The sequence below is a fragment of the Tachyglossus aculeatus genome, chromosome 22 (genome assembly GCF_015852505.1).
Source record: "Tachyglossus aculeatus isolate mTacAcu1 chromosome 22, mTacAcu1.pri, whole genome shotgun sequence".
In the NCBI taxonomy this organism is placed as follows: Eukaryota; Metazoa; Chordata; class Mammalia; order Monotremata; family Tachyglossidae; genus Tachyglossus; species Tachyglossus aculeatus.
This window is the reverse complement of record NC_052087.1, coordinates 20790215-20925866: the sequence shown is the minus strand read 5'-3', so window position 1 is coordinate 20925866 and position 135652 is coordinate 20790215. Positions and strand designations below refer to the sequence as shown.

The 135652-nt window shown below is 44.2% G+C and overlaps 2 protein-coding genes across 3 annotated transcripts; one reads left to right on the top strand and one right to left on the bottom strand.

Moving 5' to 3' along the window:
- Window positions 1-16430: 16430 nt before the first annotated feature.
- On the bottom strand, window positions 16431-18897 carry FJX1 (four-jointed box kinase 1). Its single transcript, XM_038765216.1, has 2 exons — window positions 18726-18897; window positions 16431-18015 (listed from the first exon to the last, which is right to left on the bottom strand). The coding sequence occupies exons 1-2, from the start codon at window positions 18895-18897 to the stop codon at window positions 16526-16528; spliced, it is 1662 nt and encodes a 553-aa protein (XP_038621144.1). The 3' UTR covers window positions 16431-16525.
- Window positions 18898-62827: 43930 nt separating this feature from the next.
- PAMR1 (peptidase domain containing associated with muscle regeneration 1) lies at window positions 62828-135279 on the top strand. 2 transcript variants are annotated; one of them, XM_038764957.1, is made up of 11 exons: window positions 62828-63037; window positions 79783-79959; window positions 84003-84131; window positions 95053-95167; window positions 99038-99255; window positions 104357-104464; window positions 125521-125733; window positions 127764-127830; window positions 131245-131477; window positions 132650-132945; window positions 134123-135279. In XM_038764957.1, the coding sequence occupies exons 1-11, from the start codon at window positions 62965-62967 to the stop codon at window positions 134657-134659; spliced, it is 2166 nt and encodes a 721-aa protein (XP_038620885.1). In that variant the 5' UTR covers window positions 62828-62964; the 3' UTR covers window positions 134660-135279. The 2 variants fall into 2 exon arrangements, with proteins under 2 accessions (XP_038620885.1, XP_038620886.1); XM_038764958.1 differs by having other exon boundaries at window positions 62937-63037; window positions 79769-79959.
- Window positions 135280-135652: the final 373 nt, after the last annotated feature.

The following is a 135652-nucleotide window of genomic DNA, read 5'->3' as shown; positions in this document are numbered from 1 at the left end:
TAGTTCTGTGCACCTCTCCCCTAGACTGTAAGCTCATCGAAGGCAGGGAATGTGTCAGTTATATTGTGTTGTACTCACCCAAGCACTTAGTGTCGTGCTTTGCACACAGTAAAAGCTCAATCAATATGATTGATTGATTGATTGATCTCCCCACTTCTCAAAAACTTACGATGGTTACCCATTCCTCTCCACGTCAAGCAGAAAGTCCTGAACACTGGCTTTAAGGACTTCCATCAGCTCTCTCACTTATCCACTGTCTGCTCCCATTACATTCAGCTCATACCCTTTGTTCATTTCAAGCTCCTTCTCACTGTGCTTCATTCTTGATTCTCCGACTTCTACTCATGCCCTACCTACTGCCTGGAACTCTCTCCTCCTTCAGATTCACCAGACTACAGCTCTCCCCATCTTCAGACATTTTGAAACAACACTTCCTCCATGAAGCCTTTCCTGATTAATTTTTTTTCTCCTTAGGTCATGTCCTCCCAACTGCCGCTTCAGTGCTTTTGCACCACCACCACATTTCTGTATTCACAACCCCTGCATACTTCTACTTATTCATCCACATAGCCAATTTTCTGTTCCCTTTTTCCTCCTCAGTAATGATTTTGTGCCTATCTACCCTGCTAAACTGAGAAGCAGGGAAGTTGAGAAGCAGCATGTCTCAGTGGAAGGAGCCCGGGCTTGGGAGCCAAAGATCATGGGTTCTAATCCTGGATCTGCCATTTGTCAGCTGTGTGACTTTGGGCAAGTCACTTAACTTCTCTGGGCCTCAGTTACCTCATTTGTAAAATTGGGATTAAGACTGTAAGCCCCACGTGGGACAACCTGATCACCTTGTATCCCCAGCGCTTAGGACAGTGCTTCACACATAGAAAGCACTTAACATATGCCATTATTATTATTATTATTAAACTATAAACTCCTTGAGGGCAGAGATGTGTTTTCCAACTGTATCATACTCAACAGGCACTCAATACTACTGATTGATAGATCAAATGATTGATTGGTAATTCAACATCTTCCTTCCAAGACTCTCAAAGGAACCTAATAGTATAAAATATTCCACTCCAAATGAATATTTCATAGGTGAGTCCCTGAGGGGGCATTAGCAAATGCCTATTAAACCCAGAATCATTAAACCCAAAATTAAAGAATATAAAGGTGAGTTGGTCTAGTCTATCCCTTCGTGTCCAGGCAGGATTACACTTCTTTTAATGGTATTTGTTAAGCACTTTCTCTATGCCAGGCACTGTAATACCAACTGATACCCACTAATCAGGTTGGACCAGTCCATATCCCACATGGGGCTCACGGTTTTAATCCCCATTTTACAGTTGAGATAACTCAGGCACAGAGAAGGTAAGTGACTTGCCCAAGGCCATACAGCAGACAAGTGGCAGAGCTGGGATTAGAACCCAGGTCCTTCAGATTCCCAGGCCTATGTTCTATCCCCTAGGCAACACCGCTTGAGCTGTTCCAGAAAGCAGGGTCATATTAAGGGACCCGGTGACCCAGAGCGGGCTAGATTTGGAGCCAGTGGGAGCAGCACAGTGGAAAAAATAAGCTTCCATCAGCCGCTGGGTTCAACAAGGTTCACCACAGCCTCCCGGACATTCCTAGCCCGGTAGGCTCCTAAAGATGTGGAACCTGAAAAGGTTGCTTCAGGGTTTTTATCCAAATCTTCCAAAAAGGGTAGCTCAAGAAGCAGACAGATTCTTTCACCCCAGTAAATGTGCAGGAAATGTTTGGTCTCCTCCAACCCTGTTAATGTGATGGACTCCAGAGCATAGGTAATCCCAAGATTATCAGTGTGAAAAATGAGAGAGGGGAACAGCACTTTAGATTTGTACCTGAATTTGAAAACTCCCACCTCCTCCCACAAGCCCTCTTTCTTTTTGTTCAAACAGGGCTCTTTGAGGTACATGAATTTTGAGCATTAACCCTTCTTGAGTCAGCCTAAATTTACTCTCCAAAAAAAGGTTTGACATTCCAACAGCCCCACTCTAAGCCATAAACTGACAGCAAAAACTGTCAGTCATCCAATAATATCAATTGTTCAGTAACTGACAAAGCTTGAAGAGCCTCATAATTACCAGTAATGAGAAAGCCTCTTCAGATCACAAGCCTCTAAGATGTACCACATATATAGTGTAAAAGAGTTTTGCGAGATGGTGGAATGAAATACAACAAGGATGGCTCAGTTCTTCTAGTGAAATATATCCAGTCAGTCCTAGTTTCACAGGACTGAAGCAATCCAAAAGAATTAGACAAAATCCAGAAACTAACCTACTGGGGCTGAATTTTCCTTATCCCAATCAAGAAAAGCCCTGAGCAGACATAAAAAAAACCCAGGTTAGCCTCGTTTTGCTAGATCATACTTCCATGATCTGACCAGAGTTTTCCTCCATTTTGCAGGAATGCTCTAGCCAGCCTATTACCACCTCCTAATCTGTCTCCTTACCTGTATCCCTGGGCCCCTCAAACCAGTTCTTCCCCAGTCCCCACAGAGACCTCTGATGTTCAGACCCCTCCACTCATCGTAAACCATCACACCCCACTTGAACCCCCTATAAATTCTCCCCTATGCTGATGCACAAATCCAAGACCTCAACCCTCTCCTCTCCACTGAACTCACTCCCTCGCTCTTCTAAAATCATCAATGATCAGTCTTGTCTCAATATCTCATTTAGAACAAGACAGGGCATACCCTAAAAAATGAGCCCTCACATCTGCCCCAGAAGAGGCAATGAAGAAAAGATTGGATCCTAAAATCTGCCATGTACATAGTGTATTCTACTGGTTTAAAATATTGCACTTACAGATTTAGAGATCGTTAGTGTTACTAGTGACTTTCTCACATTTCTGGAAAGGGGTCTTGTGGTATTTTGCTGGGCAAAAAGGGGTGGAAATGTTAGCAAATCACCAGTATCTTTTAGTTAACGACACACCTTATCCAGTACAACTCCATGTACCTAAACTTGTTGCCCTTCAAACTGTGGGAGAGAGAGTTTTCCTTTTACTGAAGCAATGAAATGAGGCAATTGCCAGTTGCTACAGAATATCATCCATCAGCTTCATCTAAATGTGCTGTAATTTTGAATGCTGTCTGACTCCACACTGAGGTGTTAGGAGACTGATGTCTGATTGCCGATGTCTGACTGAGGGAAGCAGCGTGGCTCAGGGGAAAGAGCATGGGCTTGGGAGTCAGAGGTCGTGCGTTCTAATCCCGGCTCTGCCACTTATCAGCTGTGTGACTTGGGGCAAGTCATTTAACTTCTCTGTGCCTCAGTTACCTCATCTGTAAAATGGAGATTAAGATTGTGAGCCCCGTGTTGGACAACCTGATCACCTTGTATCCCCCCAGTGCTTAGAAGAGTGCTTTGCACATAGTAAGAACTTAACAAATACCATCATAATTATTATTATTATTATTATTGCCACTTTCCCCAAAGGGAAAGTTGGTCTAAAACATTATTATCTGAGCCCCTGGAAGGTTCTGCAGTGGACACTTTATAAAACGGTGAGAGGATGGAAACTCTTGCCCTCCAAGAGGGTACAATCTAGTGGAATACCACTGAAATAGTTCCCAAATCCATAAATTATTTTCTCAAGGGAAATGCTGGTTGTCCCTTTAGATGAATAATTTAAAAACACTGAGAGTGCAAGAGACCAACTATACTGCAGGGAACAATTTGTGCTTTAGACTTTGGGGAGAGGCATAATGACTTAATAGACACTTTTCATCTCAAATTTCTCTGGCTGTTGGGGAGGGTGATTAATGCCATGATGGTTTGGGAATCCTCAGGGGTCTTGAATCTTGGGACAGAGTCGTTCGTTGATTTGCAACAGTCAGGAGGCCCATCCACTTTTCTTCATGAGCCGCTGTTTAGTGTCAGAAAGGCAACCACTGAACTCCAGATTCTGAACATGTCACTGCTGAGTTTCGCCCAGGGTGGTTCATCCTGTTTGAGCCTTTTCTTTCCCTTTACAATTAGTTTTAATCCATTTCTGCATAGGTAATCTAATTTTATGATTGCCTAATTTTGTTGCAGCTGTTTGCAATAATCCCCCTCTAAACTTCTTCATGCTTCTAATTCTTGCAGCTCTGTGTGCCTTTTATTTTGGTGAGATTTATGGAAATGCACACACTGCAAGCAGGAAAGCTCAAGGGGGGTTTTGGCTTTGGGATCCAGATGTGGGATGGGACCACAGGGAATGACTCTTGCCAGGGATCAGATTGTTTTCAGTCACAGTGTTCTTTCTGTAAACAGCTGATGGAATAACAAAGGTTCACTTTAACTGAGAACATTTTGTGTGTGATTCTCAAAGTGTTATCTTCAAACCAAATCCTCACAACGTTCAGTAAAGTAGGTGGGAAACAATACCATGGGAGAACATGGAGGCAGAGAAGCTGGTTAGAAAGACTTATCCAGAAACCCACCAAGACTCAGGAGTAGAACACAAAAACGAACACCCGGCTTATTTCTATCTATACACAGTATCTTCTTCTGGACAAATATTTGCCTAGAGGATTACACAAATGTTCGGGGGCTAAAAAATTCTGAGTCTACAAGACCAAAGGAACTGCAAAAAGTGTATGACACGAACAATTAATCAATGAGATTTATTAGCACTTATCGCATGCAAGGCACTGTACTAAGCACTTGGGAGAGTACAATAGAGTTGGCAGACAAGATCCCTGCCCCCAAGGAGCTTACAATCTATAGGGGTAAACATAATAAAATACATTAAAAGAAGGGAAACCACAGAGTTTAATGATAAGTATGCAAGTGCTGTGGGAGTTGGGTGAATATCAAAGTGTTAAGGGGTATGGACACAAAATGCATAGGCGATGGAGGGAGAATAGGGTGGGGAGATGAGAGGTTAGTCAGAGAAGGCTTCCTGGAGGAGATATTATAATAATATTAATGATGGCATTTATTAAGTGCTTACTACATGCAAAGCACTGTTCTATGGCTGGGGAGGTTACAAGGTGATAAGGTTGTCTCACGGGGGGCTCACAGTCTTAATTCCCATTTTACAGATGAGGTAACTGAGTCACAGAGAAGTTAAGTGACTTGCCCAAAGTCACACAGCTGACAATTGGCAGAGCCGGGGGTTGAACCCATGACCTCTGACTCCAAAGCCTGTGCTCTTTCCACTGAGTCAATATCATGAAATAAGCAGTTGTAGAGAGGATAAGATCTAGTTATATGTTCAGCAAGTATTTTTTTGACATCTTTTTATTAAAAAGGTACCTGGGAGAGTAAAAAATACTAAACCGTTTTTATTTAATTTGCTCATAGACATGAGTTGTAATGTTAGTTTTTTTAATGGTATTTAAGTGCTTACTATGTGCCAAGCACTGTTCTAAGCACTGAGGTAGATACAAGTTTATCAAGTAGAACAGAGTCCCTGTCTCACATAGAGCTCACAGCCTAAGTATTCATTCATTCATTCAGTTGTATTTATTGAGTGCTTACTGTGTGCGGAGCACTGTACTAAGCGCTTGGGAAGTACAAGTTGGCAACATATAGAAACGGTCCCTACTCAACAGCAGGCTCACAGTCTAGAAGGGGGAGACAGACAACAAAACAAAACATATTAACAAAATAAAATAGACTAAATATGTACAAATAAAATAAATAAATGGAGTAATAAATACGTACAAACATATATACATATATACAGGTGCTGTGGGGAGGGGGAGGAGGTAAGGCAGGGGGATGGGGAGGGGGAGGAGGGGCAGAGGAAGGAGGGGCCGGGAAGGCCTCCTGGAGGAGGTGAGCTCTCAGTGGGGCTTTGAAGGAAGAGAGCTAGCTTGGTGGATGTGTGGAGGGAGGGCATTCCAGGCCAGGGGGATGACGTGGGCCAGGGGTCGACGGCGGGACAGGCGAGAACTAGGCACAGTGAGGAGATTAGCGGCAGAGGAGCAGAGGGTGTGGGCTGGGCTGTAGAAGGAGAGAAGGGAGGTGAGGTAGGAGGGGGTGAGGTGATGGAGAGCCTTGAAGCCAAGGGTGAGGAGTTTTTGCCTGACGCGTAGGTTGACTGGTAGCCACTGGAGATTTTTGAGGAGGGGAGTAACATGCCCAGAGTGTTTCTGCACAAAGACGATCCGTGCAGCAGCGTGAGGTACGGATTGAAGTTGGGAGAGACAGGAGGATGGGAGATCAGAGAGGAGGCTGATGCAGTAATCCAGTCGGGATTAAGTAGGAGGGAGAACAGGAATTGAGTCCCCATTTTACAAATGAGGAAACTGAGACACAGTGAAGCTAAAGTGACTTTTCCAGGTCGCACAAGAAGCAATTGGCAGAGCCAGTCCTTTGACTTCCAGAACTGTGCTCTTTATATCTGTAATATTATTTATTTACATTAAATGTCTGTCTCCCCCTCTAGACTGTAAACTCATTGTGGGCAGGGAATAATAATAATAATAATGGCACTTATTAAGCCCTGGGGAGGTTACAAGGTGACCAGGTTATCCCACAGGGGGGCTCACAGTCTTAATCCCCATTTTACAGATGAGGTAATTTTGGCACAGAGAATTTAAGTGACTTGCCTAAAATCACACAGCTGACAATTGGCGGAGCCGGGGTTTGAACCCATGACCTCTGACTCCAAAGCCCGTGCTCTTTCCACTGAGCCATGCTGCTTCTCTGTGTCTGTACTCTCCCAAGTGCTTAGTACAGTGCTCTGCACAGAGAAAGCACTCAATAAAGAAGATTGACTGACTTTCCACAAGGCCACACTGCTTCAACAGTGTTTCAGATGGTGAAACCTAATATGATATTTCCAGAATGGCAAAGTGAGTTTTATGCTCAACAGGACATAGCTCTCTTTTTTCTCAACAGTGCCGGTCATTTTTGCTTCTCATGTGCTCTGAAAACCTGAAACCATCATGAATTGGCTTCAACTATCATCTCTGTGCTGATGACACCCAAATCTACATCTCTGCCCCTGCTCTCTCTCCCTCCCTCCAGGCTCGTGTCTCCTCCTGCCTTCAGGACATCTCCATCTGGATGTCTGCCCGCCATCTAAAACTCAATATGTCCAAGACTAAACTCCTTATCTTCCCTCCCAAACCCTGCCCTCTCCCTTACTTTCCCGGCACTGTAGATGGCACGACCATCCTTCCCATCTCACAAGCCCGCAACCTTGATGTCATCCTCGACTCCGCTCTCTCATTCACCCCACACATCTAATCCATCGCCAAAACCTGCCGGTCTCACCTCCGCAACATCACCAAGATCCGCCCTTTCCTCTCCATCCAAACCACTACCTTGCTGGTTCAATCTCTCATCCTATCCCAACTGGATTACTGCATCAGCCTCCTCTCTGGTATCCCATCCTCCTGTCTCTCCCCACTTCAATCTATACTTCACTCTGCTGCCCAGGTTTTCTTTGTGCAGAAACACTCTGGGCATGTTACTCCCCTCCTCAAAAAACTCCAGTGGCTGCCTGTCAACCCACGAATCGAGCAAAAACTCCTCACTTTTGGCTTCAAGGCTCTCCATCACCTCGCCCCCTCCTACTTCACCTCCCTTCTCTCCTTCTCCAGCCCAGCCTGCACCCTCCGCTCCTCTTCCGCTAAACTCCTCACTGTACCTCGTTCTCACCTGTCCCGCAGTAGACCCCCGGCCCACATCCTTCCCCTGGCCAGGAATGCCCCCTCCACACAACTGCCAACCTAGCTCTCTTCCTCCCTTCAAAACCCTACTGAGAGCTCACCTCCTCCAGAAGGCCTTCCCAGACTCAGCCCCCTTTTTCCTCTCCTCCTCCCCATCCCACCGCCCTACCTCATTCCCCTCCCCATAGCACCTGTATATATATTTGTACAGATTTATTACTCTATATTACTTGTACATGTTTACTATTTATTTTGTTAATGATGTGCATATAGCTTTATGTGCATATAGCTTCTATTTGTTCTGACGATTTTGACACCTGTTTACATGTTTTGTTTTGTTGTCTGTCTCCCCCTTCTAGACTGTGAGCCCGTCGTTGGGTAGGGACCCTTTCTATATGTTGCTGACTTGTACTTCCCAGCACTTAGTACAGTGCTCTGCACACAGTAAATGCTCAATAAATATGATTGAATGAATTATAAAGCTAGTGATGATGGTGGTTTCAATACTTCTCTCTGGGGCTGAGAACTAGAATCATAAACCAAGTAGAGATGCCCTTCACAGGTTCATGAGAGGATACACTATGCCTCCTCTTCTACCCTTGGACGCAGGACCATTCATTCATTCATTCAATTGTATTTATTCATTCATTCATTCAGTTGTATTTATTGAGTGCTTACTGTGTGCAGAGCACTGTACTAAGCACTTGGGAAGTAAAATTTGGCAAAATATAGAAACAGTCCCTACCCAACAGTGGGCTCACAGTCTAGAAGGGGGGGACAGACAACAAAACAAAACACATTAACAAAATAAAATAAATAGAATAAATATGTACAAGTAAAATAGAGTCATAAATATGTACAAACATATACATATATACAGGTGCTGTGGGGAGGTGAAAGAGGTGAGGTGGGGGGATGGGGAGAGGAAGGAGAGGGCTCAGTCTGGGAAGGCCTCCTGGAGGAGGTGAGCTCTCAGTAGGGCTTGGAAGGGAGGAAGATAGCTATCTTGGTGGATGTGCAGAGGGAGGGCGTTTCAGGGTAGGGGGAGCATATGGGCCTGGGGTCGACGGCGGGACAGGCGAGAATGAGGCACAGTGAGGAGATTAGCGGCAGAGGAGCGGAGGGTGCAGGCTGGGCTGTTGAAGGAGAGAAGGGAGGTGAGGTAGGAGGGGGCGAGGTGATGGAGAGCCTTGAAGCCGAGAGTGAGGAGTTTTTGCCTCCAATGAGACCAGTGAGACAAAGACGACACCTAAGCACAAGAAGCTCAGAAACACACTCTGCCTGGGTGGGGCCCAGTGAAAAGAGATGGTGACAGCCAGAGGAGAAGGTATATTACTCTAAAATCACAGTAAGTGCTCAATAAATATCATCAATTGATTGATAGGATGCTGTACTCCTGTTCTGTTTCCCATTTGGCTGCTGGAGCCCTATAAACTGTGTTGCTGGTCCAGGGGAGCAATTATCCCTTTAACTAAGATCAGTCTTGTTTGAGAAGAAAACTGGGAGTGGGGAGGGTGTCTGACATGAAGAGAAAAATGGAACTCCGTGGCTGTGTCTGCACAGGGCAAACCTAATGGCAGGCTGAAAAAGTTCTGTATAATTAAAGTTACCCTTTGTAGGGCTAATGATAGCTTGCACAATAGCCAGATAACATTAGGAGGATTTGAAGCTAGTGTTCTTTCTTATCATTCAGCTCCTTAGGGCTCAAAAGCATTCGCTGGAGCTGGTACAGATAAGAATTTTGACCATGAGGCTGCCTCCCAACTGGTTTTTTTTTTTTTTTGGTATTTGTTAAGCGCTTACTATGTGCAAAGCACTGTTCTAAGCGCTGTTGTATTTTTTTAATGGTATTTGTTAAGCTCTAAGTGCCAGGCACTGTACTAAGCACTCGGAAGACACAGGATAATCAGGTTGGACACCGTTCCTTGTCACACATAGGGCTCACAACCTTAATCCCCATTTTGCAGATAAGGGCATTGAGGCTCAGAAAAGGTAAGTGACTTGCCCAAGGTCACACAGCAGACAGGTAGTGGAGCTTAGAACACAGGTCCTCTGACTCCCAAGTCTGTGCTCTCTCTCTCCATTTTCAGTCATTTGTACAGTTAACAACTATTAGATGAAGGTCCTGGCAAATTTCACCCCCTCCTGGTCCCAGACCTCCTGAGAGGGGACATCCTGGATTTCAGTGAACACAACTGCAGCAGATGGGGAGGAGGCTCTAATCAGGAGGCTTCCTTCTACTTTCAATCTCTGTGAATGAAGATGGTTCCCAATCAAATGAGATCCTACCTGTTTGAGCCAACCCTTTCTCTTCACAGAGGTTTTATTGGGAGACCTTCAGGAGCATTTTCCTTATCCGGGACCCTTCCCTGTTAAGGATAGTATCTAACTGTAGCAGAGACATTCTTACCACATTCCCCTCTAGAATGTAAGGTGCTTCTCTAGACTGTAAGCCCGTTATAGGTAGAAAATGTGCCCACCTGTTCTGTTGTATTGTACTCTCCCAAGAGCTTAGTACAATGTTCTGCACACAGTAAGTTCTCCAAAAATACCATTGCTTGATTGATCTGTTTGGATGGAAAAGGCCGGTGCATACTGATGGAGGTGGATTTTTTTAAAAGGTATTTGTTAAGCACTCACTCTGTATCAAACACTTTTCAAAGTGCTGGGGTAGAGGCAAGTGAATTAGGTTGGACATAGTCCTTATCCCATATGGGGCTCACAGTATAAGTAGGAGGGAGAACAGGAGAACTGAGGCATGGAGAAGTTCAGTGACTTGCCCAAGGTCACACAGCAAGCATTTGGCAGAACCAGAATTAGAACCCAGGTTCTCTGACTCCCAGGCTCAGGCTCTTTCCACTAGGCCAAATTGCTTCTGTCTATATATCTATAATTCTATTTATCTATTTTGATGTTATTGATGCCTGTCTACTTGCTTTGTTTTGTTGTGTCTCCCCCTTCTAGACTGTGAGCCCATTGTTGGGTAGAGATTGTCTCTATCTGTTACTGAATTGTACTTTTCAAGTGCTTAGTACAGTGCTCTGCACACAGTAAGTGCTCAGTAAATACGATTGAATGAATGAATGAATGTGGGAAAAGTATGAAATGCTATCGATCATGCTGACATATGGATTCCTGTCAGGCTCGAAAAGGGAACTGGTGTGTGATGTGGCTTCGCATGTGTTGGTCCTCACTATTTCTGTTACTGTTAGCTAGGCAACTAATGCTATTTTCTCAATGCAGACTTGAGTCACCAAAGAGCTTTTCCATTAAAAGGGTTATCTTAAAAAAACCAAAAACAAACCCAGCTGTTCTGTGAGGAATCACTTCATGTGTAAGTACAAGGACCAATGTAGAAAACCTAGTGAATGTCAATGAAGGATCTGGAGTGATATAAAAGGAGTATTTTCTCTTCTCCCCAGTATTAACCCATAATTAGTCTCAGGAAACCTGTGAATTTCTGTTGGACAAATTCCAATTGAAGAGGCAATGCAATTTCTGGGCAGGGCTTTAAGGTAACTGCTGATCCAGTTAGACATTCCATATGGAAGTAAAGAGAGAAAAACATATATTTGTGAACGAGAACAATTACTTCTACATTCATTTGAAAAAATTAAGTTCCTGTTATGGTATTTTTAGAAGTGTTAAGACGACAAAGAGAGATGAAAGAAATTCTAAGATAAAACAAGCATACTTTCAACGTTACTTTGAAGAACCATATTGAACGGGAAAAAAAATCCACCCAGGCAGCAAAAAGACATAGTTTATTAACGCACTTTCCCTCACAGCAATACACAAAATAAGAAACTGGTAAAAAGAGCTGCATTAAAAAATTATGAGTCCTGTATCTGATCTGTACGGATATATAGAAAATATACTGCCCTCTTATAAAAGCCCATTGTGCTCTATCAGAGAGGAGCGCTCAAGGATGATTTTGTTTTCTCTTAAACCCCTACATTAATGCCATTAGTGGGAACTCTATTTTTGTCAAGGACTTGCTAAACTTCTACTTTGAGGGGATTTCATCAACTCTCTTCTTGGATTTGAAGAGTTCTTCTAATAGCTTTTTGAAACAAAGTATGGGAGTCTTTTCTCTTTGCACCCTGAGAAAAAAAATTCAAAAATAATAAACTCAGTTTCAATTTTCCTGTGCTCTTTAAAAAAGAAAAAGGAAACCAAACTCAGGAGCCTGATACTAAAAATGAAATTTTGAAAACTACATTTGTCGTGGGATATGTTTGAATACCCTAAACTTTTTATGTGCTATTGGCATTTAGGGTTATGTGGCCAACTGAACTTCCTGAATCCACCCTGATGCATGGAAGAAGGCTGTAGCTGGAGGCTCTAGAGTGTTTAAAGTCATTATTGGTGCCTGATCTTCATATACCTCAAGTCTATTAGAAAGCTGAGCAGTAGCTCTTCACAGAATGGAATACATTTTTGGAATTGGGTTGAATAGATGTGTCTTGGAAGGACAGGCAAACGTACTTAGCACACTTAAAAGCACAAGAAACGGTATGCCTGACTGCTGTTTAGCAGAGTTATTGAGAAACAATTATGCAGGCTGGTTTGTGAAAGCTTCTGCTTAGTTTACTAGGAATTACCTACTGTACAATCTACACCATTCTAGTTCAGCCTTCCTGTATGTATGTTATGCTTTGAATGCAAATGAAGAATAGCAATGTAAAGTGAAACAGGACTATTGTGTCTAGGAATCGGGCTGGAGTTTACAGCATTATCCAAAGATCTGATGAAAGAATGAAGCTAATGAATGTCCCCCTCCTACATCTCAACCACTCCTTTTCAGGTTCCTTCATCAGTTCCCACGTGGTCTCATCCTCTTACTCTGGGCACCCTCTAAATCTCTGCACTGGGTTCTCTATTCTTCTTGTTTTGAACTCGCTTGGGAAGACAATCCACTCAAATGGCTCCAACTACCACCTCTAATTGGATGACTCTCAAATCTAGCCTTCTAGCCCTGACCTGCAAGTCCACATTTCTTATCTCCAGAGCATTTCCACTTGGATTGCCTGCCACCATCTCAAACTAAGCATGTTATCCATCTATTCAGTCGTATTTATGAGCACTTACTGTGTGCAGAGCACTGTACTAAGCACTTGGAAAGTACAATTTGGCAACAGAGGCAATCCCTACCCAACAATGGGCTCAAAGTCCAGAAGGGTGTCTAAAACAGAACTCCCCCTCATTCCCCTAAATCCACTCTAGTACCCTAACTTCTTTAAAAAACAATCTTATCTCAAGGGCCAGGAAAGTTAAAAACCACACTCAACCTCTTGTTGTATGGATTCTGGACTAACCCGACTAGAGTCAAGCTCGATCTCGGACTTAAATTTTGGAAAGAAAGTGAATGTTTTTCAGGACAAAAATTTTGCCTGGGTTTATTAGTCTTCTTTAATTTAAGGGAACTGGAATTCAAATTGGATGTATCTCAGATGCAAATGGTTTTCTACTAGTTCAGAATAAAATTTTACTTCCGCAGCAATTTCCTCCATCTGATTAAAGCAGTGAGTAGACCATAATCCAAAACTGGCAAGTTTTTTTCCTATGCTCTATGAGCAAAATGTTGGCCCAGAGATTTATCACTTGCACGATCAGCCTTTTCTATTTATTTCCCTCAAATACTGCCTATGTTTTCAGAAAGTTACCCATCATCAGAAATAAAAAAAAACCATGCTTCTTTCTCAAAGGTGCAATTATCTGAGGTCTAGTTCTAAAGATGTCAGGGAGAAGACAAATCATTAACAGTCAAAACTGGTTGTGCTGATACGTACAAAAACAGTTATGCCGGAAGGAAGCCTAAAATTTTTATGGTGCTGTATTTTCTCTATCAGGTTATTTATCTGTATTGTAATCCCATAAAATTATAATTTCCTTGAGGGCAGGGATCAGGTCCACAGCTATCATATGCTCCCAAACGGCTAAAAAAGTTCTGTGCACACAGTAAGTGCTCAATAAAGACTACTGATTGGTTGATTTGGTACCATCTGAAACACTTGTACATGGTTGAGTTGGGATTATAACAAAAGGGATTAAAAATAAAGCCAGGCCTTAAATTTTTATGTAATGTAAAGTGAGGGGGACACATCTCAAGGGATTCAATGTGTTCCCTAAGCCTAAAACCCATGGAATATGTGTACAAGTTAAATACAGAACCAAGTCAGTTAAAGTTGTGTCTGAAAGCTTCTTTTGAGTACTTACAAGGGCAAGTAAAGACATGGTTATAGACAGCATCACACACTTCTGACAAACCATTAAAAAAGTCATTAAATAAAACTACAAAACTCCTCTATTCTTGGTTTAAAAAACATGATTTAATGTCTTTTTTTTTTACCAAAAAGATTTTGAAAGGTGGGGCACTTTTGAGAACAGGAAAATCAATAGTCATTAAAAAAGAAGTCACATACAAGGTATGTACCACTGAATCCTAGAAACCCCTCCCCAAAGTCAGTAGTGTTTCCCCAAGAACAGTAGGTTAGAGTACCTAGTAAGAGCACCACAGCTCAGTCTTTTCAATAAAGAAATTAACTGGTAATTAAAACCACATTCAAGTCTCTTGTATGAATTCTGGAATAACCTGACTAGAGTCAAGCTTGAAGCTTGATCCCAGATTTAAATTTTGGAAGGAATGTGAAGAATGTTTTAGAACAAGAATTTGCCAGGGTTGAGTAAACAGGAAAGAGTGGACAATTAGTCTTCTTTAATTTAAGGGACCTGGAATTCAAACTGGATGTACCTCAGATGCAGATGATTTTCTGTTGGTTCAGAATAAAAGATAGATTTCTGGAACCATCTCCCCAAAGTCGGTAGTGTGGTCCTACAGAGGACAACTAGAACACCTCACCTTGAGCCTTTTCAATAAAGAAATGAATTGGTCCACGTTAGAGATGATAATCTTGCCTGATGTGATATTTTACAATAGGGGATGGAAGTGGGTTGGTTGATATACTTTTCTATTACCACCTCACTCTGTTTGCAAATATGTATTTAACACCTAATCTCAGGTTCGCCATCTCATTAGGTGGCAATTGCAATGCTGGAAAATTACGTGACACGTGACCATCGTAGTTGTGCACTTATAATGTCTTGTCATTTTTTTTAACACGCACATCTGGCTCAACCATATTGGCCACATGATGAATATGGGAAGATATTACAATAAAACCCTTTTTTACTGGAGCTTTATTCACCAGCAAATAAAAGGCTTTCTGTTAGAATTCAGAACTTGATTCACAGTGGTGAATTCATAACGCGTAGCGTTACGCAAAAGGAATGGGGGAGCAAATTTCCAGTAATACTGGCTGAAATAATCCACATAAGCCAAATTCCTTTGTTAAAAGAGTACTTCAGTTCACCGAGGAAGTTTTTAGTGCTAGTGGAGGCACGGAATGTGGTCTCTATGTCCACTACTGATTTAAAAACAGCATACCTAGCCAGAGTTAAAACCATACAGCAGTTTAAATTAAAATCCTAAATTTCAAGTTCCCATTTATTGAAATATAAGTTTTACTGTATTTACACAAACCAGCTTATGAACATATATACACAGAAGGCAGACTGTCAAATAAAAAAGTTTCTTTTTAATAAAAAAATAAAAAAAAAGCAAAGTAAAGTGCATGAAATAAGATTTTTTTCCTATCTGGTGGCTGTCATCACTGTCAAAATCCTGGTCAATTTAACCCGGGGAGGTGGGGAGCAAGGGGGAGGAGTGTGGTAAGGGGGAAAAAAATCCATTCTCTCCCATTGGCTGCATTAAGACAGTTCAGCATCGCGGCACTCAGGCCAGATGACAGCTGTAACAAGCGAGTCGGACAAACTGAAAGAGACCGTAGGGCTTCCCAACACCAGATCGAAGGGTTGGGGGGCGGGGGGACTTTGTTCGACACACTCTCCTCTAACCTAAGGGTGATTAGACCCGTCGGAACAAAGGAGGGACAGCGGACAAGGGCTGGCACACCGACCGGGGATCTGCACGGTAGAGTGTGTGTTGTGTGTGGGTGAGAAACACAATCCACTTCATTGCAGACTGGCTGCACTCCGTCGGCCCTGACCCACTCTCTGTAGTGGCCACCCTCCCCCGAAGAACGCGGGGGAAAATGGATCCACTCTCTGTAGTGGCCGCCCCTCTGTAGAATGTGGAGGAAAACGGCACCACTCTCTGTAGTGGCCACCCTCCCCCGTAGAACGCGGGGGAAAATGGAACCACTCTCTGTAGTGGCCGCCCCTCTGTAGAACGTGGTGGAAAACGGACTCTCTGTAGTGGCCGCCCCTCTGTAGAACGCGGGAAGAATGGAACCACTCTCTGTAGTGGCCGCCCCCCTGTAGAACGCGGGGGAAAACGGAATCACTCTCTGTAGTGGCCGCCCCTCTATAGAACGTGGTGGAAAACGGAATCACTCTCTGTAGTGGCCGCCCCTCGGTATAACGCGGGAAGAATGGAACCACTGTCTGTAGTGGCCGCCCCCCTGTAGAACGCGGGGGAAAACTGAATCACTCTCTGTAGTGGCCGCCCCTCTGTAGAACGCGGGGAGAATGGAACCACTCTCCGTAGTGGCCGCCCCCCTGTAGAACGCGGGGGAAAACGGAACCACTCTCTGTAGTGGCCACCCCCCTGTAGAGTGCAGCGGCTTAATCCTAGGCTGGGGAAGGGGCGCGCCGGTGCGTTTCATCCCAAAGCCCTTTCGGAGGAGAAGTGAGAGATGCGCTTTTTAAAGCCGGTGCATTCCCGGAGAACTTGGAAGGCTCCAGTGCGGGACCACGAGCCGGGCGGGTTGATGATGGAAGGTTGCGGGGCTGGGTCGGCGGCGTTTTTTGTGTGTCCTCCCACCCCCACGGCTCCGGGCGAGGGGTTGGCGTCAGGTGAAGCGGAACGGTGGGTCACGGGGCGCCGTCCCGGGCCCGGCAGCGCGCGATGTGGTCGGCGAGGAAGTGGAGGCGGCGCTGCAGCAGGCCGGCGTGGGGCTGGGCCAGCGCGGCCAGCTCGGGGAAGCGCGGCTCGTGGCGCCGGTAGAGGCGGAGCAGCTGCGCCGCCGCGTCCCGCCGCTCGTGCAGTTCCAGCACCCGCTGCACCGTCCGCTCCCGGAAGACGCAGACCGAGCGGAGCAGCGGCTCGTGGTACTTGTCCCACACGCCGACCAGCCGGTAGCCGTGCACCAGCCCCGCCTCGTTGTCGATGAACACCAGGCCGCCCCCGGGGGCCCGGTGCAGGTTGCTGGTGGCCCGCTGCATGACCCGCGGGTCCCACTGCAGGCTGAAGAGGTTGCTGACCAGCCGGTCGAAGTTGGCCGTCAGGTAGTCGAAGACGATCAGGTCGGTCCACTGCACCAGCTCCACCAGCTCGGGCTGCGTGCGGTTGGCCAGCCCCTCCGCCCGCAGGGGCCGCAGGCGCCCGTCCTCGGAGCGCCACGGCGCCGGGGCCACCACGTCCGTCAGGTTGGGCAGCCAGCGGGTCAGGCTGACCACGCTGCCCTCCGCCCAGTGGGCGCCGCGCAGCTCGTCCTGCACCCGCGCCCACTGCGCGCCCCGCGGCTCCACCCGCGCCAGGGCCAGCGGCGGCACGTGGCGCTGGAGGCCCAGCAGGCGGGCCAGGTAGTAGGACAGGGCCTCGCCCTGGATCTGCTCCGCGCTGATGCCGTAGCGCACGCAGGCGCGGGTGCCGTCGGCGAAGCGCGCCAGCCGGTTGGAGCTGCGCCCGCAGCCGCCGCGCTCCAGGGCCACCACGCGGGCCGCCCGCGCCGCCTCCAGCCACGCCGCCGCCTGGCCCTCCGAGAAGCCCCGGGGCACCTGCTCCTCCAGCCGCCGGCTCCAGAAGATCCCCCCGTGCACCGCCGGGGGCCCGGCCCGCGGCGGCCCCGACAGCCCCGCCGCGGCGGGGGACGGGGGCGCGCCGTCCCCGCCGGCCGGCAGGGTGAGCAGCGCCCGGAAAGTTTTCGGGGCTCCCGGGCGCGGCGGCAGGAGGAGGAGGAGCCGCGGGGCGGGCGTGGGCTCCGAGCGCAGCAGTCCCGCCCCGGGGCCCGCCCGCTGCGGGAGCCCGGACCACAGGGCCAGGAGCGAACCCAGCATCACGAGCCAGAGCCCCGCGGTTGTGGCGGCGGCGCCCCGCATCTTCCCGCCCACGCTCCCCGGGCCGGGCCGAGCCGCCGCTTCACACCGAGCCCGGGACCCCAGGGGCCGGCGGCGGGCGGACCCGGGCAGCCCGGTCGCTGTTCGGTTCCGGGCGCCTCTGCCCCATCGCGCTGTGCGGGGCCGCGCAGGCTCGCCCCTCCTCCGGCTGCAGCCGGGCGCCGGGAACTCCGGTGTCCGCCTTCGCTCCGGCGAACTCTTCTGTCGGCCGCTGCCCGGCCGCTTTTGTATTTCGCAGTGAGACCCTCCGGCGGGCGCGATTCAGCGGCGCCCGGACCACGTGGGCCGGAGGGCGGAATCCTCCCTCCGCCCCCTTCCTCCGCTTCCCCGATTCCTTAAAGCGGCCCCGGCTCTTTTCAGCGGCGGAGGGGGGAAGAAAAGGGGAGGGGGGCGGGCAGGGCGGCGGGGAATGAAGCCCCCCCGGGCAGCACAGGGAGTCCCGCCCTGGATTTCGCCCTCTCGGTGCCCACCATCCCGCACCTCACCCCTCTGGCTCCAGCCCGGGCCCCGGAGGAGGGATGCCAGGCGATGCCAGTTTTAGACTGTGAGCCCACTGTTGGGTAGGGACCGTCTCTATATGTTGCCAATTTGTACTTCCCAAGCGCTTAATACAGTGCTCTGCACATAGTAAGCGCTCAGTAAATACGATTGATGATGATGCCAGGCGGCTTGGGTTTGCATCACTCTTTCCTTTGGGTCAGGTCCACGCCTTAGGTAACTCCCCGGGAATTCTCCCGGAGCCACAGACGCTGGGAAGCGGGTCCTGGGCCCGCCACTGGCCGGAACATCGCAAAACTTTGGCCAAGAAAGCCGGAGCCTCCGCTGTCAGAGTTAATCATTCATTCATTCGATCGTACTTATTGAGCGCTTACTTTGTGCACAGCACTGTAGTAAGCGCTTGGAAAATACAATTAGGCAACAGATAGAAACAACCCCTACCCAACAACGGGCTCACAGTCCCCGGCTCCATCGGCTACCGCTTCGGGAACCGCCCGAGCCTCCTCCTGCGGACTTATTTTTCTGTTTAGTACCGTTTCCCCAGGGTCATGGCTTCGGGAGATGTGTAACGTTAATGGGCTGGAATTGTTTTTTCGTCCCTTCCTCAGCCTATACGGGAGCGCTGCCATTCGGTTGAATTCACCGTGGCCTAGTCTGCTGCTCCTTGATCAAGACGGAGATTACCATTTTAATGAACACGCTATTATACGCAGAGCCCTGGGATAAAACCCTCAGGACAATGTGCCTCGCACACAATAGGCGCTCAGTAAATGCCAGCGGGTGAAAAAAGCCAAACCGACCCTTAAAGACCACGGTATCTAGATTGCAGTCTATTGCTAGATAGTAAACCTCTTGAGGTCAGGGAGCGCATCTTTATTGTTACTCGCCCAAGCACTTGGTTCATTACTCGCGCACGGTAAGCGCACTGTAAACGCTATTAAGTGATTGTTTCCTCGGCACACGCTAAACGTTCAATAAATATCACCGAGTGAAAACCCCGATCATCCATGAAGTATCCTGCACCCACTGCCTTTATATTCCCAGGAGAAAAAAAAAAATCCGTTCTTTCTGCACCAAAAATGAGGAGCGATTCACAAAGGAAGTAGCAATCCATTTAAGATAAGTGTTCCTTTACACATTTCTTTTCTTCTCCGTCAGATGGATGAACTACTTTTCATCTAGTGCGGCTCATCAACTGGCATTGTTTGGTTTTTCCACTTTAAAGAAGCAGAAAGAAGGAAACAGTTGTGGAAAGAAGCAGACTTTGCAACTCATTAAGTCCCCGCTGTGAATGCAGGTCGCAGTAAAAGGCCACACATTTGGGGCCATCCAACTCTGTCCAGGGTCCAGCGAGGGTTGAAAACTGTCAAGGGTGATGAGATTGCTGATTTAAATCTCATTTATGCCTAATTCAATTCAAATCGCCCCGACGACTGTATAGTTCTATAGTTTAGGGATTTGGCACCTGAAGAAGGTACTTCGAGCTCCCGTACTGGTAATCACTAATAGAGAATCAGCGTACCTGCTTCCTTTTGTCCTTTACGTGGACGGGTAAATTCTATGCGAGTAAATCGGAAACTGTATACCGAGTTCAGTTTGAGCAAACTGCGAGCAAGGCTTCCACCTTGTGGACCAGGGTGACATTTCCTCCCGGTGAATTAAAGGGTTTAATAACTGCACTGATTGTGCGAGGGACTCCAGCTGTTTTATGACAGATACTAAACTGAATCACGAAGCAATTTTTGTAGGGATGCTAAAATGGGTAGGGTAAACAGCATTTTTATTTCACATAAAAGCGTCACTACTGGGCAGAAATGAGGGCTTCCGATTCTGGACCTGGCTTTGTAAATCTACCTTTAAAAAAAATTCCTGAGTCATTCATTCAGTCGTATTTATTGAGCGCTTACTGTGTGCAGAGCACTGTACTAAGCGCTTGGGAAGTACAAGTTGGCAACATATGGAGACGGTCCCTACCCAACAGGGGGCTCACAGTCTAGAAGATTTCAAAATAGGTTACTCGAGGACATCCAAATTAAATTGCTGATTATAATCACAAAATAACAATATTCCAGTGCGCCAGAGAAACCTAAATGAAACCAATTTATTTAGTTCAGTGAGCAAAATGCTAAAGGTGGACTAGATACGTGGAAAGAAATTCAGGAGTAAAAATTCCTGTGCTTTACGATATCTAGTGTTAGTCACAGGTACCATGAAAATACAAATTTGAGCCCAAAACATTGCTTTGTTTTTTCAGAAGCCCAGGACAGGAGGGCTGCCAAACTTTAGAGTGCCCAGAGACATTTGGGCACGAGCCATCTTTGATTTTTACCTGACCTGCCCTCAGGTTGTGACAGCGTTTCTCTTCCCCCGCTTCCACAGGTTTGCGGTGGAAGTGGATTCCACAGGCTTTGTCCTGTAGTAGATATGATCCCAACCTAAACGACTGGGCAGTGACGATCTGATCTTTTTCCGCTTCCAGGTGGGACCACACCAAAGCCATCCCAATTAAAATAGGATTCTTTTTTTAAAAAATGAATTGCAGGAAACGAGGTTCACTGACCTCCCTTAGTAACAGTAACCCGTATCAGGTTATGAAACCCTGGCAAATATTACATTCGGACCTCAATTTTATTGTTCTCAGCAGTTTTGCACCACTTCAGCACTTTGGGCACTCACTACCCAAACCTTGCCTATTTGATGATCTTGTAACTATAACAGTGCTTAGGACATTGTAAGTGCTTGATAAGTGCCATCATTATTATTCTATTGATTTGCATACTGTACTATTTGAGGACTTTTCCCTCCTATTTGTAATTGTTTTATGTTGCCCATTAAATTAGCAGCTCTCTGTGAACAAGTTCAAGTCTTCTACTTCTGTTGTGCTTAATACAGTGATCTATACATAATAGGTGCTCAGTAAATTTGATTGGCATGCAGTATAACCCAGATCCTTTCTGATATTGGCATTTAAGCATTTTCCTTTTGGTTTTCTGGGACCATGGAGAACAGTTAATTGTCCTTCAGTTAATTGTGTTTCTAGGTTGCATATTTTATGTGTTTCTGTGCTTCTGTCACTTGGGATTTTAGGTTTATGTGTTTGTCCTTTCCCTCCAGTTAGAGTATAGTCACCTCAAGGGCAGAGTTCGGGCCTTGTTCTTTTTTTGCAACTCTCCATAGCACCTGGGATACTACTGCTTCTCCTAGCTACAGCACCCTGTCCATGTCTTCATGATGTCTTAGTGTTTTGTTTCATCTCTCCTTCTGTGTTTTTCTAATAGAATTTGTTAAGCACGTACAGTGCCAGGCACTGCCATAAGCACTAGGGAAGATATAAGATAACGATGATGATAGTATTTGTTAAGCTCTTACTATTTGCCAAGCACTGTTCTAAGCGCTTAGATATAATCAGGTTGTCCCACGTGGGGCTCACAGTCTTAATCCCCATTTTACAGATGAGGTAACTGAGACACAGAGAAGTTAAGTGACTTGCCCAAAGTCACACAGCTGATAAGTGGCAGAGCCGGGGTTAGAGCCCATGACCTCTGACTCCAAAGCCCATGCTCTTTCCACTAAGCCATGCTGCTTCCCTAATGAAGTTGGACGCAGTCCATTGGGGGAGGATGGAGTGGTGTCAGTCTTTAATGACCATTTTACAGGTATGGAAACTGAGGCACAGAGAAGTTAAGTGACTTCCCCAAGGTCACACAGCAGACAAGTGGCAGATCCAGGATTAGAACCCAGGTCATCCTTTTCTCACAGGCTCAATTTTCAACCCGCTAATTATTATAAATAGTCATTACATTGCTTTTGGGAGTACCAGCAACCAAGATTGAAGATTTTTTATGGAACCAGTCTAATCCTCATACCCCTGTTGTGTATTTTACAGAGATAAACTTTGAGTTCTTTAGGAAGCCAGCCAGTGAGTGAGGCATTAGAATTCATACCTCCTAGATTCCCATGCAGAATCTTACCCATTAGAACAATGATGGGAGAACTCCGTCCCATGGTGAGTATCCCAGCCTGTTTGACATTTAAATCCAGCCCTCAAGTTTCCTTGGGACTCACAGGGTCTGAGACTTCCACACTTGAATGCCATCCAAGGTGTAGCTTCTCCCGCATCCCTTGCCAGCAGGAATGGAGAAGTGCAGCCTGTGTCCCTTCCTTTGGGCACAGATATGGCTCTCAGTCATAAGAACAAGGCTACTGTTCTGAAGAGAAGCTTGAAGTTGAAATCTACAGCCTGAAGAATGGTGAGATGTGGTTAATTTTTTGGCTAACATGCCAGTTGTTTTCATCATGTGCATTTTGAAACTGTGAAGGGGTAGGCTGGGTGGTGGTGGAGGGATGTGTTTGTGCTCTTGGAGTCATGCACAAAAGCAGAAAAATTGTGGGGAATTTGCCAAAATTTCCAGTTCACCTATTACGCATCTTCTTTCCAGCAGCTTTTTAGGTACACAATTCTGGAGTGACGATGGCTTTCAGTGACTCTGTTTTACCTTCACATTTTCCTTTTCCATATCCACAAGCGCCCTGGGTGCGATTAACTATGCAGCATGTCATTTAGTTTCGCATGGCACTGCACAACACATCTCATCAAGCAGAAGGATGTTGAGGATTAATTAAGCTTTGAAAAGGTTTTTGATTTCCTCAGATGAAAGGTGCTCCATAAGTGCAAGGTATTATTTTTGGTGGATGCTGCCAGGGGTTATTATGAACAGAACAGTGCGACGTAGCTGAGCTCTGACAGGTATAATGTGTCAAGACCAATTGAAGCAGCTGGCTGCAATGGTATTATCTTAATGGTTCCATCATATGCAATTGGAATGAATAGAAGTGGCAGTGCAAAATGCAGTATCACAGGTACAGTAGCCAGAGTCTGGGTGGCCAGCAAGGAAGCTTCAGTTTCCTGTGTAATTCGGTGTAATCATTACACATATGAGTCAGAAATGCATTCTTGGATCTCACACCTCTGGGGACAAATTTAAATTAAAAATGGGATGTTTCACCTCTGAATGAAAATATATCCCTTTGCTGTCTGATACCCTGTATCTGTTTTTTAGTGAATAACGACCATCGGGTGTCTGACTTACTTCTGCAGAAGTCTGCTGTATCGCCGCGTCTGTGATGAAGACTGAGGTCATTAGAATAAATTGCAGCCTCTTATTTAATGGGGACCGGGGGACATTGGCTCAGGAAGAACTTCAGTACTTTGTATTGTTTCCCTTTGTCAGCTTTGACAAGGGCTGAAACTTAAGACTTGCCGATGGGTAATTGTTTGTCTAATCCTTCATTAAAGTCCTTGGGAAAAAAACCAAAAGTTTATTTCGGAGCCTGGCTGGTTAACATCAGTAAAAGGCCTTCTTTTTCCTCCTAAGACCCCACGTTGAAAGATGAGGAAGTGAAAGGGAGGGAGAGGAGTTTGTTTTTGAGGCTCCAGCCAGATTGCCAGGACAGGAGAGGCTCTTGACTGCCTCTTACTAAGACACCTTAGTGATAAATGAGAAAGAAAGAGAGCTTAGTTTGGCAGCTCTAGCCAGACTGCTGACATAGAGGCACCGTATGCTTCTAGTCTTGAGGGTATTTTGTTGAATCTAACAGCTTCCGTTGGTCTGGAATCCCAGTCTGAATTGTCACTATTCATTTCATGATGAGCTGATACAAAGGGAAACAGACTATAAATTCCTCGTGGACAGGGATTTGTCTACAAACTCTGTTGTATTCTCCCAAGTGCTTAGTGCTGTGCACACGATAAGTGCTCAGCAAATACCACTGAGCCATGATGGAGCCCTTCTTGTTTGTCATGTTGAGCATTGTTCAGCAGTGAAGTAAGCTTGATGAGTGGACAGAAAAGGTCTAGCTGGTCCCAAACTCTCTTGAGTTTCTTGCTGCTTTGTTCCAGGACAGCTAGTTATCCAGCCTTCTTTCTTCACAGGCCATTTCCCCTTCCTTGATGCTGCTGCTCTCCCTAGGGAGGCCCCCTGGCTGGGAAGAGTGATGTGGCGGAGGGAGCCGCACAAGAATCAGCCAGACAGTGGCGCTGAAAATACTTTATTCTCCTCTCCTTTCTACTCTCTGCCCAGCCCATTCCCTGGTCCACTACCATCTCTGACCCATCATTACCTTTTCTACGTTAACCTCATCAAGTTCCTTCCAAACAGCAATAATAGTTGGTGGTCCCAGACTCTCATCAGCTGGTGATGCTGGACTTCGGAGTTAGCGAGGTGGCAGGCATGATATCTTCTGGTCCCTGATCAGGGAGGAGATTTTCCCCAAATTCAATGGCAGTAGCAGCAAATTCCTTCCTTAAGCTAGCCTGATTGAAAAGGAAGAAGAGGCAGATGGGACTTGGAGTACATCAGGAACCTGAGTGGCAGGGAAAGAAGGTGGTAGCCGCCGGGCCATCCTGCTAGCCATCTCTTTCGGAAGAGACCTCTAAGGAAGTACTGTTTCTTAAGGGATGTATCCGGGGGAAAGTGGACGAGTGGGAAGGATGGGGATAGAGAAAGGAAGGGGGAACACAAGGGTCTGCTGCACTTGGGGGCAGAATAGTACTCTTGTCTTCACCACCTGCTGGTTTTTTGATGATATTTGTTCATTCATTCAATCGGATTTATTAGGTGCTTACTGTGTGCAGAGAACTACTAAGCGCTTGGGAAATACAAATCGGCAACATATAGAGATGGCCCCTACCCAACAATGGGCTCACAGCCTAGAAGCTTGTTAAGCATTTACTCTGTGTCAGACACTGTACAAAGTGCTGGGGTGGATACAAGCAAATCCTATTGGAAACAGTCCCTGTCCCACATGGGGCTCACAGGGTCAATCCCCATTTTACAGATGAGATCACTGAGGCACAAACAAGTGAAGTTCTTTTCTCAAGGTCACGCAGGAGACAAAGGGGAGAGCTGGGTTTAGAACTCATGATCTTTTGACTTCCAGACCTGGGCTCTATCTGCTACATCATGCTGCTTCTAGCCCATGCTGGAGCCCATGCCCACTGATAAAGGAATTTCATTGAGAATCTCCAGACATCAATTCAGCTTTCAAAGAGAGCTGCTCCCCCAAAACAGATTGTCAGATTTTTCCTTTTTATCCCCTCCTATGCTTTCCTAATGCAGGCTCTGATAAGCGTATAGCCAGAAGTCAAACAACACAGGAGGAAAAAAGTCTTGGGTACACAATAAACTGGTGCTCAGTCTAGCCTGCACTGGAGGGAGGGAGAACCACTTCAGGATCCTTCAGTCTAGAACTGACTTGGTGGGACAGCAAAAGCAATATTGTGGATGATGTCAGAAAGCAGTGTTGCCTAGTGGAAAGAACACCAGCTTGGGAGTCAGAGGACCTGGGTTCTATTGTGTGGCCTTGGACAAATCACTTAACTTCTCTGTGCCACAGTTTTCTCACCTGTAAAATGGGGATTAAATTTGTGTTCTCCTTCCTACTTAGATTATGTACCCCATGTGGGACAAGGACTGTGTCTGACCTGTTTAGTTTATATCTACCTCAGTGCTTATGACAGTACTTAACACATAGTAAGTGCTTAACAAATACCACAGTTATTAGTGTTGTTTAAGTTGGGCAGCTCAGCAAAAAGAAGCTGATTGCTGATCCTCTGGATCTCTCAGACTAGGGAGAACTTGCACAAATAATAATAGTAGTAATAATAATAATGATGGCATTTGTTAAGTGCTTGCTATGTACAAAGCACTGTACTAAGCGCTGGGGAGGATATAAGGTGATCAGGTTGTCCCACGTGGGGCTCACAGTCTTAATTCCCATTTTACAGATGAGGTAACTGAGGCACAGAGAATTTAAGTGACTTGCCCAAAGTCACACGGCTGACAAGTGGCAGAGCCAGGCTTCAAACCCATGACCTCTGACTCCCGAGCCCGTTCTCTTTCCACTGAGCCATAGCCATCAGCTCCTAACTTGATTTTTCCCCTTTGCTGTTATTCCTCTTTAGGCAGGTCAGGAGGAAAGGACATTTAGTGGGTAGGTTCTGTAAGCTCATTGGGGGCAGGGAATGTGTCTGTTTATTGTTGTATTGTACTCTTCCAACCACTTAGTGCAGTGCTCCGCACACAGTGAGCACTCAATAAATGGGATGGAATGAATGAAATGTACCCAGAGGGAACAGTCAATCCATCATATTTATTGAGTGCTTATTGTATGCAGGTACTGTACCAAGTGCTTGGGAGAGTACAGTACAACAGAGTTGATAGACATGTTCCCTGGCCCCAGTGAGTTTACAGTCTAGAGGGATAGATTAATGAGTCAATCAGCAGAGTTCTCAGGTTTCCTGGACTTCTCTGTATGGCATCGAGTTTGAGGAGCTCCCTTGCCAGAGAAAAATAACTTTCCAACCTCAGGTCTGGTAGTCACTGAGCTTTGCTGCCAAGCCAGTCACCCACCCCATGAGCAAAGGTCAGTAATGATTGTGGTATTTGTTAAACACTTAATCTGTACCAAGCCTTGTACTAAATGCTGGGGTTGATAAGTGATAATCAGATGAGACACAGTCCCTGTCCCAAATAGCACTCAGAAAATAAATATGAGGGAGAACAGGAATGAAGTCTCCATTTGACAGGGGAGAAAACTGTGGCATAGAGAAATTAGTGACTTGTCTAAGGTCAAACAGCCAGCAACTGGTGGGGCTGGAATTTATAATAATAATAATAAAAAGTGTGATTTGATAACAATAATAATAATAATAATGGTATTTGTTGGGTACTTACCATGTGCCAGGCACTGTACTAAGTGCTGGTAGTGGATACAAGCAAATTGGGTTGGACACAGTCCCTGTCCCACATTTTACAGATGAGGGTACTGAGGCATAGAAAAGTGCAGTGACTTCCCAAGGTCACACTGCAGAGAGGTAGTAGAACTAGGATTAGAACTCAGGTCCTCCTGACTCCTAGGTCCATGCTCTATCTGCTAGGCCATGCTGCGTCCCCCAGGTAAATTTCACCAGGAGTGTTGCCTTCTTTAAGGACCAAGAACTACATATGGGATTTTTCTCTAGCATGAGTTCTCTGATGACTAATCAAGGTCTGAGTCTTGTCTGAAAGGCTTTCCATGTCCTCTGACTCCCAGGTCTGGGCTCTTTCCAGTAGGCCATCCCCAGTCCAGATGTGCAGTCCCAGGAGGAGGGGTCAAGGAGTCCTTAAAGGAAAATCCCATCTTGTTTGATGACCTGGCAGTGGGTTGAGCGTGGCTGAAGTGCTGCCAACAGCTATTGCTTGGTGTTCCGATCAGTGGGGAGAAGGGTCCCTTAAGTGCTAAGGGAGGAAATGAAAAGCAGGGGTGCGGAAGCCTGGGGAATGTCCACCACATGCTAGAATGCATTCTTGCAGGACGTCAGCCCAGACCCTAGGCCTGGAGGGACAAGAACCCCACCCAGGTTGCAGCCTTGGCATGTGCCTTGGAATATCAGCACTGCTCCACCCAATCCCCCCTATGCAGCACAGTTTGTCTTCCTGCCTTTTTGGACCTAGAATTTCGGGTAGAAGGTCAGAAATAATTTAGTTGTTTGGAGGCAACAGTAACAACAATAACAAACAAACACATCCCTCCAAATTTTGCGTGTACTTGAAGGTACAGCTTTAAGCAGCAACTTGGGCCCCAAAGACCTCGTTTTACTGGGATGCTGCACGATGACAGGGCAGCAGGTGGCCCACAGCATGTTCTGCAAGAGGAGCAGTTGTTGAAACCACCTTGAGTGGCGTGGCAGCGGAGAGAGGTCTCGGTGGTGGGGGATGGGAAGGGGCAGAGGAAGGGAAAAAGGGGACCAGAGCTGGTGTCCGGGAGGGAAAGGCAGCCAGGATTCAATGATCTTGGAATTGGTGGACAGGTAGAAATCTGCCTGTAGGTAGCATGGAGCAGAACAGGAATTCGGGGCCCTTTTCTATCATTAAAACTCTAGAGAAACGGTTAGTGCTGAAGCTGCTGATATGATTAAGTGATTAAGGCTTCCGTCACTTGTCTGCTGTGTGACTTTGGGCAAGTCACTTAACTTCTCGGTGCCTCAGTTACCTCATCTGTAAAATGGGGTTAAAACTGTGAGCCCCTTGTGGGACAACCTGATTTCCTTATATCTATCCCAGTACTTAGAACAGTGCTTGGCACACAGTAAGCACTTAACAAATACTATTATTATTATTATTATTAATAAGGCTCTGCCCACCTCACGTGAAGTATTAGGCTTGGCAAGCTGCCCCAGCTAGCAGCTGCTTCGCCTCTGCAGCACAAGATGCAGACGTGACGCCCTGTAGAGGCTCTGCTTGAGCGTGTCTTTCAAGATTTCATCACAGTCAGCCCGGAGCCCCTGGGTTCCCCTACACCCTCCAAGAGATGGTCTTTTGGAATGGGCTTGAAACCAAGCAAGTCCAGAATTAACAAAATGTGCTAGTTTAAAAAGTACAAATCAACCAGAACCATCAACTGAAGAAAAACCTGGAGAAAAAAATAACAGTCTAGCCTCAGGTTGACTGGATGGGGTAGACCTGCTCAAATTCCAATGTCGCTATCATACTTCTGTCCCAGGGAATCGTGGAAGTTATCCTTTTATATGACATTAGGATTTTCCTTCCTGTTATAATATAAAAAATGACCCCTGGCCAATCCATGCTTCTTTTCAGCTGTTGCCTGCTTTCTCCCATAAGATCTTAGCTTCCTTCATGAAGTGTTTTCCAGTGACATTTAAAAAAAAAATGGTTAGAATATCAATCCTTATGGGTCACCATTTTTTCCATTTTAATGGGGAGGTCAAGCATTATCTCTCTGATATGCGATGGTCTGTTCCAGAGCAGATATCTTCACAGACTTCAGTCCTTGCAGCGGTAGATTTTCGATGACTTAAAATGCCTCTTCTTTCAGCTGCAGAAATCACATGACCCCCCCCTAAAGAAGTTCTCATCTCCAAAGCACAAAATCAGGAGCAACAGATATAGTAGTGATAGTAGTAATGTATTTAGGGAAGTAGCATGGGCCTGGAAGCCAGGGGACCTGGCTTCTAATCCCAGCTCTGTCATCTGTCTACTGTGTGACCTTTGGAAAGTCACTTAGCTTCTCTGTGCTTCAGTTTCTTCAATGGTAAAATGGGGATTCAATCCCTGGTCTCATTCCTACTTGGACTGTGCTTTGCACACAGTAAGCGCTTAGTAAATGAGATTGAATGAATGAATGAACTGTGAACCCCATGTGGAACAGGGATTGTGTCTGACCTGATTAATTCGTATCTACCCCGGTGCTCAGAACAGAACTTGACACGTAGTAATTACCATAATTACACGTAGTAATTACCAAATACCATAATTATTAGTAAACACTTAATGTGTGCAGACACTGTACCTAGACATGGAAAATCATACAGAGGTGAAAATTAGACATGGTCCCTGGCCCTCATGGGGCTGACAATCTAGGAATAAGGGAGTGGGGAGGGGATTGGAGACAGACACATAAGAAAGGCTGGAAAAATAAAAACACAAAAATTATGTGAAAGACAAGGGCAATGATTATATACAGCAGGAGGTGTAGGGCATCATGGCTATAGGAGAAGAGCAGAGTCTAACAGTCATGGCCTTGCAACAGATCCACAGAACAGAAGAAAATAATTAGATGAATGACCTATTATCCTGAGTATTAAAGCTCTTTGTCATGGCAGTAACTGGTATCAAACACAGGGAAACAAATCTTAGGTGTTTAGAGAGGCCTATGCCAAATTGGGTCAGTGTTACAAATGGGGACTAGTAATTGTGGTATTTGTTAAACACTAAGTGCCAAGGATTACTAGGCTCTGGGGTGTATATGAGATCATCAGGTCCCAGGTGGGACTCACAGTCTAACTAGGAGGGAGAACAGGTATTGAATCCCCATTTTGAAGGTGAGGGATCTGAGTCCCAGAGAAGTTAAGCGACTTAACCAAGATCTCTTAGTAGGTATGTGGCAGAGCCGGGATTAGAACCCAAGTCCTCTGATTCCCAGGCTTGTGCTCTTTCCACTAGACCACACTGCTTCCCATGGCCTAGTAGTCTAATTCACAGTTCTATACTTCATGCCACAGGCATAACTCCTGGGGCATATTGAGTGTCAGATTCTCTCCATTCAAAAAATCACAGAGAAACTGAACTCATCTTTCATCAGGGCCAGCAAAGAAGCATCAAAGGAATATATCAGTCTTCAAGCCCACAGCTCTTCCCTCCTCCCTCCTGGGATCTTGAAACACCCCTGGGAGTATTCCAGAAGTCAGAATCAGAAAAGAACTTAGGGCACTTTAAAATCAGCCAGTGGCTTTTCTGTGCTCTTTCCCTTCTTTCCCTTTCCCTTTGCCACTCTTGTACCACTAACCCACAGCCTTGGATCACTCCCACTGTCTGCCTCCTTCGCTCTTAAGCTTGAGCTGCTGAATGCTGCTGGTGAAAGTCTAAACACCAAGCCAACCTCATTCACTTCAAATTTATCCTTTCCTGCCTTAACTCTGCCCTCTCCTCTGCCAGGCAAAACTATTTCTCCTCCCTTATTGACACCCATGCCCATCATCCCCATCAGCTGTTCCATACATTTAACTCCCTTCTCAGGTCCCCTGTTCTTCCCCCTCCTCCATCCCTCACCCCCAACCATCTGGCCTCCTACTTCATTAGTAAAATTAATTCCATCAGGTCTGAGCTCTCCAAAGTCACCCCTCCCCCTTCTCCATTCCCCCTGCTCTCAACCCTCTCTGCAACTCTCCTATCCTTCCCAGCAATATCTTCAGATGAGATCTCCTTCCCTCTCTCAAGTGCTACTCCATCCACCATTGCTTCAGACCTCATTCCCTCTCATCTTATGAAATCTCTCGCCCCTTCCCTCCTCCCCTCCTTAACTTCCATCTTCAACTGCTCACTCTCCACTGGTTCCTTCCCCTCTGCCTTCAAACATGCCCACATCTCCCCCATCCTAAAAAAAAACCCTCTCTTGACCACACTTCCCCTTCTAGTTATCTCCCTATCTCCCTCCTACCCTTCCTTTCCAAACTCCTAGAACGAGTCATCTACACCTGCTGCCTCGAATTCCTCAACACCAACTCTCTCCTTGACCCCCTCCAATCTGGCTTCCATCCCCTACACTCCACCAAAACTGCCCTCTCAAAGGTCACCAATGACCTCCTTCTTGCCAAATCCAACGGTTCCTACTCTATACTAATCCTCCTCGACCTCTCAGCTGCCTTCAACACTGTGGACCACCCCCTTCTCCTCAACACGCTGTCTAGCTTTGGCTTCACAGACTCTGTCTTCTCCTGGTTCTCCTCTTATCTCTTTGGCCATTCATTCTCAGTCTCCTTCATGGGCTCCTCCTCCCCCTCCCATCCCCTTACTGTAGACGTCCCTCAAGGGTCAGTTCTTGGCCCCCTTCTCTTCTCTATCTACACTCACTCCCTTGGTGGACACATTCACTTCCATGGCTTCAACTATCATCTCTACGCTGATGACACCCAAATCTACATCTCTGCCCCTGCTGTCTCTCCCTCCCTTCGGGCTTGCGTCTCCTCCTGTCTTCAGGACATCTCCATCTGGATGTCTGCCTGCCATCTAAAATTCAATATGTACAAGACCGAACTCCTTATCTTCCCTCCCAAACCCTGCTCTGTCCCTGACTTCCCGTCACTGTAGACGGCACTACCATCCTTCCCGTCTCACAAGCCCACAAACTTGGTGTCATCCTCGACTCCGCTCTCTCATTCACCCCTCACATCCAATCCATCACCAAAACCTGCCGGTCTCCTCTCCGCAACATAGCCAAGATCCACCCTTTCCTCTCCATCCAAACCAAAGGTAACTTGCTGGTTCAATCTCTCATCCTATCCCAACTGGATTACTCTATCAGCCTCCTCTCTGATCTCCCATCCTCCTGTCTCTCCCCACTTCAGTCTAGATTTCACTGTGCTGCCTGAATCATCTTTGTGCAGAAACGCTATGGACATGTTACTCACCTTCTCAAAAATCTCCAGTGGCTGCCAGTCAACCTACGCATCAAGCAAAAACTCCTCACTCTCGGCTTCAAGGCTCTCCATCACGTTGCCCCCTCCTACCTCACCTCCCTTCTCTCCTTCTCCAGCCCTCCTCTGCTGCTAACCTCCTCACTGTACCTCGTTCTCGCCTGTCCCGCCATCGACCCCTGGCCCACGTCCTCCCCATGACCTAGAATGCCCTCCCTCTGCACATCCGCCAAGCTAGCTCTCTTCCTCCCTTCAAAGTCCTACTGAGAGCTCACCTCCTCCAGGAGGCCTTCCCAGACTGAGCCCCCTTTTTCCTCTCCTCCTCCCCATCCCCCCTGCCCTAACCTCCTTCCCCTTCCCATAGCACCTGTATATATGTTTGTACAGATTTATCACTCTATTTTACTTGTACAAATTTACTATTCTATTTATTTTGTTAATGATGTGCATCTAGCTTTATTTCTATTTGTTCTGACGACTTGACACCTGTCCACATGTTTTGTTTTGTTGTCTGTCTCCCCTTCTAGACTGTGAGCCCATTGTTGGGTAAGGACCTGTTGCCAACTTGTACTTCCCAAGAGCTTAGTACAGTGATCTGCACACAGTAAGCACTCAATAAATACAACTGAATGAATGGAGTGTCCTCCCTCCACACATCAGTCAAGCCAGCTATTGTTGCCCTGCAGTTCAGAGAGAAATTCAAAGGTGTTAATGTAAGTTTGCATTTTGACACCTGTCTACATGTTTTGTTTTGTTGTCTGTCTGCCCCTTATAGACTGTGAGCCCATTGTTGGGTAGGGACCGTCTCTATATGTTGCCAACTTGTACTTCCCAAGCGCTTAGTACAGTGCTCTGCACACAGTAAATGTGCACAGTAAGTAAATATGATTGAATGAATGACTGAATGTGCTCCTTAGTGGGACCAAGAGAAGAAACATGGCCAGTCTACACTGTATGGCACTTATATTTGTGAAGTCTGGACAGGAGGCAGAAGATGTGTGGCAACACAGCCCAAAATGTAAGCAGGAAGGCTGGGACTGTGTTGTGCTATAAGTCAATCTCGCTACATTTTCACTTCAGTTTCTTTTCACACCTTCTTTACCTCTGTGCTGACATTTCATAAAATTCCTTGGAAATCATGGCTTTAATAACCTCACAGCCACTACAGACTCAGGATTTGCCTATATGCCACCGGTTAGCATTTAAGTTCTCGATTTAATAGGCTGGCTATTGGGTATTATCAAAATGGCAAACTGATTATTAAAAGCTGTGTTTAAGATTTAGCAGAGAGGTAGCTGAGGTGGGTTCTGTTGTTCCCAACCTGGAGGAAATGTAGCATTCCAGTCAGTCAGTATTTATTTCAAATACAATAGCTGTCTTGTTAGAATTGAGTCTATTACATCTAAATGAAACTCTGGAATTTCCAGCAAGAGCAGACAGGGTTTATTTCATCGTACAGTTCAAATGCCTCCTCCCAGGCATGCCAAACTCCTGTAGTCCTGCTGGGTGGAATTAACTTCACATTGCTGGGCTGTGGCATTCGTGTCCTTTTCAAATCAGACTTCTTTTCCTCACCCCCGAACCCCACCCTTAACTTTGTCTCTAGCTGTGAAAAGTTGAAGCCTTTTGAATGAAGTTGAGTTATCACTGTAGAAGGACTATGCACCTAGACCCCATGCTAGGATCCAGATGACTAGATTCAGACAGCTAGAGCCTTCAACTTTATTCCTTGTATTAACTTACTTTTGAGCTTGTACCTTTATTTCAGTAGCTTTATGGATGGTAAATGTTGAAGATGGTAAATGGTGATGGGAAGCAGTGTGGCCTAGTGGAAATAGCATGGGTCTTTGGGGTCAGAGGATCTGGGTTCTAATCTTAGCTCTGCCACTTGTATGCTGTTTGATCTTGTGCAAGTCACTTAACCTCTTTGGGCCTAGTTATGTCATCTGTAAAAAGAGATTAAGACTGTGAGCCCTTTTTGGGACAGGGAATGTGTCCAACTTGATTGTCTTGTATTTACCCCAACATTTAGTTAAGTGCCTAGCACATAGTAAACACTTAACATAGTACACATAGTAAAAACTTAATGAGAGGCAGAGTGGCTCAGTGGAAAGAGCCCGGGCTTTGGAGTCAGAGGTCATGGGTTCAAATCCCAGCTCTACCACTTGTCAGCTGGGTGACTTTGGGCAACTCACTTCACTTCTCTGGGTCTCAGTTCCCTCATCTGGAAAATGGGGATTAAGACTGTGAACCCCCAGTGGGACAACCTGATCACCGTGTAACCTCCCCGGTGCTTAGAACAGTGCGTTGCACATAGTAAGCGCTTAATAAATGCTATCATTATTATTAACACATACCATTAAAAGAAGTGGTGGAGAATTAGGAAAGCAGCCCCTTGAAGCCTTTGGGTTATCCTGTACAGTTTTACTTTGACTCTTGTTTCTGTTCCTCTGCACAGAGTCATTGAGAGTCTTGTAAATGCTGTAATGAGAAGAATAAAATGAATTCCCCAAAGGAAGTAATAATCAGTTTATATTAGAACCAGTTCTCTGTTTTTTGAGCATGATGGAACAGCTTTCACCTAGCCCCCTGGCTTCCATCTGAGTCACACCAGTCAGACCAAAGAGATAAAATAACCCTGGAACAACAAATATCCGGACATTGCATCATGGTGCTCAGATCACAGAACTGGGCAATTTCCTTCTTTCCCCCGGACAAGAATGGGGCTAAGTTGCTGCCCATAACAGTGCCCAAACTGCCTTGATCCTTTAGGCCATGGAGCAAGAAGAGTCTGTTCTCTGTGGCCAGGATAGACAGAGCTTGCAATGGAAGGCAGCATCTAATGTGGCCTCAGGCTTGGAACCACATATTTTGGTGGGAGTGGGGAGAAAGGTCTTGGGCTATTGGAGCTAATGAAGAGAGAGAAAGGAAAGCTTCAAGGAACTGGAACAAGCTGACATTTTGTCCTTCTCCCACTGCACTTATTCACCACTGAGGAAATGTGTTTTGGCATGGACATACAGTACCTTGGGATGGAAAAGAGATTCTGGGTCAAGTACTCTGCACACAATAAGCACTCAATAAATACTACTTATTAACTGATGCCACAGAAGCCTAATGGATGGCTAATTGGCAGTATGAAGATTGGGTTCAGTTCTTAACTCTGTTGGGAATTCTAGAGGTGGATATCAGTGAGCAATAATTACTGGTATCTGCGTTTTACCTGTACCCTCCCTGTCTCCCAGCCAAAGGAGTTCTCACACTTTGCTCTCACTTCTTAATTAAAAAATAGGCTTTTATCAATCAATCATATTTATTGAGTGCATACTGTGTATAGAACACTGAATTAATGCTTAGGAGAGTACCATATGCCAGAGTTGGTAGGTACAGTCCCTGTCCACAACAAACTTATGGTCTAGAGGACTGTTTGTCCCCACAGTACTTATACTCTGCTATTTCCCCTACCCATAATGTATTTTAATGTCTGCCTCCCCCTTGAACTGTGAGCTCCTTGTAGGCAGGAATTGCTTCTACCAATTCTGTTTTGCCTGTTCCCAAGCACTTAGTACAGTGCCTCATACACAGTAAGCACTCCATAAATACCACTAACTGATTAAACCAGTCACCCCAGAAAACATATACTTCCTGTGCAAATAGATGTCTTTCTCTAGTTCTGAGAACAAGGGCTTTTCCCATTAAAAAGTTTCTTCTTACCTGTCCTTACTGTGTCCAGCAGGGAGAATGAAAGAACCTGAAAAAATGGTAAAATCATCTTACTCCAGTCCACTGATGCTTGTTCCCCAAGGTCATCAATCTCCTTCTCTGGCTGTGGGTGAGGTAATTTGTTGATTTACTTCTCCACAAAGTGTTTAGGGAGAGGACAAGCCATTTCCTGACTTTTGCCATGAGAAAGCTTGAGTGTCCTTGATAGGCTGAGAGAGATAGTCCCTTAGTCAGCGAGATTCATGCTGTTGATGGCACCTGAGGAGAAGGCCTTTCGCCATGATTCCTTACTGAAAGGTAAGTTGAGTGTTCTGTTTGCCTTCACCAGAAGACTGGAGGGAAGCAAAAAAAAATTTCTTTTTGACCAGGAAAGATTTTATTTCTGCTCCAAATGATCTATTCCTAAAAAGTTCAGAGAATAGGGTCTTCGCCGTATTATTGTTAATTGAGAGCCTACCTGGTCTGGTGTTGAGTGCAAAGATATTCTGCAGGTTTGTCCTGGTTATTTAATAGATTTTACAGGGACAGAGAGGCTACTCTTACCTAATTTGTCGATGACACCAAGATGACCAAGCTCTTGGAAAATAAGAAAGTAATTTAAAATGGTTTTAGTGGAGTTCATAAGGGACAAGTTCCTAAGGCCAAAGTCTGCATTCACTGGTTTGGGAGATAAGGGAAATTGTGACAATTCTCAGCTTTCCCTCCTTTCTTTCATAAAAAGAGTGTGAGTGTGGCGGGGAGTGAGGCATTCTACAAGCTGCTCACTCTTGCTTTCACTGCAGCAAACTTCCTTTGGGGAATAGGGTTCACTAAGGGGGGGACAACTGACCAAATGAGTAGCTCAAGAGGCAGAGCTAGGAGCAAATATGGAACTTGAAAATTTGCCCGCCTAAACACATTACTGTAGCAGCACCAGTGTACTAAGGCCAGATCCACTGCAGCCCACTGAAGATGAGTCTCATTAAGGATTCTTTCCAAGGCCCAAGAAACAAAAATAATATTTAATTAGAAAAATCTTCTTTGTTTAATTATGTTAAAATGTCAAGGTTGAATCCAACCACTTTGCTTAAGGTCAACTGCTCTGTGATATCAAAGAGCATTTAAACTGCAGCTGACGGGCTATTAAAGCTCAGACTTGTTAAAATTTAGTATGGCTCTTGCTAAGTGATTTATTTTTGCTCAATGGGCAGTGGGAATATTAGAGTTGAAGCAAGTGACTAGCTGGCAGCATGGAGGAAAAATTGTGCTTTCGCCCTCTCCCATTGTTCTCTTCAGAACCACAGGAATATTTCCCCTTTCGTCCTTAAGGGGGTCAGTTGTAGTAGTATCTTAAAGGTTCAGTGGTTCAGCTTTGTTCAGTCCAGTAGATGTCCTCTATTCTCCTGTTTCTCTTTTGCAGAGAACTGTTCTTCCCCATTCTGTCCATCACAGCCAGATTCAATCAATCAAGGGTATCGAGCACTTACTGTGTGCAGAGTACTCAGCTACTTTCCTTGAATCTGTTGTTCTCTAGTGACTTTGAGCTTTGCAGAAATGGGGAGACTCTCTACCCTCCTTTAGGGTGCAACCATGGATTGCACCATCCTTACACCTGTGCAATGCCCTGTTTGCACAAGGGAAAAGGTTTCAGAATCACAGAAGGTCTTCTCTCCAATAACTTCAAGTTAAATTAAATCCTTGACCATTGGAGAGAAGCCATTAGCCAGGACTTTATCTCTTGGGAAAGGACACCACAGAGGGACATAATAGAGGGACAGGTCTGTTGTCCAATAAGAAGTAGACTCCAACAATCTGGAAAAACTTACTCTGAAACTGCACATCAGTTCCCATGCCAGAGAGCAAAGAAGACTCTCACACTGAGGACAGAAACAAGACCTGTTTTCTTTGAGCTTGGGATTGGGGTAGACAGGGATAGTCCAACAGAGGTTCAATCTCCTGGAGCCAGGGTACAGTGTGGAATAGATGGAGCGGCTGAAACTTTCAAAGCCTCTGAAGTGAGAAAACTTTTCTGTTTTACTAATGCCCTCGGCTTTGCTATTCCTCTTTTCTCTGTTGTCGCACAATAGAAATAATGTTCTTGATGTTGGGTCCTTAGCTCTGCTTGTGCAATTAATCATTGACAAAAGTCATTTTGTACCACATACCCTTGTCCCACTAGAAACATTACCCTGTACATAAACAGAAGAACCAGTAAATCAGGGAGACTCACCAAAAAAAGGAAAGTCAGTGGGAGAATATTTAATTAAGCATCTTCATAACTTACAGTTATGGAGCACCTATCGTCCCAGAGGATCTCAAAGCACCTCATAAACTGATGTACGCTCTAATACACACCTGTATATTTCATTTTTTACCTCAGTGACTCATACCTCAGGTAGACTGTTTATAACCCATGCCATACAGCTACCTACTAAATTGCAGTTCTAATTTAATCCAGGAAGTACAGAAAATAGATTTTCAAATCCTAAACTTTGTACAAAATACTTGGGAAATTCACAGAATGCAGCTCCCAAACTGGAATACAGCTGGGATCCCAAAGTTGATAGCCTGTCTCCTGGGGGTATTTTTAAGGGAGTATTTTAGGTGAGCTGGAGGCTTATGCCCTGTGAAATAAACACCACTGGCAGCAAAGCAGTTCCTGGCAGCTAGGTTGGGTAACAGGAGAAAACAAATTCCAAAGAAAAAAGTAACATCTGTTAAAACCACTGGTACCTGGTGTCTCCATCTAGGATTGACCTTACTCAACCCTGCTTAGTTTGTGAGATCTGCCAGGACCACAGCCTAAGGGAAAATTATGGATAGAAATATGAGAAAATAAAGATATCTGCTTAACATTATTTAATTCTGCAAATGTAGAAATTTGGTTTAGGCACCACTGGATGTAAAACTGGGATAAAGGAAGGATTTAACTAAGCCAACCAGGCAATACAGTATCAATCAATCAATCTATCAAGGAATCATATTTATTGAACCGTTACTGTGTACAGTGCTTTGTATTAAGCACTTGGGAGAGTACAATATAACAGAGTTGGTAGACATGTTCCCTGCCCACAAGGAATTTATAGTCTGGAGGGGGAGACATACATTAATACAAATAAAGAAGTTATGGATATGTACATAAGTGCAGTAGAGCAAAGGGTGGGACAATAAAGGGTGAAAACTGGAAGAGAGAACAGAAGAGGGAGGATATGTATGAGGCAAATACTTCTAATTAATCCAAACTAATTCATCAAAACTCTAGAAGAGCAATAGGGATTGCCAGTGAGGAGGATGCTGTGAAGAGGGAAATAGAGAACTGGAGGCAAAACAAATCAATGAAATCAATCTGGTGTTTGGCTTTCTCTGTGGTAGGCGAGGATGTTACTTTTGACAAGAGGAAATGATAGGCCTCAAAGCATATTTATTGAGTTTTTGAAGGCTAAAACACGGAGCTCAGGGTGGAGGTATTTCCTGGAACTCCAATACTTAGACACATTTTCTTGTTGAATTTAAGATAACTGAAGAGAGATTGGAAAGTAATTGGGCATAGCATGTCAAGAAGTGGCTTTCGCATGTATGCTTAGGAAAGAGAATGCAATCAAATATCTGCTTTCAGAATGCCTACCGCAATTTGTAGACTCCAGTCGTCTCTTATTAGAGTTGCAGATGATTCCACATATTAGGAAAACAAAAACAAAAACCCAAATAATAAGAGATTTGAGTTATGGTTAGAAAATTAGGCTAGTTTTGCAGATGAAAGGTAGAAGATTGTGAGTGAGCAAGAAGGATGAGCATCTTGCATTGAAATTTCCTCATCCTCTCTGGGCCCAGGGTTTAATTTGTGTCCTTAGAGAGCAGAATAGTGCTCTGCAGTCCTAATACATTTCTTCTGAACTGTGCATAGCAGTGAATTCAGCCTCAGCTGGTGACCTGGTAGAATCATTTAGTTTTCTTATTTTTATTGGAACAAGGGAGGAGAAGTGTGGCCTAGTGTAAAAAGCACAGGACTAGGAGTCTGAAGACCTGAGTTCTAACCCTGGCTCTGTTACTTCCTTATGCTGTGACCTTGGTCAAATCACTTAACTCATTTGGGCCTCAGTTTTCTTAACAGCAAATTGGGGATTTAAAATCATGTTCTCCCTCCCCCTAGGCTGTGAACCCCATGTGGAACAGGAACTGTGTCTTATCTGGTTATATTGACCCCAGTATTTGGCACATACTAAGTAAGTGCTGAACAAAAACCGCAATTCTTCTTATTAATTGCCAACTTACTAAGGAGTAGGGAAATTTAATTAATTGTTGCCAAGTGTTCTCATTCTCTGCGTGTGGAAACTCTTTTCTCTCCAGACCCAGAACCACTCTGAGGGGCTGCAGTGGGGAGCTCTCCAATCAATCAGTGGTATTTACTGAGCACTTACTGTGTTGCAGAGACTGTACTAAGTGCTTGGGAGAGTACAATATAACAGAGTTGGTAGGCACATTTCTTGCCCACAAGGAGCATACAGTCTAATAATAATGATAATTTTGGTATTTCCTAAGAGCTGTACTATGTGCTGGGGTGGATACAAGCAAGTTGGGTTAGACACAGTCCCTGTCCCACGTGGGGTTCACAGTCTAAATCTCCATTTTACAGATGAGGTAACCGAATCACAAAGAAGTAAAGTGACGTGCCCAAGGAGACACAGCAGAAAAGTGGTTGAGCCAGGATTAGAACCCCTTAACCTTCTGATTTCCAGGCCCATGCTCTATCCACTATGCCATGTGATCATCTCCTCCCTCGCCATACTTGCTGGAAACGATGTCAAGAGCTGGGAGCCTGGCCTGTGCCACCTTGCTGCTTATTCATTTGACTTTGTCTCCTCCTCTTTGAGAAGCATTTGCAAGGAAGAATCTGGCTATTAAAGGTGTCCAGTTGTGAGCTCCCAGGGGTCCCTTTTCCATCAGCCAACTTTAGAGCCTCAATTTAGAGGATGGATTTGATTTACAGGCCCGTGAATATGAAGTACAGAAATGGGAAACAACTGTTTCATGAGTTTGCCTTCCTTCTTCCTCCTGCTTTTTTGTGTCCAAATTCACTCATTCAATTGTATTTATTGAGCGCTTACTGTGTGCAGAGCACTGTACTAAGTGCTTGGAAAGTACAATTCAGCAACAAATAGAGACCATCCCTACTCAACATTGGGCTTACAGTCAGATCCCAGGCAGGTTTCCTTCTGGTGTTCCCCATTGTCCACCCAGCTCTCACCCTCACCCTTTCTCAAGCATTTTTGACTCCTCCTCCTCCTACTCCCTCTCCCCCATCATGGCTTGATAACATTTGTACTGAAACCCAGAAAGCCTCTCCACCCTTTCCCTTTGCAACTCACATCCTCTTCAGATGTCATAATCGGGTGCTGCGCCAGGGCAGGGGTGGATGCTCATTAGATAATAGAGAAGAGTCTGTCAAAGTTTTCTGCTCTTAATTGAGCCTTATCTTGCTCTTCTATTTTTTGATACTCTTTGCTGTTCTGGAAAAGCTCAACAGGAGGTCATTACTCAGCTATTCCTTCTTGTTAAATCACCTCTTTCATTGCTAGAGTCAGCAGTTTATATGCTTATAATAATAAAAAAACATTTATACATTGAAATAGCCTTTTTCCCTCCCAAAATTGTCCAAGGAACTTATAAACAAATCCAGTTACACAACTAAGCCTGGTCTTCCCCTCTGCCCCAGTTCCTTTCTCCTGCCTCTTTCCTGGTCCAATCCTCTCATTTAATCATTGAGTAATCTCTCCTTAGCAGTGACCAGAGGGTCATTTGCTATATTTGAGAAGCAGAGTAGCCTAGATAATAGAGTCTGGGAGACGGAGTACTTGTGCTCTAAACCCAGCCCCACCACTTGTCTGCTTTGGGACCTAAACAAGTCACTTAACTTCTCTGAGCCTCAATTACCTAATCTGTAAAGTGGGGATTTAAACTGTAAACTCCATGTGAGACATGGACTGTGTCTAATCTGATTATTTTATATCTACCCCAGCGCTTAGAACAGTGCTTGACACATAACAATCAATTAATAAATACCATAAAAAAAGCAGGGGAGCACAATTGAACTTCTGCAATCCATTGTTGCCTGGTGCCATCAGAAAGATCATCTCTGCAACACTTGTAAAATGGAAAGGACTGGGAAATATTTCAAGGTGGTTTTTTTTAATTTACCTGCAAGACAGACTGTGTTATCCAGTGCTTAGAACAGTGCTTTGCACATAGTAAGTGCTTAACAAATGTCATTATTATTATTCTTGTTATTATGTGTTTTTCATTTCTTAAAAGGGCATATTGGAAGATACCTGAGCACAGGAATAAAATGAGGCACACTGACTCTCATCCACTTTGTCCTCACCTTAAGATGCCATTTCCTCTTCTGTCCTGTGGTTTATCTGACTGGCTAGATTTTTTTCTGCCCTTTGTAAAGAGGCTCTCAGAGAAACTGTTGTGGGAGCTGCAGCTTTCCTATATGTTACACTTGAGAGACCGTTCCAGTTCTGGTGCCTGAGAGGCATGGCTATAAGACTTTTGGCATATACCCACTCCCCAGCTTGCAGCCAGATTCTCTCCTCTCAGTTGCCATTGTTATTATAAGACCCAGGAACTAAAACTCCAACTTCAGGCTTGAAAGTGTCTGATCCCTTTGTGGTAGCACAAAGTGAATTTCCTTTTTGCTGAAAGTTCCTGGAGTTCCAGGTTTGGAACATGCGTTGGTGGAGTAATGTCTGGAAAAAAAAGGTCCATAACATGGAAACACTGAGTGCTATAGCAACAGGGAGAAAAACAAACAAACCTTTCAAGCGACAATCATAGTGTCCAGCTTTCTGGAGCCTTTAGCAAAAATTTTTGTGGAGCTTGTTTCTCCTGTAAGGCTGAAGGGACCCTATTGGATGGTGTGGTGGGGGAGAGGGAGAGAAAGAGGGGAAGGATTTCTTAAGGGGTTGCACTTCTGAAGCAAATTAGATGTTCCATTTCATCCTCTAGATTATCTATTGATTTGGAAGACTGAAGGTGGGATTGAGGATCAGAACAGCTTGATTCATACCTGAGCAAAGTTACTTAACTTCTTTTGGCCACAATTTTACCATATATTAAATGGATTAACTTCTGGTGGGATTACTGGATCACTCTTCTCCCCTCTTTAGGCTATTTTACAGATGGCAGTTTATGTCAGACTTTAACATGGATTTAATTGCTTTCTTTTGAATGTATACTCATTTCCTCTTGTTATTTGTTCACTTATCTTCCCCCATTAAGTTGTAATAATTTCACACAGAGATGGACTCATCTGTTGAGAACAACAGATGAGCCTTGGTCTGTGAGCCTCAAGTGAGACAGGGATTATGTTTGATTGACTTGTTTTGTACCTACCCCAGCACTTAGCACTGTGCTTGGCATAAAGTAAGCACTAAATAAATACCTTCCTGAGGCTTCTGGATGGAAATTCTGCATGAACATGGATTAGGTACTAGTGGTTTGTGCAGGGACACTCAGCTTTGCACATAATAAGTGCTTAGTAAATGCCATCATTATTATTATTATATGCTCTCAATCTGGCCAGTAATATTTCTCCTGGGGCTTGGAGAGCACTTAATAGGTTTATTGAAAATAATGATGATGCTGGTGATAATGATGGTACTGGCAATACCTTTGCCTTCCAAGGAATCTAGTTGGTGTTTATCTGCATGCAAAGCATCATATTCGCATTTTACATTTACACAAATTCCATGTTTCATTCTATATAGCTGGGGTTTTCCCAAACTGCCACACCAGGTTAGGAAAACCTTGAGTGTAAGTGCATAGGTTGTCATGTAATTTGGGCAGTCTAATATCAGAGCACAGGTCTGGGAGCTAGGGGACCTGGTTGTAATTCCAGCTCTGCCAATTGCCAGCTGTGTGACCATGGGCAAGTCACTTAACTTCTCTGTCCCTCAGTTTCTTCATCCGTAAAAAAAAGGGGACAGAAACTGTGTCAGATTTAGCTATGTTGTATCTACCCCTGTGCTTGGCACCTAGGAAGAGCTTAATAAATACAATTATTATTATAGGTAGTTTGAAAGTCAAAATTATTCTTTTGAAATTTGTCATTTGTTTTACTCTTTGCTTTTTCTTCTTACCCACTCTCAAGAGTGGACCCAAATTTCTTATGTCAGGAGTGTATGGCAGAAAGGAAGTTGTCAGGGGGCAAGGAAAGCAACAGGGGATGGGGAGAGCCACTATTAGCCAGGCTGCAGTGACTCCTTGGCCTCAGTTTGGAGAACACTGGCCTGGAATTTAGATGACATGAGCAACTGGAGGGCATATTCTAAATTTAAGGGAGATGGCCAGTTGGTCAAATAGATTTAGCCGTGTAACTCTGAAACGTCAACAGGTATGTCATCTATTTCCAATGTGGTCACTCCTGATTGGGCCTTTCTTTATTTTTCTTCATTTTTGGAGAGCAAATGAGAGGAGAGAGGGAAGGAGAAAGAGTCTCTCACCCACCCCTGAAGCCCCATCAGAAAATCTGGAGTGCTGAAGGTCTGGTATTCTTGAGGCCTTTTGAAAAAAGGATCCTTATGGAAACCTGCCTCCGCCTCAACTAGCCTCTCTCCATTAATCATTTTATTGAATTCCTCAAGAAGAGTAATCTGTTTGAAACCAATGATAGTATATAAGCTGCTGTGCCCACCCTCATTTCTCCAACTCAGAAGCCGCCTGAGAGCATACCTCGTCTCACATCTGGGTCCTGAGTCCCTGGCAGCCTGAGTCATGATGCTGCTGTACCTTCAGCTCCTGGCAGCCCAGGGAGGGTCTAATTGGGCAGCATGAATGACGTATGTGTGGTGGAAATGTCTGCTACCCGGGGGATATGATGGGCTACTGGAATACCCAAGCGCAGCTTCAGATTTCACTGCACGTGCCATAAATCTTACATAGTGAAAAGAAAAAAATGTACACAAAAATAGGCACATATGTTCCTCAGCTAAGAGGCTTTGCCAAAGGCTACAGAGACTGGAGTTGTTGCATTACTGCAGCCTCCAGTAAACCCAGTTTATTCCCAGTAAACACATGGTCAGGCATTCCTGTGGAAGATGTTGATAGAGCCTATTTCCAATTGGTCAAATCAGGACCCAGAGGCCAGATTTTTCCTTTAGGTGTTGATTTGGTTGCAATGAGAAAAATCCATGCTGTGTGGCCTGGATTTCTCCTCTCTTCTGTTCTCCTCTGTTCCCACCTCTCCTCACCCTCCAACTCTATTCATTCCTTTTGTCCAAGAAGGAAATGTCCAGGAGAGAAGAAGAAAGGGCAAGGGCAAAGAGAAAGGGAGAGGGAAAGGTGGAAAGGAGGGAAATGCTAAGTCCTTAGTACAGTGCTGTGCACACAGTAAGTGCTCAATAAGTACCATTGATTGATGATGAAGAGGAGGAAGGGGAAAAGAGAGGGAGAGAGTGTGATTTTGAAGAAAGAGAACTTGAATAAAGAACTACTCTTTATTTCTCATAGGTTTTATTGCTATAAAATAGGGCAAAGGTTTCTAACGACCATTTTCCAAATGGAGAAACAGTGGTACACACAGGCCTTTCACAACAGCTTTTGACTGATGAAGGTTAAGTGTTTGCTTGTGGTTAGAGAGCTTGAACTAGGACCCACGTTCCCTGAATTCCATACAGCAATCTATAAAGGCCCCACTGACTGTGCAATCACATTTTGAATCAGTACTGTTCCTCCCTAGTTCATCCATACCTTTGCCACACCAAGAGCCAAGGTGTGGTAATCCAGAATTATGGCCAAATATTTTAACCTGGACCACTCCATTTTCCCTTTGATCTTCTGTTGACCCTGCTTCAGTGGAGATGGCAATAAGTCTCTGCACTCAGCTCTGTGGCATTTTTCATTACTAGCTGGATGTTTCCTCATTCCATGGGAGAACAATAGGGCACGGTTTATGTCAGTCTGATTATTTGGGGTGGTCATGCAGTCTCTTTCAAGGAGGAGCCGCTGTGATAGTTCACATCTGGGCCTAGGCCTCCAGCAAACCAGACGGCTCCCCACTCTTTTGCCTTCTTCTGCTTCCCCTTGCAAGGGATAGGAGTCCCTCAGAGTTAGGGAGATGAGGCAGGGCAGACCTTTTTTAAAAATAAAACTCCAATTCAAATGGCTCTTCCGAAACTGAACAGATTGGGAAGATGAGGGGGAGGGAGAGAAATTCTTTTCTTTCCTTGTCAAATGACAGATATTCACTGGAATATATTCCCTTCACTCCCATCTGTTCTCGTTAGCTCTTGCCTGGTACTACCACTTGCCTGCTGTATGACCTGGGGTAAGTCCTCAGAAATAAAATGGGGATTCAATCTCTGTTCCTCCTCCTCTTTAGACTTTGAGCCCCATATGGTGCAGGGACTGTGTGCAAACTGACATGTATTAACTTGTGTCTACCCCAACAGTTAGTACAGTGTTTGACAGTCTGTACTTATCCAATACCACAATTATTATTCTTATTATTAGCACCTGTCAGTCTCCTCACTCAACACTATTTTGCAGGCTAACAAATAATTAAGGTATTTGTTAAGTGCTTACAATGTGTCAAGCATTGTTCTAAGCTCTGGGGTAGACACAAGTTGTTCAGGCTGGACACAGATACCTGTCCCAAGTGGGGCTTACAGACTAAGTAGGAGGGAAATCAGGTATCGAGTCCCCATTTTTAGAGATGAAGAAGCTGAGGCACAGAGAAGTGAAGTGACTTCCCCAAGGTCACATGGCAGACAAGTGACAGAGCCGGGATTAAAAGGCAGGTCCTCCGATTTCCAGGCCCATGCTCTTTCTCTTTGTCCAAGCTACTCCTCATTGTGGAGCAGCATGCTGTTTAGCAGTTATATTGTTGCCCTTCAGTTCAGAGAGAAATTCAAAGGTGTTAATGTAAGTTTGCATTTTGACACCTGTCTATATGTTTTGTTTTGTTGTCTGTTTCCCCTTTCTAGACTGTGAGCTCATTGTTGGGTAGGGACTGTCTCTATAAGTTGCCGACTTGCACTTCCCAAGCGCTTGGTACAGTGCTCTGCACACAGTAAGCACTCAGTAAATGCAATTGAATGAATGAATTAATTAATTAATCAATTTAGGAAGCCCATTAGCCAATAGGAAAGTACTACCCATCCCAGATAAGTACTCAAACAGACCAAACACTAAGTGCTTCTGGCAGGTGAGTTGGTAGACATTTATAAATCACCTTGCCTGCACTTAATCCATGATTCAAAAGGAAATGTTTCTAAAGAGTCTTTTTCCATCATCCTCATTTTCAACAGCTTCTATTTACTGAGCACACACTGGTAACCTGGTACTGTAGTTATGCTCTGCTAGATGGAAACTATGCAGAAACAATGCGTCTCAATGAACCCCTTTATTAGTGCTATGTCTTTGGCTCCATGCGGTTTGGCAAAGATATCTTTGCAACCCATCTTCCCCTTCTAGATGGTTGGCAGCAGGCCAGCCCTGCTTCAGTCTTGGCTCTCTGATCTGCTCTGCTCAAAGCTTCCCCCCAACAACTCAATCTCCCTATTCCATCTCAAAGCAGCAGTAAGAGCTTTAGGGTCTTGTGAAGCAACAGTGACAGAAAGAGAGAGAGCACAAGGGTAGAGAAGCAGCCTGGCCTAGTGGACAGAGCATTGGCCTGGGGGTCAGAGGACCTGGATTCCAATCCCAGCTTTGCATCTTGCCTGCTGTGAGGCCTTGGACACTTAACTTCTCTGTGCTTCAGTTTCCTCATTTGTAAAAATGGGGATAAGATACCTGTTCTCCCTCCTCCTTAGGCTGCAGAACAGAGACTTTGTCTGTTCTGCTTATACTTCATCGATCCCCGGCCCACGTCATCCCCCTAGCCTGGAATGCCCTCCTTCTGCCCATCCGCCAAGCTAGCTCTCTTTCTCCCTTCAAGGTCCTACTGAGAGCTCACCTCCTCCAGGAGGCCTTCCCAGGCTGAGCCCCCTCCTTCCTCTCCCCCTCGTCACCCTCTCCATCCCCCACATCTTACCTCCTTCCCTTCCCCACAGCACCTGTATATATGTATATATGTTTGTACATATTTATTACTCTATTTATTTACTTATTTTACTTGTACATATCTATTCTATTTTATTTTGTTAATATGTTTGGTTTTGTTCTCTGTCTCCCCCTTCTAGACTGTGAGCCCACTGTTGGGTAGGGACTGTCTCTATATGTTGCCAACTTGTTCTTCCCAAGTGCTTAGTACAGTGCTCTGCACACAGTAAGCACTCAATAAATATGATTGCTTGATTGATTGATTGATCTTGACACAATATCATAATTATTGTTCTTATCCCCAAGGTAGAAGCAAATGCCATAAAAACTAAAACCAAAAGAATCTTAATATATAAAATATATCATAATTTCCACATGGATTTTAACCAAGACCTATGATGTGGAAAACCACTATTATTATTATTTGACTCATCTCTCTCAACTCATATGTACAATCTTTCACCACATCCTGTAGTTCTACCTTCACAACATCACTAAAATCTGTCCTTTCTCTTCATCCAAACTGTTACTACCCTGATCCAAGTACTTATCTTAGCTCGCCTTGACTCCTGGCATCAGCCTTCTCACTGACCTCTCTCCCTCTTGTCTCTCCCCACTCCAGTCCCTCCTCCTTCACTTGGCTGCCTGAATCATCTTTCTAAAACAAGTTCAATCCACATCTCCCCACTCCTCAAGAAGTTCCAGTGGTTGCCCTTCCATCTCTTCAACAGAAATTCCTTACATTATCTTTTAGGCACTCAGTCAGCTCTCCTCCTCCTACCTTGCTTAAATGATTTCCTGCTACAACTCCGCCAACACACTTTGCTCTTCATTTCTGCTGAACTACTCACCGTACCTTGATTTTGTTTATTTTTCCACTGACCCCTGGCCCACATCCTCCCTCCAGCCTGGAACTCTCTCCCCTTTTGTATATGATCGACCACCATTCTCACCACTTTCAAAGCTTTATTAAAATCACATCCCCAGGAGGCCTTACCAGTTAAGCCCTCATTACCACTATTCCCTCACCCTTCTGCATCACCTGTGCATTTGGATCTGTACCCTTTAAACATTTGATATTCACTCCACCCTCAGCCCAAAGCATTTATGTACATATCTGTAATTTCTTTTAATGTCTGTCTCTCCCTCTAGGTTGTAAGGTCCTTGTGGACAGAGAATGTGACTACCAGCTGTATTGTAGAGAAGCAGCTTGAGACAGTGGATAGAGCACAGGCCTGGGAGTCAGAAGGACCTGGGTTCTAATCCTGGCTCCACCACTTGTCTGCTGTGTGACTTTGGTCAAGTAACTTAACTTCTCTGGGCCTTAGTTACCTGATCTTAAAATGGGGATTAAGAGTGTGAGCCTCATGAGGGACAAGGACTGTATCCCACCTAATTAACTTGTATCTACCCCAGCACTTGGAACAGTGCTTGGCACATAATAAGTGCTTAGCCAGTGCTATAATTATTGTTATTATTATTGTATTGTACTATGCCAAGTGCTTAGTACAGTGTCTTGCACTCAAAGACTGATTGATTGATTACAGAAACTAATGACCAATTATGAAAATCTTCCCATCGTAAAGTTAGCCTTACCTTCTAGGCTTCTCAGGGCTTCCCAGGTTTCAGGTGAGATGGGTTTAAACCTTGCTTGAGACATAATAAATTCATAATAAATGCCAGAATTATTATCACCATCTGATAAAAGTTGAGATTTAAATCAGAGATTTATCTTCAAAACCCTGAATGGACCGTCATCTATGAGCCTTTGTCCGATGAGCTCTATTAAGAGCTCTTGATCACCTCTTTTAAGAGAGGGATAGGAATGCATTTCCTCAGATACTAAAGTTTCAAATTTGGGGTGCAGATGTGCTGAGAAGTTTACATTCCCATCCTTATTTAGAAATACCAGGAAAGATCATTTGCACTTCTGAACATTTAATTCCTGTGAGATTGCCAGTTCATTTTGGGAAGAAGAGTCATTCTTTTCAGGAATAAATGCTCCTTTGTATTTATTTTGTGAAATGCTTTTTGTTTTGTATTCAATCAACAAGGATGCTAAACATTGTGCTAGCCTTGTGCTGGGCTTAGGGAATGGGATTAAGTTTAGGTGTTTGGCTGCATTTGTGCCTGGTCCTGTGTGGGTTGTCTTTATCTCTTGTCCCTAAATATCTGCAGCTTGGAAACAGTCCTTCATCCCATCTCACTTTCAGGACCTGGAATAGACTGTTCCCACAGCCAAGTGATTGCTCCATTCCCAACTTTTTCCCTACATTTTCCTGGTTGGGGTGAGAGCTAGCAGCATCAGTGATATTACAGCCATGGCCACCAGTCAATCAATCAATCATTGGCATTTATTAAGTTCTTACTGAGTACCCAGCCCTGTACTAGGTGCTTGGAAGAATACAGTGGAGTAAAAAAACCCCCCAGGATCCCTGCCCTTAGGGAGTTTACAATCTACTGGGGGAGAGAGAGACATTAAACAATAAATTGCAGGTAGAAAAGGAGCCTGGCCTTGTGGAAAGAGCATGGCCTGGGAGTCAGAAGATCTATTCCTGGCTCTGCCATGTGTCTGTTTTATGACCTTGGGCAAGTCATTTAATTTATCTGTGCTTCAGTTACCTCATCTATAATATGGGGATTAAAACTGTGAGCCCAGGTGGGACAGGGACTGTGTCCAATCTTGTTATCTTGTGTATATTCCAGTAATGATGATAATGGTGTCTATTAAGTGCTTACTATGTGCAAAGCACTGTTCTAAGCACTGGGGCAGGGGTACAAGGTAATCAGGTTGCCCCACGTGGGGCTCACAGGCTTCATCCCCATTTTACAGATGAGGGAACTGAGGCCCTGAGAAGTGAAGTGACTTGCCCAAAGTCACACAGCTGACAACTGGTGGAGCCGGGATTTGAACCCATGACCTCTGACTCCAAAGCCCGGGCTCTTTCCACTGAGCCACACTGCTTCTCCACGCTGCTTCTCCAGTGCTTAGTACAGTGCCTGGTGCATAATAAGCACTTAAGAAATACCATTAAAAAAGATAGGGGAAGCAACTGAGTATAAGGATGTATACTTAAGTGCTTCAGGAGGGGCGAAGGGTGAGAACCCGAGGGCTTAGGTTGTAGGCTTAAGTGCATAGATGACTCAGTATAGGAGGAAAATAGCATGGGGAGATGAGGGATTAGTCAGGAAAGGCTTCCTGGAGATGATGAGATTTTAGTAGGGCTTTGGAAATGGGGAAGAGTAGAAGATTGTCAGATATGAAGCAGCATGGCTCAGTGGAAAGAGCCCGGGCTTTGGAGTCAGTGGTCGTGGGTTCAAATCCCAACTCCACCAATTGTCAGCTGGGTGACTTTGGGCAAGTCACTTAACTTCTCTGTGCCTCAGTTACCTCATCTGTAAAATGGAGATTAAGACTATGAGCCCCCCGTGGAACAACCTGATCACCTTGTAACCTCCCCAGTGCTTAGAACAGTGCTTTGCACATAGTAAGTGCTTAATAAATGCCATTATTATTATTATATGAAGAGAGAGGGAGTCTCAGGTAGGAGAGAAACCTTGAGCAAGGGGTTGATGATGAAATAGATGAGAATGAGAAGCAGTGAGTAGGTTGGTGTTAGAGGAGTAAAGTGCATGGATAGGGTTGTAGTGGGAGAGGAGCGAGGATAGGTAGGAGGTAGAGAGCTGAAGACAGGGAGGTCAGTGAGGAGGCAGATGCAGTAGTCAAAGGGGATATGACAAGGGCTTGGACCAGCGTGGTAGCAATTTTGATGAAAAGGAAAAGGTGGGTTATGAAGACTTTGGGGAGATAGAATCAACATGTGGGTTGAATGAGAGAAATGAGTCAAGGGTAATGCCAAGGGTTTTGGCTTGTGAGATATGGAGGATGGTGGTGGTGTTGTCTGTGATGGGAAAGTCAGGAGGAAGAGAGTTTGGGTGGGAAGAAAAGGAGTTCAGTTTTTCATTGGGTTGTTCCAAGTTACAATTCAGATTCAGCTCTGGTTGAAGGGCTGTTTTTCCCCATTTCTATGGCTGTCAAGCAACATTCATTCATTCAGTCGTCTTTATTGAGCACTTACTGTGTGCAGAGCACTGCCTGCTGTGTGTCTGGAGCAAGTCACTTGACATCTCTGTGCCTCAGTTTCTTTATCTGTAAAATGGGAATTAAATACCTGTTCTCCCTTCCTCTCATATTATGAGCCCCGCATAGGACAGGGAGTGTGTTTGAACTGATTATCTTGTAACTACTCAAGAACTTGGTACAGTGCTTGGCACATAGTAAGTGCTTGGCACATAGTAAGTGCTTAACTAACATTCTTAATAATATTGCTGCTAAGGAGTTAAGGGCCTTCAGAGTCTATATCTAACCAGAACTGCCTCCCTTACTGGAATTTGCTCTGGGAACCTCGTGATAAAGGTGCTTGTACTTTCTAAACATCCCAAGGAGATACAGAGAAAAACTACTCTCCTTGTACAGAGGTCAATTTTGAAACCATCGGATTCTGGCCAGATCCTCTCTAAAAAACATTTTAAATACCAAGCGTGATTAGCTCATACTCTGAACTTATCGCCTGCCAAGGGCCGTGGTTTAAATCACAGTGAGCCTGATGGTGACCTTACAAGAACATCTTAAATGGATAAACTTATTTGTTTAACACTGAGATAATGGAAAAAAAGCAGCACCAGTTTCTGTCTGGGAGATCTTGCCTGCTAAGTTTGTATTTAGAGAACATGTTTTTGCAGTTGATTTATTTTCCTAGTGAAGTAAATTCCTTTGTTTGGTTTCAAGAAGGTTCTGCACAATCTTACCAGGGCGAGTACCAAGAAGAGCAATGACCAACATGTAAATATCCACAGACACCCGTAGGATTCTCATCCATCTGGTGTTTATCCAGTGTCCAAATGTCTTGGGAAGCCTTTGGAAGTTCAGCTTTTCTGAGCTGTCCAGACAAACTAGTATTGGCAGAGGTCAGGGTGAGATATGGAGGCCACTTTTGTGGCACTGGATCTGAAATTCTGACTGATTCTGACTGAAATTGTCTGGTCCAGCTGGAACTAAGAAGTTTCTTAAGGCCCCTGAATGTGTTCAGGTGGCAGTGGGTGGAGAGCGATCCATCATTGGTATTTATTGAGCACTGAGTTTGTGCAGAGCACTGTACTAAACACTTGGATGAGTTCAATAGAGTAGGTAGGCACAATCCTGCTTTCAAGGAGTTTACCATATGGCAGGTGAGACAGATGTTAATAAATTATAGGTTGGGAAAAAAACGAATATGAGCCTATGTACATAAGTACTGTGGGGTCAAGGGTGAGTACCTAAGTACTTAGGGGGTATGAATTCAAGTGCAAAACTCTATGGATCCACTACCAGAATGATTGCAGATGGAGGTGGGGGGTTCTGGGAAAGATGTGTCCCTAGTGTTTGCTACATGTCATAAACGACTCGACAGCATAAGACAAGGTGACAGAGTAAGGAAGGAAAATAGGATGGAGAGATGAGAGATTAGTCAGGGAAGGCTTTCTAGAGGAGATGTGATTCAATAGGACTTAGAGTTCTTGAGGGTAATGTTGAGGTTAGTCACTGGCCTGTTTACTGGGCAACACATAGGGATCTCTTTTGCTGTGGGGAGTGTTTTTTACTCAAATGTTACCATCTGCTGCTACTTTCCCTCTAGACTGTAAGTTCCTTGTCGGTTGGGAATGTGTCAATCAACTCTGTTGCATTGTATTCTCTCAAGTGCTGAGTACAATGCTCTGCACACAGTAAGTGCTCCATAAATTTCACTGATTGATTGATCAAAGGTCAGGAAGGATCTTCAGGTTGTCCATCTCCAGGGAAGACTGAACCCAAACATTCCCATGTTGCTCGGTAATTCCTGTGTTTCAGACTGGGCACTTCCTACATCTCTAACTATACCATCATCCTGACTCAGGCTTTCATGTTCTGTACTCTATGATTTTTCTTCTGGTGCTTCGATAAACACCGCATTCCTGTACAACACACTTTTCATCTGATTATTCTGCAGACTATCTAAACATCAGACCTGTCCTGAATCCCAGATCCCGCTAATCTATCAGGCCGCACTGTTTCACTTGCCCTTTAAAAACTCTGATTTTCTTTCTAATAGGAAGCATGGTTCAGTGGAAAGAGCCCGGGCCTGGGAGTTGGAAGATCTGAGTTCTAATCCAGCTCTGCCACTTACCTGCTGGATGAACTAGGACAAGTCATTTAACTTCTCTGTGCCCCAGTTTCCACATCTGTGAATCCCATGTGGAATGTAGACTCTGTCTGACCAGATGATCCTGAATAACTCCAGTGCTTATTACAGTGCTTGGCACATGTAAGCACTTAACAAATACCACAGTTATTATTATTATTATTCTTGGTCATCAATAGTAGAGCTTACAAAGTAATTGCTGGTTCGGTCTCTCATCCTATCCTGACTGGATTGCTGCATCAGCCTCCTGTATGATCTCCCATCCTCATGTCTCTACCCACTTCAGTCTATATTTCACGTTGCTGCCCGGGTCATCTCTGTGCAGAAACGCTCTGGGCATGTTACTCCCCTCCTCAAAAATCTCCAGTGGCTACCAGTCAACCTATGCATCAAGTAAAACCTCCTCACTCTTGGCTTCAAGGCTCTCCATCACCACGCCCCCTCATACCTCAACTCCCTTCTCTCCTTCTCCAGCCCAGCCCACACCCTCCACTCCTCTACCGCTAACCTCCTCACTGTGCCTCATTCTCGCCTGTCCTGCCATCGACCCCCGGCCCACATCCTCCCTCTGGCCTGGCATGACCTCCCTCCACACATCCACCAAGTTAGCTCTCTTCCTCCCTTCAAAGCCCTATTGAGAGCTCACCTCCTCCAGGAGTCCTTCCCAGACTTAGCCCCCCTCTTTCCTCTCTTCCTCCCCATCCCTCCAGCCCTACCTCCTTCCCCTTCCCACAGCACTTGTATATATGTTTGTACAGATTTATTACTCTATTTTACTTGTACATATTTACTATTCTATTTATTTTGTTAATGATGTGCATCTAGCTTTACTTTTATTTATTCTAATGACTTGGCACCTGTCCACATGTTTTGTTTTGTTGTCTGTCTCCCCTTCTAGACTGTGAGCCCGTTGTTGGGTAGGCACCATCTCTATATGTTGCCAACTTGTACTTCCCAATTGCTTAGTACAGTGTTCTGCACACAGTATGTGCTCAATAAATACAATTGAATGAATGAATGAATTGTGCCTCCCTTGTATCCCCATACAAGTTTATCATATTTATTACATTTATTTATTACATTACAGTGCACCCATGGGAGTGGGGTTGAAAGGAGAAGACTGGATTTTAGATACTGCTGCAGTATTTCTATTAACTGTTTCTCCCAACCTCAGAGGTGGCTCATAGAAATCTCATCACCCTGTTGCACTGTGCTATTTGTCTAGGGTCCACAGCTCTTGACTGTAGCTTACAGTTCTAGACTGTAAACTTTAGTCTGCAACTCCAGAGTTGTAAATTCTAATCTACAGCTCTAGCTTTTAGCTGCGGCCTCCAGCTCTAGGCTTTTAGCTCATACCTCTAGACTATAAGAATGTGTCTGCCAAAGCTATTGTGTTGTACTCTCCCAAGCACCTCATACAGTAATGAATACGACAATGAATACCACTGATGCTGATGATTTGCTGAAGGGAGGTGAGTGAGTGGAAATCAGAGCTAAGCAAGCTTATAGAATCCAGGTTTGAAACTAGCTTTTCTCTCGTTAGCTAAGGAAACATGGCATTGGAAGAAATCTGTGGAGATTATCACCCCATTTCTTCACTCTTGGTTAGGGCTATACTTCTTTCTCTGTTAGGTGAGAATCAATCAATCAGTGGTATTTACTAAGTTCTTACTATGCACAGAGCATGTAATAAGTGCTTGGGAGAGTACAATATACCAGAGTTGATAGACATGTTCTCTGCCCACAGGGAGCTTGCAGTCTAGAGGAGGAGTATACAGAATTGGAGATGTTTTTAAGATCCACAGGGATGGATCAGCTCATGTCATTGTTGAATGAATGTATTGGTTTTCCACCTCAACCTTGGGGCTGGCTGGGATCCCATTGGTCTTCCTGGAAGGAAGGGAGAGGAACAAGGTCTTGATAACACAAATTACTTCCAGTGGGCTTGCCCATCGTTGACCCAAACTCACTTTCCAGGATGGTGCAGGTCTCTGTTTAACAGTATTTAGCTGTCTGTCCACACATGGGCTGCTAACCCAATTTTCATTGGAGTTCCCAGACCCTGGAAGATGACAGAAATTTTTAAAACACCCTCATCCCAGGTAAAGAAAAGCCCAGCACAATGGAGGTTTGAAATCTTTTCTTATATGCTCCTTAAGTGGACAAGGCTGTTACTTTAGACCCCTAATTGCCTATGTAACTTCCACCTGCAACCCCCCAGGGATGGTGTGAGGGGAAAATTACTCCAGGAGGACACACAAAGATGAGTGATGAGGGAGATAGGAGAAGGGCAAAATCAAATTGAAGCATTAAGTAGTGCTTAGAGACATGCAGTATGCTGCCTGTAAGATTCCATTAACTGTTTACCCTTCTTTGGCTACTTTTCGCTGGTCACCTGCCCAGAAACACAATTGGAAACATAAACCTTAAACTTACTCAGGGTTCCTGATGAAATATGATTACAGAAAAAAACAAACCACAAGCCACCTCACTATATTAATGCTCCCCATCTCCTTGGAGTGGCATTTCTAATGAAGCCCAATTCCATTCATTCATTCATTTACATTTATTGAGCACTTACTGTGTGCAGAGCACTATATGAAGCACTTGAAAATACAGTACATCAATAAAGAGAGACAATCCCTGCCCACAACGGGCTTAGTGCAGCCAATGTCCAGGCTGATGTCCAGTGCTCCTGGAGGTCTGCTAGATGCATTCTGGATTGGTGATGGGGGGGAGGCGGTTAGATTAGCTTCTGCAGAGTGATGAGAAAGGAATGTTTAGACCTGCCTTTACTCACAGTCCCTGCCAATTCCTCCCATCCCATGGCTGCCTTTGGAGGAACAGTTACATTTCATGATTACAAATCTATTGCTGCTCATAAAAGTTGAAGATTTCAGTCTGGGGAAGTCAATATAAGCTCAGACATATAGCTCAGCAGGCAAAGAACTGGCTTTGTTGGAATCCAAAGCCAGTTAGGAAACATTCATTGGGATTTGATTTTATCCACAACGCTCACTTTCGAAGCACCCTCGGTGGGAGAGCTTCTTCGTCCTGTGTAAGCTTAGGTTTCTGGCTTTTCATGGGGGGAAACTGAGGCTTGACCCAGCTCTAGGTCAACAGGCAGTATTAGGTAGCAGTCAGATCCACTCCACGTCAATCCTCCAAAGAAGTCAGGTCAACAGGCAGTATTAGGTAGAGCTCAGATCCACTCCATGTCAATCCTCCAAAGAAGCCAGCCCCTCTAATGCTCTGCAGCATTTAGATCTGGTTGAGGGTCAACAGAAATTTGAGGACAGAATAAAGCCTAAGAGATAACGTTTCTTGAATCCTCACACTATTAAATGTTTACTTTCACTCCTCAAAGCCAGAAGTGGCAATTGTTTTCCCTGCACAATCTTTCCTCTAGATTGTCAGCTCATTATGTGCAGGAAGAGTTTCTGCCAATTCTGGTATACTGTACTCTCCCAAGTTCATAGTACAGTGCTCCAAACATAGTAAGCACTTAATAAATATGATTGATTGATTGATTTCTTTCTGTGGGTCCTGACAGTTTCCCTTCAACCCAGACCCCCTAAATTGCTTCACTGGCTTCCACCTAGACATTGAGAACTTGCTACACTTCCCCCATGTGTATTTTATTTTAACATGTCTCCCCCTGTTGACTGTACGCTTCTTATGGGCAAGGGTCGGGTCTATGAACTCTCCTGCATTGTACTTTCTGAAGTGTTTAATAAAGTGTTCTGCACTCAGTAAATACTCAATACATACCACTGATTGATTGATTGATTGATGACATCTCCTAAAGGAGCAGATAGTGAATCACTTGGAGTAGGAAAGAAGAGCCAACCCCCAGCAGATACAGTAAAACCAGGTCTTTGTTTTTCTGATGATGGCTTCTAGATTAGGAGTTGTTAAGTAACAAATTAGGAATTATTTGCTCTTATCTGGGTCCTTCCATCAAAGGTGCCCAAATCCCTACTCAAATTACCTGCCCCCATAGCCTTTGTGAAGTAGAAGGCAAGAATGAATGCTCTTGCTATAAGAATGAAAAAATAGGGTAAATGGTCCATTGATTTGCTCCAAGTGAATCTGGGTCACAGGGAATCTTGATGTTAATTTACCTTTCCTTATTACTCCACTCTATGAAATAATGGGGCAGTTCTCTCATTCTGGGACTCTCAGACTTAAAGGCTACCACCATTTCCCCACTACTTTTATGTGGCAAGCATTTAAAGCTCAGAAGTCCAATGACCTGTGCAGTTGTAATATCCACATTTATATAATATCATTGAAAAGGTCTGCAATGTGCTCCCTGGTCAACTTCCACAGAGAGACTCTCAGGAATAAGGGAAGGTGTGGGCGCTTTCAGCAATCCTTTATTCCTCCCCCTAAAGAATTGATTACATAGTAAGAGAAAAATGTGGGAGGAGTAAGAACCACAGACTCACCAACCCCTGCCCCCAATGGCACTGGAGGGAAATGGAGCCAGACACATTTGCTGCTTGCTTTGTAGGTGAGCAGTTGGGATTCATTAGTGCTGGAGTGACTCAGTGTGGGCAGGTCACTTCTGCCACAGGTTAGTGATTCTGGTGGAGTGACTGTTTCTCGGCTCTGCAGCTTCGCCTTTCTCTCTCCCTCTCACCCCTGTTCACGTTCCTGAGTTTTACATTTCCATGTTGTAAACGAACCTTCCGCCTTGATGCCTACAGGAGCTCTGCAAGTCCCATGGAAATTAGAATCAGTTCTCCCTGCTGACTTTGTGATTCCCACTCATCAGCTTATCGGCAGGTACTAGTTTCATCAATCAGTAATAATACTGAGTACCTATGATCTTGGTTTCCTTTTCCTTAGCCCCTTCTTCCAAATTTAGAGGATTTATGACATTGTTCCAAAATTTGGACTAGCTACTTTGAACTTTTATGAGGTAATTGGATGGTGTTGGTTTGAATATTGAGAGAGGGAGATAACAGGAACAAGCCCTGCTAAACACTGGGAACACACAGACCCAATATGGCATGCCCACCTTCCCCCCTTAATGGGCCATGTTTCCTTCCTTCATTCATTCATTCAATCATATTTATTGAGCATTTACTGTGTGCAGAACACTGTACTAAGCACTTGGGAAGTACAAATGGACAACATTTGTACCCAACAATGGGCTCGCAGTCTAGAAGGGGGAGACAGACAATAGAACAAAACATGTAGACAGGTGTCAAAATTGTCAGAACAAATAGAATTAAAGCTATATGCATATCATTAACAAAATAAATAGTAAATATGTACAAGTAAAATAGAGTAATAAATCTGTACAAATATATATACAGATGCTGTGGAGAGGGAAAGGAGGTAGGGCGGGGGGATAGGGAGGAGGAGAGGAAAAAGGGAGCTCAGTCTGGGAAGGCCTCCAGGAGGAGGTGAGCTCTCAGTAGGGCTTTGAAGGGAGGAAGAGAGCTAACTTGGAGGATGTATGGAGAGAGGGCATTCCAGGCCAGGGGAAGGACGTGGGCCAGGGGTCGACGGTGGGACAAGTGAGAAGGAGGTACAGTGAGGAGGTTAGTGGCAGAGGAGTGGAGGGTGTGGGCTGGGCTGTAGAAGAAGAGAAGGGAGGTGAGGTAGGCGGGGGTGAGGTGATGGAAAGCCTTGAAGCCAAGAGTGAGGAATTTTTGCTTGATTTGTAGGTTGACAGGCAGCTACTGGAGATTTTTGAGGAGGGGAGTAACACGCCCTGAGTGTTTCTGCACAGAGATAATTCAGGCAGCAGAGTGAAGTATAGACTGAAGTGGGGAGAGGCAGGAGGATGGGAGATCAGAGCACCTGTATATATTTTCGTACAGATTTATTACTCTATTTTGTTTGTACATATTTACTATTTATTTTGTTAATGATATGCATATAGCTTTAATTCAATTTGTTCTGACAACAGGCTGTTTCAGTAATCCAGTCAGTATAGGATGAGAGATTGAACCAGCAAGGTAGTGGTTCGGATGGAGAGGAAAGGGCGGATCTTGGCAAAGCTGTGGACGTGAGACCGGCAGGCTTTGGTGACAGATTGGATGTGAGGGGTGAATGAGAGATTGGAGTCGAAGATGACACCAAGGTTGCAGGCTTGTGAGACGGGAAGGATGATAGTGCTGTCTACAGTGATGGGAAAGTCAGGGAGAGGGCAGGGTTTGGGAGGGAAGATAAGGAGTTCAGTCTTGGACATATTGAGTTTCCTTGGATAAGTCATTTAATTTCTCTGTCAGGAGAGTGAACTATTACCTCTCAAGGGCTTTGGGAAGGTTGACAAGATTAGACTGTAAGCTCCTCGAGGGCAGGGACTATTGGATGTTCCTGTTTGTGGCTCCCACTGCTCCACTGGGAACATGACTGACAAGGAAGAGAGAGTGAGTGGAACTGCCCAGACCCCTAACACTGTAATCAATCAATCTATCAATAGTATTTATCAAGCACTTACTATGTGTAGAGCATTGTGGTAAGGTCTTAGGAGAGTACAATACAACAAAGTTGGTAGACACAATCCCTGCCCACAAGGAGGTTACAGTCTAAAGGAAGAGAAAGACATGAAAATAAATAAGTGCTGTGGGGCTGAAAGTGGGGTAAATATTAAGGGCTTAAAGTGTACAGATTCAAGGCTTAGGTCATGCATATGGTAGAGGGAGTAGGGAAAATGAGGGTTTAATCAGGGAAGACCTCTTGGAGGACATGTGATTTTAATAAGGCTTTGAAGGTGGAAAGTGCAGTCAATTCCTTCCTGCATGTTCTCAGTCCCAGTGTCTGTGACTGGACCATTGTTTTGCCTGTTGTTCACGGTGGAAGAATCTAACAACAGTTTCACCATGCTCCTCTTCCTCATCATGTTCCTAAGCTGCTAGTACAGTTCTCTCTATCAGGGCCAGCTGTACCACATAGGTCAAGTATTTAGTTGAGGGCACCTCTCTTCTCTTTCAAACTTCCACTTCTTAACCCACAGTTCAGCTCCTGGCCAAGTCCTTTATTAGAGTACCAAAATGCCTTGACACAGCCCTGCTCTGCATGCAGTCAGTTTTCTGTAAATCCTAATGATGATGAGGCTGTAAAGTTCTTTGACTTCTTTAGAACAAAATTATCTGTTCTTTTGAAGCGTAATTTTAGCCCTATGAACACCAGACAGACTTAAAGAAATATTTTTAAATTTTCTTTCTAAATAACTCACTCTTTCCACTTCCCAGGACAGGGGTTGGGGGATGCTGAGGGAGGAGAGCTTTCTCCACTTCTGAGCCAGTTAGCTGAAAGATGTAATAATAATAATAATAATAATGGCATTTGTTGAGCACATACTATGTCCAGGCACTGTTTTAAGCACTGGGGAAGATACAAGATAATTGGGTTGACATAGTCCCTATCTCACCTAGGGCTCACAGTCTTAATATTCATTTTACAGATGGGGAAACTGAGGCACAGGGAAGTGAAGTGACTTGTCCAAGGTCACCCAGCAGACAAGTGGCAGAGCTGGGATTAGAATGCAGCATGGCTCAGTGGAAAGAGCACAGGCTTTGGAGTCAGTGGTCATGGGTTCAAATTGCAACTCTGCCAATTGTCAGCTATGTGACTTTGGGCAGTGACTTTGGACTTCTCTGTGCCTCAGTTACCTCATTTGTAAAATGGGGATTGACTGTGAGCCCCCTTTGGGACAACCTGATCACCTTGTAACCTCCCCAGCGCTTAGAACAGTGCTTTGCACATAGTAAGCACTTAATAAATGCCATTATTATTATTATTATGTCCTTCTGATTCCCAGGCCTGTGTTCTATATGTTTTCTTTGGCTCAGATTTTAGGACTGGAGGTTGGATCCTGTGAGTTCTGCCTCCAGACTTGGGTAGAGTGAAAGATAGTGTCTGAATCAACGTGTAAGCCCATTGGTTCCCAATGTGATCCTGAGAGTAGAGACTTTCCAAGGACCTCAAACTCCGAGTCCCCCAGTAGGGCTCAGTCATCATCTCTGGGCCAGTTGGAAGTCTGTTGGTAGTTCTAGCATTTTACTGGTCCAGAGAGTGAGATGTCCAAGTCACCCTAGAGTGCTCATGGCCATCTGAGGGAAGGGAAAGAAGAAAGAGGAAAGAAGGAGAAGTGCACATAGTCATGAACGAAGTCACTTCTCTGCCCAACACTCCTTCTTCCCCTGACCCCCGACCAAGGACCCGATTTGTAATTAAACTGTAATTATTCAATCACTGCAAGAGAATATGTGTTATCACAAACACGTGTCTCAGAGAGCAGCTCATTTCACCAGTGTTACTGCCAGGTCGAGACCGGGTTGGGAGGATGTGGTGGGAAGGGAGAGGAAAATCAGCTACATTCCTCAGTATGTGCCCAAAGTGCTATGGTGAAGGTTTCCTCCTTCTCATCTATGGTGCACTGTTGCCTGGCTCAGGCACAGAGTAATGTCACCCCTGATGAGGAGGAATCAAGACGTCTTGCCAGAGTTTTGTTTTCTTTCCCCTGGCTTTCCTTCCTGGTTGGGTCTCCCCCATCACTCCTCCCCCAGCTCTAAACTGAAGTGCTTCCTGGAGCCTGGAATGGGTTAAGGCAGCAGCTGAGAGAGGTTTAGGCTGACGTTACTCTGGCTGAAGGTAGTTCCCTTCTGCTGAGGATGGGGAATGCTGATGTCTGAAATCTGAGCTGCCTGGAAGCCTGGGTTCTTGGTGATGTCCCAGTAAAAGCTGCTTGCTCGCTTTTCCTCCTTGAGAAGTCTCTCCGCGTAGGGGCACCCGGCAGTATGGAGCTGGCCTCCTGGACCCAGTTAGGATTCACGTTCCTGCAGCTCCTTCTCATCTCCTCCTTGCCCAGAGGTACTGTAAGTAGCAGAAATGATCTCATAAGCGCCTGCCATCTCATGTGGGATTGGCATTTTAGCTTATGCTGTGCTCTTGTGAACAGAATTCTGGAGATGAGATGGGAATCCCTGAAGTGGAGGGCTTTCACTTTTCTTTCTGCTGATAATTCCTGGAAACTCTTTGCTGGGTTATTTGTGTTCCAAGATGGAAAACATGGGGGCAATTGTTGTTGCATCCCAGGGAAGTGGAACAACTTGAAGTGTTTTTCCTAAAGCATTCTGATGGTTAAGCAGAGGATCCCTCAAGTCTGGGTTCCTGTCTCTGTTTTGTGGAAGATACTATCTTGCTCAGACACAGTCAGAGAAATGAAGGAAAGGAACAAGGAAACAAAATTCTAATTTGTTCCCAACCTGTGATTTGTACGAATAATATTATGCCTTAAAAGTAGAAGCTTTGCTGGAACGGAAGGGCTGGAGAAGCTCAGTGTTTGCTTTTAGACAGTTCCAGCTGCTTTGTGCAGTGCAAACCATAGCTTCTGATGTGTTGTTGTCTTGTTATAGTCTGAAGACGGGGCAGGCAGGGCACTAACTAAGCTCCTTTTGACAGATGGCACTTTGTGTCTGGGAGCCTGGGAGTCCCTGCAACTAGGCTAAATACAGGAGCAGAGGAGAGTCAGGTATAATCTGGAAACATTATAATGCCAGGCATTATGGAAGAAAGCTGGGGATGGATCTTGGGAACGTGTATCCTTATATGCCTCTTTGGAAAGAAGTCTTATAAAGTAAGTTCTTCCCGATGTGGCAGAGTAGCACTCTGTCTTAGCCACACACACACTGCTTGGAAGGTGGCTGTATGAGAGATATTTTTTTTGTTGTTGTGGCATTTAAGCATTTACTATGCACCAGGCACTGTATTAAGCCTGGGGTAGATACCAACTACCAACTAATCAGGTTAGACACCATCCATGCCCGACATGGGGCTCACAGTCTTTATCCACCTTTTATAGATGAGATAACTAAGGTACAGAGAAGTGAAGTGACTTATCTAAGGTCACACAGCAGACAAGTGGTAGAGGCAGGATTAAAACCCAGGTCCTTCTGACTCCCAGGCCTGTGTTCCTTCCACTAGTCCATGCTGCTATTTTTAAAAAATGTTATTTGTTAAGTGACTTACTTTACATCAAACACTGTTCTAAGTGCTGGGGTACCTGCAAGTTAATTAGGTCAGACACAGTCCCTGTCCCGCGTGGGGCTCACGGTCTAAGTAGGAGGGAGAACAGGTATCCCCGCTTTACAGTGGAAGAAACTGAAGGACAGAGACATTAAGTGACTTGCCCAAGGTCACACAGCAGGCAGTTGGCAGAGTTGGGATTAGAACCCAGGTCATTCTGACTCCCAGGCCGGATTCTCTCCATAAGGTCACGCTGCTTCTCAGTGTTTTCTCAGTGCTAATGTATTTGGAAGTGATTTGAGGATCAAATATTCCAGAGAAACAAGTGGAGGGACTAATAAATACAGCATCATTCAGCAGGGCTTGGAACTGTTACTAAAAAGATTTCAGTGAGTAAATCCTCAATTATCCCTGTTAGTGTTTGGCCAGGGGAAACACAGATCAGCAAGATCCTCCAGGAATCCCCAAGCTCTGTATCAGCCAGTTCGGTCTTTTGAATCTCTTCTTTGACCCAAGTTTCTTTCAGATAGCAAAAAAATAGATTTAAAGGGTATTCTCTCTCCCTGCACCTGATTACCTGCCAGAGGTGCAGGAGTGGGAGAAGCAGGGTGGTTGAATAAACTCTCTTTGGATTATTGGGGTGGTTGTGTTTGTAAAGAGAGAAGATTAGTGTCAAGACATGAGGAAGCTCTGGCTGTGGGGATGACCTAAGCTGAAGGTTTTATTATGAGATGAGTCTAGACAGTTGCCTTTCAGGCCTTAAGTGGCAGCTCCATATCCCTTGTAAACTGCACACCAGAGGACTGCTTCCTGCCAGGCTATTTCTGTGTGTCTGACCACAGAACCAAGCAGAACTGTGGGGGTTAACCGGGAGTCTCCTACTAATTTAGACAGCACGCAGGATCCATAGAAATGACTAAAATTGTTTGTTCCAGTGTTTCATTGTGGGTAGGGATTTCTTTGATTTGTTTTAATGGTGTGACAAGACAGGGGGATTCAAACAGATAAAACTTAAAATAACAATCCCAAACTCCCATTTATGATCAGACAGTGATCTGAGAGAGTCATTTGTTCCTGAACCAAGAATTTCCTCTGCTCTGGAAAAATTGCCCAGAGAGTTTTTTCATTTGGCAGCTAGACCTGCTGACGTAACTGGAGTAAGAAGCTTAATTGTTGAACATTCAGATCTAAATGAGTTTGGTGTGGAATAAGAAAGCATTTCTTCAGAGGAGTTAATCCACTTTTGGCTAGAACACTGAATGTGACATGAACAAGAACGTGGAAACAGATTGGCTTTATTTTTTAAAAAAGATTAAATTTAAATATTATTATTTAGAGAAGCTGTACATCAATTTAGCATTTACTAATGTAAGAATATTGGCATCACAGGACAGCTAAATGACAATACAGTTGAAACAACATGCCCAGTTGAGAAACACCACATTCTACAAGCTTCCCTGAAGAGTTTAGCTCTGCTGATGATGTTCTGCTTAATAGGAAAACCTCATTGCAAAGATTTTACATTTGGGATTGCCCCTTAATATGAGTAACTTCCGAAGTGCTGCTTCCTACAATGACATTAGCTCATGGCAAATGAACATAACTGCAATTGGGGAGAAACTCAGACACTAGTGGGTCAGGAGAAGCCTAGAGAACAGTAATGTGGGCAACACTGGCCCTTTACAATGGGAAGTAACACAAGCAAGGTGATAGTTTTACAGTACTGTAATGGAAATAGTGGGGAGGGGGCTCATCAACCCCGGGAAAGTAGTTCTGGGAGCTCATGGCCTCATTACTGTGCAAATCTTTCACCTATGTATGAAGGATTAACAGTAGTAGCATGAGGCTTTGGGTTTGGTCTTAAGGAGGGGAAAGGTGGACCTTTTGGCTTGGGCCTGAGTTTTGGGAGGATTTAGGTATATTCTGCTCCTGCTGGAACCATTGGCACTGCTGCAGGGGGGGAGGTGTGTGTGTGTGTGTGTGTGTGTGTGTGTGTGTGTGTGTGTGTGTGTGTGTGTGTGTGTGTGTAAGACTGGGCCTGAGTCCCTCGTGTGTATATGTGCTTGTGTCACTCACAGGAACATTTGGCCACTACTTAAATTTGGGAGCAGAGAAAACCAAGTAGAGGGGTGTGTGGATGGGAGAAGTCCAGAAAAAAGTCATCCTTTGCTTTGTTCTATCCCCTCCACTCTGATAGTGGGACCAAAAGGAGAAGGTAAGGTGAGGAACTGGTCTCTCATTGATGAAGCCAGCTCTGCAGAGGCCCTGAAAAAAATGGTTTACACTTGCACCACTGGAGAAAATGGGAATGCAAGGAACTAAGGGGAGAACCAACTGCTGTTTGGCTTCTAGTTGGACAAAGCATTTTCCTTAGGGTGTTTGAAGTTTGGAAGAGTGCCACAGACCAATACTGGAAGGGAAGGAGTGATGAGGAGGCAAAAAGAACTGAATATGCAGAGTTGGACTGAGAAATGTTGCAAACCTGACACAGATACAGTACATGAAGGGCACAGTCACTAAACTTCCCCCACATTAATTTTCCAGTAAAGGACTGGGAAAATCCATTGTTTACATTACCCACATGCAGTACTAAGATTCAGGAGTGAACAGCCAAGAGCAAAGTAGTAGCAACATGGCCTTGAAGTGCGGTGCTTCTTTAAGAAATTCTATTCATTAGAAAGCTCAGCATTTTGGCCCAGATATATAGGAGAAGGAAATGGAGTCAGGAACTAAGGACTGAAACCTCGGACCCCGAAATATAAAACTGCAGCATGAGGAATAGCTTAACCAGGCAGGAATCTAGCCCAGCCAATGATATGTGTTTGTTTTGGCCAGTAGGTCCTGGTCAAGCCGTTTTGCTGACCCCAAGCATCGCTTTCTTGGCCTCTCCTCTACACCTCTCCTGCACTTCTGCCTTTCAACGAGCCGAGAAGCTGAGAGGGTGGACACAGGATGGGTGGGGCATGAGGTTAACAGGCAGGGGCACACTCCACTCTTTCTCCAATCACCTGGGGCCTGGAATTTCTGTAGCAGTGAGGATGCTCCCACCCCTTTCCCATTCAGTGGTTGCTACTAGGAAGTAGGAAGCAGTTGGTACCAGCAGGGAGGGGAATTTACACATAGAGAAAAATGCACAGTTTGCTCTTGAGGGGGCAAAGTTAGACCTGAGGGCCCTCAGGGCTTCTGCCACTCATTCATTCATTCAGTCATATTTATTGAGTGCTTACTGTGTGCAGAGCACTGTACTAAGCATTTGGGAAGTACAAGATGGCAACATATAGAGATGGTCCCTACCCAACAACGAGCTTACAGTCTAGAAGGGGGAGACAGACAACAAAACATGTGGACAGGTGTCAAGTCGTGAGAACAAATATAATTAAACTAAATGCACATCATTAACAAAATAAATAGAATAGTAAATATGTACAAGTAAAATAAATAGAGTAATAAATTTGTACAAACATGTATACAGGTGCTGTGGGGACCCCAAAATATAAAACTGCAGCGTGAGGAATAGCTTAACCAGGCAGGAATCTAGCCCAGCCAATGATATGTGTTTGTCTTGGCCGGTAGGTCCTGGTCAAGCTGTTTTGCTGACCCCAAGAAGGAGGTAGGGCAGGCGGGATGGGGAGGAGGAGAGGAAAAAAGGGAATCAGTCACTCCTGATATAGTGGCCCTTTTAGGTGGTTCTGAGCAGCCTATCCTTCAACTATTTTACGTTCTGATGAAGTTTACTATTGCAGCCCAAGACTGTGGAAGATCTCTGCTTGGAAGGTCGTTGTTTGGTGTATGAGAGAGTTGGATGAAGGAAGCAAGGAGGTGTCAGGATAGCAACTGTGCAGGGTCTACTACACTTAGATTATGCTGTTCAGGAAGATCAAAGTGCTCTTGCTTTCAGGGATCAATTTATCAATTGATCAATCAATCAATGAGAAGCAGCTTGGCCTAGTGGATAGTGTATCAGCTTGGAAGTCAGAAGGACCTGGGTTCTAATCCCGGTTCCACCACTTGTCTGCTGTGTGACCTTGGGCAATCACTTAACTTCTCTGGGCCTCAGTTACCTCATCTGTAAAATGGAGATTAAGACTGGGAGGCCCATGTGGGACATGGACTGTGTCCAACTTGATTTGCTTGTAGCTACCCCAGTGCTTAGTGCAGAGCCTGGCACATAGTAGGCAAATGTTTAACAAATACCATAACAAAAAAAATCAATGATTGATAATGAGCAAGGGAGTCAGAAGACCTGTGATCTAATCCTGGTTCTGCCACTTGCCTGCTGTGTGACCTTGGGCAAGTCACTTCACTTTTCAGGGCCTCAGTTTCCTCATCTGTAAAATGAAGGTTAAATCCTACTCTTTCCTACTTAAACTGTGAATCCCATGAGGGACAGGGACTGTGTCCTACCTGATTATCTCAAAAATGTTTTTTGCGATACTAAATAATTGATACGTTAACTAACAACAGCGACTCAGAAGTGTTCACAAGTGATTCTTAGACACTGCACATTTAAAAATAAAAATACCAGGCATGAAAATGTCCAGGGCCAAATAGCCATACTGGACAGGGGACAGATCACCTGAAAACTAGATTGTCCAGCATAAAACTGGTTGACTAACCATCTTGTGTGTTGCACACATTATGTTGGGGGACAGTTGTTTACTGTAGCAGTGCAGCACCTGCTTCTCCTCAGTAGTCTTCCTTCCTTGTCCTCCAGCTGACCCCTTTTTTGATGTATTTAAGTGCTTACTATATGCCAGACACTATACTAAGTGCTGGAGACACAAGAAAATCAGGCTTGCACAGTCCATCTGGCACATAGGGCTCCCAGTCTTAATCCCCTTTTTACAGATGAGTTAACTGAGACACAGAGAAGTGATGTGACTTGCCCAAGGCAAGACACATCAGACAAGTGGAGGAGCTGGCATTAGAACCCAGGTTCTTCTGGCTCCCAGGTCCTTCTGGCTTTCCACCCCTTCCATACACCCCCAAGCATTCCACAGTGAGAAGAGGGGTGATATGATGATGATGGCATTTGTTAAGAGCTTACTATGTGCAAGGCACTGTTCTAAGAGCTGGATGGTGGTGGGACAGTGGTACCAGGCTTTCATTCATTCATTCCTTAATTCAATTGTATTTATTGAGCACTTATTGTGTGCAGAGCACTGTACTAAGGCTTGGGAGAATACAATATAACAATAAACAGATTGGTAATGATAATGGGAGATGTGCCAGTATTCCCAGCCCTGACACCAGTCTAGTGCAATAAAGCACTGCCTGAGGCTCAACACCACATAACCCAGGGTTCCTTTCTTCAACCCTCATCCCCTTGAGATATGCCAACCCAGGACTGCTTGAGAATTCACCTAGTGGCTTAGAGCAATAGCTGATCCTCAGTGAGGCATAGTTTATGGTCTCCATAAAGTGCTAAACTTCAAATTACTGAATTGTCTGGGAGGTAGGGGCTTTTCCTCAGCTTTTCCAGAGGAGTGAAACTGGTCCAGAGGAGCACTGTTATATTTGCATTTCTTGTTGGGTACTATTTCTGTCCACCACTCTGAAATTAACCTTCCTGTAGAATAATAAAGTAGTTTTTCCTCAGGTTTGTATCATGTCATTCTCTGAGGCCCTTGCTAGAAGAGAGAGGATTGTTAGCTTTAAAAGCTTTGGCAGAAAGGGAGTTGGGTGAGTTGTCCATTTGCCCAGATGGTTCTGGTGATAGAAAAAGCAGAAACTGCCATCTGAGAAGAGTGACTTAATAAATTACAACAGCTTCGATTAACCAGGAACACAAAGCCTTTACCAGCACAAACAAAATCTGTTCTAGGAAAAAAAATTACCATCAAATTGATCTAGCAAAACTTACTTCTAGTTTGCAGTTACTTGAAAGAAATCCCTCATCAACTCTGAAGGCCAGAGGCTTGCTGGTTCACCAGACAGAAATACTGGTGTGAAATGTTTCTTCTTTGACTTGTACTGCAGGGGGACTTTGGGATGGTCCTTGTGAAGTTTGAGGCCTGATGCTGTTATCAGCGATGGTATTTATTAAGCGATTACTATGTGCTGAGTGCTGAATTTAGCCAAGGAACAGATTCAAGGTGATCAGGTTGGACACAGTCCCTGTCCTACTTGGCGCTCAGTCTAAGAAGGAGGGATAACAGGTATTTTATGCCCATCTTTCAAAAGGGGAAATTAGAAGCACAGAGAAGTTGAATGACTTGCCCAAGATCACACAGCAGGCAAATAAATCATGGTTCCAAGGCTAGGATCCAGGTCTCCTGATTTCCAGTCCTCTGAGAGGCAGAGGGAAAGATGAGGTATAAAGATGTTAAGAATCCCTCCCTTACTTGGTGAGGCTTTGGAGGGCATTGGGGTGAAAGTGCATAGGCTGCTTAGCAAAGGGAAAGGAATGCTAGTCAAGTGTTTGTGTCTGCTCATTTGGAGATGAACCCTAAGCATGAAGGATTCTAGATCTGTTGACTTGTCCCTTTCCCTGGTATTTGCTCAAATGAAGTTGTTTACTGCTGAACTCAGGTATTCTGCCCACAGTTTCCATAACCTGGAGGTGGTATGTGCTGTTTACACTATGGTCTTCTTGGGTTGAAATGACACAGGGGTTTTTGCCATTTCAGAGTTGTAAATCAGTTTGTAGTATACTTTATTTCTGGATCCAGTTTTTATGGCTCAGTAAAATGCTTTCTATGTTGCAATGCTGCTGTTTTTCTGGACTCTGTAAACTTCTTTCCTTGCCCTGTTTTGATATGTTTCACACTATCTGGGTTTTTTAATCTGCCATTTTCTGAAGAATTGAATCGGCCGTTGCTTGTATTCATATTTAGGCTTTTTTTATTCTTAGGAAAATTGATATGAGCCATCGCTCCTTCCATCAGCACCTACATTGTGTGGGGTCCAGAAAAGAAGTCTTTCCCTGGGTGGAATGGAGCAGCCCAGAGCCAACAGTTTATTGACTCTTTCTCAACAAGCTTCTTGAATACCCAAGTTATTTAATGCGGCTTTAAATGAACTGGGAGATAGTATATAGGTTATGTGAATTCATACTCTGTTTTAGGTCTCCTGGAGTACCCTTAGATTCTTCAGATTCCCTACTGCCTTGACAGTTCAGTTTTTTATTGACTGTGTCAACATGACAGAAAAAAGATGGTATCCTCTAAATGTTTATCTCATACTTTCCTTGTAATTTATTAGAAAAAGCAGAGACTCCTGCAGTTTTCTCCCTAGAGGCCTTGACTTCGACCTCAACTTCTCAGCCTCCTTATTTTTCCACACATTTTCTCCCCCAGTGCATCGCAAGTAGCAGTAATAAGTTAAAGTGGAGGAGCAGCATAGCCTAATGGATTCCCATGAGCCTGGGAATCAGAGGACCTGAGTTCTAATCCTGGCACTGCCAGTTGTGTGCTGTGAGACCTAGGGCAAGTCACTGAGGTTCTCTGAACCTCAATTTCCTTATCTATAAAATGGGTATTCAATGTCTGTACTCCCTCCTAGACTGTGAGGCCCATATGGATTAGGGACTGTGTCTGACCTGATTAACTTGTATCTTCTCCAGCACTCAGAACAGTTTTTGACACATAGTAAGCGTGGGTGGATCCAGACTTCGTCCAGTCTTTTCCCCCATTTTGAGCCTCCAGGAGTCCTGATTTTATCTCCCAAGCACTTAGTACAGTGCTCTGCACACAGCAAATGATCAATAAATTTGATTGATATCAAGAAACCAGAGTTGAGTTCAAGGCAGACTCTGTTCTTCATTCTGTTATGACCCACGTTGTGGCTGTCATTGTTTCATGTCCCAGTTTCTCCATCTCTGAAAGGGGGCTCAAGATTTGGGCTTAGAAGCTCTTTAAGATAAGAAGTGCTCTATGTAGTAACCTCCTGGGTCCGTCCATCCTCTCTGCAAAGGAGACCACCTGTTCAAAATCCAGGTCTGGTCAGCCCTGCATCACCACACAATCTGCTGTCCTAATGTGTCTTGTCTTTGTGTGCCAGGCTCTGGGAGGTAACTATTCTTAAGTTGCCCTGTCTCTAAGCTGCTGTAAAGAGCTTAAAGAGAGCTGGGGGATAACTTTGCCTATAAATCAATATAGAAGGCTATAGGTGAAAATGTTGGCCACTGGACCATAAACTGCTGCCTAGGCTCCGAGATCATCTAACCTAAGAGGTTCTGGTATGTAAGCAGTCAGTAGAAATATTAGTATTTACTGTGGACTTGCTAAGTGCAATGTACCATACTAAGGGCTTGAGAAGTACACAACAAAGAACTGATGCATTCCTTGCCCTCAAAGGGGAAACAGACATACAGATTTTTACAGATACAATAGTTAAAACAAAAAACTCCTTGCACATTTGAATAAATATGAACAAAAATTCTGAGAAGGGGTATAAATAGCTTCATAAGCATTAGAGATAGAGGCTGGATTTATATGACAGGATGCTGGAAATAAATTGGGAATGGCTTATTGGAAGAGATGGGATTTTAGGAGTGCTATGAGATAAAATGAAGCAGCATGGCCAAGTGCAAAATGGGAGTCAGAGAACCTGGGTTCTAATCCCAGATCCACCACTTGTCTGCTGTGTGACATTGGGCAAGTCACAAAAAGTCTCTGTGCCTTAGTTACTTCATTTGTAAAATGGGGATTAAGACTGTGAGCCCCATGTGAGACAGGGACAGTGTCCAACCTGATTACCTTGTAAGTATGCCAGTGCTTAGAAGCAGCGTGGCTCAATGGAAAGAGCATGGGCTTGGGAGTCAGAGGTCATGAGTTCTAATCCCAGCTCTGCCACTTGTCAGCTGTGTGACCTTGGGCAAGTCACTTAACTTCTCTGTTCCTGTAACCTCATCCATAAAATGGGGATGAAGGCTGTGAGCCCCATGTGGGACACCTGATCACCTTACCTTATATCCTCCCCAGCACTTAGAACAGTGCTTTGCACATGGTAAGTACTTAACAAATGCCATCATTATTGTTATTGTTATTATTAGCATAGTGCCTGGCAACTAGTAAACACTTAACAACATTATTTAAAAAAATAAAAGCTTTCAATGTGGTGGGGAGCTATGGTCTATCAACTCTATCCAGAGTTGGGGTACTGAAAGGAAAGGAACTTAGAAATGTCAAAGCTGGAGTGAGGTATCGGCCTTTTTATTATATAAGCACCATTGGGATGTTTGAAAATACCATGTGTGTAAAGAGCTCCATGAATAAGGCATTATTGTATAATTCAATCTCTTTGCCAGGCATCTGTCTCTCATGCAGAGTTGATGATTTTGCTCCAGTCAAATAATAATAGCACTTTCTTTTTATGTTTCATTTTTCTTGCAAAAGATCTTCACACCCTTTATCTCATTAGTCTTCACAACATCCTGACACATTTCACTAGAATTAAGTAAATTACCCCTCACTTTTAACAGGACTGAGGGGAAACAGTGGGGTTGCCTAGGTCAAAGGCTTACCCCTCCATCTAGAGATTGGGTCCAATCAATCAGTGGTATTTTTTGAGTGCTGAACGTGTACAGAGCACTGTTATAAACTTGGGAGAATACCATAAAGAACATAGACACAATTCTTGTCCTCAAGGAGCTTTGTCATCATCATCATCATCAATCATATTTATTGAGCGCTTACTATGTGCAGAGCACTGTACTAAGCACTTGGGAAGTACAAATTGGCAACACAAATTGTCCTGGTGCTCGGTCCATTAGCTAGCACTGCTTTCCTTAGCGTATAAGAAGGTATCCTTCTTTGTCCAGGCAAAGATATAAAGTGACAAGGGTGATTGAGAGCCAAGCTCAGCAGCAGAATGCCAAGACCGGAAATGATCAAGATGGTGGTCTTAAAGCCTGGTTGGGCCTTACTGATAAAAACAAAAGAAAGGCACTCCATCATCAGTCATTCAAAATCTAGCCTCTCTCCCGTGGTATCTCCAACAAAGGTTCTTTTCTTTATTGGAGCTGAGATACCATGAAGTCCCTCTTAAGCTGCAGAGCTTAAGCCCAGCAACCTAGCAAGACAAGGAGGTCCAGAGAATCAAGGGTGGTGTGGGGGAAAAGGAAATCAGATTGCAGAAGGGTGATGACAGAGGTTCTAATGTCAATCAAGAGCTAATACCAAAATGGGATGGATCTGTCCCAAGGAGGGAGGTCTAGGCATCTCACTGCAGGTCTTTCAAGTTCTGATCACTCCACTCTCCTCTGCTGTCTGTCATGTCCTGTGAAACTAACTGTCAGGCCTGCAAGCCACCTGCAGGACCTGCTCCCAGCATGGTCTTTTAGACTGTGCCCACTGTGTTTTAGACTATGAGCCCACTGTTGGGTAGGGACTGTCTCTATACGTTGCCAACTTGTACTTCCCAAGCGCTTAGTACAGTGCTCTGCACACAGTAAGTGCTCAATAAATATGATTGATTGATTGATGGTCAGCTCCTTAGACTTTCAATTTCTAATTGCCACAGGAGGAGGGGAAGGGTTTTTTTTTTCTCTGTGATCAACACTTTCTCCTCTTTTGCCTGACCTCCTAGCTCATTGGAGGTACTTTTACAAGCAAGGCAAATATCCTGGTGGTTGTTTTTAAAGGGCCCAGGGCCATTTAGAGACAAAAATTTATTCTTGATTAAAATAAAACCACCCACAGATAAACTTGTATACACTGGGCTTGTGAAACCTGATCTGAGTGGAAATGTTTTCAAAGTGAGTAAATGGAGTTCTGTGTTTTTCAGGAACTTATATATTTCCCTATGGTGTTAAAAATGGAAATATAATAACATTGGGCCCAGGTGTGCAAACTGATGACATGCAGAACTGTCCGGGTTTATGCTGAGAAGAGAGAAGAGGAGTGGAGGCCACATTTAGTTCTTAAAATTCTTTCATGTTACAATTTATAAATTGAATAATGCCCAGATTGTGATATCTTTTTGGTAATTTAATTTTTAACTTGACCCTGGTTGTGAGGACTTGTGCTATCGGGAGCAGCTAAGTCCTTCCTGGTCCTATTATTACTAGTTCTGCTTTATGGAGGGAAAGTTTCTCAACAGAGGATCTGGCAGGAAAATAAATGACAAGGTAAATGGCTCAAATGGATTTTTGAAGAAGGGCCTTGCATATTTCCCCACTTAAATCTCTATTTAGCCAACTCTGTTACCTTGTACTCTAAGTGCTTTGGACAGTGACTAAGCCCCCTTTTTCTCAGCTCCCTCTCCCTTCCGCATCACCTCGACTTGCTCCCTTTGTTCTCCCCCTCCCCCCCTCCCCCCTACTCCACAGCGCTTATGTATATATCTATATTTCTATATATCTATAATTCTATTCATATTGATGCCTGTTTACTTGTTTTGATGTCTATCTCCTCCCTCTAGATTGTAAATCCATTGTGGGCAGGGATTATCTCTCTTTATTGCTGAATTGTACTTTCCAAGCACTTAGTACAGTGCTCTGAGCACAGTAAGTGCTCAATAAATATGATTGAGTGAATGAATGTTCTACACACTGTAAGTGCTCTCAGTAAATACCACTGATTGGTCTCTGGGACCAACAATATTGAAGAAGCTCTTCTCACCTCTCTTCCAGGACTCAAGGCCACATTTAGACCCAGAAGTTGCAGTTTGGAAATCTAGTTTGTATAGAGAAACACTGATTTATCAATGGAAAAACTGTGGCACATAATTGTTACACAGGCCAGAACTGAAGAGTTCTCATAAATAGGTCATGTTTGCTGAGAGAGGTGCTTGGGATGGAGGGACCGGTTCTTGCCAGGATTTTCTCCCCCACCTTTCTTCTTTTTCTTATAACATTTGTTAAGTGCCTGTTATACTAAGCACTGGGGTGGATAGAAGATAATCATATTTGGTGAAGTCCATGTCTCACATTCATTCATTTAGTTATATTTATTGAGTGCTTACTGTGTGCATAGCACTGTCCTAAGTGCTTGGGAGTGTAAAATACAACAATAAACAGTCACATTCCCTTCCCACAACAAGCTTACAGTTTAGAGGAGAGGGAGACAGACATTAATATAAATCAATAAATTATGGTGCTTACCTTCTTAATCCCCATTTTACAGATGTGTTTACTGAGGCATAGAGAACTTCAGTGATTTGCCCAAGGTCACACAGAAGATATGATGTGGAGTCAGGATTGGAACCCAGGTCCTCCTGATTCCCAGGCCCATGTTTTATCAGCTCAATTAGCCCAAGAGAAACTTCAGAGGACTTACGTGATGACATACCCTGACCTTTAGTTCCCTTCATGATATTCCACATTTTTTTCCCTTCTTTGTGTTGTTAGTTTCCCCTCCTGTAAAATGTAGACCGTCCTCCCACTTACCTCTATGGACAATATAGAATTAATTAAGGTCTATCAGAACTGCCTTGCCCGCTTAGCGAAAAGGTGCTAGTTAATATATAATACAGTTGTTTCTCCTGATATGTTTCTCCAAAGCTTCCATTCCTGGAGTCTGGGGTCAGGTTTAGGTTTAGAGTCACTGGCCTCATTATTCTGCATTTAAATTTCAGTGAGTTCACCCTATCCAACTCTTTCACATTTAATAACCAGAAACTCAGTAATGTGCTCTTGGGGAAATGATATGCTTCCACATAATCACAGTATATGTTAACCTCTGAAATCCTAGGGGAAACTCACTTAATTTACCCATTATCAAATCACTTCTCTGGTCTTAAAAATCAACACTTTTCTGTCATTTCTTTCCATGCCCTGTCAAACTCAGAGGTTGATTTAATGCTCTGATGATTTCCTAAAGGTAGATCAAGTAAGTACCATTGATTAGAACTTGACCTTTAAGAGAGGATGATTTGAGTGATGGCCCTCAGGACTCAGTCCTGAGGTGAATGAAATGGCTATCAATCAGTGTTGGACTCATGGTTTTATTTGTTTTTAATGTTATTTAAGCACACACTTTGTGCCAGGTATTGTACTAAGCACAGGGGTAGATGTAAGATAATCAGGTTGGACACAGTCCATGTCCCACATGACAGTCACAGTATTAATCCCCATTTTACAATGAGGTAAGTGAGGCACAGAGAAGTTGTTACTTTCCCAAGGTCACACAATAGATAAGTAGTGGAGCTAGGATTAGAATCCAGGTCCTCTGACTCCCAGCCCGGCACTCTTTCCACTAGATAACACTGCTTGATTATTCAGAAACCATTCAGTGGTTAAGTTTCTATTAGGTAAAGGTATACTCAGTTATCTTATAACTTGAAGGTTGAATTCTTGAAGAGTCCCACATTCAGGAAAACTCATGCTGTAATGTTCATCCATGGTCCAGCCCCTCGTGAATGCTCACACCCATCTGTTCCATCAGCATGTCACACTTTGTAGTCAGAAGAGTGTTCATAAAACCTGCTTTCATGCTCTATAATAATTATGGTATTTGTTAAGCACTTACTATGTGCCAGACACTGTACTAAGCACTGGGGCAGATACAGGTTAATTAGATGAGTCACAGTCAAATAGGCTGTCCAGAATTAGTTCTGGCAGAAATGAGTGTATTATGCAGACAAAGCCTTTAACTTTGGAACCAAATACTACTAGGCTTTTCTCAGAGTATGGGCAGACTCTCCAAAAACATCTGAGCATTTTCTGTGGGGCCACCTGCACTTTTTCCTCCTCTAGACTGTAAGTTCATTATGGGCAGGGTATGTGTCTGTTTATTGCTATAATTTGATCTCCCAAGCACTTAGAAAAGTACTCTGCACCCAGTAAGAATATGACTGAATTAATTTTGCACTTGTCAAGAGAAGGCTTAGGAACAGCAGCACTGGCTAGGTCCTGTTCCTAAACCTACCTGTTCCTAAGCCTACTTCATGGGTCATGGGTTCTACTCCCACCTTTGCCACTTGTCAGCTGTGTGACTTTGGACAAGTCACTTCACTTCTCTGGGCCTCAGTTACCTCATCTGTAAAATGGGGATGAAGACTGTTAGCCCCACGTGGGACAACCTGTTTACCTTGAATCTACCCCAGCACTTAGAACAGTGCTTGGCACATAGTAAGCACTTAATAAATACCAACATTATTATTACCTCCTAGTGGAGGGGACAAGAAAGCAGAGACTAGACATGGGTCTGGCCTGTGGCTGGAAGTAATCTGGCCCCAAAATGTCAGCAAACTTGACTAATTCACCCACGGTGCTCTCCGGGGCCAGTTTCCTTTCTTTGTTTTTGAATCTGGCACACATGTCTACCTCACTGTTCTGGTTTGTTTGGGAAGCTTTTTACTCCTTAGATATCACCATTCTGTGTGCTGTTCCCCGCCCACTGCTCTCTCTTTCTCTCACTTCTCTCTTTCTCTCACTCCTCTCCTGCTTCATGCACACCCTCACTCTGGCTCTGTGCACCCTCTTTGTCAGCTCAGCAGCTGCCGGAGGCTTGGAAGATGAGAAGATAGATATCTGTAATTTATTTATATTAATGTCTGTGTCCTTTTCTAGACTGTAAGCTCCCTGTGGGCAAGGAATGTGTCTACCAACTCTTTTATTGTACTCTCCCACATGCTTAGTACACTCTGTACCCAGTAAGCACTCAACGAATACCACTGATTGATTAATGGGAGAAATGAGTGAGACCATTAAACTGCTGGGTGGGGAAAATGAATTGTGAGGGGTGCTGAGGGGAACCCAGACCATGTTATCTACAGGATCAAAACTTAGCAGATAAGAGATGAGCCAGATCTTCTAAATTTGAAAGGATGCTAATGTCTGCCAAAGGGCTTTCATTTGAAACTTAGCTTTAGGATCTTTGGTTATAGCTTTTTAAGTATAAAAAATTGTGAATTTAAACAGGAAAAAAATATTTTGAATCATATAGCAGATGTTTTTCTGGAAAGAAAAGCAGTTCAGAGCCTAGGGCCTTCAGCCACTACATCCAAGAATACAATTGCTACACTGCAGGATCGTTGAGGCCAGGAATTATGCCTACTAATGCTACTGTATTGTACTCTCCTAAGCACTTAGACAGTGCCTGGTCACAGTAAGCGCTCAATAAATACTGCTGACAGTCTCACACAAGGCTCTCAATCTGAACTGTTTCCCACAACTGACTTTCGGCCAAACTATTTAAACCACTACAACAATAGCTAGGATTCAATTCCACCCTTTCATTTCATTAAAAATGTTACTTCTGCTTGGACCATTAAGAGTTATGCATGTTTTTGGTTTTCTTTTCTTTTTTCGTTTCAAAGGTGGGTTGATTTTTATCTCAGACCTAGGCAACCAATACCTTAGCACTTTCAAATTAAATCCTCCCAATGAGTTTAGCCATGTAAACCGTTGGATTTTAACAAATCTACTGAAGTGTACGTTTATTCTGTTGATTATCTGAGAGGAAGGCTATGAATACTGCATGCTGGGTAATCAGAGTCATTACTGTAAACCCCAGGAAAGATTATATGATGTTTGGCCAAAAAAAAAGGCTTTCACTTGAAATGTCTTGGAATAATTTATTTCAGTCCCTTTTCCATGTCTGGAAATCCCCAGTCATTTGTTCACTGAGATAACTGTATAGAAAGTATTTGTACTTTGCTGTGCTGACATGGTTTTCCCTTACCTGCCAGGCTTTGTGTTTCAGAGTACACCGTGATTAATGAGGCCTGCCCCGGGGCTGAGTGGAATATCATGTGCCGAGAGTGCTGTGAATACGATCAGATAGAGTGCGTCTGCCCCGGGAAAAAAGAGGTTGTTGGCTACACCATTCCCTGCTGCAGGAACGAAGAGAATGAATGCGACTCCTGTTTGATCCATCCAGGTGTGTCCAAACAGCATCCAGGGCCTCCCCTGTCTTTGGAAGGTGGAAAAAGGGTGAAAATATTACTGGGGCAAGGGAAAGAAGGGATGGTGGTGTCAAACCACTTCTACTTTAATGAATTTATGGAGGGGAGATCTCAGCTTGAAGTTGAACTTACCTGCTGTACAAAATACAGGTTCTGGTTCCAATGATCTGTGAATAGGCAGGGCACTTTATGGATACTGGACATGTATGTGATGTTGCATTGCGTTGAGCATGCCATGTCATTCAGTCAGTCATGTTTATTGAGAGCTTACTGTGTGCAGAGCACTGTTCTAAGTGCTTGGGAGGGAACTATATAGCAATATGACACATTCCCTGCCCACAACGAGCTGACATCACAAGCACCATTTTGCAGGAGTCTGTCCAAGTCCACCTGACTCTCTAGTGTTTCTTTGGGGAAGCTGCTGTGCTCCTGTCCACTTATATACTTCCTCTGGGGCCTCTGGGTTCCACTCCCAGGTTCTTGTTAATAGAGGCGTTGATCTCAACCTGAGCTGCAGGACTCAGTGGTAGGAGCTTCCAGGAGGAGGAGGGAGAGTGTGGGCTTATTATAAAATGAGCTGATGGGTGGCCACCCTTTTTATGGTATTTGTTAAGCACTTATTTTGTGCAGGCACTGTACTAAGCACTAGGGTAGATAAAATCATATCATGTTGGCCACAGTCCAACAATGGGCTCAGTCTTATTCTCTATTTTACAAATGAGGTAACTGAGGCACAGAGAAGTGAAGTAGCTTGCAGCAGATAAGTGGCAGAGCTGGGATTAGAACGCAGGTCCTTCTGGGTCCCAGGCCCACACTGTAGCCACTAGGCCATGCAGCTTCTCGTGAACCAGGGCCACAGAGAAGGTTGGCCAAACATCTGAAGCAGATGAGAAATGGCTTTGCAGAATTCCCTGTTCAGGCCGCTTACATGGGCCTCATTATCCTCCTGAATTCTCAGTTGTAACTTAGTTACCTCAGTGATGCTTACTGTCTCAGGGTGGGACAGGACATGAGTTTCATCCTGCTCTTGAGAACCGGTTCTTGTCTCTATACACCACTGCCCTCTCCTGGCTGCCACGGGGCAGTCTGATTTCTAGGTTTCTTGCTCAGTATCCCTTTTTTCCCAGCCAGCATTTATACACCCTTTCTTCTCCATCCATACTGCTACCACATTAATACAATCACTCATCCTATCCCACCCAGAATACATCAGCTTCCTTGCTAACCTCCCAACCTCCTGTCTCTCCCCACTCCAGTCCACACTTCCCTCTGTTACCTGGATAATTTTTCTACAGAAATGTTCAGGACAGGTTTCCCCACTCCTCAAAATATTCCAATAGTTGCCGATCTACCTCCGCATCAAACAAAAACTCCTCACCATTGGCTTCAAAGCAGTCAATCACCATTCCCCATCCTACCTCACCTCACTACTCTGCTACTACCCATTCCACACACTTCACTCCTCTAATACGAACCTTCTCAATGTGCCTCAATCTTGTCTGTTTCGCCCCTGACCCCTCGCCCAAGTTGTGCCTCTGGCATGGAACACTCTCTTTCCTCAAATCCGACAGAAAATTACTTTCTTCCCCTTCAAAGCCTTATTGAAGGCAAATCTCCTCCAAGAGGCCTTCCCTGACTAAGCCCCCTTTTCTTCTTCTCCCACTCCCTTCCGTGTCACCCTAACTTGTTCCCTTTTTTCTTCCCCTCTCCCAGCCCCACAGCACTTATGTACATATTTGTGATTTATTTATTTCTATGAATGTCTGCCTCCTCCTGGCTCTATACTGTAAGCTTGTTGTGGGCAGGGAATGTGTCTGTTTATTGTTGTATTGTACTCTCCCAAGTGTTTAGCACAGTGCTCTGCACACAGTATGCACTCAATAAGTATGATTGAATGAATGAATGAATGTTAGCCAGTATGTGGGGTGGTCCCTGCCTATAAGGACTTAAATTTTCAGGTCAGGTCTAATCCTAGAGGAGCTGAATGACACTGGGAGCTCCTAAGCCCAGACTGTCAGGTTCCTGGCAGGCCCCATTCAGCAGGAACCAAACCCAGAAGCAATCTACAATAGCAAGAGCCAAAATAAAGCCAAGTGTTTGGGTTAGGAGATTTGCCACTCTTGCCTAAGGATGAAACAATTAAATATACACTTCCACCCTGTTGTCCCCTTTCCCACAACATGGCCTATTGGATAGGGTATGTGATTGAGAGTCAGAGGACCAGAGTTCTAATCCTGGCTCCACCATTTTTCTGCTGTGTGATCTTGGGCAAGTCACTTAACTTCTTTGGTCCTCAGTTACCTCATCTGTGAAATGGGGTTTAAGGCTGTGAGCCCCATATGGGACATGGACTGTGTCCAACCTGATTAGCTTGTATCTATCCTAGAGTCTAGTACAATGTCTGGCATCTGGCACATCATAAACGCTTAACAAATACCATAAAAAATTGCTGCTGCTCAGTTGTAATTGTTCTCTGAAGCTCCCCTAGGTATTGGGCAAAGGTCAGCAAGTCATCTTGGGTTTGGGTCAGTCTGTGGGTCTTGAATCAATTGACATTTGATCAAAAAGCCCACTTAGGATCAGGCCAGGTTTGAGTTGCATCACTTTGAAACCTTCCACCTAGCAAAGAATCACACCTACCTTGGCTGTATTTAAGCAGTGGTTCTTTTAAGAGCTTGAGGAAAGGTAAGATGGTAGCTACTCTAATACATTCATGAGTTATAGAAGGGATGAAATGTCCTAACATGCAGCCCAGTGTCAATTCTAACGTCTCTTGAATAGAGCCCCCACAGGTCCACCTGAAGATGCTGACTTTTTGGCAGGAGGGGTGGTTGAGTGTGCAGTCTCATCTTTCAGTGAGTGTCTTCATTCACCTGACCAGAGACAACTAAAATAGTCCCAGTTCTGCCTCACTGTAGCTGCCTTGAGTCAGTTATGGGTTTGTGTAGGCCTGACTTCTTTTTCCAGTGCCTATTGACCACTAGCTCCTAAGATTTTGATTCATGCAGTACTAACATAGCTGCCAGCAGGTCTTTTGTCCCTGCATGCACTGACCACTCCCACAACCCTGAGCAACTTGCAGCTTTCAAAATGCCTACAAACATCCCTTCCTTTTCCCCTCCCTCCAATTCATCTTAACCTTTTCTGCTTACCTGCACCATCATGGTTAGAGAAGCAGCATGGCTCAGTGGAAAGAGCTTGGGCTTTGGAGTCAGAGTTCATGGGTTCAAGTCTTGGCTCCGCCACTTGTCAGCTGTGTGACTTTGGGCATGTCACTTAACTTCTCTGTGGCTCAGTTACCTCATCTGTAAAATGAGAATTAAGACTGTGAGCCCCCCCGTTGGACAACCTGATCACCTTGTAACTTCCCCAGTGCTTAGAACAGTGCTTTGCACATAGTAAGCGCTTAATAAACGCCATTATTATTATTATTATTATCATCATGGTGCTCAACTAGTGCAGAGGACATGTTCTTCTAGACTGAATGTTCCTTGTGGGCAGGGATTGTATAAGCCATCTCTGTTGTACTTTTCCAAATGCTTAGCACAGTACTCTGTTCACTGTGAGTATTTACGAAATACCATTGATTGATGTACTGTGATATTCAGTAAAGGACTATAGATTTCACTCCTTACCTCACCCTACTGCTATGCCTCCAGTTTCTTCTGGGCTGAGACAAATCTGCATGATTTAGTTTGGGGTTTTGAAATCGGTCCAGACTTGGCTTAATATTTTTTGATCCAAGTTAACCAGACTGGGTTGATCTGCAGATAGTGGGCTGATTGATGCCAGACACAGCTTTAATTTGCTCCACTACTCTCTACTTGCAGCCCCTGGACTCGCCCCCAGAGACACCACCAGGCATTTTCCTTGGTTGAGTTGGATTTATGAACTTTCCTGCTCAGCCACCTTCATTGTGTCGAGGTCCCCAGAACTAATGGGATTCCCTGATCGAGAACCATTGATCAGCATGTGTTTGGGGTTTGACCTAATGAAACTTATTTTGGAAATATTTCAGGATGCACCATTTTTGAGAACTGCAAGAGCTGCCGCAATGGCTCTTGGGGTGGGGCTCTGGACAACTTCTACGTGAAGGGAATCTACTGCTCAGAGTGCCATGGGGGCTGGTATGGAGGAGACTGCATGAGTAAGTAGCTCCTAATAATAGTTAATTTAAGTATTTACTATTCGCCAACCACTATAGTAAGCGCTGGGGTAGATACAATATATTCAGGTGGGAAACAGTCACTGTACCATGTGGGGCTCACAATCTAAGTAGTTGGGTGGGGGGGTAAGATTTTATCCTCATTTCATACATGAAGAAATCAAGTACCTTACCCAATGCCCAGACCGCTGGTTCAACTGCTTTAAATTCTGACAAGACCGACCTGGGCCTTGGAGGGCAATGACCTGAGTTTTGTGCAGCTTATAGCTGGAGGGATTTCAAGGTGAGACTATTACAAAACCAAATCTCCATCTGCTGGGTCTGAGCATTTGAGTTGCTTGAATGGTGGGTAAGAAGACCACCTTACTGTGCCTGTAGAAAACTGCCTCTTCTTTCCAACTGGCATTAGGTGAGGTGACTGCCAGCTGCTCCAGAAGTGGTTGTGTTGCAGTGCTAGGTGAAGCAGGCTTTTCATGGTGGAAAATATTTAATAGATCAGGGGTGGCATAACAGATTGAAGTTACTGCTGTTTTAGAGAATAAACTGTCCGTTAGACTGTAAGCTCCCTAGTGGTCAGGGAATGTGTCTACCGACTCTGTCATATAGCACTCTCCCCAGCTCTTAGTACAGTGCTGCATATAGTAAGTGCTCAAATACCACTGATTGGTGGGAGTGGCCTAGGTGGAGGTTGCTCCTGAGATCTAGCTAAAATTGGTGCTGTAATCTGGGTGAGAAGAATGGGCCTAAAAATGGTCTTGTATTTCTTCTTGGGTTTCTTGCTTTGCTCTTGGGTGATTATTTCCCTCCTTTTAGACTTAGTTCCTCCATTTCAGATGGGTACGGTGATATCTGGCCCCTCTTGGTCTCACTGGGTTTCATGAGATTATGTAAATGAGAACAGGACTTTGAACTGTGTCATGGTGACAGGGCACAAAATTCAGTATTCTTCAAATGAAATCTCTTCCTAACCTTACTTGTTTACTTGTTATTTTAATCTGAAGTCATCAGGGTAGTCCTGTAGGTTTAGCAGTTTTGCCTGCATAAATCATCTTTGCAGTTTCCAAGGATGGAGTATTGCTCATGTTTAAGGCTTTAGCTGACAGCAACTGAAGGTGAGGGAATCCAGTGAGATGCATCAAATGAGGTGGAAAGGGCCACAGGTCAGTAGGATCCAAGGGTGGGGGGATTGATTGTCTATAGTAATGGCTCAGGAGATGGTCAGAAGCAGGGATTTTTTTTTTTCTGTTCAGATTAAGCAAGAAAGCTTGAGCCCAGGTTGCAGAGGGCCAGGGCTAAAAATGATCAAGACCTGCCTCAGAGTTTCAGGCCAAAGATCTGAATGTCCGCTTAACCCTTCCTAGAAATTACCACTGTTGTCTTCCATGAAGCTTCAGGAGTTTTTCTGGAGTCAGACTATCTAATCCAAGGCACCAAAGAGGCGGCAGGATTTAGAAATCCCGAAACATCCTGCTTTATGTTTTGCGGAGCACATCCATTTTGATTGCTGACTCAGAATCTTGCCACGTTTCTGCTTAACTCTGACATCTTCCTTGGAGATGGTATATTTGATTGAAGACTTGAACTTGTCCAGTGGTTGAGGTTTCATATAAAAACAATCTAGTGTCTGTCTTAATATATACACTATCACAACTTTCAAGTTCTATTGAAGTCCTGATTAGTCCCATCTGAGTGTGTAGGAAGTGGGACAGGGAAGGGAGATAATGGGGGATGATTTAGGTAGAAGGTGAAAAGAAGCCTGGGGACTATTGGGATGCCTGGTAGGAGTGTCTGTTGATCTTTTTCTCAGGATCCTTTCCTTCTATCTAGGTTAAGTCTGCCAAACGTTACAGAACTTCTAGCTTTCATCCCCAAATGCTCAATTCTCTTTGAGTCATTTTTTTAATGGAATTTGTTAAGCACTTACTATGTGCCAGGTGCTGCTCTAAGCACCGGGGTAGGTACAAGCTAGTTAGGTTGAACACAGTCAGTGTCCCTCTCAGGGCTCATAGTCTTAAGCTCCATTTTACAGATGATGTAAATGAGGCACAGAGAAGTTAAGTGACTTGCTCAAGATCACACAGCAGAAAAGTGGCAGAGCTGGGATTAGAACTCAGGTCCTGCAGACTCCCAGGCCCGTGCTCTAATTTCCGTAAGAATTCTCCAAGCATAGCCTACTTCCAGTCTGAACCTGCAAACACTCTAACAATCACAGAGGTGAATTAGTTGCAGTGTGTAGTATTTTCCTCATTTTCACCTATAGAAATGGTCTGTCCTTTAATCACAAATCACAGCAGCAAGCATTTTACCCTGAGCTGTTCCTAGACCTTGAAAAATGTCAACTCTGAATCCAGTTAGAAATCCCTGGCATGTCGTAGAATACTTTTTAGAAGGATGTGAAATAATTTTTTGATGACTTGGTTGAAACAATTTATTATAGACTATAAAAACACACTGGCCTAAAGTGGTGCAGGGTCTATATTGTTTTAACTGGATTTAAGCAATTTTCACAATTAGTTAAAGCCTCCTGGTTACTAACCAAAGCTGCTTTGTAAAAGGTCGAGAATGTGGCTGGTATTCAATGAACAGCGGGTATTATTAGAAGCCTAACAATTATTGCTCCCTCCTGATTGTATTTTGCCTTAACCACAGAGGCCTGAGCTGAACGACGTCTCTACTGCAATTGATTAGTGTTCTGAAAGGAAGGGAGAAAGATCGGAAGGCTTGAGATATGAAAAATTGCATTTGGTTTATCCAACAACCACATGAAATTCTTTTCGCACTGGATCAGCCTTCTGCTCTTCATAGAAAGAAAGTCTTAAATACTGATGTTCAGCTTTTGACATCAGGCTCCAACAGGCTCCCTTGGTAACCCAAGGCTGCAGCTGTATTTGGGCTGCTTAGCATATGGGAAGATGGTGGCATCAAGTGAACTTCTCTGGAACCTCTGCAGGCCCACAGAATTATGCTATCAACAGCAGCATGGCTTAGTGGTAAGACACAGGCCTGGGAGTTGAAGGAACTTGGTTCTAATCCTGGCTCCACCACTTGTCTGGTAAGCAGCATGGCTTAGTGGAAAGAGCCTGGGTTTAGGAGTCAGAGGTCATGGGTTCTAATCCTGCCTCTGCCACTTGTCATCTGTGTGACTTTGGGCAGGTCACTTAACTTCTCAGTGCCTCAGTTACCTCAACTATAAAATGGGGATTGAGACTGTGAGCCCTACGTGGGACAACCTGATTACGCTGTATTTACCCCAGTGCTTAGAACAGTGCTTGGCACGTAGTAAGCGCTTAAATACCAAAAAAAGTCACTTAACTTCTCTGTCCCTCAGTTATGTCATCTGTGAAATGGAGATTAAGACTGAGCTCTATGAGGGACATGGACTGTGTCCAATATGATTAGCTTGTACTTACTCCAGTGCTTATTGTGCATGGTACATAGTAAGCACTTAACAAATACCTTAAAATTCATTCATTCAATCATATTTATTGAGCGCTTACATGTGCAAAGCACTGTACTAAGCTAAGCACTTGCATGAGTACAATATAACAACAGACACATTCCCTGCTCACAATGAGCTCACAGTCTAGAGAGGGAGACAGACAATATATATAAATAAATTACAGATATATACATATGTGCTGTGGGGAAGGGAGGGAGGATGAATGAAGGGCTCAAGTCAGGGCAATGCAGAAGGGAGTGAGAAGAGAAGAGGGCTTAGTCAGGGAAGGCTTCTTGGAGGTGATGTGCCTTCAATAAGGCTTTGAAGTGGGGAAGAGCAATTGTCTGTCTGATATGAGGAGGGAGAGTGTTCCAGGCCAGAGGTAGGAAGTGAGTGAGAGGTGGGTGGTGAGATAGACATGATCGAGGTACAGTGAGAAAGTTAGAATTAGAGGAACAGTGTGTGTGGGCTGGGTTGTAGAAGGAGAATAGCGAGGTGAGTTAGGAGGGGGCAAGATGATTAAATGCTTTAAAGCCAATAGTGAGGAGTTTTTTGTTTGATGCAGAAGTGAAACAAAACAAAAAAAAAAACAGGGATGGAGTGTTTTTAGAGAGCAGCCTCCTTTTAGTTGTGGGTCCTAGCATTGAGCCCCTAGCTTATAGATACCCATTCCATCACTTGATCAAAGAAAAGATCTCAAACTATTTTGAGTTTGGTAGTATAACATAAAGGGAACTTTTTATGGTGAATAATATTTCAAATATAGCATACCCTTATGGTTCCAGAGTCTGTTTTGCACAGGTGGAAAGACATTATTCTTAGCTTTGTTTTCCAATTGCCAAGCTGAGAAATGAAAATCTACCCCATAGAGGAGAGATTTACATGAATATGTGCTAACAAATTCCGTAGGGTAGAAGTGAAAATAAGTATGAGTCTCTCTCTCTCTCTCTCTCTCTCTCTCTCTCTCTCTCTCTCTGTCTCCATCTCCCTCCTCTTTCTCTCTCCCTCCTTTCTCTTTCCCCCCTCTTCCTCTACCTCTTTCCCTATCTCCCTCTCCTCCTCTCTTTCCTTATGCCCCTTTCCCCATTGCTCTCTCTCACCCCTCTTCTTTTTTTTTGTGTGTAGGAGAGGTTACATTCCTGCTTCCTTGTTCCTTTTTAAATTCCAGATGGATTTGTGCTGTGAATATTTCAGCAGAAGGCCATCCTGGACAGGCTGGCTGGTTGTGATGAGGGCATGTATGTGTAGTGGACCCACCTACCCACCAGATGGTGCCCTGAGCAATCCTTTCACAAAGGAAAGCTTGATTGTCTCCTGTGTTACCATGAAACGATTGGCATGTGTTTTCAGCTAAAGCAGTGGTATTTTTCCTGGTGTCACTTGCACTGGAAAGTGATGGTGAAAGGAGTGACCCAAGAAGGAATAGCCCCATTACTGTCTACCTGAAGAACAATAAGGTCAGAGTTTTCTTGCTTGAGAACCGTTACCATTTCAACTTCTCCAGCTTTAGTTCCTTTTCCCCCAGTTTAGACTCAGGGGAGAAAGGTGATTACTTTATTTTCCTTTCAAAATCCTCTTTCCAGGCCCAGAGTGCACCATCACAGGGATGGCAGGGAAGTGGCTACCGAGAAACTTACATTATTAACCCAGAATATTGTGGGATGGAATCAAGACCAAGGCAGCCTCTTGAAGAATACTTTACTAGGTATTGCTGTGCAGGAAGGAGGGAAAGAAGGGCCCAGGCAGGGACACTATTAATGCTATGGAAAAACCTCTATAAAATAAGAACTATCCTTTTGACATTGCCCCATAACTGCCCTCTGGAAGTGCACAAGTGGCAGGGGCAGGGTGAGGAGGATGGGGGAAAAGACAGAGTAAGTGGTCCATAAAGGGATCAAGGGCCTCTAGCCCTGTGACTTCTCAACTTGGTACTTTCTAAGAAACGATGATGAGTTGAGGAGGCTCACGGAGTAGGAGGAGCCTGATGTATGAGGTGAGATTACAGGACCTAAATATGTCCTCTTGATCCAAAAGATGACTAATAAAGTGGAAATGGTGAGCTTAACCAATGCCTAAACGTATTTGCAGAATAAGAACATCCAGAAGCCAGAGTATTTGTTGAGGCTTGAGGCTGATTCCAGGGGTTTAGAACCAGGAATGCTAGTGTTGACTACAGCAAAAGCAGCTTAGAGATGGAGAGTCAGGAGCATTTCCTATTTTTTTAATGGTATTTGTTAAGCGCTTACTGTGTGCCAGGAACTGTACTAAATGCTGGAGTTGATACAATCAGGCTGGACACAGTCCCTGTCCCATATAGGGCTCACAGTCTTAATCCCCATTTTACAGATGAGGTAACTGAGGCACAAATAAGTAAAGTGATTAGCCCAAGGTGACACAACAGACAAGTGGCAGAGACAGGATTAGAACCCAGGCCCATGTTTTAGACCCTAGACTATGCTGTTTCCTCTAATGTCTAGAGCTGCTGGCCTGGTGATCAGTCTCCCTTAGGGAAGCACCATGGCCTGAGTCACTGAAAAGACTGTCTCACACTGGCCTCCACTAGGCTTGACAGTGGCCTAGGTCTTTCCCATCTGGGACGTCTGCGGCACTCTCTGATGTCTCAGAAAGAAAGCCATCCGTGGAGGAACTGGATGAAATTGACTCTTCGCTTGCTATCTGCGAAGTAAATCGGAATGAAACAAGACAAGACTAAAAAAGTAAATTTCCCTAGGGCGTGGGAGAGATTGAAAGCTTAAAGGCAGGAGGAATTCTTTCCAGTACAAACACTAGGTGGTAATTAGCATTATATCCATGAAGGCCTTTGATGCTCAAGTTATTATTTAGCATTTTTGGAATATTCTTGTATCTGCAAAGTGCTTCGCATAATTAGTTATGCATTCTGATTCGCATCATTCCACTGAGAGGTCAGTTCAGTAGTATTATCTTTAAGATGTTAGTGAGGGCATGGGCACAGACAGGTGGAGAGGCTTGCTCTAAGAGGCAGATAAGTATTTAGAGAAAAGAATGGCGTGGAAGCAATAGTCTACCTTAACCACTGCACACTAGACATTGCAAAGTGGAGATCTGAAGCAGCATGGCCTAGACGTAAGAGCATAGGACTGGGAGTCAGGATACCTGGGTTACAATCTTGGTTCTGCTACTTGCTTGCTGTGTGCCCTTGGGCAAACCATTTTAATTCCTCTAGGCCTGCTTCTTCATGGTTCTCCCTCCCTCTTACACTGTGAGCATCAGGTGGGACAGATATAGTGTGTGAACCAATTGTAATGTATCTACCCCAGTGCTTAGCATGTAATAAGCACTGAACAAATATGATGATGATTATAATTGACCATGAAGGTTACTGTAGAGTCCTGAATGGGCTGGATCTGGACCATAGAAAAACTGGTCAAGCTTGGGCTGGAATAGCTTGGTCTGACCCATTTTCTTCCACTTGCTCATGTCAAATCCCCTTGGACCTCAAAGAACTGCATCACCAGCAAGCCCAGGGGTTGTGGTATCATCTCATTGATGTGCATGAGAGAGAGTTCACACCTGTGTGGAAGTGCAAGGACATTTGGTGCATTGTGGATGGGTAATCTCTTTTCTCTAGTGAAGTCATAGCAGGCTGAGATAGTTTCCAAAAGTTGAATGAGCACTGGACTGGATACAGGCACCCAGTCATGGGACTTGGGTCAGGGAGCTTGTTCCAGGATGGATTGGGCTAACAGAGGCAAGCTAACCCATGTCTCTACTAGCTAAGGTCAGACCTTTAGGCAAGCTGTTAACTGGACAAGCCTGTCGCTCCAGTTGGACCACAGTCCAACCAGCCATCTGTCTGGAGAGAACTCACTGCTACTAGCAGGTGATCCTTTGGGCCTGGGACCTGTGATGTTTCCAGTATTTTTTTGCTTTTTAAAATTCTTCTTTCTGGTGAGATCTCTATCCAAGTTTCCCCAGACACAATGACTTGCACAGTCTTGCAGTGACTGGGCTTTCTGGGACCAGGTCAGGGCCACGTCCCTTCCGTAGAGAAGTCCTCAGAGCCAGACAAGGTACAAGGACAGCTAGAGCTGTCTTCAGCCTTCCTCAGAGGTAACTCAGACCATCTGAATGCATTTTTGTCTTGGCTTCTGAAGTTTTGAAGAAAGAGAGCAAAGACACAGGAAGATTGTCTAAAATTGTTGACCTCTTTCTCTCTCCTGACTAAAGGGAAAAGGAAGAGAGAAGCAAGAACTGCCTGCATGTGTGGGGGGTGAAAATCAAGCTAGGCACCCCTTCTGGTCTCTCTCACTCTGATTTACTGATGAGACCCAGTTTCCCTTTGACCCCAGGGATGTTTTGTTGTTGGTATAGGCCTGCAGTTATGTTTAGGACATGAACTGAAGCTATGAGAGCAAAGGATGCTGACTAATGCTTCCCCAGGCTTTCTGTTGTGGTTGATCTTTAGCAAATATGAACATGTCCTTTGGAGCCATTTACCCAAGAACTTCTTGTAGCAGTAGGACCACCTGCTGGGTTGGCTACTACTACTTCCTTGGCCGGGCGTGCAGGTGTTTTTCATCACTCTGCCCTGACTAGAAAGGTGCTATTAGCACACCCCGGCACCGAACCCCCAAACCCTGTACTTTTCCCCATCACCATCATCCAAGGAAGTGGAAGGGAACTAAAGGGCAGGAAACCCTCTTTGAGAGTATCCAATGCTTTACTCCTGTTTCTCCTCCCCCTACTCATTTAGCCAGAGCATTTGCAAGAAACAGCCCTTTTGTCTCTCTGAGTGTGGAGGCCGCCACCAATCACAGGATTGGGATTTTCCACCCTGCCTGGGTGGGAGGGAGCAGTTGGTGGATGTTGAATCTCTGCTGCATCCTAATGAGATCCATAGGGGTGGCGGTAATTAACTGGCTAGGGTTTCACAGGAATAGCTGACCAGGGCTGGGAAGAGACACAGAGGCCACCAAAATCCACAGAAAATGGACCTAGAGCTGATTAAAGCTTGTTTGGAGCTGTCAGAGGACCAGTGAATGGCATTTTTTTTCCCCTTGGACCTGGAAGGTGGAGAGACTGCAGGCTAATTAAGGCTTCCTGGACAGAGAACTAACAGGAAGCAGGAGCACAACCGGAGGAGCATTGACAAACTAGTTCTGGGTCCCTGCTTTGCGCTTTCAGCCTGGTTTCACTGCCTTGGCCTTTGTGAAGCTGCCAGCCATATAAGGGGCTCCAAGAGTTTGCGCCGCTGCCTTCCTGGGGTTGATTTTTCTTGTTCCTCCCTCCATTTCGTTTTCCAAATGTGGTGCTCTGTGGGAGTGAGATGGCACATGAACTGTGCAGGAATTGGAATGAATATTAATAAAAAAATTAAAGGTGTCTCTCCCTTTTCTCGATGATAAATTCTGCTATCCCGTAACAAATGATGAGTGCTTGAGATGGAAAGTGAAACTATGAAACCCAATTTTATTGGCTGATCTGAGAGTGATGGGGAACAGTTAGTGAAATGCATAAAGGTTTGGGGGGTGTTATACTGTTTATGACTATTTCCTCTTTATTGGAAGTTGTATTTCCAAGATAAATGCAATATAAGCTTTTAAATGGAGAATTCTTTGACCCAAAGTTCTATTTACAACTGCACAACTTATTGCTTTAAGGCAAATAGGTTCTTATGGTATTTGTTAAACACTTGCTACATGCCAGGAACTGTACTAAACATTGGGGTAGATACAAGTTCAGTGGGTTGGACTTAATCCCTGTCCTGTACGGGGCTCACAGTCTAAATCCCCATTTTACAGATGAGGGAACTGATCTGTTCAGTTGGGATTTGCCCAAGGTCACACAGCAGACAAGTGACAGAGCTGGGATTAAAGCCCAGGTTCTTCTGACTCCCAGACCTGTGCTCTATCCACTAGGCTATGCTGCTTCCCATAGCAAACAGCATAACCTGGTAGCATGTATTAGATGACTGAAAGATGATTGCAGGTGGAGGTGGGATGTTCTGGGAGAGATGTGTCCGTGGCGTCGCTATGGGTCGGACATGACTCGGCGACATAAGACAAGACAAGGATTATCTCCCCTCTCCATGGCAGTCCTTCCCACTGTAAACTCACTGTGGGAAGGGAATGTCTCCCAAGCTCTTTATGCAATGCTTTGCACACAGTAAGTGCCCAGTAAATATGATTGGTTGAAGCCTGTCACAAGCAGCTAATACAGTTGTTTTGGGTATTTTAGACTACTCCTTTTGACAGAAAATCAATCAAAGGTATTTATTGAGCACTGAACTAAGCACTTGGGAGAGTACAATGCAGTAGAGCTGGTAGACACAGTCCCAACCCATAAGGTGTTTATGGCCTAGTGAAGGAAAAAGATTCCTGACAAAAATGCTAGGACAAATCCCCCAAGAAATTAAAACTGATGGATGACCTGATGATTTATTGTGAACCTCATGTGGGACAAAGTCTGGGTCTGAACTGTTTATCTTGTATTCAACACAGTGCTTCCCCTTCTAGACTGTAAACTCCTTGTGGTTGGGTAAAATGTCAACCAACTTTGTTATATTGTACTCTCCCAAACACTTCTTAAGTGCTCTGCACACAGTAAGTGCTCAATAAATACAATTTATTGATTGTTTAAACACCCAGTAGTGATGATGGAGCCTCCTCCCTAGAACAACAGGTGAATCTTGGGCCTGAGATTTCAGGACTGAGAACCTGCATGAAGGAATCCATTCTAGTGCTAGTGGTTTGCACAGTGCCACTCCTACATTCTCATCCTTGCCAGTTCTGTTCTCACTGGGGTGTGGAGTATGAACAAAGGAGTATGGGGGTAGGGGTGCAGGACATTGTAAAGTGTTTGTTCAGTTTTCACCTAATTTTGCCAATCACAGGCATGACCGAGACCTCAGCCCAGGTCTTCTGATTCCCAGGACAGTGCTCTTCCCACTGAACCAAACAGCAGCCTGTCAAACAGTAACTGAAGACAATAAGAAAAGGAAAGATGTGAGGAGACTGGGATAAGGATAAAATGAGTTTTTGGCTTGATATATTGAAAAGGTATTTTATTCAGCCAGATGAGAGTATTCAATTCCCTAGGATTACCACAGCCAACTGTTAGTTGCTTTATGGAGAGGAAATATGAGGAGGAAGGAAGAGAAGTTTGAGAATTTTTGATTGGAATTCTCCTTTTGAAATATAATACATCAAAATGTAGAGGATTGCATATTGCAAGTTAGATTATAAGGTCCTTGAGGTCAGGGACTGTGTCCCATATTTAGTTGTGCTTAGTTCACGGTAGATGGTCAATAAATACTGTTAGTTACTGTCTGGTATATGGCCCAACATTCTCTCTTGTTATAGTTCAGCTCATTTCTCCCCAGCATTTAGGGGGTCTTACCTGTCCTCTTCTTTCCTGACCGTTATCTTCAAGATCTGCCTTCAATCATCTCATAGCTGTGCCGTTTCATTTTTGCTTTTTTAGGGTGTGGTCAAGTTCTGCGGGTCCCAAAGGGCCAAATTTTGCTGGAGAGTTATCCACTAAATGCCCACTGTGAGTGGACTCTTCACGCTAAACCTGGATTCATCATCCAACTAAGGTACGGGTTCAGAGACAATTTTAGGAAGCCTTGCGTTTCGGTAGCAATGGTGGGAGAAAAGCAAGACAGCCTAGTGGAACGAGCACAGGTCTGGGGGGGCAGAAGACCTTCGTTCTAATCTAACTCTACCGTATGCCTGCTGTGTGACCGTGGGCAAGTCACTTAACTTCTCCGTGCTTTAGTTTCCTCACATGTAAAATGGGGATTCAATACCTGTTCTTTTGCCCCTTTAAGTGTTAGCCCCACTTGGGGCAGGCACTGTTTCCAATGATCTGATCTCGGCACATAACATAATAAGCACATAACAAATACCATTATTAGAGGACCTGGGATCTAATCTTGACTCCACCACTTGCCGGCTGTATAACCTTGGGCAAGGCATTTAACTTCTTTGTACCTCAGTTCTCTTAACAGTTAAAATGATTCATTGCCTGTTCTCTCTCCTACTTAGACGTGAGCTCCATCATGGGACAGGGCCTGTGCCCAACCTGATTAACTTGTAACCTACCCCAGTGCTTAGAACAGTGCTTGACACGTAGAAGCACTTAAATTCCCCGAAGTAAAAAACAAAGGGTAAGAGAGAGATTATATTTTACCAGAGTGTGACTGGACACTAAGAAAATGTAGTTGTTCTCATGGATTTAATGGTTACACAAAGGTTCATATCCACATTCCTTAGCTTTCTTCTCCCCAGCTCCCTCTGTGTTTGCAAGCTGAAAGACTTACAGCTCACTCTACCACCTCCACTATCAATCCAGCAGCAACAACAGCCTTTATTGAGCACCCACTGTGTGGAGAGTGCACAAATCCTGGGATTCCCCCCCGCCCCCCCTCAAAGGAAGGAAGCAGCACACAGCTCTGTGATTCCCAGAGGTCTAGTAGTTTAGTTGTATCCCTTCTCTCTTGGCTGAATTTCTCATCAGATCCAAACACCAATAAAGATGTGCCTGGGTATGGTAGTAAGAATAAATCCCAGCTGGGCTCCTTTGATGGAATTCCCCTCTCGAAAGAAAGTGAAGTACATTCCTCTAGGTTGCCAGACAAAGATTCCTTGTTCACCCTTCATCATCTTCTCAATGATAAACTCCAGCCATTGATTACTGGGAAGTCTGTGGTGACTGATGGCAATATTCGTCAGTCTTGTCTGCCTGTCCCAGGGGCCTGAGAGTGGGGATCTCATTAAGTTGGTTTGTGCATTAACAGAGAGTCAGGTTGGCCCAAGTAAAGGGGAGCTGGGCAGTGCCTCTGAGCTTACTGGGCAAGAGTCTGAGTCTGCCAGGGGATAATAGAGGCAGATGTTAAAAGCTGCAGATGGGTATTTCAACACCTTGAGAGGCCAAGAGGAGAAAGCACAGTGGAGGTTCACACAGGAGACTTGTCAGGTATTGAAAACGGAACCAGGTTTTCAATTTGAGAAGGCAAATCACCTGAGCAGGAAAGGGAGTCTTGGAAAGCCCTCCACTTGAGAATGGTCATTGTTACTGAGCAACCCCACCGAACCCACAGTTCTTTACTAATTCTCCTGGGGACTTCCGATGCCCAGGGTGGAAATCAGCAGGACACTGTGGGAGCAGCAAAGAGGACCACATCTCATGGGAGCAAGGAACTAGATTTGACAAGGAATCTTGGAGCTGTTTCTCTCCCTTCTCCATGGGAGCTGCCCCTTCAAGCTGGTAAAGGCCCCAGGGAAAAGCCTCTCCAGCTAGCTCTGATTCCTCTTGAGATTGTCGGAGAAACTCAACCATAGGGATCTCTCCTACTGAGGGTAGAACAATCAACTCAAACCCTTAACCCTGATGTATGCTAACAGAAGGCTAGAAGGAGGATCAGCTGAGCTGAACTCCTCAGGCTTAGACTTGCTGAAGGATGATTCAGGTGGGTAGAATCTTCTGTGGATCACCTCTCAATCACCCCTACAATGATATCCAAATTGCTGGCAGGTCAGGCCTGCAGTTGTCTTAAAAAACATCACCCTTCCATGCCACATTTTTACCTCCTGTGCCCCCATTGCATTATGTGGCACTGCAACTAGTAAAGCATAGGTGTCAGCTGCTGGATGCACACATGGGTGGTGCTGAGACAATGTCCATTTTATCAATGACTCAGGTCATGCTGGGTCAGAAAAGCCAAACCCAAGAGATTATAGATGTGTCTTTCCTGCACCTGGGTCTCCAGGAGATGTTCAACTCAGGTTTTGCTGATGCAGACGGTTCAGCAGGTATTGCTTGTTTGTCTTCAGCTCTGGGCTTTCAGCTCCATTTTTCTTTGCTTGTAAAGAACAGGGGACTCTTGGGCTCCTGGTTGCAGCCCAGGGAGGAGGAAGGTGCTTTCTAAACTGTGGTTTGCATTTATAGATGAGTTTCAGTCTTTCCCATAGAGGGGCTGGGTGCCACTCCCCCTACTTGCCTCTGGAGGATTTACTTTGTTACTAAATTTAAGCAAGTGAGATCTGGTCACCATTAAAATTCTTACACAATCTAATGCCTGAGTGCATCTGTCTTCAAAAGAAAACCCAACAATCAAAGGCTGCTGTGAACCCTGCTGCGGTTCACCTGCCTTTCCCTTGGGAGTCCAGCTGGAAACTTCTCTTTAGGATCCCCTGGGAATTTGTGGAGCAACTTCTGGGAGGGCCTCTGGGCAGAATTCTGGATTGTGTTAAATGGTATCCTAGGCAGTGTGGAAAGTAAAACTAATTTCTAGCAGGAATGGCAGCAGTCCCCATCTCCTCCACTGCCCTAGGGCCAGCAGGCTTTGGAGAGGGGGAAGGTGGGGTGCTGACAAGTGAGTAGGTTTCTGGAGGGGGTGGGTGGGAGTAGATATGGTGGCAAAGGCAGCCTGGGACCATAAGGTACAATAATAATAATAATAATTATCGTATTTGTTAAGTGCTTACTATGTGCCAAGCACTGTTCTAGGCCCTGGGGAAGATACAAGATAATCAGGTTGTCCCCCATGGGGCTCATAGTCTTAATCCCCATTTTTACAGTTGAGGTAACTGAGGTACAGTGAAGTGACTTGCCGAAGGTCAAACAGCAGACAAGTGGCGGAGCCAGGATTAGACTCCATGATCTTCAGACTCCCAGGCACATGCTCTAGCCACTGTGCCGTGCTGCTGCTCTTGATAGACACCTTCCCTGCCTATGATGAGCTCACAGTCTAGTGGGGCTTCTCTTTCCTTCAAGTAGGCCCTAGCTGTACCATTTTATTCCCCTGGCTCAAACAGCATGGAGTATGAGAAGTGGCATAGAGTAGTGGATAGCGCCCAGACCTGGGAGTCGGGAGGTCATGGGTCGTAATCCCAGCTCTGCTAGTTGTCTGCTTTGTGACCTCAGGCAAGTCACTTCACTTCTCTGTGCCTGATTTACCTCAACTGTAAAATGGGTATTGAGACTGTGAACCCCAAGTGGGATAGTACTGTGTCCAATCCAATATGCTTGTATCTGCCTCAGTGCTTAGTACAGTACCTGTCACCTAATAAGCGCTTTACAAATAACACAATTATTTATTATTATTACTAGTATTATTATGAGAGGGTGATGAGGTTTTCAGATCTAATCTGAACACAGTTATGAGGCTGTCTCTGATAACTGACAGATGTATTTGCTGCTTGTTCCTTTATCCTCCACCTCCCACCCCACAACACTTATGACTTTTTCTTTAAATTCTGTTGCAGTCCCCCTACCTCTAATTTCTTTTCATGCTTGTCTCTCTCACTATAGACTGCCAGTTCATTTAGAGCAGAGATCGTGTCTACCAACTCTACTGTACTCTCCCAAGCATCCCAGTGCAATGCTCTATACAGTGTAACTGATCAACAGCTGATATTGGTTAATGGCCTTAGTCTAATTTCTGCCCTCTTTGTGCCCACAGGTTTGTCATGTTGAGCTTGGAGTTCGATTACATGTGCCAATATGACTATGTGGAGATCCGTGATGGGGACAATGGAGACAGCAGGATAATCAAACGCTTTTGTGGCAATGAAAGACCGGCACCTATCCGAAGCACTGGAAACTCTCTCCATGTTCTCTTCCAGTCGGACGGCTCTAAGAACTTTGATGGTTTCCACGCCATCTTTGAGGAAATCACAGGTAAAGGAAGTGAAAACTCACATGGGGCTTCAATGCCTTGGATCAGAGTAATTCTTTCTTGGCTATCTTTGTCATTGTTCATCCTCATTAAAACTCTGCATGCTGTGTTGTCAACAGCAACCCACACAGGTAGAAGTGAGAATGCAATTGTGTGGTTTGTTAACGTGAAGATTCTCCAGAATTAGCTTCTTTATTTGGAATATATTGGGATTGACTGATCCCTCCATTCCAGCAGTGTTACAACTGGCTTTGAAAGCTTCCCGTGTGCCACCCACTTCTCCCCCAACCCGCTTGCTACCCCAACACGACCTTGCTACTTCAAGTTCTGGAAAGAACCTAAGACTGAGAGTCAGGAGCCTAGATTCTAATCCTGGCTCCCTCACTTGCCTGCTATGAGACTTTGGGCAAGTCCTTTCTCTGTACCTGTTTCCTCATTTGTTAAAGAGGGATTCAGTACTTGTTCTCCTTCTCCCTTAGATTATGAGCTCCAGGGATTTTGTCTAATCTGATTATATTCTATCTACCCTATGCTTTTCCCAGTTTTTGGCACCCAATAAGCAATTAACAAGTACCACACTTATTGTTACCTGTCATTATATGTGTTTGGGAGGGAGTAAGGAGATGAGGAGAGGTATACTGTAGTTGAAATTTTGTCATCAGTCTTTTGCTCCGTCCACTTGCAATGCTGGTTTCCCTTTTCCTCCCCCTTCTCCATGTACTTCCCTCCCCACCCATGTCTGGTTCTCTTCTGGGTGGAAAATTTGTAAAGAAAGGTTGGCATTGGATACCCCAATAGCTATTTTGTGGGACTGAAACGGGGAGACTAAAGAAGCAGTGTGGCTTAGTGGCAAGAGCATGGGCTTGGGAGTCAGATGACATGGGTTCTAAGCCTGGCTCTGTCACTTGTCTGCTGTGTGACCTTGGGCAAGTCACTTCACTTCCCTGGGCCTCAGTTACCTCATCTGTAAAATGGGGATTAAGACTGTGAGCCCCACGTGGGAAAACCTGATTACTTTGTATCTATTCCAGTGCTTAGAGCAGTGCTTGGCACATAGCAAGTGCTTAACAAATAACACAATTATTATTACTATTATTATTATTACTACTACTAGTAATAAAAGCAAGGTGGACCCAGGAAACTTTAAGGTCATAGTCATTGAAGAAGCAGTGTGGTTCAGTGGAAAGAGCCCAGGCTTGGGTGTCAGAGGTCGTGGATTCTAATCCCAGTTCTGCCACTTGTCTGCTGTGTGACCTTGGGCAAGTCACTTCACTCCTCTGGGCCTCAGTTTCTTCATCTGTAAAATGAGGATTAAAACTGTGAGCCCCACGTGGGGCAACCTGATTACCTTGTATCTCCCCAGGCACTTAGAACAGTGCTTGGCACATAGTAAGCACTTAACAAATACCAACATTATTACTTATTATTATCCTAACCCTATCAGGAAATGCACTTTCAGAGTTGAATGTTAGATGCCAACTGCAGCAGGCAGACCTGGACTGGTGAGCTGGCATGCTGGCGAGAAGCTGCATGACGTAGTGGATAGAGAATGAACCTGGGAGTCAGAAGGTCATGGGTTCTAATCCTGGCTCTATCACTTGTCTGCTGTGTGACCTTGGGCAAGTCACTTCACTTCTCTGGGCCTCAGTTCACTTATCTGTAAAATAGGGATTAAGACTGCAAGCTCATTCATTCATTCATTCATTCAATCATATTTATTGAGTGCTTACTGCGTGCAGAGCACTGTACTAAGTGCTTGGAAACATATAGAGACAGTCCCTACCCAACAACGGGCTCACATTCTAGATGGGTCAGGGACAGTTCAACCCAATTTGCTTGTATCCACCCCATGCCTTACACATAGTGAGTGCTTAATGAGTGCCATATTTATCATTATTATTATGATTAAGATGCAAACACATACACCATTGGAACACTTATTCAGGGTTCACTTTGCTGACAAAGTCCTGAATGAAATGCTGTAGAGCTCAATTTAGACACAGAACCAGACTAGGAGAGGAAGGAGAATGCAGAGATTGGGGAGTTGTAATCCCACATCTGCCATCACCTTCTTGACAAATCTTGGGCAAGTTACCTGATCGACCAACTTGTTCTTATCCTCTGAAAACTAAGGGAATAGGACTAGCTAGCAGCCAGAAACAAAAGACTCCAAAGGAAATACAGCCAAAGGGTCCTATGCAGGGGTCATCCTGATTGCAGAAAGTGTCCCCAACCCCCAGTGAAGCCCTCCAAGCAATTAGCTCTAGTCCTGTGCTCTGCTCATTCCTGGGGATGGTCTGGGTTTGATGAGGACAAAACAAGCATTAATTTCATAAAAATAATTATTATTATGGTATTTGCTAAGCATTTTCTCTGTGCCAGGCACTATACTAAGCACAGCAGTGGATACAAGCAAGTTGCATTGGATACAGTCCCTGTTGTGCATAGCATTCACAGTCTCAATCTCCATTTTACAGATGAGGTAACTGAGGCATAGAGAAGTGAAATGACTTGCCCAAGGTCACACAACAGATAAGTGATGGAGCTGGCATTAGAGTCCATGACCTTCTGACTCCCAGGCCCGTGCTCTATCCACTATGTCATACGGCTTCTCATCATTTAAGCAGAATGGCCTAATGGAAAAAGTACAGGTCTGGGAGTCAGAGGCCCTGGGTTCTAATTCCAGCTCCACCACTTATCTGCAGAAGTGACTTGCCCAAGATCATAAACTTCTCTGGGCCTCATTTCCCTCATCTGCAACATGGGAATTCTGTTCTCTCTCCCACTTAAGCTGTGAGCTCCATATGAGACCTAATTATTCTTAATCTACTCCAGCGCTTAGTACAGTGCTTGATGTATAATAAGTGCTTAACAAATACCATAATTATTAATGAACGGGCAATGGAAATGCCTCCTGACAGGCTCTGGCCCTCAGAGGAGACATAGGTATTCCAGGATACTGTGCAGAAGATTTTCCTCTCCTTCCTGTAGACTATCCAGGGAGGTCATAAGGTCCTCTTCACATGACCAATTCCTTGCCAGTTTCTCCTTTGAGGTAGCCAGTGTGGCGATTTTAGTTCACAAGACCTTGTCACTGAATTCCGTCCCCTCTCCCTCCATCCCCCTCAGGGATGTGGTACGCACTTCCACTGCCTCACTGCTAGGGAGCAGGCCCTGGGAGATGTTTGCACTGAGACTGGCACTTCTAAGGTAAAACTGTGGGCTGTCAGGAAAATGGGACCAAGAAAGGCAGTGCTTGGCTTGGAGGGAAACCACACAGGTTTTTCCCACCGAAAGGTATCAATCTGTCTTTCATTTACCCAATTTGGATGGGGCAGAATGGGTTGCCCTTTACAGAGTGACCTGCAAGAGACAAAATACTGGGATCCATTATCGTGAAAGCTAAGCCCAATGCATGGGGACACATTTCTGTCTTTAACACTCAAGCCTGTGAGATTCATTCATTCATTCAATCATATTTATTGAGTACTTACTGTGTGCAGAGCACTGTACTAAGTGCTTGGGAAGTACAAGTTGGCAACATATAGAGATGGTCCCTACCCAACAACGGACTCACAGTCTAGAAGATCTATGCGGGATAGGGACTGTTTCAACACAATTATCTTGCATCTATCCCAGTGCTTAGTACATTACCTGGCACATAGTAAGCACTTAATAAATACAAAAAAAAAATGAGTTCTGGTTCTTCACCTGCTGGGCCTTAGTCATTTGAGAGCCCTTTTAACAGAAAAGCTCAAAGAGCAAACTGAAAGCATCTTGGTGTGGGAAGGGAATGTGTCTATTATACTTTCCCAAGCTCTTAGTACAGCTCTTCACACACAGTAAGTGCTCAGCAAATGTGATTGACTGTCTGACTGACTGACTTCCCGAGTGGCTTCCAGGAGGCACAGCATACTGGCACCTGTTTTTCTGTTGGACCTCAGAGTCCTGAAGAAAAAACAGACTGAACATGCTTCTTGTTTGTGGCTGCCCCCCTCCTTCCCCTACCACAAGTAAATGGGAATTTAACCAAGTTATAAATTTTGACAGTTCACCTTCAAGATGAACTTAAAAAGGGTGCTGAGTCCTGAGTTCTGTTAGGCCTGACAAGATTATTGTTTTAAGAAATGCTGACAACTCCATTTCATTTAGCCTGCTATGAATGACCAATCATATGACATGGAAACCCTAAATTCCAAGGTCTGGAAAATGAGAGAACTGTTGAGTGCTCCAAGAAGATGTTGGCTATAATCACAGTTCAAGCAGGAGGACTTCATTCTAATCCTGCTCTTCCTGAAGTTTCACTGATGACCTTACAGCAAGTCTGTTTGGTCTTTGAGTATCAGTTTACACATCTGTGAGATTAATTTGTGAACTTCAGAGATGTTTGTAAGCAAGCAGGAAAACATCTGGGTCACTGGTAGATCTGATCAAAAATATCAACCAATCAATAAACATTACAACCTGCACTCTGTGTATTTGTCACAGTGAATGGGTTTTTTTTGGTAGCTAAGGGCTTTTAATTGCTTGCAGAAGTATCTCAGGGCATTCACAGTTACCTCAATTGAGCATGTTAAAAACTGCACATGTACTCTTCCTCTCAAATGCATTCTTGTGGAGATGTCACTGCCCAAGTTTGTCTGATTTATCATTATCAGGATCAGAAACATTCACTAAGTACCTCTTGAGAGTAAAGTTATGTAATCATGATTACTCTCTGCCAAACACTATGCTAAGGGTTTAGGCAACGGGGTCAGACACTCTCCCCGTCCCACAGTGGACTCATAGTCAAAGGGGAAGGAAGAACGGGCATTATAATCCCCATTTTAGTGATGAGGAAACTGAGTCAGAGAGAGAGTAAGTGATTTGCCCAAGGTCACCCAGCAAGCAAGTGGAGGAGCTAGGATTAGAACCCAGGTTTCCTGTTTTCCTGTTTTGCACTCCTTCCCTTATGCCATGCTACTTCTCTTAAAAACAACAACAACAAAACTCCAGCAAATGAAGGTTTTTTTCCTATATGTTTGGGAAAAATTACAGAACTTGATGCAGCACCCAAAAACTAAGAAAACCTACTCTGGAATGGACTTGTCTTTTCTCTTGCAGCTTGTTCTTCATCCCCGTGTTTTCATGACGGCACGTGCCTCCTAGACAAAGTTGGATCCTACAGGTGTGCCTGCCTGGCTGGCTACACGGGCAAACACTGTGAGAACTGTGAGTATGATGCTTGGGTATGGCCGCTGTAGATCGCAGCCTCCGCTCACATGGGGAACGTGGCGTATGGAGGGTTGGTTGGCTAAGACTTGTTATGTGTGGTGCTTGTTCCTGAGAAGCCCCACTCTGAATTGGTGCCCAACTCTGCTCAAGAGGCTCCCAGAAAGGACTCCTTAATTTGGTGGCCTGTTTGGACCTGCAATACACAACCGGAGACAGCTATTTGAGGAACCCAGGGAGAAGTTATCTGTGGCCATTTGGGGGTCCATAGGATGAAGTTACTTTGGTATGGAAAAGGCCACTTTGACTTTTATAGACTTAGAATTAGACAGTTGAGAAAGAGCACTTAAACTTAACTGTATACTCTATTTGGGCACACAATCATGCTGAGAAGCAGCATGGCCTAGTGGATAGGGCTTGAGAGTCAGAGGACCTATATCCTGTGGGTCCCACCTTCACAATATCACTAAAATCCGTCCTTTCCTCTCCATTCAAACTGCTCACGTTAATACAGCCACTCATCCTATCTTGCCTGAATTACTGCATCAGCCTCCTTGTTGACCTTGCAGCCTCCTGTCTCTCCCCACTCCAGTGCACACTTCACTCTGCTGCCCGAATCATTTTTCTACAAAAACATTCAGGACATGTTTCCCCACTGCTCAAAAAACTCCAGTGGTTGCCCATCCACCTCCCCATCAAACAAAACTCCTCACCATTGGCTTCAAAGCACTCAATCACCTTGCCCCCTCCTACTTCACCTCGCTACTCTCCTACTACAACCCAGCCTGCACTCTTTGCTCCTATAATGCTAATCTACTCATTCTGCCTTAATCTTGCCACTGACCCCTGACCCACTTCTGGCTTGGAGTGCCCTCCCTTCTTAATTCCAACAATTACTCTCCCCATCTTCAAAGCTTTATTGAAGGCACATCTCTTCCTAGACACTCTTCCCCCTTTCATCTTCTCCCACTCCCTTCTGCATCACCCTGACTTGCTCCCTTTGTTCTTCTCCCCTCCCAGCCCCACAGTACTTACATACATATCTGTAATTTATTTGTATCAATGACTGTCTCCCCCATCCCCCTACCCTTAGACTGTAAGCTTATTGTGGGCAGAGAATGTATCTGTTCATTATTTTACTGTACTCTTCCAAGTGCTTAGTACAGTGCTATGCACATAGTTAGTGCTCAGTAAATATGACTGAATGAATGAATGCTGGCTCTGGTTCTAATGCTGGCTCAACAACCAGTCTGCTGTGTGACCTTAGGCAAGTCACTTATCTGGACCTCAGTTACCTCAACTGTTAAATGGGGATTAATACTATGAGCCCCTCATGGGACATGGGCTATGTCCAACCTGACTAGCTTGTATCTACCCTGGCTGTGCCTGACACAGAGTAAGCACTTAACTAATATAAAAAAAAATCACCCAAAGATCAATTTAAAAATCATGAAGTTTCTCTGAATTTCTGTACTGGAGATCAATGGACAGGGAAGGCAGACAGACTTGAAGAAAAGCAGTGACTTCATATTCAATCGGGGGGCATGCTAGGTGCCCATTGGTAGCAGTTTTTGCCAATAGCAGTGCCATTTTCAAAGGCTCATCAAAAGAACTTTCAAGGTGAAATTACTAATCCTTCCTTACTACAAAAAAAAGAACACCACAGACACCTTTCAGCTGCTGTATACCTCAACTCCTCTTCTAGATGTGAAAATGCTTATTAGAGTTTGAAGGGGCACCAAACTCCACCCCAACTGCTAATGGACAAATATGAGTCCATGGCATCAGCTTACTAGGACTAGGGCAAGATTTCATCCTGAAATTTCAATCCAGCAATTCCTGGACATTGGCTCTTTAACCAGCACTCAACTGTGTGCAGCTGCTGTCTGGTAAACCTTCCTATGGCAGACACGAGGGCCTATTGGTGATGGGCCCTTCAGAACTGTGTTTCTCATTTAGAAAGGCCTCCACCTCTGGTATGTCTGCACAGCTGTTGTATAAAATGGCAGCAAACACTGCTGCATTCCTCAATCAATTGATCATATTTATTAAATGCTTACTGTACAGAGCACTGACAGAGTAGGCAGACATGCTCCCTGCCCACCAGGAACTGACAGTCTAGAGGGGGAGACAGACCTTAAAATAAGTTACAGATATGTACATAAATACTGTGAACTAGGAACTGTTCACAGGAACGAGCAAATGCAGAAAGGCTTTGGAGAAATCTCACTGGCTTGTAACTTCTTGGAGGACGGAAATTATGTCTACTAACTCTATTGTTCTTTTCAAATAATTTAGTATAGTGCTCTGCACACAGTAACAGTTCAATAAATATTATTGATTTATTGACTGATCCAGTCTTGGGGCTTGGGAAGATCCCTCCTGGCTCCCAATGTGACCAGTCTTGTTGTGGTAAGGTGACAGGCTTCCTGGACTCTACATGACATCACTTCTCTGCTGTTCTGCCACCCCAGGGCTTAGAACAGTGTTTGGCACATAGTAAGAGATTAACAAGCACCATTATCATTATTATTATTATTATCACCAAACAGATGCTTAGGGACATCCCAACTCTGTTTACACAACCAGTCTTATTGAGGAATGTTGACCCTACCCTTGGGTTCACAGTTGTGAAGTCTACATTTGTGTAGACAAAAGCCCTGGTTTTCATCTGAGAATCTCTTTGAATGGCAAAGAAGCACTGTAATTGAAACACTTGCCAGTGGATTAATTGCAAAAGCATTAATTGACTCCAATAGGAAGAAAAATATCTTCTACATAAGTTTGGTTTTATTGAGACTTTTTTTCCAGATAACTTAGCTAGAAAGTATATTGACAAATGTTTTAAGTAAATTGGGTTTGGGGACATTTTTCTGTATAAAAACTTCCCTTTCTGTTTCCAAAGTCACCTTCAGCATTTTTCCAGGGCAGTAGATGGAAAAAAGAGAGAAGAAACTTTGCTCTTTCCCCCTCTTAGTAGTCTATCAATGACTGGAAAGTGTCACTGGATGTAACTTGTCAGAACTAAATCAGATGATTTTGAGGCTTACATGCTGCTCAGAATCACTGGAAATTCCCAAATGAACAATTGCAGTAGGTGATAGCTGAGAGTGTTTGTAACCACTAAAGGTAATTTGCATAAAGCAACATTTAATGCATTGTCAGTTCTGAAGAGCTCACAGTGATGAGGGTCATTTCTCACAATAACTTTGTGAGGAATGTAAAGACCTCTATTTCCCAGCTGTAGAAATATAAGCATAGATAAGGTAAGGGGCTTATCCAGGGACCCACAGTCAGAAGCATAAATAATACTAGCTCCAACTCCTGGTCTGACTACCCCTGTGAAGTAGATATTACTCCCAATTTGCACGCTCAGAATCGAGGCACAAAGAGATTCAGTGAGTTGTCCAAGATCACCCAGCAAGTCCATTGTAACTTTGGGATGAGAATCCAGGTCTCCAAATTTCCAGCCTTTTCCACTAAGGTATATTATAGGAGAAGGAAAACGTGTAAACAACTGACTTGTGTAAGAACCAGACTTTGAAAGGGCTATGAATCCCAAGACAAGGTGAATGCTTTGGTGTTTTTTTTTTTTCCTTCTGTTGAAAGGCTTGCTGTGGCAGAAAGCCTTCCTCTGTTTTGGAGAGGAGGCTCTGGCAAGACTCTCTGAGCAGTCTCCCAGGGCAGCTTTGAACACCGGCCCAAGTTGGGTGAGGAGCATGTTGAGAGCCCGGACTTCTCCTCAGCTGGGGGGCTGAACTCTCTCTTGCCAATCCTCTCTGGCCTCCCTTGAGGGAAAAATCTGGCCCCTTTTTCTTCTGAAGTTTCCTGTTGCCTTTGTACAAGACAAATCGAGAAAACAAGTTCTCTAGCAATGGTCAGAATTTAGTTTTGAAAGTCTAGGGAGAGAATAATTGGCTGCTCTGCTCCAGTTTCCATTTTACTTTTGTTTCCCTGGCCCAGTCGAAAGCCACACAAGCTTTCCTCAGCATCCTAATGAAGGACAATTCAACAGAGTCAGCCTCAGTAAGCAGTCTTCACCCTGCCAAACTCCAGTGCTGCTGTTAAAAAAAAAGTACCTACCAATTAAAAAGAATAGAAAATCCTGATTTATTTCATCCTAAATAATAATGATGGCATTTATTAAGTGCTCACTATGTACAAAGCACTGTTCTAAGCGCTGGGGAGTTTAAAGGTGATCAGGTTGTCCCACGTGGGGCTCACAGTCTTAATCCTCATTTTACAGATGAGGTAACTGAGGCACAGAGAAGTTAAGTGACTTGCCCAAAGTCACACAGCTGACAAGTGGCAGAGCCAGGATTTGAACCAATGACCTCTGACTCAAAAGCCAGTGCTCTTTCCACTGAGCCATGCCGCTTCCCCCAAGTGCATTTTAGGGTCTCTCAGTGGGAGAACCATTGGCCTACCCCGATAACTGAGATGAGGATAGTTTAAGCTGAAAGGTACAATTTATGCTGTAGCTTCCACATGGGAGTCAGTATCACACATCAGTAGAAATCATTAACAACTGGGGGTTTTCACGACAGCATTAATGTGGATGCAGCAACGATGCATTGTGGCCTGGGTAGCTAGTAATCTTTTCTCTAGTCAGAAGGAGAAGAGTGATAATTAGACTTTAGGTGGTGAGTAATGAAAGGAAATCACCCTAAGATCTCCTGACTGAGGGATCCCTAGTTCATGACATCATTTGATGTTTTTTCCATTGGGTCAGCCTAAGGGCACTACCTTAAATTAGCAAGCATGCCATTTGGATACGTCCATGTTGCCACTTTAGCCCCAGACCCTTTATTCAGTGGCTTGGCAGCGGAGAAGAAAGAGAATGAATCTGCAGTGAAGAGGTTACAGAAACACTGTAGATTTCTACAGATGAAGCCATGTACAATGAAAGTCGCTACGGTGCCACTAGGATGCTCTGGAAAACCCTTCAGCTGGTCGGCACATGAGACCCGCTGCTGGGCACTGAGTGAACTACCATTAAGTTCCTTGCTTAAAAGAATACGTAGCATATAGGGAAAAATAGATATGTTTTCAGAAACAAGTCAATGCCCCCAGCATAATTGCAGTAACAAAATTGCTGAGACTAGTAAAAGAACCTAAACATCTGGAATTATGATTGAGTAAAACTTTGTGGTCTTTGAAATCCTGGAAGGGGACTGTTACAAAATGATAAATGAAGTAACTGGAGGAGAAATTGGATTTTGGAATCAGAGACGGGATGCTGTAATGCCAAGTGCTGCGTGTCAGCTAGCTGCTCCGATTACTTCACTGATTTTAATATTCACTCATTTAAAATACGTGGAAAATCATTTTCCAGAGAATTGAGAGTGAACCCCAGGGCTGGGTCTAGACTTGTGCAATGTAGTAGCATCTGCTTTCCTGGGAACAAGCCAAAAGCAGCCACCTGATGTGGACAGAAATGCTCCGCAGGCCCTTCCTATGGTAAAACCTTTGGACTGTCAAAAGGGGCAGTGTCCAGTGACCCGAAGTCACAAATTTAGATTTGCTAAGTGGAGGACAGCACTTCATTCCAGAAGAGACATTGGTGTTGTCGAGATTTGAACAGTAAAGTTAAATGACAGCGCTGCTTTTCATTCGAACCTTTACATGGTTCTGTTGTGGAAGGAGTCATGAGTTCAAGTGGGGAGTTGAACAGTTTGTTCAATCAGTGAAATCTGGCAATCTGGATAATTCAGGTCACGTTTCCCTGTCCCCCCACTTCATTTCCCAATAGTGCTTTTTTGTAGGTTTAATTAGGGTGCTGTGGTATGATATGTGGTGGTGTTCCTAAGACTACCCACTCTGAAATGGTGTCCAGTTCTGCTCTGGGGGCTTCCAGGAAGTACTCCTTAAGTTTGGACCTGTAGTAGGTAACCATAGAAAACTAGCTGGAGTTCCCCGGGAGATGTTATCAGTGGCTATTCAGTGGGCCATATGATGAGATTGTTTTGGTATGGTATGTTATGTGGTCAGTGTAATGCCTCTTAAGTCCACTTCATTTTGCTTGGATAAAGAGCCTCCAGGGGCAGTGAGCTGGAAATTGAGAATCACCAAGAGAAATGACCACTATGTTTTAGTTGTCAAAGATGAATCTGCTTATGGACAAAATACGTAGTGCATATGGAAACCTGGACATAACTTATATTTGCAGAAACCTGCTCTAAGAGCACAGCACATTTTGCAAAGATTTCTTAATTACTTGTAAAATCAGTCTTAGACGTCATTTCATACATATGTGCCTAGAATTTTTATGCTGGTTAAGTAGTAAAGCATGCCTTGTTTCATGCATTTAACTAGGAGTGTGCCCCCTTGGGGACAAGGAAGCTGGGAAAGGGGTAAACTTATTTACAGGGCTGTTCTGAATAAGCTGGAAACAGGGCACAGCCATAAATGGTATTTCCGAGCACAGCCATAAAGGCCTGCCCTTGGGATTGGTCTCTCACACAGCTCCTTTCCCCAGAGGGAACCAGGCTTACACACAGGAATAGTGTCTCTTTATATAGCTTCTGCGTTGTTCCAGAGGATGTAAACAGACTTCTGATGTAGTCTTTCACAGCTATACCTCCTCTCTGTGGCAGGGGCCCTTTAGACCTCCACTTCTTTAAACAAGGGAAAAAATACTCCCAGGATGATCAGCAATCCCACTGTACTTTGGGGCGGGGTGGGGGTGGGGTGTACACACCCTGCCAGATGGTGGTTCATTCTGGTGTGCAGATGGTTTCTGCCCAATTGCAGGAAGAGAAGGAACAACCTTATGAATTATTTGGCTTGGCCTTAGCTATCTCAAGTGACTTTTCCTAAGGCAAAATGGTGATTTTGGTCTGTCAACAATGACAAATTTTAGCTTTTCATTGGGATTCTGAGGTCTTGGACTTAACAGGGGTCTGCTTGGGCTTTGTTACACATCCTTTATTGCAGTTGAAGGTACCATGCCAGTACTTACCAGCAAAGGACAGATTGTTGGGTTTTTGTTTTTTTTGGGTCAGTGAATGGTGACAACCAACAGTACCGCAGATGAACACCTTCAAAGTTTCCTTGGACCAATATGCCCTCCTTTGTTACAAGAGTTATTTGAATGTGTTCATTAGGCTACACTAGCCGAATAAATGACTCTTAAATCTAAAAGTGAGTAGCTAAACACCAGGCAGACAAGCCAGGGCCATGTGACAAGTCAGGTTCTGAGCCATGGCCTGTCCAGAACTGAAGAACTGAGTGGTGCTGAGCTTTAAGTGCCAAGGATTCTTACAGGCATATTATGATTCTTAAGCTCTAGATCAGAGGAATTAATTTTTTTAATGGAATTTTAGTGCTTACTATGTTCCAGGCACTGTTCTGAGTGCTGATGTAGACACAAGGTAATCAGGTTGGACACAGTCCCTGTCCCACATGGGGCTCACAGTTTTAATCCTCATTTTACAGATGAGGTAACTGAGGCACAGAGAAGTTAAGTGACTTGCCCAAGGTCACACAGCAGAAATGTGGTGGAGCCAGAATTAGAGTACAGTTTCTTCTGACTCGCACTAACCACCAGGCATGCTGATTCTCATCAGTCAATCAGTTGAGCACTTAATGGGTGCACAGCACTGTTCTAAGTGCTTTTGACAGGACAATGCTATAGAGTTTATAGACATGTTCCCTGCCCATGAGAAGCTTATGGACCGAGGAATGATTTGAAAAGAGGATAAGAAAAAAGATCAGAAGCAGTGTGATCTAGTGGAAAGAGCACTGGCCTGGGAGTTAGAAGACCTGGGTTCTAATCCCAGCACGGCCACTTGCCTGCTGTGTGACCTTGGGCAAATCACTTAACTTTTCTGGGCTTTAGTTTCTTCTTCCGTACAATGAAATTCAATCCCAGAGAAGCAGTGTGGCTTAGTGGAAAGAGCATGGGCTTGGGAGTCATAGGTTGTGGGTTCTCATCCTGGCTCCACCACTTATCAGCTGTGTGACTTTGGGCAAGTCACCTAACTTCTCAATGCCTCAGTTACCTCATCTGTAAAATGAGGATTATGACTGTGAGCCCCACGTGGGACACCCTGATTACCTTGTATCTACCCCAGCGCTTAGAACGTTGCTTGGCACATAGTAAGTGCTTAACAAATACCACCATTATTATTATTAGTAATCCCTGTTCTCTTTCCTACTAAAACCGTGAGCCGCATGTGAGGCAGGAATTGCGTCCAACGTGATGAACTTGCATCTATCCCAGTACTTAGAACAGTGCTTACCACATAGTAAATGCTTAATAAATAGCATAATTATGCTATATAATTATGGTATAGTACATGTGATATAGACAGAGACATATGGGGCTATTCAAACTGATTTAGGGTTAGGGTTGAATTTAGCCTCTGTCCAAAGCCTTGTGCCTTTTCCCAACAACTTAAAAATGTCATTGTATTGCAAGGGCCTCCGGGGTCCATCTGCTCTTGGAGTCTCATCCCTCAGGATTAGATGAAGACTTTCCAACTGGATCTTCAGCCCCTTTGTTTAGGCCATTTAACACTTTATTTAACATTTCATCTCGCTTCTTGCTAGCAGTCAGAGTCCCCTTCCAGTTTCCACCGCACAATCTCTGCAGATTTCATACTATGTAGTGGCAGGGTAACACTTCCCTCTAGGGGGTCTGGGTAGAGGAGGGGGTCTAGGTGAACTAATCAAACTATATTTGGGAGTAGAGGGCTGTATTTCATCACCATTCTGCCTCCTTAATGCTGGCAGATTTCCCCGGGTTACCATTGGAAGCCGTGGAGCCAATTTCAGCAATTTCCCTACTGAACATTTTAATTGCATTATTGAAAGTGGGGTATAGACCCAGCTTGCAGATATTCTTCTCCTGCTCAGTGTGTAGTGAGTCCCAGGGAAGACTGTCTGCTTAACTGGTTCATCTGCGTACTGTCAAGGGGACCACAGAGAGGAAGACCAAGGACATCCTTCTGATCTTCAGCCACCTGGAGATGAAGGGTAACTTGGGGATGTACTGGATTGATTTCAGACAGAAGGCAGAATGGCAATACTTTTGGGGGATTTAACTAAGATTCCCAGTATCCTGTGCACAAACAGCCCCAATTGTCTGAATAAATAGGCCATTCAAATCCCGGAAAAGTGGTATCCAAAAGACACAGTGTTCTAGGGGCCAAGGATAATACTGATTAAGATCAAGTAGCTAATTGTAAGCCACAGCCTCCAAATTGCTGCCGGACGAATAAATAACAGTGTGTGTGACCCAAGCATAATTTCACAGAGATACTGTCTCTTTCACAGAAGCAAAAGACTGGAAAACATCAGGGGGGTTAATTCCATTGGTTGGAAAGGAATGAAAAGATTTCAGTTTTCAGTGTGAATTACATCACTGGTTGGTCTCATTATCTTTGGATGGTGAAGACCTTTGTGGGAAAAAGATATTTCATTTGTCCAGAGGCACTAAATGCAAATGCAAGCTGAACTAGGAAATCGTCGGAGAGGAGGGGACAGAGCCTAGTCACTGCCACTCTCTGTTGCTGGGGTGATTTTGGGTGATTGGGGCTAATAAAGCCAAAATAACAAGACTTCCATGCCAGGCATTCTAACTCCCTTGGGAATATCAGTGGAATACAGTTTTGTTTTGTTTTTATGGTATTTAAGTGCTTACTATGTGCTAAAAACTCTACTAAGCACTGGGGGAGATACAAGCTCATCAGGTTGGCCAAGATCCATGTCCAATGTGAGGCTCACAGTCTTAATCCCCATTTTACAGATGAGGTAACTGAGGCACAGACAAAGTTAAGTGACTTGCCCAAGGTCACAGAGGGGACAAGTGGTGGAGCTGGAATTAGAGCCCAGGTCCTTCTGACTCTCAGGCCTGTGCTTTATCCTCCAGGTCATGCCTTTCAGAGATCCAACTATTCTCATTGACTAGGATAAGCGGTCCAAGGAAAACCTATACTTTAAGATCTCAAAAAGAAGCATTCCCAGACAAGTACATTTACAATTACATTTTATGGAGCTGTGGTGCTTTTCCCTTTCCTGGTACACATAGACAATCTACACTCAGTTCTGAAAAACATTTGTTTTCACTATGTGTTTTGAATAGAATGTGATGGCAGAGTTACTTAACGCTTTTCTGACAACAACAGTCTGTCTGGGTACAGTGTGACGTGGGTTGGAAGAAATGATTCTCAGTTTGCCCATATCATAGGACACATTACGTGTTCTGTAAAGCAGGATTTAGGGACTTGATGTCCTGGTGTTGTCTGCCAGGCAAAATCCAAGTCAAACTCTTGAGATGAAATGTAGCCTTCACCATGCCCCTTGCTCGAGTGAGTGTCTTGCAGGCTAACAGAGTTTATCAAGAAATAATGATGGAATTATATGTCAGGAGGAGTGTGAAAGGTCATTAAGTCTAGCTCTGCCTCCAAGGAGGACGGCAGTTAAACCATCCCTTATGCACATGGTAAACTTTAGGATTTGAAACCCAAAAAATTGCTCAAGCAGCATTTAGAATTAGAAACTGGTACCCTGACCCTATCTACTCACCTATCCATCATGCAACCCAGCAGGCTTTGTAGAATCAATTCTACCTTGAAAGAGTTGATGAGATGTGGGTTGCAATCGATTACTTCCCTACATTCCTCATTTGTAATGTAAGTCAGAATTAGTTGGGGATGACACTTTGCCATGAGGAAACAGCATTTTCCCCCATTCAATCAAGATAGGTAGGTATTTGGAACTCTAGGAAGGAATTCCCATGAGACCTCAGTAGTCTTTGGAAAATTGTGCTTGATGAAAATGAGAGGACTTGGAGGCTTACAATTGATTTATGGAAAAAGGGCAAATGATGAGGATAAATCTCCTGGGTGTGTCTTTTTTTCTTTAACCCTCAAAGGCAGCAGACATGCATTCATTAGCAGAATTTCCGACAATTGGACACTGGTTCTTCTAGAACACATGGATTTAGGTACTTTTTTCCTTTTTGGGGGGGGTTATTTAAGTGCTTACTCTGTGCCAGGCACTCTACTAAGTGCTAAGGTAAGTATAAGACGAGGTTGGAAACAATACACTTACAGATGAGACCCAGTGAAGTTGTGATTTGCCAAAGGTCATGCAGCAGACAAGAGGTGGAGCCACGATTAGAGCCCAAGTCCTCTGACTTCCAGGCCTATGCTTTTTTATGTATTTGTTAAGTGATTTCTAAGTGCCAGGCACTGAACTAAGCTCTGGAGTAGATACAAGTTAATCAGGTTGGATACAGTCCCTGTCCCACATAGGGCTCACAGTATTAATCCCCATTTTACAGATTAGGGAACTGAGGCACAGAAAAGTGAAATGACTTGCCCTAGGTCACACAGCAGACCAGTGGCAGAGCCCAGGTCCTTGTGATTCCCAGCCCCGTGCTCTATCCACTAGGTCACGCTTCTTCCCTAGTGCTCTTTCTACTAGGTCATGCTGCTGCTTCTTGAATACAGCTTTCCCTTTCATGGGGCCCTCACATTAACCTAGAATCCAGACATTTTTCCAATGAACAGTCAATTCCCAATCATCCTTATTGGACTATTGTGTCCAGCTTGGTCACCATAGTGTGAAAAGAATGTTGAAAATCTGGTAAGAGTCCAAGGGTTAGTGACCACAATAATTAGAGATGGAAAATAGCTCCTAAGAGGAAAGATTAAGTCTATTGGGATTGTTTAACTTGGAAAAGAGATGACTTAATAGCAGATTTCAAGTAAAAGGAGGCACTTTAAAGGAGGATGATGACAATTGTTCTCTATGTTCACAGAGGATTGAACAAGGGGAAATGGGTTTAAATTATAGCAGGGGTTGGTTTGCCCATTAGGAAAAAATGTCTTGTCAGCCAGTTAGCCACCATGGGAGGTTATGGATTCTTCCATCCCTGGAGAGCTGTAAAATAGGAATGAATAACCTACTGCCCGGAGAGATTTACTTATGCATCTGTCCGGAGGCAGAAGGCTAAATCTCTATTTTAGTTAGTTAATTGGCGGTATACACTGAGCGCTTACTGTGTGGGGAGAACTGTACTAGCACTTGGGAAAGTACAATAGGGTAGGTAGACATGATCCTGCCCTCTAGTGGAAGGTTTATGATATTGAAATAAATTACAGGACAGAGAAGCAACAAAATTGTAAAACCACGTTCACAATTGCTGTCGGGGTGGAGGTGGGCTAAGTTCCCAAGGGTTTGGCTCTATGAACTCAAGTGCATAGGTAACACAGCGAGAGGAAATAGGGCAATGAGGTGAGAGATCAGTCACGTAAGACTTCCTGGAGGATATAGTCAATGCCTATAAAACATGGAGAGCATGGATAATTGAAATACATGGATAATCCAGTATGGACAATCATTTTAGCCAAAATATCCAATCTTCTCTCCCACTAAACTACTGATTAGGATTTCTCACAAGAATAAAATTCATCAGCTTGAAGTTTGTTTTTTATTGTATTTAAGCAATTACTGTGTACCTGACACTGTACTGGGGTACATACAAGCTAATCACATTGGACACAGTTCATGTCCCATATGGGGCTTAACAGTCTTAATCTCTATTTTACAGATGAAGTAACTGAGCACAGAGAAGGTAAGTGACTTGCCTAAGGACACACAGCAGACAAGTGGCAGAACCAAAATTAGAACTCAGATCCTCCGACTCCCAGGTCCATGTTCTTTCCACTAAACCACCCTACCTCCAATCCCTTTTCCCTACTCACCCTCAGATAGAAGTGCCAATGAACAGTGAAATGACTCCAAAGAGGTATAAAGAGGGAAATGGAGTAGAAACCAGAATTTGAATGACTTCCTCCACCACTGGATAACTGGTCCTAGAGTGGACACTAATCTTGTGTTAGAGACTTGTCTAAATAAATCAATCTCTTGGTGGTATTGACTCATTTTCTATTCTCCATCTACACCTTCTCCTTTTTGAGAACTCATTCATTCTCATGGCTTTAACTACCATCCCTATGTGGATGATTTCCAACTCTACATCTTCAGTCTTCACCTCTCTCCTTCTCTGCAGTGTCATATTTCCTCCTTCCTGTTAGGACATCTTTACTTGCACGTTCCACTGACACTGCAAATTTACCATGTCCTAATCTGAACTCCTCTTCCCACCCAAATCATGTCCTCCCCATTTTTTTCCTGTCACTTGTAGACAGCACCAAAATTTTCCCTATCTCATAAACCTGTAACCTTGACATTATCCTTAACTCATCTTTCTCATCAACCCACACATTCAATCTGCCATGAAATCCTACCAGTTCTATCTTCACAATATCTCTAGAATCCTACCTTTTCTCTCCATCCAAACTGTTCTCATGGTGATGCAAGCACTTATCATTTCTCACCTTGAGTACTGCATGTCTCCTCGCTGCATCCTGTCTCTATCCTGTCCAGTCCATATTTCACTCTGATGCGCTGATTATTTTTCTTAAAAACCATCAGTCCTTATCTCCCCACTCTTCAGAAACCTCCAGTGGTTGCCCATCCATCTCTGCAGCGAATAGAAACTTACTATTGGCTTTAAGACAGTAAATCAGCTCTCTCCCTCCTACCTAATCTCGCTGATTTTCTACTAAACCCAACCCTCACACTTTGCTCCTCTAACACCTACCTACTCTCTGTACCTCAATGATGATGATGATGATGGTATTTGTTAAGCTCTTACCTCAATCTCGTCTGTCTCATCACTGACCCCTTGCATGTGTTCTCCCGTGTACTTGGAGCTCCCTCCCACTTCATATCTGACAATGTATCTTCAAAACTCCCCTAAAATCCCATCTCCTTCAAGAGGCCTTCCCTGACTAGACCTTTTTATCTCCCCTATACATTCTCCCCTCTGTGTCAACTATGTCCTTAACCATTTTGATACTCACCCCAGTCCCACAGTTCTTACATAAATATGCTTATATTGTACTATTTTCCTTATCCCTAATCTATTTTAATGCCTGTCTCCACTTGTAGACTCTAAATTCCTTGTGGGCAGGTATTGTATCTACCAACCCTGTTGTACTGTACTTTCCCAAGTGCTTAGTATGGTGCTCTGCACACAGTAAGTGATCAAAAAATACCATTGATTGGTTGATTATTGGAGGCCTACTGGTTAGAACACAGTACTAAGAATTTGGGAAAATACAGAAGGAGCATGACACGTTCTCCCTGTCCTCAGTGAGCTCACAGTCATACGAGTGGGATGGAGGATGACAAACAATATTTACAAATAGTGTGAACAAGAGGAAAGAGCAAGGTTCTAATACAAAGATGAACAAACGTTCCATGATGCAATATTCTTCAACGTGTTGCTGTTTCTTTTCACAGGTGTTCTAGTTATCATAATTCCAGAACTGAAAAGACACATCTGTACTCACAGGAGTAGGGCACCATTTCCCCTTTCCTTCTTTCTCTTCCCCTGCCTTTCTTTTATTATTAATACTAACAATAATAATGATATTTGTAAAGTGTTTACTTGTACCAAGCACTGTACTAAGTTCTGGGGTAGGTATGATATAATCAGATTGGATACAAGTCCCTGTCCCATGTGGGGCTCATAGTCTGAGGGAGGAAGAACAGGTATTTAATCCCCATTTTACAGCTGAGGAAACAGAGGCACAGAGAAGCCAAGTGAACTGCCGAAGCTCACACAGTAGGCAAGTGGCAGAGCTGGGATTAAGATTCAGATCCTGTGATTCCCAGGCCCGAGCTCTTTCCACTAAGCATACTAGTTCCTTTTTCTCCCTCATATCCTTGATTGTGTCTGGAAGATCAGAATGAGTGCAGGAAGTAAATGGATGAGGGACAGTGGCTGACCCTCCTTCACTGGCATTACCTCTCTTTGTCGAGTCATCACATTTTGTCCATCAGCTTTTGTTTTGCACAGGAAGTTTGGGGTTCCACCAAGTTCCTGAGGATAAATGTCAGAATAGTCCCCAGAGTCATCCCATCCCCAGCTTACAGGCCCTTTGAATTAAGATTTTAGGTTTCAGAGTGGAGAAACTTGAAACTTGTTTGAAACCCAGCTTTCTTTTCTGGAATAAGCATCAAATTTCAGAGCATCAAATTTCCTGAATTTTCAGATTTAGCTGGAAAACAGACGTGCTGAAGAAGAGACAGGAAACCCTCAATAAATCCTTATATTACTCTTTTCCAACAAATCCTAATAAATTATCCCTGGGGGTATTAGCATGGTTAAAGAGCTGAACAGTAAGCAATTGATTTGGATCCGTAGGATCAGGAAGATGTACTTTGGTCCAACAAATATTTGGAAGAAAAAAAGGAATTACTTTGGCCCATGATTTTTGAGGCTTCTTGTAAGAGGGTCAAACAAGAAAACTAGGAATTATCCAGTAGGCTGTTTGGAGATATAATGAAAAAAAGCTATATTATTTCTATGCGGAGGAACATAATGATGTGTTGAATTGATAAACGGATGGTGGTGAGATAGTATGGTCTTTTGGGAGTATATCCTTATGCATTAGTAGAGGGAGTTTTGGAGTGCTGGAAAAAAAGTATGGTTACAGAACTGAGGCTTAGCCTTAATGCAGACTTTCTGCTGACTTCTCTTTTAGGGTAGTGGGATGAGGGCAGGGGACAAAAGCAGCTTTTGACCACTAAAGTGGTCATCAAAGTGGTGCCCTCTAAGGGCACAAATTGCTGAAAGCTTCTCGTTGGGTTTTGTCCTTGTCCCCCACCACAGATAGCTCCCCAAGCTTGGTTCATTCCTAACCATCACTCTAAAACCAGCTCTTGCCCCACTCACAGTTACAGAATTTACCAAGCAGAGGCTTAGCATTCAGCACGCTGATAGCTTAGAGGCTGAGAGGGAAAGGAGTTGGTAGCAATAACATTTATTGAGCTCCCACTACATGCAATGCATTGTACTAGACAATCAAGTAACACACTACCTGCCCACATGAAGATCACACTTAAACTACACTTTTAGATTGTGAGCTCCTTTTAGATTGAGCCCCCTGAGGGCCAGAAGCCATGTCTAATTCCCACCTGTGTATTTTTCCCAACCCTTAGTACAGTGTTCTGCTCACAGTAAGCACTTAATAAATACTATTTCTAGGATTACTACTAATGGGAGAGACATACGTAAAAATATTTGCAGAGTAATCAAAATAAATAATTTAATATACAGTTGGATTAGCATATACATAAGTGCTGAAGAGGGATATAAATCAGAACGTTAGTGCTAGAGTTTACTGATGGGTTTATAAGACTCAGGATGCTGGCAATTAGGGAAGGTTTATTAGAAGAGATGGGATTTCAGATGATTTTTTTCTATGGGGAAAGCTGTGGTATGTTGGGTCTGGGGAGGGAGGGAGGGAGTTCCAAGCTTGGGAAACAGTGTGAGTGAGTGGAAAGAGGTAGATGAGACCAGAGTGAGGGTACAGTTAAAAAATTAGCTAGGGAGGAACAAAGAGAGTGAATTGAGGAGTAGTGGGTCAAGAGAGCAGCTTTGTAAGATACAATGAATTTCTGTAGAGCCTTGAAGCTGAATCTGAGTTTTGCTTGATGTGGAGGAACATGGGAAGCCAGTGGAGGGTTTTTAGGAGTGGAACAACGTGTGCTGAACAAGCATTGGCACAATGAGAGTGCATACCCCTTGGCAAAACAAATTACCAATTCCTCGCAGCACTTCCCTTTCAAATGTATAAAAGTAGTCTTATATGGCTCCTCAAAGCAGTAGGTATGGCTGCCCTTGGCCTTATCTCAAAGGATTAAATCCCTCTCCACTTGTTTTCTCCACTGGGAAAAATGAGTATTTTAAGAATTCATGAACAGATCAATCATTAAAACCTTGAATGCTACAAGTTTGATGTAAATGTGTGGTATATGACCCCAGAGTCAGCATTTCTGATTAATTGGCCTTTCTAGATCCAATCTTGTGTTATGAGCTATTTATTCCTCATGGAGTCGCCTTGGGCAGTTTCAGAACCTGTCTAAGGTGCTTGGTCCCATCTGTTCTGATGGGTAGGTCTGGATGATGGTGAAGGATTTTGCCAATTTGAAATAATAGAAAAACATTTAATATTGATAAAAAAATGCTAATGCCACCAAAAGTGTTATTTCTTCCTAGATCCTGCTGAAGAAGAAATAGACCACAAAGTTGTTCTGATTAGGGGAATATTCCCATCAGACTACTTCCCAAAAGTAACAGGGAAACTGAAGAAAATGTGCTATTGATTTTTAATCATGGAAACATTTACGTAAAAATCCAAGAACTTGATGCTCATTGTGCCCAGAGATTCAGATTTCTAAATTCTTGTGTGCCTGTACATGAAATCATCCCACAGAGAACAATTGAAATGGAGCCCAAAGTCCTAGAAGAATCAGACACTCAGGGATTGTGGATACATTTAAGTCCAAAATGGAAAAAGTTTTACAAAGGAATTCAGGGGAAAGAATCTGCCCCAAAATCCATTTGCAGGAAGAAGCTGTGATGATATTCAAGCAGGCTTACCCAATTTACAGACAGATATCCAAACAGAAAGATGAATGAATTGTTTGAGCTATTCAAATCCCTTTCAAAGTCACTGCTAGAGACTGAATGTGACTCTAGCAGGTACACAAACTGATGAAAGGTAGAGAAAGAATAATACCCTGTGGCCTTTTGAAATATGAACATTGACTAAAACTCTTAACTACAGAGAATCATGAATTTGCACAATCTGTGGCAAATCTCCAAGAGGAATTGTTGGCAGTTGGATACACATACTCTGAAAGGACCCTTGGGTATGGAAAGCATGACAAAGATGGGAATTACTCTGTAGCAAAGGGTTGAATTGGAATGTTATTTTAGACTTGAACCAATTCCAGAAGAGCTCAGTTTGAGGCTTTTCTTCGGCAATTATTAAACTAGGTTTGGGGGAAGGATTATTTTTTCTGAGTACTTCCGAATGCCTTGTAATTTTTAAAGGTAATGCCGTCATTTAAATGTGAACTCTGAAAGAGGTGGGCTAGGTGTTTATTACATGCTAGTCAAGAGAGGGAAGGGAGCAAGATGGGAGGATTTGTATATAGATGGGAAGACCCAAGATTAAGGAAATTACTTGTTCCTCAAATCGAATTTTCAGTGTATCCTATAGGATGTGCCCCGGTAAGACTGTCTTTGTCATTTTTTGGAGGTTGATCTAAGGTTGACACCAGCTGTCCCAGAGAGTCATCTACGTGAAAGAGTCACCTACAGAGAAGCAGCGTGGCACAGTGGAAAGAGTCCGGGCTTGGGAGTCACAGGTTGTGGGTTTGAATCCCAGCTCTGCCACTTATCAGCAGTGTGACTTTGGGCAAGTCACTTCTCTGGGCCTCAGTTCCCTAATCTGTAAAATGGGGTTGAAGACTATGAGCCCCACGTAGGACAACCTGATCACCTTGTATCCCCCCCAGTGCTTAGAACAGTGCTTAGCTCATAGTAAGCACTTAATAAATACCAACATTATAACATTATTATTATTATTATGAAAGATTTGGCCAAATTATCAGTAGGTATTGGTGGCTGTTTTATCTCTCCTTCTTGCAAAGAACTGGCCTAGTACGAAACACTGATCTAGATCCTCAAATGGTAAAAGTTTTGAGAGCATTTTCAAGCCTACCTCCTGTTTAAGTGGTCTATCCAGCATTCTGAGGCTCCTTGAAGAGGAACAAAGCATTCCACATGAAAACATGAGAAGTAGCATAGCCTAGTGGGTAGAACATAGACCTGGGAGTCAGAAGGACCTGGTTTCTAATCCCAGCTTTGTCACTTGCCTGCTGTTTGACCTTGGGCAGGTCACTTAACTTCTCCTTGCCTCAGTTACCTCATGTGTGTTTGTACCCACCCCGGTGCTTAGTACAGTGTCTGGCACATAGTAAACACTTAACAAATATCATAAAAAATAAACAAACAAAATTGTGCATACTTGCCTTCTCTTCAGATGCTGATGTATATCTGTTGTTGCAGAGAATCCTTAGGAAGGGAACTAAGATGTTAGAGCTGTCCCTACCCAAATTCACTCACCACTTGATTGGGTTTATCTTATCTGGTGTTCACTGAAGAAATTATTTCATGAGGAATCTACCATCTTGACCCTGAATGGTGCCATTTCACTCTCAGTTAATCAGTCCATGGTATTTATTGAGTGCTTACTGGATGGAGAGCACTGCATTAGTGCTTGGGAGAGTTCTCTCTCTCTCTCTCTCTCTCTCTCTCTCTCTCTCTCTCTCTCTCTCTCTCTCTCTCTATATATATATATATATATATATATGCACATAGATATAAGAATTGGTGGGCATATTCCATGTCCACAAGGAATTTAGTCTAGAGGGGGGAGACAGACATTAAAATAAATGACCAACATGTGCCTAAGTGCTGTAGGGTTGAGGATGAAGTGACTAAGTGCTTAAAGGGAAAAGATCCAATTTCATAAATGACATAGAAGGGAGAGAGTAGGGGAAATGAGGGATTAGTTGAGTAGGTGGTCTTTTTCCACCTATTTGTCTATTTTTAGAGTCAGTAAAGTTTGAGAGTTTAATTTTCAATAGTAATCAATATTGACAATGATTAAGCATTTACAGTGTGGGAAACAGTTTACTAATTCCTTGGAAGACTACCCAGATATTGATTTAGGCACAGACCCTGGTCTGGTGGGTGGAGGTGTTGAGGTGGTGCTCACAGTCCAATGGAGAGAAAACAGACACAAAGGAAAGTGAAAAGAATTAAAGAGAAAAGCAGGATAAAATCAAGAAACCTGTAACAACACTAACAATAGCAGTTGATTTATGGTTGTGAGGGATACCCCTTGCTGTCCGCAGAATCTCCCTGCTGCAGTTCAGGATGCCCTGTCCAAACTGGCACAATTTTCCCCATATTCTGAACATTGTGCAAGGTTTTTCTCCTGCCATCTACTCCTGGGAAGACGAGACTTTGTTCCTATGGAAGATGGGGGCTGCCCCCTTCCCACCACTGGGACCTGGAGACCCAGTGGCATGGGGGCTCTTGTCTGCCTGGATCTCAGCTTCAGAGGTTTAGAGGATGATTTTCTTTTATTGTTTTGAAGATAGCGTTTGGTTCCTCAGGTAGTGATAGAAAGATTAATTAAACTAATTTGACTCAAGCATTGAAATCCTGTGTGTCTCTTGAAGGTTTGATTCCTCACATTTTTAATTGCCTTTTTAAAAAATGCTCTAAGTGGAATATTCTGGAATCCTCTGGAAGTCCTGTTGCATAATCAAGCAGACTTTTTCAAATATCTGAACTGTCAGTGGTGATGAGGAGCACTGTAGGTACTCATGTCCATGGGCTGGTAAAGGTAAGTGGTCTTAGCTATGAGGCCCAGATGTCCTTCAGGGGCCTCTCAGGGTACAGCTAAAAAGGCAGAGCTGCTGCCTACTGTCTACTTGATAGACAGAAAGATATAAATAGATAGCATTTAAACACTGACTGTGCTAGCTTACTTACCCTTCTTAGAGAAGCCAAGTCTGAGTTAAAGATTTCAGACCCAAAGGTAGGATTGAGTTAAAAAATGGAAGCAGAGGTTGAGGAATTCTAATAGGAATTAGGTTGTGTCTGGGGTTTTCATTTCAAGGAACACGGATTGGTTAAGACCAGAAGTGACTATCAAACAACCCCATAGCAGTGGTGGAAAAAAAAAAAAGTAGATTAGGAGCAAGTGCGAAATTGAACTTTCATTGTCCAATGTTGATGAACTGCAAAAAATACCAGAAATCATTGTAAACGTTCTCCAAGAGTGGAGGGTAAAATTTGAGCCACTGATTTAGGTCAAAAATGTTCAGCTCCCAGTGTCAGCAAGGGAAATCAATAGGTACATTTATCTGAGGGTAAGGCTAAAAAAAATATGCCCTTGGCTTAAGAAGGCATCATTAAAGAAGGAAAAAACTATTTAAAGTGTGAAATTTTTATTTGAAGTTTTCCACTGAGAAAGGCCCAACTTAGCACTGTTGGTTAATTCTGAATTAAAGTGTTTTAAATTCAGTGTAAATGTCAAATTTCTTGACCCTTAGAATGACTCGTCTAACATTTTAATAACTATGTCTCTCTCCTCATCACTTAGTGCTGGAAGAGAAAAACTGCTCAGACCCAGGGGTCCCAGTGAACGGATACAGGAAAACAGTGCAAGGTGGCGGACTTGTGAATGGGCAGTATGCAAAACTTGGCACCATCATGTCCTTCTTCTGTAACAACTCGTATATTCTTAGTGGTAATGAGCAAAGAACCTGCCAACTAGATGGAGAGTGGACAGGGAAACAACCAGTCTGCATTAAAGGTAGTACACAAACTTTTCTAAAACTTGTATAAATGAATGTGATGTTGCCGGGGTGTAGTTACTGCCATATATGGTGTATATTTAGGCATGATTTTGTTCCTCCAAGGCAATATAGCTCTTTCCCGTAAGGGTCTTTTGGGAACTTTCTGCCAGAAATCTGTTTGCCAGTCTCAGCCGCCAATAGCTAGTCTTTGATCGAGATACTCCCCTTCCTCTGTCAGACCAGAAAAGCCCTTTTTTGTCCTATTTCTTTCCTCTCTCCTCACTCCCCCACTGCTATTTTTCTGTGGAGCTCAGGAAGTATTGAACACAGGCAAACAATAAGAGGAGGGTATGTGGTGAAAGCAACACACCTAGATTTAAGACCCCCCCCCCCTGCCAAAAACCTTCATTGACAATAATCAATCAATCAAGAAAATCAGACATGAAACCAGCATTGTTTCTAGATTTCTCTTGCTAGAAGACAAAGAGACAAAGCACTTGCCTGCTTAGGACAAGCCTAATGCTGGTAAATGGAAAGTGATTGTGTCTTAATTATAACAATAATAATGATTGTGGTCTTTATTAAGAGCTTATTATGTGCCAAGAACTGTACTAAGTGCCAGAGTGGGTACAAGCAAATCGGGTTGGACACAGCCTCTGTTCCACATGGGGCTCACAGTCTTGGTGCCCATTTTATAGATGAGGTAACTGCAGCACTGAGAAGTTAATCGACTTGCCCAAGGTCACAAAGCAGACAAGTGGGAAAGCTTGGATTAGAACCCAGGTCCTTCTGACACCCAATGCCATGCTCTAGTCACTATGACATTATGGTACTGGTTGGTATCTGACTGTTGTCCAGCTAACAGCCCAGCCAGGGATTTGCTTCAAGTCCTTTTTTCACAGTTAAGCATAGTAGCACTGAAGATGATGGATTGGGGTGGGGCAAGCAGCATAGTTTGGGCATTGAATGGGGCCCTCATGCATGCCTCTGGATTGGCCCAGGGTCCATCCCCCCAATCGACAGATGCTGCTCTGGAGGTGATAGATGATCTAGGCTCACCCCTACTCCAATGTGTCTGGATTCTGGGAACTGTTTGGGGCTTCTCAGGGCCTAGCACTGGAACAGGGGACAGATCTAGACTAGATGGAAAGGGAAAAGCTGAGGTGTTGCCTTGTCAATCAGGCAAATGTGCTGACATGAGGGTTTCTTGGGCAGCAGACTCAACAATGACTCCAAAACATTGGTCTCATTAGCACAAAGCACTTAGTGAAGCGCTTAGTACAGTGCTCTGCACACAAGTGCTCAATAAATACAATTGAATGAATGAATGAAGCAATCCTGGTATTGTAAGGCACACCCCATGTGGGTCCTATATGGATTTTTCTACCAAAAAATTCCTTTCAGAAAACATGCTTGCCCCATGCTGACACATGCAAAGTGTTAGATTTGCCTGCACCCAAAATAACATTGCTTATCAATACAGTTTGGGTAACTTGAAGAGGGAACTGAGGTATGTCAGGACTCTTCCCTTGAATGGATTTTGATCAAATTTGAGTATCAGAAGTCTTTAGTGAAGCCCATACAGGACTCACAAAACCCTGTGTATAAAGTGCTCAACTTCTTAAGACTCCCTTTTTGGCAACTCCCCAGTGAACTTGATCCCCAATTAAAGACTGAAGAGTTTAGAAATAATTTAGTTTGTACTGTGATGCCATTTCAATCGAGTTTACAGGCATCTCAAGTGTTCAAATGATCCCAGTCTGTTAGCTTTTGTTCTCCAAAATCCCAGAGGTAGTGTACCTGGCCAAGAAACTATACTTTCAGGAAAAAGAATTCCTGGGTCTCTTGTATGGCTGGCTCGGGATGTCCTCTGAAACATGAGCTGCCAGTTGTAATTGCATGCAAATAGGGGCACCTGCATACCTGAGTTCATATCTTAAACTGGTCCTGTCATCAGTAACATGAGAGGTTGGGCAGCTATATCTGATCTGGTAAAATGTAAGCTGTGAGCATGGAGAAGGATTGTGCAACATTGTATTTTTTCCAGCCTGCCGAGAACCAAAGATCTCTGACCTGGTGAGACAGAGAGTACTCCCAATGCAGGTTCAATCAAGGTGAGATTGAAATGCCGGAATTTTATTTATAAGAAAAATGTTCACATCCCTTCTGCTTCCCAATCCCTTGTATGCTTCAGCACAGTTGAAGTCGGCACAATTTTCTCAACACCGTGAAGTAGTATAAGGGTTAAGGCCCATTCTACCTCTGGGAATGTGGGGAAGGATTCAGCAAGGTGTGAAAACAATGGGGGAGAGGTGACTAAACTATATTATTCCTTGGACAGGTGGGTGGTGATTCACAAGAGACAAGGGCACCCTTGTGATCCAGGGGGACGGGACTCATTTAACTACCTGGGGCTGCCTGAGTTTACTCTGATGTGTTTGGAATGGCCCAGGCCTGTGGGAATTAATGAATAAATGATTATACAATTATGGTTGGACCCAGAGGCAGCCAAAGATGAGACTGGTACAAAGAACCCATGGGGGACTAGCCAAAGCACACCAGGGCTCTGAGCCCTTTGGGGCTTGACGTTCTTTTTCCAGCCAGACCAGACTGGGAAGAGAAAAGACTGTTTATCTCCAACTGGATAATAATAATAATAATAGTGATAATTATGATATTTAAGCGCTTACTGTGTGCCAAGCACTGTACTAGAAGCAGCGTGGCTCAGTCGAAAGAGCATGGGCTTTGGAGTCATAGGTCATGGGTTCAAATCCTGCTCCACCACTTGTCAGCTGTGTGACTTTGGGCAAGTCACTTAACTTCTCTGTGCCTCAGTTACCTCATCTGTAAAATGGGGATTAAGACTGTGAGGCCCCCGTGGGACAACTTGATCACTTTGTAACCTCCCAGCACTTAGAACAGTACTTTGCACACAGTAAGCACTTAATAAATGCCATTATTATTATTACTAAGTGCTGGGGTTGATATGAAATAGGTGGGACACAGTCCCTGTCTCACCCCAGGCTCACCCTCTTTGCCCCTGAGGGTGCTGGCCCTGAGACACCCTCCCCATATTTGTGGTACTTAGGTGTTGGGACCTGAATTCAGGGAAGTCTTTTTCACCTTCTCCCTCTTTGCTGTTTTTTTTCTTTTTCTTCCCATCTAGACTTGTGTCTTAACTGGAACTTTTTTTGACATGGGTCATTTTGTGTAGACTCGATCAATGGAAATGCTCAGTGAGAAAAATTTTCCTTCCAGGAGGGAGGGTCTGCAGCTTCCAAGTAGCGTTTTAATTTGGTGTGCTTCTGAGCCTGAGCACCTGATCTGGCTGAACCAATAAAGATTCTGGTGAGTCGGAGCAAGCCTCAGACTCTCATCCTAACCTCCTCCTCCCTCCCACTTTCCACTTAGACTGAAGGGACCATGGGTATAGAGTCTGGATGTATAGTATATTGATGATGCCAGTTGTTCCATGAACTGTGGACATTACAAGTCCCAGAAACTAAAAACCCAGACTGTGAGTTCCAGCTTCCCACAGGGGCAATTACATGTACATTTGCAAAGCAACTCCTTACTCAGAAGTAAGACATGGCCCTCCTTCAAGTCTTGATCAAACCTGCTCTGGACTCTGTCACTGGAGGCCCAGGGCTCTGCTCAGACCAGAACCAGTACTGGTATGGGCTACATGTACTTTTGCTTGTCTGCAGACTCTATCTGAGCATGTTTCTAGCACTGGAAATAAATAGCTGCTGGGTCACCCCTAGCTTCAGTCTTTTTTAAAACCAGAGGTTAGGAGACAGGGGACTAGATGTTCAAGTGCTCAGGAACCTAGAAGCTAGGCTGAAATGTTGGATGGAGAGATTTTTCTCTACAGGAAAGATATGGTGGGAAAATGCTTCATTAATCTTCTTATTAAGGTTCAGTCAAGCTCCCAGGGAAGAGAAAGAAACTGGGATTTATTAGCTCTTTGTGATCCAAAGTGCTTTTGTTTTTTCTTTGATTGCTTTGCCCGCAGCACTGAGTGATGCTGGCTTTCTAAACAGTTGACCTGGGTCATGCCACATATGGAGCATGTGAAGGCAAGTTTTTAAGGATGTAAGATGTGGGTGTACATAGATCCAGCATGATTCAGTGGTTGGCCTGGGTGTCAGAAGTGCCTTGGACAGTACCTCTGCCTTTCTGTATGCTACTGAGAAAATCGCTTAAGCTCTCTGAGGTTTCGTTTTTCCATCTCAATCATTCAATCAGTGGTATTTATTGAGCACCTATTGCATGCAGAACACTGTACAGAATAATAGAGTTGTTAGGCCTGATTTGTAAAATGGAGGTCAAAGTCATGTTTTCTAATGGAATTGTAAAAACTAAGATGCCAAGAAAGCATTTTCTGTAAAATGAATCTATTCTTTATACTAGTTGTAGAGTTCCTTACGATCTGTAGAAGTATACTAATCAAGAGCCCTCTTCAAAAGTTAGGGGGAGGCAGCAATGAGGAACAGTGGTAGAAAGCCACCATGAAGGGACTTGGGAGAGGATAGTCCACCTCCCTACTCTAGGCTTCTCCCCAATATCCCTTCCTTGCCTCCCATTAGTAGTAGTAGTAGTAGAAGTAATAATAATAATAATAATAATAATAATAATAATAATAAATTTGTTAAGCACTTACTATGTGCCATGCACTGTTCTATGCACTGGGGTAGCTACAACGTAAGCAGGTTGTCCCACTTGGGGCTCACAGTCTTAATCCCCATTTTACAGATGAGGTAACTGGGGCACAGAGAAGTTAAGTTACTTGCCCAAAGTCACACAGCTGACAAGTGGCAGAACTGGGTTTAGAACCCATAACGTCTGACTCCCAAACCCATGCTCTTAGCTCCCCTTGACTAGTTCTCTCCCAGGGCCATCTCCTCCCTGCATATGGATTGACCCCAAATTCCTGACATATGGGCAGGAGCTCCTAATACCCACTGACATCCTTGCTTCATTAAGTTTAGCAGATTCTGGTGCTTCAAAAATCTTGTATTCGATGTGTTATTTAAAATTATATACACCAATACAAATTTTACCCATCCAATTACCTTAATCTCTGATCATCATTAAATCAATTTAAGTATCAAGACAGTTTTGACTGAGTCAATTGCTAATGTTGCTTCACATCTAGAGAAAAGAAGTGTTTGATTTTATTCCTGGTGAGAATGAATTACCCTGACACTGCTTTCATTTTTTTTAATATATCATACCTTCTGTTAGAGATAGTACCAATTATTATCCCATGTGAGGGTAATCCTAAGTAACTGTTGGCATTCCCCAAAGGGCAAGGAAACAAAGAATGAAGAACAAGGTGCTAAATGATTCAGGGAAGTGAGGGTGAAGGGGGTTGGGGAAAATTCCGTTCTCTCTCTGCCGACCAAGGCACCAATCCCTCATGTGTGTGAATAGGGTTGCTTCTCCCTGCCAGCACTGAAGTTGCTGAAAAGATTGACTGTTTCTGGTCATGTTATTTCCCTGGATTTTTTTGTGCCATGACCCAGGCAAACACCCCTGCATCAGCTGTACTCCTCAGCATTCAGCAAACAGAAGCTGGAGAGCTACCCTACCAAGAAACCAGCCCTGCCCTTCGGGGACCTACCTCCCGGCTATCAACACCTGCACACCCAGCTTCAGTATGAGTGCATTTCACCATTCTACCGCCGCCTGGGGAGCAGCAGGAGAACGTGTCTAAAGACGGGGAAATGGAGTGGAAGAGCCCCTTCCTGTATTCCAAGTAAGTAGCTGAGGAGGAGTGGGGGTGTAGCAGGCTCCTTACATCCTGGGGGAGTATGTTTCCATCTTAGGGAATTGGCTTACTCCTACCTCTGTTGGTGGCCAGCTCTATAAGATTTAGAAGGCCACAGTGGAAATGAAAAGATGAAGGAGTCCTGTATCTCAGTTCAGGTGGGCTTCCCTCTGCAGGTGCAAGTGAATGGCAAACTTTCCTTTTGGTTATTTGTTAACTGGGCCCTTCATCTTCCATTTGGCCCAGTTTTCTTGCAGGCTTTTTTTTTTACTTTAGAGCAGCAGGGTGGTCTAATGGGTAGAGCAGGGGCCTGGGAGTCAGAAACACCTGGGTTCTAATCCTAGCTCTGCTACTTGTCTACTGTGTGACCAGGGGCAAGTCACTTAATTTCTCTGAGCCTCAGTTGTCTGTAAAATGGGGATTAAGACTGTGAACCCTATATGGGACATGGGCTGTGTCCAACCTGATTAGCTTTTATCTACCCCCACACTTAGTACAGTGCCTGTAACATAGTAAGTACTTAACAAATACCATAAAAAAGAACAACAGAACCTTTTTCCGTTAGCTCATCTCTTTTAATGAAAGGAACAGGAGGTCTCTAAGAGCTCATCCAACTAATGCAGTAGGTCATCCCTTTAAAGATCTCAGTTGATTTTGTAAGTAGTAAAGTGTTAACCAGTGCAGTGTCCCACTATCCAGGCAATAGCTTATCCATTTGATGGCAGAGAGTAGAGGCTTCGAGACTTGCCAGACAATCATTGTCAGGTTCTGGAATTAACCCTGAGGCAGTGGGACTAATTACACTAGGCAGTGAGGCCTAGTGGAATGAGCGTGGGTCTGGGAGTCAGAGGAACTGGATTCTAATCTCAACTCTGCCACTTATTTGGGTAAGTCACTTAACTTCTCTGTGCCTCAGTTCCCTCATCTGTAAAATGGGGATTCTCCCTCCTACTTAGATTGTGAGCTCCATGTAGAACCTGATTATCTTGTATCTCCCCCAGTGCTTAGTACAGTGCTTGGCACATAGTAAGTACTTAACAAAAACCACAATTTTGATTATTAACCCCAGAGTATTGGGGTTCCTCTCACGGCTTGATAACCCACCCACTTTGATGGGTGACAACAGTTCAATCCAGGACCCGGGGGTTCTCTCTCCTCAGTCTGCGGAAAAACCGAGAACATCACAGAGCCGAAGACACCGGGGACCCGATGGCCCTGGCAGGCGGCCATCTACAGGCGGGCCAGTGGTCTCCAGGGTGGTGATGGCCTCCACAAGGGAGCATGGATCCTGATCTGCAGTGGTGCCCTGGTGAATGAGCGCACGGTGGTGGTGGCGGCTCACTGTGTCACCGACCTGGGGAAGGTCACCGTGATTAAAACAGCTGAACTCAAAGTGGTCCTGGGGAAATTCTACCGCGATGAAGACCGGGACGAGAAGACCATCCAGAACTTGCGGGTGAGGGATGAGTGGGGCCTTGCGTTTGGGTGTGGATCAGGCAGGATAAGAAGGACAGGGAGACACTAAAACAGGACCCCAGAAGAGGCCACAGATGTCCTTTCCTGGAGATCTCTAATAATGAGCTTAGCTTGCCTCATCTCTCCCTTCCTTTGGAAGTCCTACTGAAACTCAGTCCCTGCATGAAGCCTTTCCAGAATAACCCCTCCCTCAACCTGAATGTGCCATCCACTTCAGTTACCCTCTAGACTGTAATCTAGTTGTGGGTAAGGAATGTGTCTGTTTATTATTATACTGTACTCTCCCAAGTTAGCTCAGTGGAAAGAGCATGGGCTTTGGAGTCAGAGGTCATGGGTTCAAATCCCAGCTCCACCACTTGTCAGCTGTGTGACTTTGGGCAAGTCACTTCACTTCTCTGTGCCTCAGTTCCCTCATCTGGAAAATAGGGATTAAGGCTGTGACCACCCCCGCCCCCCCCCCGTGGGACAACCTGATCACCTTGTAACCTCCCCAGCGCTTAGAACAGTGCTTTGCACATAGTAAGCACTTAATAAATGCCATTATTATTATTATTACAGTGCTTTGCACACAGTAAACACTCAATAAATATGATTGAATGAATGAATCAGAGCAGCAGTGAATCTTAGATATATCTCCATTATTTTTACTGTTGCATGTCAAGCCCTAGAGTTTTGTGAATTTATCATTGCGCTGCCTTCTCCTTTAAACTATAAACCCCCATTATTGGGGACTTTGGGTATGTTGCCCAAAGTAAGTGCCCCCCAAATACTCTTGAAAAATGATGTTTTGAAGTGGGTGGGTGTGTGTGTTCAGGTCCATGGGGTGTGGGGGGATATCATAGGTACCTTTTGACCACTCCTACCAAGTTAATCTTACTTGAACTCAATGTAGGAAGATTGGAATGCCACTAAGTAGAAGCCCATCCATTTGGATGGTTTCAGGCCAGTTTTCTACCTTAGACCCAGGGGGTGATTGGTGAAATTCCATCCAATCCTAGGTTTCCAGGATTCAGAGCAGAACAAAAAAACCCAAGAGGAACTTCAGCTCTTTTTTTCATATGTTAGAAGTAGTTCAGGTTTCTCATAAACTTCAGGATCCACTAACACAATTCCCCCATGAATGAAGTCTTTTCTCTTCTTGTTTGATTCTGTTCTAGATTTCTGCCATCATAGTGCATCCCAACTATGACCCTATCTTGCTGGATTCTGACATAGCTGTGGTGAAACTCCTGGACAAAGCCAGGATCAGCAACCGGGTTCAGCCCATCTGTCTGGTGTCTCCTCGAGATCTGAGCCCTTCGGCAGAGGAGTCCCAAATAGCCATCACCGGCTGGAAAATCATCACTGACCTGAAGGACCCAGGCCTCAAAAACGATACCCTGCGCTCAGGGGTGGTGAGGGTCGTCGACTCCCTGCGCTGTGAACAACAGTATGAGGACAATGGGATCCAGGTCAGCATCACCGATAATATGTTCTGTGCCAGGCAGGACATCACCGTTCCATCAAACATCTGTCCTGCAGAGACAGGTGGCATTGCAGCATTGTCTCTGCCGGGAAAAGTCTCTCCTGAGCTGCGGTGGCATCTGATGGGGCTGGTGAGCTGGGGTTATGACAAGACCTGCAACCTGGATCTCTTTACTGCCTTCACCAAAGTGGTGCCTTTCAAAGACTGGATTGAGAAGAACATGAAGTAAAATTAATGCCTGTAAAATAGTATATAAAAGTGTGTGTGAGTGTGTGCAAATGTATTGGGGGATTTTTTTCCTCAAAGACTGTTTCTTTCTTACTCTCATGATTTGGTTGCTCCAGGCTCCTGGTTCCATTGACAGATGCCGAAGGGCAGCTGGAAGACATCTCCTTTGCTTACCAGGCCTTGTGGGGAAAGAGGATTTGGGTTTATTAAAAGAAAGAAAGTCAACAACAGCAGTAACAAAAAAATCCCAAGCCATCAATCTTCTCTCCTGTAGTGGAAAGCTGGGGTTTGATCCAATGCCCATGGGTGGCAAAACTAGGATGGACAGCCCTGATTCTAAGGAAGCAGTTAACAAGGAGCTACATGGAGGCTTCCACAGGGATCAGGATGTCAGCAACATCAACACATGCCAAAGAGTGTTATGGGAAGAAAATCTCATAGCAGATGTTTTGGTGGTAGTACGCACTACATGTGAATTGCCTCAATATGATCTACTCTCTTGAGCACACTGCATGATTTTGTAAAATAAGGGTTGGCTTTCAAGCCTCTGAAACCACGTAATCATCATCACCATCATAACTGTGGTATTTGTTAAGCACTTACTACGTGCCAGGCACTGTATTAAGTGCTGGACACAGTCCCTGTCCCACATGGGGCTCATAGTCTCAATCCCCATTTTACAGATGTGGTAACTGAGGCATAGAGAAGTGAAGTGACTTTCCCAAAGCCACACAGCAGTCAGGCCACTTTGCTTCTCTGTCTGTCACAACTTTTATTCATTCTTCAAACTGCTTCTGTTTAGGGAAATGTATATATTGCTGAATCCTCTTTTACTCCAGCCTTTCAATGGAGGTGAAATGATGCTGGAGAAACTACCTAGTACAGCTTCCACCTTTAGTCCTCTGACCAGGCTGGGGTTCTTCGTGGAGCTCCTGGCTCTGTAGCCCTGGGTTTGTGATCAGGGCTCAGAGTGTAAGCATTGGTGCCCATAGAG

Bases quoted from the DNA above. Each gene is read 5' to 3' on its own strand.
- PAMR1 (XM_038764957.1), top strand. From the start codon at position 62,965: ATGGAGCTGGCCTCCTGGACCCAGTTAGGATTCACGTTCCTGCAGCTC. The intron at 63,038-79,782 runs GTACTGTAAGTA...TTTGTGTTTCAG, and splicing joins CATCTCCTCCTTGCCCAGAG to AGTACACCGTGATTAATGAG. The intron at 84,132-95,052 runs GTAAGTAGCTCC...TTGCTTTTTTAG, and splicing joins GTATGGAGGAGACTGCATGA to GGTGTGGTCAAGTTCTGCGG.
- FJX1 (XM_038765216.1), bottom strand. From the start codon at position 18,897: ATGGCAGCGCTCCCGTATAGGCTGAGGAAGGGACGAAAAAACAATTCC. The intron at 18,016-18,725 runs GTGAGCCCGTTG...CGCCCGCCGGAG, and splicing joins AGCCGATGGAGCCGGGGACT to GGTCTCACTGCGAAATACAA.